This window comes from Urocitellus parryii, chromosome X (assembly GCF_045843805.1).
Source record: "Urocitellus parryii isolate mUroPar1 chromosome X, mUroPar1.hap1, whole genome shotgun sequence".
Lineage (NCBI taxonomy): Eukaryota > Metazoa > Chordata > Mammalia > Rodentia > Sciuridae > Urocitellus > Urocitellus parryii.
The window spans coordinates 86,097,934-86,222,456 of NC_135547.1; the positions used below are offsets into that span (position 1 = coordinate 86,097,934).

The 124,523-nt window shown below is 39.5% G+C and overlaps 4 protein-coding genes and 1 non-coding gene across 6 annotated transcripts; 2 read left to right on the plus strand and 3 right to left on the minus strand.

Annotated features, from left to right (window-relative positions):
• Positions 1–7,739: 7,739 nt before the first annotated feature.
• On the plus strand, positions 7,740–30,372 carry Alas2 (5'-aminolevulinate synthase 2). The gene is made up of 11 exons (XM_026407418.2): positions 7,740–7,780; positions 12,936–13,131; positions 13,786–13,908; positions 14,858–14,968; positions 16,947–17,169; positions 17,938–18,122; positions 20,687–20,866; positions 23,602–23,766; positions 24,202–24,470; positions 25,849–26,011; positions 30,111–30,372. The coding sequence occupies exons 2-11, from the start codon at positions 12,951–12,953 to the stop codon at positions 30,272–30,274; spliced, it is 1,764 nt and encodes a 587-aa protein (XP_026263203.2). The 5' UTR covers positions 7,740–7,780; positions 12,936–12,950; the 3' UTR covers positions 30,275–30,372.
• A 525-nt stretch (positions 30,373–30,897) lies between these two features.
• On the minus strand, positions 30,898–40,743 carry Apex2 (apurinic/apyrimidinic endodeoxyribonuclease 2). The gene is made up of 6 exons (XM_026407431.2): positions 40,524–40,743; positions 39,538–39,621; positions 38,713–38,893; positions 38,058–38,204; positions 37,159–37,228; positions 30,898–32,380 (listed from the first exon to the last, which is right to left on the minus strand). The coding sequence occupies exons 1-6, from the start codon at positions 40,678–40,680 to the stop codon at positions 31,463–31,465; spliced, it is 1,557 nt and encodes a 518-aa protein (XP_026263216.1). The 5' UTR covers positions 40,681–40,743; the 3' UTR covers positions 30,898–31,462.
• A 6,551-nt stretch (positions 40,744–47,294) lies between these two features.
• On the plus strand, positions 47,295–97,196 carry Pfkfb1 (6-phosphofructo-2-kinase/fructose-2,6-biphosphatase 1). The gene is made up of 14 exons (XM_026407396.2): positions 47,295–47,665; positions 68,185–68,310; positions 70,899–70,992; positions 71,792–71,858; positions 72,714–72,788; positions 73,416–73,472; positions 75,686–75,807; positions 79,759–79,966; positions 83,320–83,466; positions 86,467–86,571; positions 91,299–91,428; positions 93,983–94,045; positions 95,061–95,125; positions 95,448–97,196. Exons 1-14 carry the CDS (start codon positions 47,569–47,571, stop codon positions 95,505–95,507), a joined length of 1,416 nt encoding a protein of 471 aa, XP_026263181.1. The 5' UTR covers positions 47,295–47,568; the 3' UTR covers positions 95,508–97,196.
• A 170-nt stretch (positions 97,197–97,366) lies between these two features.
• On the minus strand, positions 97,367–107,042 carry Tro (trophinin). 2 transcript variants are annotated; one of them, XM_026407395.2, is made up of 12 exons: positions 106,886–107,042; positions 105,440–106,615; positions 104,710–104,814; positions 104,549–104,612; positions 104,077–104,156; positions 103,509–103,600; positions 102,374–102,453; positions 102,238–102,280; positions 101,781–101,843; positions 101,127–101,241; positions 100,302–100,409; positions 97,717–97,878 (listed from the first exon to the last, which is right to left on the minus strand). In XM_026407395.2, exons 1-12 carry the CDS (start codon positions 107,027–107,029, stop codon positions 97,819–97,821), a joined length of 2,130 nt encoding a protein of 709 aa, XP_026263180.1. In that variant the 5' UTR covers positions 107,030–107,042; the 3' UTR covers positions 97,717–97,818. The 2 variants fall into 2 exon arrangements, with proteins under 2 accessions (XP_026263179.2, XP_026263180.1); XM_026407394.2 differs by having other exon boundaries at positions 97,367–100,409; positions 106,886–106,989.
• On the minus strand, positions 101,451–101,579 carry LOC113195798 (small nucleolar RNA SNORA11). The gene has a single exon (XR_003302468.1). It is a non-coding gene; the product is annotated as a small nucleolar RNA SNORA11 (small nucleolar RNA).
• Positions 107,043–124,523: the final 17,481 nt, after the last annotated feature.

A 124,523-nucleotide genomic window follows, 5' to 3' on the forward strand; every position in this document is an offset into this window, starting at 1 on the left:
GAAGAAGAAAATTGACAAGGCCCCTGGCAGAAGAGTCCAGAGCTCCAAGATGATATGTACTTCTTTTCAAAGTATTCTGCCTTAAGACCCTGGCACTCTGGGCCTGTGATGGGAGTGGCAGCTCAAAGATCTCCAAAATGCCTTAAGGGTCATTCTTCTATTGTCTTGATGATTAGCACCTGACTTCCTTTTATCCATAGTAATTTCTTTATCAAGTGGTCTCTTGGCCACATCTTTGGAACATAAAATTTTATTCTTTATATGGTCAAGCCGAAAATTTTCTAAATTTTTATATTCTGCTTCCATTTTGGTTATAAACTCCATCTTTAAATCATTTCCCTCATCTCACATTTGACTATAAGCATTTAAGAGAAGCCATGCAACTCCCTGAATACTCCCCCTAGATAATTCATCCTCCAAATATCCTCAATGTTTTTAAATGCTGTCTTCCATAAAATACTAGGACACAGCTAAATCCTTTGGTACGAATGGTTTTTCCTCTAGTTTCCAATAATATATTCCCTATTTACATCTAAGACCTCATCAGAATGGCCCCTACTGTCCAAATTTCCACCAAAGTTTTGACCACAACCACTTAATAATCTTTAAGATGATTGAGGCTCTGCCTATAGATCTCTCCTTCTGACCCCTGTTGAAAATATAGGGGGTCCTGGCCACCCAGGACTTGAAACAAACACTTAGAGACAAATCATCTCAGTCAGCAGGGCAAGAACTTTTACTTCCACATGCAGAAGGGCATACATCAATCAAAAACAAAGCAGGTGCACACAGAATAGGCAGTCTGCTCAACTTATATCCCTGACACACAAGAGGATTTGGCCATTGCCCATTGGTGGAGGCTGACCAAATAATCTTTGACATCAACAGTTACTGAGGAAAGGGACACTTAGCTATTGCTTGTTAATTGGGACTGATTGCCCTGTCTCCCATTGGGTCATTCAAAATAAATATACCTTTAATTATCCCCACCTGTCTGTTCACAGCAATACAAACTTTTTCTAGCCTGTTCCTCCAAACTCTTCTAGCCTCTACCCATTACCCATTTCTAAAGCTGATTCTACATTTATAGGTATTTTTACAACAGCACCCCACTCTCAGTATTTCTGTCTTAGTACATTTGTGTTGTTACAACAAAATATCAAAGATTGGGTAATTTATAAATAATAGAAATTTATTTATCATAGTTACAGAAGCTAGAAAATTCAATATCAAGGCTCCAGCATGTTTGGTATCTAAATGAGGGCTGCTTTCTGCTTCTAAAATGATGCCTTCTTGCTGTATTTTCTGGAGGAGACAAATATTGTCACGTTGACAAATACAAAAAATTGACATGGCAGAAAGGATGGAAAGGGCAAACTCATTCCTTCACATCTTTTTATATGGGTGTAAAAAGGAGCTAAAACTCCAAACCTTGGTTCTTGTGTTCCAATGAAAGAATATTTAATGTCAGACACTAAAAGTCATGCAAGAGGGCTTTATTAGAAGTGAAAGTGAGGTGAAGGTAAAGTAAAAGCAAAGTGAGTCTTAAGCAGAAAGCACTCTCAAGGAAGAGAGTGGGCCAACTCTGAGCAGAGAATGACAAAGGAGACAATGCTGTCCCCAATTTTATTACGGTTTGACGTTTACCAGGAGAACTGGGGACCACCTTCTGTACTCTTTACCAATCAGCTGGTCAACTCCTGCTTCACATCATGTGGTAGAGTTTTTGACCTCAGTTCGTTCTCTCCAGAACTGTCATGGTGGCCATCCTATTTAGGGGGCTTCATCTACAAGTCAATCCCTTGTTAATGTGGGTACTGGGGTCGATAAATGGTCAAAAGTTACCTTAGTGCACCTGCACTACTAAAGGAATCTTCCTTCCCAGACAATTGGTGACACTTAGGGCCATAATTCCTAGCTTTACATCAACATCAATGGACCCTGTCAAGGAGTTCGTCCCATTAATCCTTTTCTCTTATCATATTTCCCAATTAGCTCCTTTTGCTTCTGTTTATTTTCTACAAATTAACTACCTCCTTTGCTTTCTTGTCTACCTTGGAAACAGTTTAAAGAAAGATCCTAAAGTAATTTAAAGAACACTTGTGACCTTGCCTGCATTTCACTGCTTATTGCTAACTACTACCTAACATGGACATAAATAATTCATCAGGTTGGAGCCCTCATAGACTAATTATCTTCTAAAGGTTTCACCTCTTAATACTGTTGCACTAAAGATTGTTTCAATATGAATTTTGGACTGGACACAAACATTCAAACCATATTACTTCCTTAGAGGCCATATCTCATAATTGGAGCCACACTAAGGGTCAGGGTTTCAACATATGAATTTGTTTGGTGGGGGCATTCAGTCCATAACAAAGTATAATTAATGTATACATTTGAAGGTGTATACCTTCAATATACAATCAAATTTATAAAAACTTGTTTAGATATTGCTTAATATTTGTTATTTTGATGTCTCATATAAGCAATTATCATAGGAGATGTCTCCAGAGAAGGGTTGGAGGAGTTCCCAGAGGAGAGGGGTAACTCAACTCAGGAACAGTAGGGTCTTTGGCATACATCATGGAAAAGAATTTCAACATGAGCCAGACAAAGGCATAAATAGAGGTTTACTTAGGAAGGTAGCTACACATTCAAGAAGAATATGTATCTCGAGATTAAGACTATCTTAAGAATAAGCAGCCTTGACTTGGGCTGGAAGTCTAATATTTATAGAAGGGCTGTATCAGGAGCTGGACAGGAGGTGGAACAAGGGTGGAGCTGCACAATTTTGTGCCAGTTTTTCCTGTACTTGTGTGTTTCCCTCATTTTACAAGGGCATGGGCCGAGGGTATGTTGCTCAAGATTTACGACTGTAATTTCATCATCTCAATGCCTTGTGGGTATTTCCTTTAAGAGTCAGTATTTCTCTCTCTTCATCCTAAATCCCTATCTCGCAATCTCTTTCTTACTTGGTTATAATACAAAATGAATCTTTTACACACTACTGTGGTCTGAATGTGTTCCCCAAAATTCATGTATTGGAAACTTAGTCCCCAATGAAACAGTATGGTAAGGTTGGGCCTTTGGAAGGTGACTGGGCCACGAGGGCTCTGCCTTTGTTAGTGGATTAATGCTGCTATAAAAAAGGGCTTGAGAGAGTGAGTTCACTCTCTTTTGCTCTTCTACCTTCCTCCACATGAGGACACAGCAAGAATGTCCTCACTAGGTGGACTCTGTTGTAGCAACACAAAATGAACTAACACTGACTCTAGCACACACACACACATATTCTGTCATGAACTTACACTCTCATTCAGTTTGATATTGCACATGAGGTCATTCTGATATCGCATACACTTAGATATTTCCCTCTAAATGGGATATCACCAAAACATGAGATAATCAGGCACACATGCACACTACTATGCAACATAGGCATCAAGAAATAAAGTACTGAAGGATAGACTTAAAGATGCCTATGACAAGCCAGGCATGGTGTCCCATACCTGTAATCTGAGCAGCTCAGGAGGCTGAGGCAGGAGGATCACAAGTTCAAAGCCAGCTTCAGCAATGAGGCCCTAAGCAACTCAGTGAGACCCTGGCTCTAAATTTAAATATATATATATATATATATATATATAGGCTGGTTAAGCACTCTTGGGTTCAATCCCCAGTACCAAAAAAAAAAAAAAAAAAAGATGTCCATGACAGAGGAGTGATGGGGGGTTGAGTGCAGAAAACAGAAAAATATGAATACATTAGCATTCAGTTCAGATGTAGAAAGGCCAAGCATTACAAGTAACACACAATTCCTACGGTAAATGCCACCTCATAGAACTAAATTCAAAATTTATATATATCCATCCTAAAAGAGAATTAAAGCAAGTTTGACAAGACCAATAAGATACAACAAATCTTAACTAGTAATTTTACTGATAGAACAAAACTGAACAATCTTCATGAAAGATGACAAACCTACATGTCAAACAATGCATCATTCAAAAAGTACTGCACACATTTAAAAAAAATTCTAGACATGCCAAGGGAAAAGTGTAACATAGAATCAACAAAACCTGCAACTAATGGGATCAGATCTCAAGATGTCTAAACTGTTTGAATTAGTGGAGAAATTAAAGAAAATTTGGCCTTCCTCTTATACCCTTGCCACCACAACTACAACCACGGATCCCTGTGAATAAAAGAAGTTTAATAACTTGCCAAAGGTCATACAGCGAGTGGTGGAGCCATGACTTGACCCCAGGGAAGTTTTTACACTCTGCTGACATTAATAATATTTTTTTTAATTTAGACTCTTCTTCCATGACTAGGAGTTTTGAAAACAAGTTTCTTATTTTACATTCCATAAGATAAAACAATAAACTAAAAATTGTTTTAGATCTAATGTTTTATAAAATTTACTTTTTTCCCCTTTTCTGGTGAAGTTTGAACCCAGGGCATGGCACATGCTAGGCAAGCACTCTACTACTGAGCTACATCCCAGCCAATAAAATTCACTTTTAATACAATGAGAGTCAGAGAGAAAGAGAGAATGCACGTATAGTTTATTGGCTCTCTCCACCCTCACAGTGGTGTTTATCCCTCTGCCTCTACTTCTTGTGGACCTAAATTCATGTTTTTAGCTGATAAGGAGACTAGCTGGGTTTGTTGCCTGAGAAATACTGGCTTCAAGTGGTTGCATCATTCCATATATGGATTTATAGGCTCTTTTTTACATATCCTTTTCAGAAAGCAACCCTCCAAGATACAAGGGAAAAGGTGGAAATACATCAACTGTCCAAATCTAGTGTGAGAAACAAGTAGGGTCTAAACCCGACTCATCCATCTTGATATATGCTACATTCATTCCCAGGAAAATTCTACTCTCCTGGACACTGAGCAGGGATTCAGTACCAACTAAGATACCATACCATAATGAAGTTTAAAATTCAAGAGCCTTTACAAAATATCCAAATGCAACATCTCCTTCAAGTTAATACCCTTTCAGATGTCTCTATGAGATCTAACATTAAATCATGATACCTCAAAGGAAATTTGTGATGCTAATCCTCTCCTCATCTCTCTACACACACACACACACACACACACACACACACACACACACACACAGGAAGAGAGGTAGTTATATCAGCAAAACAACAGAGTAGGAAGTTGAAAGCACAATTCACCAACAGAGACATCAAGGAAATAAACAGAAGCTGCCTGTACCAACTTTGTAGGTACTCTGTAAAATAATCAAATGTTTACTGCAAACAATCAAGAATAAATCATCTTCAAACAGAAGGAAAGATTAGTGACATTTTTTTACTCACCATTGTCCACTCCTTCCCAGGAATGCTATCAGTTTAGATCTTGAACAATGGCAACCTGGTTCCCAGTTTTATTCCTCCTACTAGAGGGAGCAGAACAGACCTTATTTGCAAATCATTGTGTACATTTGTTCTAATATGACTGAGGATACCTGAAGAACAAACTTGTTCATCTTTGTCTCAGATAATCAGAATGCAGGTGGAAAAAGTGATGGGCACTGCTTATAAAAGCTATAAGGAGCCTTAAACACCTGCAGATGTCTAGGGAAACAGATTCTGATTAGAGACTACAATAGACCATCTAAGGTTGAGAAGGATCTTAGCATTAACAGGAGAGAAGAAACGCCTTATAGACAAGGTTATCAGCAAATTAGAAACATGAGCATCTAGAAGATTTTATATATATATATATATATTTTTTTCTCTAGATTATATATTTAAAGTGCTGAAAGGAAAAAAAAAACTATGGACTGAGAATTCTATATCCACAAAAATGTTTTTCAGAAACTAGGGATTAAATAAGACATTTCCACATTTAAAAAGAAGGAAAAGAAGCTGAGAGAGTTCATTATCACCAGACTTTACCTACAAGAATGCTAAAAGTTGAAATGAAAGTTTGCTAGAAGTAACTCAAAGCCATATAAAGATATAAAGATCTCTGGTAAAGGTAAATACATTAGCAGATATAAAAGCCATTATTAATATAATTTTAGTTTGTAATGCTACTTTTGATTTTCTATCAGATTTAAAGGACAAATACATAAAAATAATTATAAATCAACATTAGTGAGCATACAATGTATACAGATGTGATTTGTGACTTTGGAAACATAAAGGAGATTCAGAGCTTTATAGGAAAAGAATTTTATATAAAATTGATGTTTTTGATTCCAATGCAATAGTTAAAATATTAAGATGGTATGAAACTCATTATAATCATAAAGAATATCAATAAAATATACACAAAAGGAAATAAGGAATCAAAGTGTGTCACTACAAAAAACAAATATGAAATAAATTAGTAGCAGAAGAAATGATACACAAAAAACCTATAAGATACACCAAAGACAAAACAGCAAAATGACATAAATAAGTGATTCTTTGTCAGTAATTTCTGGAAGTAAATTAAACTCTCAAATCAAAACGATTACCAAAGAGTATTTTTAAAAACATCCAACTATTTGAGAGAATCATTTTATATAAATGGCTAACAAATATATGAAAAAAAATTCAACATGTTTAGCAATTAGGAAAATGCAAATAAAAACTACACTGAGGAGGCTGGAGAGGAAGCTATTGTTTAATGGGTACAAAAGTTCTGACTGGGTAAGGATGAAAAGTTCTAGAAAGGACAGGTGAGGATTATCCACAGTGCCAATGTACATAATGCTGAAATGTGTTATTCAAAAATGATAAGTGTTGGGGCTTTCAAGATGGCAGAATAGGTTGCTTTCCTAGCTGCTGCATGGAATGAAACCAAGAGACAGGCAGCTTCTCAGCACAGTGGGTGAACAAAAAAAAAAAAAAAAAAGAAGAAGCAGGGGGATTTTACTGGAATTTAAAAGTGGACATTCAAAGCAGATCCCCTGGGGACTCAGGAGGTTGGATACAATAAAATAAGGAAGAAATCCCCAGAAGCACAGCTGTTGTGGCAGCTGGGCCAGAAGCACCAGCCAGAGGGGTTGCTCCATGAGGAAAGTGGAAGGATAAGAGCTTGATGGCACATTCCTGTAATCCCAGTGGCTCCCAGAGGCTGAGGTAGAAGGATCACATGACCAAAGCCAGCCTCTGCAATTTATCGAGAACCTGTCTTTAAATAAAATATTATAAAAGGACTGGAAATGTGGCTCAATGGTTAAGCAGCCCTGAGAACTTAACAAAGAGTCTGGTGTAGAGTAAGAACTCAATCAAAATTAGCTGCTATATATTTTTTAGACTTTAATAGGTGTTCTCTATAAATGATGTTATTGAATTGTTATAGCATCCTGGTTCTGAGATAGTCCCATTTTACAGATTAGGAATCTGTAGAAGTTCATAAGCATAACACTGTATTCTAGGTTGAACTTCAGAGCCCTTCCCACTTATACTACCATCATTCCTGGTTTTTATTGTCCTCCTTTAATTGTTGAAACTGAGGGACAAAGAGGTGGTTTTGCTCAAGGTGCCCTCATGGGTGGTCTGATCCCAAAGACTAAATGAGCTCATTTTGGAGGGAGAAGAGACAGAAAATAGAGAGGGAAGAACCAGAGCCAGGGGAGGAGAAAGGCAAGAAGAGACTTCTTTGGGTTTTATCTCTAGCAGCGGCCTGAGATACCTTTGGGGCCAACTCAGGGCCAGGCCAGCAGAAGGCGGGGTGGGTGGAGCTGAGCCAGAGGGCAGGAATAAACACCAGGTCCAAACCCAGAACACTCACCCGTCTTTCGTTCGTCCTCAGTGCAGGGCAACAGGTAAGCGCTGCTGCTTTCAGCCCAGTGCCTTCTCTTTGGTCTCTCTGCTCATCTCGGGCTACACACACTGTCTCTCTGGCCTGATTAGACCCTTTCCTTTATCTGTTTCTTAAAAACTGTCTCTGCCATTTTCTTTTTTCTCCCCCTCTCTCTCCCTGTCTCTCCCTGTTTTCAGCTTTCCCTTGTTTTCTCTCCTTTGTTAGTTTTCAAGATCACTAACTTCACTTATTCATTCTGATATTCCTACTTTCTCTTGATTTTCCTTTCACTGAGCTTTCTGACTTTTCCTTGAATTTCTTTCCTCCAGTCTCTTTCCTCAATTCTGTAATCTGTTTCTCTCTGTCTCTTTCTGTTTCTCTCAGTCTCTTCATCTCCTTTATTTTCTATCAAGAAAGACATTTTAATATTTCTTCCTGATATTCTCTACCTCTCCTTCCATTTGACCCTTTCTCTCTGTTTGGCCAAGAACAGATCTCAAAGGGTCAGAGCCTAGGTGGTCAGATCTGGAGCCAGGGAAATTGATGAGATGAGGAGAATGGAAATGGGGAATTGTTAAAGAGAGATTTGGGGGAACTGAGTGGTAAATAATTAGAAAGAAAGGGAAAAGATAGAGGAAGAATATTGTATCATATGCAGAATGTCAACAGATTTGTATTCTCACTCTAATTCACTGTATGGCCTAGGAAAGTCATTCATCCTCTAAAGAAGGGATTTGAACTGTGATTTCCACAACTCTTTCTAGTTTGATTTTGTGGTCTTCTGAATTTTTCTGTTCAAGAATTTCTAACTCTCAGATTCCAGGTATCTAAAATTCTCTGTGATTCTTCAGTGGTGGGAAGAGGGTACTAGGAAGGGAGGCAAGACCTGATTCTTCCAACTCCTGAAGAGAACAGTTTCCCCTCCAGATGTAACTGATTCTTGCAAAACAGGCCACAAATGGGATGGGGGTGTGTCAAGGAATGATATAATGAGTGGTTTGGGTTTTCTGCTTGGGTGGAGTTTTGGTTGGCCCTTCTGACCTCTGGGAATGCAGGATTGAGTGCTGATATGAAATTGAATTTTAATGATGCAGGTAAAACATTTGAATAATGATCCATCACTTGGCTGAATATTTTACTCTTTGATTAAAAGCATTGTTTTGAGAAGATCCCAGGCAAGAATTTCCACATAATAGATGCATAAACTATTAAATGGTAGAATGAATAAATGGATGTTCAAATAGTACCTGAAATCCTACTTCAGTCAGGATGTGTTCCTTTGGTAAAGGAATTTGGTCACAAAAGGAAAATGTCCTGGAAAGTGCAGCAAAGGGGATGAATGTCTGGAGTTAAGTCCTCAGTTAAGAAAATATATAACAGTATTTAAATCATGGATCTGTGTGGTTAAATTAGTGGTCTCTGAAGCCAGATTGCCTAAGTTGAAATCCTGCTTCTCTTACTAGCTCTGTGACCTGGACAAGTTTCCTTATCAAAAGGGTGTCATGAGGATTAAATAAGTCAATGTGTTTGAAGTATTTACAATAGGGCCTGGCACAGTGAGGACTCTGTGAGGTTTGACTATCAGAACAAGATGGGATGTTTGAAATTATCTTGTTCAATGTCTGTGGAGAAACTGAGGCCCAGAGAGGAGAAGTACAGAGTCAAAATTCACACAGTAAGTTGTAATAGGATTTGGGATAAAAATCAATTCTCCAGCTTTCCAGATTTGGCTTGATATCTTCATGATGTGACTTTCCTTGACAGTACCTCCATTTTCCCTACATAGAAACTGGAGAAAATAAAGATAATATCTAACACATTTTCAATATTTCTCTGAGATAGGTATTCTTCTAAATACCTTATGTGAATTATCTTACTGAATCTTTACAATATTCCTGTGAAGTAGTTTGTCCTATTTTTTCAAGCAACTCATTATGCAAGTGTTTTTCTGTCCTGTTATTATCTATAAGTTTATAAATATAAGACATATAGCAGGGAAGTGACTCTCAAGCTCACCAGACTAGTGAGTAGTGGAGCCAGGATGCAAACCCAAGTAATCTGGCTTAAGAACACAGAGCCTGTGTTCTTAATACCCTAAACTGCCTAAATTCTTCCTTGATTCAGTTTAACACACTACAGTCTCATGGTAGGTAGTGGCATGGAATGGACACAAAACCAAAGATACCTAGACTACAACATTATGGGTCATAATGATGGCTGGGCAGATTGAGGCAATACTCCAGGAAAGGAGTATCAGAACAAGAAAAAATGGAACTATAGCTTGAAAGAACTTGAGAATTAAACAAATTTCAAGAAGTAACCTCTATTTTCCCAGAAGCCTGAGCCCTTTAAAGTATTGAACTTCCTCCATTTTTATACATGCAGTGTAGGCATTAATTCACTATCATCCCAAGGTAGGACAGGATTTTGTCCAAATGTGGGGGCTTTTCTTCTCACTACATATTTCAATGTTGTTGTCATTATTGTTGCTGGTGTTCATGTTGGGGAAAAGAGTCTGCAGGAACCTGGAACCTGTCCATCTGCCCCACCTGCCTCTCCCTGGGCTATCCATCTTTGCTTACCATCCACAGTCAGGGCAAGCCCCAGCCAGATATGCAGGCATGGTTCCAGGAAGGGGCTCCTGTTCTCTCTCATTCCCTGCACTCAGTTTGGGGAGTGGTCAGAACCCAATGGTGATAAACTCTGGGAGCTTTATCTGTGGTCTGCAGGCTAAACCCTGAATGCTTTGGCCTTCATGAGCAGGCAGGGGAAGGGAAACACTTATCTCCAGATATGAGGTAGGCATTGGATCAAATTAATGACTTTCCATGTGAGGTAGGCAAACCTCACATTTGACAGCTGATGAGAGCCAAGATCCAGAGAGGAAGTGACTGGCCCAAGAACATCCAAGAAATGAATGGGGAGCTGGAATTTAAATAATAAAAGCTAACACTTTGGGCTGGGGATATATCTCAGTTGATAGAGTGCTTGCCTCTTATGTACAAGGTCCCGGGTTCAATTCTCAGCATCCAAAAAAAAAAAAAAAAAGCTAACACTTATCAAAAACCTACTATGCGCCAGACACCATCCTAAAGACTTGACATGGGTTATTTCATTTAGTAATTCACCAATTCTGTCATTCCCAATTTCTGGGCCCACATGCCCTGGCCCCACATAATAACACAGTATGCTATGACAGACAGCCTGTGAGATTGAGGGCAGATGATCTAAAATGTAATAAGGGGAACAGATTGCTTTGTGAAGAAAAGGGAGAGTGCTTGCTTTATGAAGTCAGGGAAGTAGGTGAAAGAGGTCGTCATATGAGGACAGGGCTATGAGTTCTTCCTACTCATTTGTCCCTGACATCACAAAGTTTCATACATACTGAGGATGCTATTAGATTCTATTCAGTAGTTTGGCTTAGTCTTCTGACAATCTCCCATCTCTCTCCTGTTGTACTGTCCCCTTATATTGTCTCACCCTTTGATTCTGGCTCTACATTTTGCCCTTGTTCTTTCAGTCTCTACCCTTTGCTCTCTCTAGCTGTATGTATTTCTCCTGGTATCTCTCAGTCTTCCTTCCTCCCATCCCTCCTCTTCCCCCTTTAGCCAACTTTATGTCTTCATCCTTTGCTTTTGTGATATTCTTTACTCCCTTCTCTGTACCACTCAATTTCTCTCTCATCTCCCTCAATAAGAACATTCTCCTCTACCTCTCTTTTTTATACTTTAACTTCCCAAGAATTTCTCTTTTATATTTTTTTTGTTAGAGAGAGAGAGAGAGAGAGAGAGAGAGAGAGAGAGAGAGAGAGAGAATCTTTTTTTGTAGATGAACACAACACAATGCCTTTATTTTTATGTGGTGCTGAAAATCGAACCCGGGTCCCGCCCATGCCAGGGGAGCACTCTACCACTGAGCCACAATCCCAGCCCTCTCCTTTATCTTTTTATCTGACTTATTCTCTGCCCTTCTGGCTTCTCTCCTTTCCTACTGTCAGTGATAGGAATCTTTATATATTCCTCTAGGTTCCTGGATTTCTCCTCATGTCCCTTTTGTGTCCCTCTCTCTATTTGTCTGCCACTATCAGCCATGTTCTCTGTCTCTTTCAGTTTCTCTTTCCCTCATCTTACTCTTTTTACCCAGCCTTATGTATTTCACATCATCATTTTTTTTCACATTATCTTTTTGACCTTTCAGGACCCATCTTCCTTTCCATGTTCATTTTCATCTCTACACTGTCTCCTCTCCTCTGGCTTTGATCTCTTTTTCTCCCTCCATTTCTCTTCTAATTCCATCACCACACCTTTGTTTTCTCTCTACTTTTCTTCTTTTTTTAATCTTTTCTAAGTTTTCTTTTCTTCTGGTTTTTCCCCTACATCCCTTTCCTTTCTCCCAGATGCTATTCAGTCACTAATTTGCTCCCAAATTCAATAAATATTCATTAAGTGCTATGTGTCATTTCTAATCTCTCTGGCCCCTTTCTTTCCTTTTTCTTGGCCTCCACTCTTTCACTGGCTCACAGACTGCATCTTTGTGCCATACCTTCCAGTCCCCTTGTATTTCATTTTCATATCCTCCTTTATCTGTAATTATCCAAAAATCAGGAGAAAACCCAAAGACAGTAAAATACCAGCCTGAATCTCTTTAAGCTAACTGGCCTTGAGTTCCTTCTCCTTCTCTGGCAGAACCTTTTCAGAAAACATTCTGGGACTAGCCTCAGGGGTTCTAGTTAATGGCATCTATTTGAATTAGCAGGGTGATCCTTCACTTGGCTAAGGCCAATATTCTTAGAAATATTCTTGGCCCTAAGTATTGATGAAAGGGTTGGTTTTGTCAAATCTCATCCTGTTACACACAAACTATACTTAATGATTCTCAAAACCACAGAGGAGGTCAGTGCAGAGCCTGAGTCCAGGCTTTCTCATCTGCAATTAGAACTCTTTCCTTCACACCTTTTTCTAGTGGTCAGTTTCCCATTTCTTCCTTTCTGGTGATCTGCTAGTACATTTTAACACTGAAATAGAAGTTATTTCCTGGGAAGGACAATAAGGACATTTTTGAGGAAGGCAGCAAGCTTTGGGTGGGAAGCTAAAACCAAAGAATAAAATACAGGAATGCGCCTTGGCTTTGGACTGGCTCCTCATGATGAAATCTCATGCCTTCCACGTGTTCTATAGGACTTCAGTCGCAAGATGGTGGCAGCAGCTGTGTTGCTACAATGCTGCCCAGTGCTTGCCCGGGGTCCCACAGGCCTCCTGAGCAAAGTGGTTAAGACTCATCAGTTCCTGTTTGGTACTGGACGCTGTCCCATCCTGGCCACCCAAGGACCAATCTGTTCTCAAATCCACCTAAAGGCAACAAGAGCTGGAGGAGGTAAGAAAAGATTTCTGGAAAAGGGGGGATGTCTGGGTCATAGTGACAAGGCTCCAAGTCATACTAGCCATTGTTGCCTAATAATTAGGAGACTTCATGTGAAAATGTCAAGGCAGAATGAACTAGCCTAAAAATAAACACAGAAAATGTTTTCTTCCAGATTCTCTAGAGTCTCACTCCCATATTCTTCACACACTATATCCCAGCCATACTAATACTACTTGAAATAGCCTGAACCAACCCTATTATCTCAAGATTCTGTAACTTTGCTACTGCCATATTACCCTCTCCTATACCAAGTACCAGAATATCTTATACTTCTCATTCAACACTGAGTTTGAGCATCATGTCCTCTGCAAAGCCTGCCTACACCTCTAGCCTATTCAATGCCAAGTCTGGGTTATAATCCCTATATCTTCTGAATTTCCATAAGGCCTGTCCTCCCTCACATCCTAGAATTATTCACAATGTGTCTTAAGTGTGTGCCATTCCTACTAGCTTGAGGGATCCTCCTGCACACAGACCAGACTTATCTACCCCTGTGTCTCTATCATAGCTTGAGACAGGGATTTGGGATTTGGTAGCTCTCAGTAATAATTGTACTGAAGTTATGGCTAGGAATGCACCCTCAATTACTCTCTTGACTTTGCATAGACTCTCCATCCTGGGCCAAGGGCCACTGTCCCTTCATGCTATCAGAACTCCAGGATGGGAAGAGCAAAATTGTGCAGAAGGCAGCCCCAGAAGTCCAAGAGGATGTGAAGACTTTCAAGACAGGTTGGAGTCAAGTTCTACCTCATTTGACATCTACTCCTAATTATTGAACCACTTCCTCACCCTTGATCTAGGCTAAGCCAAGGGCAGCTAATTCACAGCCCATGTTGGGATCTTGGTCTTTTCCAGGGGAGTCATGGTAGACAGTAGTTTAGGGTGTACTGAAACACACTCTTCCCAAGACACATGCACAAGTTCCCATAACTTAGCTATTAAACTAAGAAGAGCCCTCTAGATTTCTGTCTCCTCTCTCCTAGGTGGTTAAATAGATCCTGACAGGCTGGTATCCCATTTAAGACTACATTGTGAGTGTCTGGATTTGCATGCATGAGAAAGGGTTAGGAATAGATAACCTTTTATTTTTTCATATACCATACTCCTTTAATTAGCCTTGTTTTACTGAAAAATATCATGCATTAGTAGTTTTATTAAAACAAATTCAAATGAAATATTGTTCTCAACCAGATACATCCTTTAGATGGGTGTGGAACCCTAGGTCGACTCAACTGGAAAAGGCCACCCAAGATAATCACACTTGAGTGATGGCCATACTGTTGACATCTTTCATAAACCCTTTTGGGATATCATTATGAAGCAAAAAAAATCCAAAATTGAAATTTATTGATGTTGAGAAAAGAAGAGCAAGGTAAACTGGCCTGATTCTGTCTCCCAAATGCAGGACCCAGGGTGGCTGCCCTAGTTACTTCATCTAAGGGGAAAATCTTTGTGAGAAGAAGTGTGGTTCATGGTATAGAAGGTTTCTTGATATTATAGGATTTGCCACTTGAGAAAATGAATAGGAGCTTACTTTGCAGATTTCTTCTCTTTGTAGAAATCCTCTAAACTTTAAAAAACTTAAATGTCTATATATTTCATTAAGCCTAATGAGGACAATACATGGTTTCTTTCTTTTCTTTCTCCTCTTCATATCAATGAATCCCATACTCCTCAGACCTGCCAATCTCCCTGGCCTCAGTCAACCTGATGAAGCCATTCTTTGGCCCACAGGATCCAGAGCAGATTTCAGGGAAGCTTACACACCTGATTGAGAACAATATGGCCGGTAAGTTTGCTGAAGTGGAAATAAGGGGGTTGGAACAGGGAAGGAGTATTGAAAGGGTATCTGACACAGTACAGGATAAAGTACAGAGGGGCTTTGAAACCAAAGAGAATCTGAATTTAAATTTCACTGCCGGCACTTGCTGTATCTATGTACTTGGGTAAATAAGTCACTTCCCTTAGGTGGAATTTGAATATCTATCTTAAAATTACATTTTGGCATGGAGTATAGCATTTCTAGTTTGTTATGTGGTCTCATTAAATATTAGGTTTATTCCCATTATTTCTTCTCCATGCTTCCCTCAAAAATTCCCACCCTTCGTGGAGCCTTTTTTGCCCCTCTTGCATGTGTTCATATTCATGTTTTATATGAAATTTGCTCTTTTTTCAAATACTGAAATAATATGATTCATTATCAAACAATTTTCAACAGATACAGGAAAATATAAATAGTGAAATTTAAACAGAGTTCTACCATCCACTATTAATTTTTTGTTATATTTTTTTCTAAGTTCCTATAACTAAACACACATACATGCACATGCATGCACACATACATGTGTGCATAAAAACACACACACATAGAACCTCCCTTCCACTCTCCTCGTCACACATCTTTTTCATAAGTAAGATCTACCAGAGTTTGTTATGCTGCTTTGTTCACTTACCAATATGGCCTGAGCAGCATTCCATGCCTCTAGACATAGAGCTGCATAATAACTATTAATGACTAAAATGTGTTCTGTATTGTGGACACAACATCCTTCAATTAGTCAAGCACTTATAATTCAGGTTGTTTCAAATATCTTTGCATTCTTCTTGTTTAGATTATATGTTGGCTTTACATGTAATACAAATGTACCCAAAGTATCATATTACATTTTTCAGTTGTGTGTTTTTTTAATGAGTCACTTATTCGCTGGACACTTATTTACTATATGACCTCAGTCAAGTTTACTTTTTATGTCTCAGTTCCCGCATCTGTAAAAATGTAAATACTAATAGAATTTTTCTATAATTTTGTTGTGAAGAATAAATGAAATCATATTTTAAAAGTTCCTGGAAGAGGGTCTTATAATGCATTAGATATTCATTAAATGTTGGCTATAATAATATAATTATTACATGTTATATATTAAAAATTATATTATTATAAATATATATTATGTATTAAATATAATAATATATTTAATTAATATTAGCTATTTAATTACTACAACCACTACTATTATTGCAGTAGTAATAATACTACTATTACTATGTACCAGATGTTAGTATGGGTGTACTTAATGCTATTTGTCATCAGATGCTCACAATTCTACTTGGAAAGTATTATTAGTCCCATTCTACAGATGAAGACATTAAAACAAAAAAATAGCCAGGCATGGTAGCACATGCCTGTAATCCTAGCAGCTCAGAAGTCTAAAGCAGGACACAATTTCAAAGCCAGCCTCAGTACTTGGTGAGGCTCTAAGCAATTTAGTGAGACCCTGTATCAAAATAAATAAAAAAATGGGCTGGGGACATTTTTTCTTCTCCATGCTCAGTGGTTAAGTACCCCTGGGTTTAATTCCTGATGAGGGGGGGGAGAAATTATGACTTTCTCAAGGCCACACAAATAGCAAGTGATAGAGACATGACTCAAGACTAGATCTGTCAATGCTGGAGACTAGAAGTAGTAATTCCATTAAGGAGGCTTCCACATTAAACCTGGGAAGAAAGAGATGAGACCATACCAAGAGTAGGAAGCCTGAGTGACTGTGTCAATGAACTATTGAGTGAATGAATGAATAAAAAAGCAAAAAGATGGTTGAATGAAGTAGGGGAGAGTTAGTGTGATCCAGCAAATCAATGACTTAACAAATAAATGAATACATGGAAAGGGAATTATACAACTAAAAATCAATGACATGAATAGAATATAGATCAGCTGGGAAGAGATTTGAAATGAATTCTTTTCATCCTCATCTCTACTCCTACAGGTGAACATGTCTTTGGTTATGACCAGTTTTTCAGAGACAAGATCATGGAGAAGAAACAAGACCACACTTACCGTGTGTTCAAGACTGTGAACCGCTGGGCTGATGCATACCCCTTTGCCCAACACTTCTCTGAGGCATCTGTGGCCTCAAAGGATGTGTCTGTTTGGTGTAGTAATGACTACCTTGGTATGAGCCGGCATCCTCGGGTCTTGCAGGCCACACAGTGAGTAGTAAAGTCTGGGCTATAAGATATGGGGACTTGCCTAAAGAATATCTAGAGCCACATATGGAAGGGAAAGGAAGAGCTGCAGTATAAACCTGGGTTCTACCACCATCCCTTTTGTGCAAGATATTCCAGCATGTCTACTCCTCAGATATGAGCTAAGTCAGCCAACACACAAGGTTTTCTAAACCCTTGGTTGTCCAGTGCTATGGAGGATAGCAAGGCCCATTTTCCATGAGATCTTTTTTGGGGGAACAGTACTAGGGATTGAACCCAGGAGTCTGTAACCACGGAGCTGATCTCCAGCCCTTTTCATTTTTTATTTTGGGACAGGTGCTCACTAAGTTGCTTAGGGCCTACTAAGTTACTGTCATTGGTCTCAAACTTGCAATCCTCCTGTCTCAGCCTCTCCCAAGTCCCTGGGATTGTAGGCATGTACCACTGTGCCCTGATCCATGACCTCTAAATCCAACTGTAAGTCAACTGAGTATTGCCAGAGATGGTATGTGACCTCTTTTAGGTTTCCCAAACTTCTCTAGCTCAATCTTGCTTCTCCTTCTATCCCTGAGTGCTTCCAGCTCTGGAAGAAAGAAGCATGTCTCCCTATCCTCATCATCCTCCCCTCTACTTGGTTACATAGGACACATTTCACACAGGATCACTAAATCAACACTGACCCCCATCACAAAAGGGAAACCTACCCAGTTTCTCAGTGCATGACAAAGGTTTTTCTCTTCTCTTCATCTCCCTTCATTTTCTTCTGACCAGGGAGACCCTACAGCGTCACGGAGCTGGAGCTGGTGGCACTCGCAACATCTCAGGTACCAGTAAGTTTCATGTGGAACTTGAGCAGGAGCTGGCTGAGTTGCACCAGAAGGACTCAGCCCTGCTTTTCTCTTCCTGCTTTGTGGCCAATGATTCTACTCTCTTCACCTTGGCCAAGATCCTTCCAGGTAAGCCTGAGGCCTGAGCTTTGTTCAAGGCTGGTGTTCTGCAATATGGCATCCAGTCACACTGCAGCCATTGCTCAAACTTCTATTCTGAGTTCACTTGCTCCCATTGTTCTTCCTTCTTTCCCACCTTGTAAACCCGCAACACTGGATAATTATATTCCTCTGCTTCTTCTCTTCTGTGCCTAGCTGAGGGATATCAGGGAACAGACACTCAGAAGACTAACTATAAATTCCTCACCTCCCAACTCAACTGGGATCTTTTTTTTTTTAAAGAGAGAGAGAGAGAGAGAGAGAGAGAGAGAGAGAGAGAGAGAGAGATTTTAATATTTATTTTTCAGTTCTCGGCAGACACAACATCTTTGTTGGTATGTGGTGCTGAGGATCGAACCCGGGCCGCACGCATGCCAGGCCAGCGCGCTACCACTTGAGCCACATCCCCTGCCCCTCAACTGGGATCTTAACACTCATTAATAACACTTCTATGTCTTCACAGAAGCTTTTAAAACTTTATTTCCTCTCTAAACCTTTTAACTCCTTCTTCACTTTTTAAATGATTAGCCACATTTAAAAAATATATTGTAGTTGTAGATACACAATACCTTTATTTTATTTATTTTTATGTGATGCTGAGGATTGAACCCAGTGCCTCACACATGCTAGGCAAGTGCTCTACCACTGAGCCACAACCCCAGCCCCTCACAAGCAAGCATTCTTACCTATTTTTTTCTTACTCTTTCCCTCCTGTCATATTGGAAGAGATGTCCTTTTTCTTGTTGACTATTCCTTCCATTACCCACTAACTCTTTTTTTTTAAAGAGAGAGTGAGAGAGAGAGGGAGAGAAAGAGAGAGAGAATTTTAATATTTATTTTTTTAGTTTTCAGCAGACACAACATCTTTGTTGGTATGTGGTGCTGAGGATCGAACCCGGGCCGCACGCATGCTAGGCGAGCGCACTACCGCTTGAGCCACATCCCCAGCCCCAACCCACTAACTCTTCATGAAACTTGGTCTGTTAGCACTTTCTCTTTCTCCAATATCTTCAGCCCCTCACCGTCTTTAAACTTGTTCAAGCTTCTTGCATCTTAAAAAATCATTCTCAACCCCTCATCACTCTCTAGATATGTCCTTATTTCTCTTTTCCTTATAAAAGGCAAACTGCTTGAAAGAAGTTTCCATACTTGCTGTCTACTACTTTACAGTATATATCACCAATACTACATGTTTTTACCACTAAATCACTTTTAGTGGTAAAAACTTTTTGAGGTCACTCATAACCTCCCAATAAACTGAACATCTTTGAGGTTTTTCTTGTCAATCTCATCCTCCTTGAACTTTAGAATTCAACTTTGTTCCATCTCTATTGCCACCATCTTAGTCTTAGACCAATATCTTTTTCTTGATTTTTATCTTTGCTTTCCTACAGTTCACTCTTTATAGCAATCAGAATGATGTTTTAAAAATGCAAACCTATCTTTGTCACTCTACTAGTCAAAACCCTTGAATGGAGCCCCATTTCTCTTAATCTAAACTCCCTATTATGTCTTCTAAAGATCTCAGTAATCCATCTTCTACATATCTTTTAACACTCATCTTTTTACATCTTCCTCTCACTTCTTCATTTATTTATGTATTCATTCACTTATAAATCAGTAATTTTGTGTTAATTCATTAAGAAATATTTACCTAGCATATACTGTATACTTAGCCTTACAATGAATACATAGGATAAAAAGATAAAGAGATGTTGTTGCTGCTCCCAAGAAACTCCCAATCCTTCAAGCCATGTTCTCTAAGAAACCATAAGTCAATTTTTTAAGTAGAAATTCTCTTTCTCTTATGAAAGGGATAAGAGTTCCTTGATATCAGTACAAAGTGAGGGTCCAGGAATCAACACCCTCCACCAATTTCCCACCCTACCAGCACTCCCAGCATTGCCCAGTAAAAGTCCCTGTATTCCCGTATTCCTCAGGTTCTAGAAAAATGCCTTTCTCTCTCTGGAGGTTAGCTTTCTCCCCTATATAGTAAAGGGTCTGGATCCCATAGTCATTAACTACCCTTCTTGTTCTCACATGCCCTGTGCATATTATTCCAACAGTGAAAGCTGGATAGGTATCTATTCCTATAACTATAAAAGATGGATGCTACCTGGAAGATGTGGGGTTTTATCTAGACCAGGAAGAATCCAGAATCAGTCAAAGTCTTCAAGCATTCCCTGGGATAAACCCCTTTCCAAGTATTGATCTTAAGTATTAAGGAGAATAAACCTAGGCTCTGTCCTCAAGAAATTCTAAAGCTTCCTGGAAATTAAATTTTCCATACCCCAAGACAGTCAGAGGCCAGACCATAGTTGGAAATGAATGTAGGAAAGAATATTAGGGTCAGAATTTCAGGGCAGGGGAGCTCTTCCAAAGGAGAGAGGTGTCACAAAGGCTTCCAGAGGAGGAAAAAGCAGAGTCTTCAGTGTGAAGAGGGGGTTGATTTCCTTCCCCTGCCAGATCAGATCTGAAGGTTGAAATAGGATTACTGAGACAGAAGCTTAAGAATTATAAATCTTGTTCCTCAGGGTGTGAGATTTATTCAGATGCAGGCAACCATGCTTCTATGATCCAAGGTATTCGGAACAGTGGAGCAGCCAAGTTTGTCTTTAGGCATAATGACCCTGACCACCTGAAGAAACTTCTTGAGAAGTCCAACCCTAAGACACCCAAAATTGTGGCTTTTGAGACTGTTCACTCCATGGATGGTATGTATATGTGTGAGTGAGTGGATTTTACTAGTATTGGTCTTACAAAATCCATGATTATGATGATGATCATGACAACTAACATTCACAAGGTGTGAAAAGCAAAATTATCAGTATAGTTCATGTATTAATTCACTTAATCATCACAACAGTTCTATAAAGTAGGTACTGTTATTATTTTAATTTTTTTACATGAGGAAACTGAGTAATTTTGTTGTTGTTTTTTGCTAATAGGGATTGAACTCAGGGGTGCTTAACTACCAAGATACATCCTTAGCCCTTTTGATTTTCTATTTTGAGACAGGGTCTCACTAAATTGCTTAGGGCTTCACTAAATTGCTGAGGCTGGCCTTGAACTTGCAATCCTCCTGCCTCAGCCTCCTGAATCACTGGGATTACAGGCATGGAGCACCACGCCTGGCTGAAGTAATTTACCCAGGGTTACATGGTTAATATATGCCAAAAGATGGAAGAAGCTATTACACTCATCTTACAGGTAAAGAACTAAAGTTTAAAGATGGCATCAAATTTGTCTTCAGTGGTATAGAAAATTGGTGCCAAATGAGTAATTTCACTCTAGGACATATAACTCCAATTCCCTTGCAAGACACTCCTTCCATTAGAAATGACATGCAAATCAATTATCCCAGTGTTTGATTTCTACAATGGAAAATTTCACATTGTCTAGGACATTTTCCAAGATCTGTTATGAAGCTTTGAAATCAAACCAGGTTTTCAAGTCATTTTAACACATTTAAATTTGGGTAACTCTTTGAATCTTTGAGCTTCATTTTTCCCCAAGGTAAAGTATCTGGCTATAAAAAATAGAGATAACACTTTATTATGCTTTCATAGAAATAAATAACTTTACTCTCTTACCTTCTTTCTTCTTCCAATTGAAAAAAAAAAACGCCCCAAAGTTTCTGTTGCTGGCCCTATTAAGCAGAAGTTATATGTTTTAGGCATCCCCTTCTGATGTTATTTAAGGGAAGAGGTTTTCATTTCATTTCAATATGTCACTTCCCCAAATGAGACAGGAGTATTTCCTTAGTATTCCCTAATTTAGTTAATGTTAATACCATCAGCATCATGTAATAATTATGTGTGCAGCCTCTGATACCAAACTGTCCATGTTCAAATTTCAGTTTAACAATTTATAACTTAGGCAAGTTTCTTAAGTGCTCTGTGTCTCCGTTGCCTTATTTGCAAAATAGAGGTAACAATAACAGAATAGCTTTGAGAATTAAATGAGTTAATATATGTAAGGAACTTACTGATCATGCCACTCCCACATATCTACAATCAGCAATAAAGTAAAATCATTGTATTTGTGTATTTCTAACACTTAAGACTATTCAAATTAATTCTCTAGTAGAAACCATGTTGGGATTCATACTACTTACATTTGCAAATGAATTTTGCTTTTGTTTTGTTTTATTTTGTTGTTTTGTATTGGAGGAAGTTCTGCCAAAACTCTCAATTCTAGAGCGGAATCTCTCCCACTGAAATATTTGAACCATCCCATTGTCTTCTTTATCTCAGGATCCACTTCCTATACATGGCTCCTCTTATGTTGTCCTATCAATTGCTCACATACTTTAACCCTGGTCTGAAGCCCGTTTCCACCTGCAGAAGTTTCTTCTGTATTCTAACTCCCTGTATATCAGTAGTTCCCAGGGAGTACAGAAATGGGGAATGGCAAAAAGGTGTGGGTTCTTATAATATGCAGAGTGACCACAAAGTATATATAAGAGATTCACAGTCATCCAAAGACCTTACAAAAACTTTCAACATAGATGATGTCTAGAATAATAGGAAAAAATGGTAAGTCTGTAAGAACAATGGAAGGGGATATACATATTACTTTTAATTTGCTATCATTTGATAGATTATGACCAAGCTTGAGGAAAGAGTCCCTCAGGGAGCTATATTGATAGAAGTAAGAAAAACACTCCCATAGAGACACAGAAAAGACAAAGATGCCAAAATGCAAACTCAGAAAGAGACATAAGGATACTGAGAAAGAAAGTCTGGACAGACAAAAAGAAACTCCACCAGTAAGAAGAGAGGGAAATGAGGCAGAGAAAGAGGAAGAGAGGGAGGGAAGAGGAGAGAGGGAAAACAAAGGCAGAGTCAGAAAACTAGAGGCATAGAAACAAAGATGGGAGTGAACACAGAAAAGGATATAGTGTCAGAAATCTGGAAAGACAGAAACAGAGAGGGTTGGTGAAGAATAAATATATTGACAGGACTCTTAGTAATACCTATACAAAAAAAATTGAGTGGCAAATGAAATCAGAATTGTATTAAGCTAGAGCAAAAGATGACTTTTTCAACTTATTTAAACAAAGGCATCATACAGGCTAGTGCCAACCCAACACAGAATAACAAACACACAGAATTACAGGAGAAAAAAATTCAAAAGTTGCTAAGAATGGTAGAAATAAAAGGCTAGCCAGTCAGAATGGAGAAAAAATAAAGACAGAGAGCCAAGCCTTGATCCCAGGCTTGGGAAAACAACCCCCCCCACACACACACACACACACTCACACACATAGTTAGGGTGTGGGTGGGGTGCAGGTGATTTGGAATAGCCCCAAGTGTGGGTGCACACACTCCTCTCTCTATATAACACCCTTATCCAATCCAAAGTAGGTATGAATGGGGAATTCCCCACTGGAGATAGAACTGGGATGGGTTATGATCCCTTACCCATATCCCTTGGCTTTGCCCAGGTGCCATCTGCCCTCTTGAGGAGTTGTGTGATGTGGCCCACCAGTATGGGGCCCTGACCTTCGTGGATGAGGTCCATGCTGTAGGACTGTATGGGACCAGGGGTGCTGGGATTGGCGAGCGTGATGGAATTATGCACAAGATTGATGTAGTCTCTGGAACTCTTGGTAAGTGAATATCTTGGGCCTTTCTTATGTGCAATTCCAAAGACGAGACCCCTTTTCTTCTTCCTCCCCAAATCTTCAGAAGCTAGGCCAAATAGCCAGGTTCAACTTAAATAAATGAAGAGCTGTTTCCCTCCCCCCAAACAGCCCCAAGCTTCATTTTAGCTCAACTCCTTGCCCTAAACAGCTAAATGTCCCCACCCTGCTCCTGCCTATCTAATCATTACATATGGCATGACTTGAAAGTCCTATCTCAGAGCCACAGAATTATTAGCTGTCTGCCTTGTCATGGACAGAAGAGGTGAGCAGAGGCTTGGGAAGGGAATTTAGAGCCCCAGCTTCTGGTTTATTTCCTTGTGTTGCCTGGGGAATGATCCTGTTCTTCTAGAGAATGTTTACTGATTACAGGGTGTGAATCTTTCTCCTACCTGTCTCCAGGCAAGGCCTTTGGCTGTGTGGGTGGCTATATCGCCAGCACTCGTGACTTGGTGGACATGGTACGCTCTTACGCAGCAGGCTTCATCTTCACCACTTCACTGCCCCCCATGGTGCTCTCTGGGGCTCTAGAATCTGTGCGTCTGCTCAAGGGAGAGGAGGGCCAAGCCCTAAGGAGGGCCCACCAGCGGAATGTCAAGCACATGCGCCAGCTACTAATGGACAGGGGCCTTCCAGTCATCCCCTGCCCCAGCCACATCATTCCCATCCGGGTGAGAGCCCCACCCTCTCCACTGCCCTCCCCACCTATCTCTTCTGAAAGCCTTCCCACCCTAAGCAAACCCACACCAGCTCCTGTCTTCTGCTCTGTTTTCCTGTGAACATCCTCCTTATTTCCAGGTTTGTTCCCCTTTTTGAAAACTTATCAGCCATTCTGGATTAACAAATCTTTTTTGTGCATCACCTATTACCTCATGATTATTAGACTGTCCTGAGCCTCACAATATTGAGTACTTAGAGCCTATAACTCAGTGTTTTTCAAATAGTTCATTAAGAGCAATAGTGTGTTACATAATCAGCTTGGTGGATTATTAACTTTCATTAAAAATTAGAAAAATATAGAATAGGAAATGTAGGAGTACACCATAGTAAAAGGTATCAGTTTGTGAGGAATTTGTTGTTTTATACGTGTGTGTGTGTGTGTGTGTGTGTGTGTGTGTGAATGTAATGTAAAAATGTGTTAATTACTGAGAATTGAGGTCAGGAAAGTAAAATCCAAAGCCACATAACTAGGTGCTATTTTGTATCCCCAACTATGTTTGCATGTTTACAGCCTTTAATAGTGAATTGCTACTTGTTTTTAAAATGACATATATTTGTGTGAGTCAGTAAGTCAAGGTGAAGAAAGGATACTTAGTTGTGACAATTTTGTAGATGAAAAGTATAGTCATCTCTCAATACCCATGGGGATTGGTTCCAGAACCCTCCATCAATACCAAAAATCTGATTGTTCAAGTTCCTTAAATAAAATGGCACAGTATTTGCATATAATCTCTGCAATACTCCCATATACTTTAAGTCATCACTAGATTACTTATAATATCTAACACAATGTAAATGCTATATAGTTATTAAACTATATTGTTTGGGGAATAACAAGAAAAATTCTGTACATGTTCATGATGCACCCAATTTTTTTAAAAATATATATTTTTGATCTGAGTTGGTTGAATCCCTGATGTAGAACCTATGGATTGAGATCCAACTGTAGTAACTGCCATAGGAAAACCCAATATTCCCTTGAAAGACTGCTTTTTAAAATACTTTTGTTGTTGTTGTTGTTTTTAAAGCATCTCAGAAGTGGATTTGGTAGGTTTGTCTTCTCACTGGGAACCACTCCAAGTTAACCAATGTAGTTGCTTTGCAAACAGCTTCAAGACAAGGCCTCACTTCCACCCCTCCTTCAATTTCAATTGCTCTGAGCATCTCCCTGATAGAAATTCTGGAGCTGCCACTTAAGAAATCCTTTATGAAAACAAAGTCCCCAAATTTAGTGCTGTTCCTTGATCTGATTACCTTCACTTGCTCAATGGAACTCATGATGGTGGGTCCAGGGTAGCAGGTACTGAAAATTCTTTCTCTTGGGCCCAGGTGGGCGATGCAGCTCTCAACAGCAAGATCTGTGATCTCTTGCTCTCCAAGCATGGCATCTATGTGCAAGCCATCAACTATCCGACTGTTCCCCGGGGTGAGGAGCTGTTGCGCTTGGCCCCCTCCCCCCACCACAGTCCTCAGATGATGGAAGATTTTGTGGGTAAGTCCTCAACATGGTTTTTTACAACAATTATCCACATCTCAGCCCCAAGATCTGAAGAGGCCAGATTTCATATATTATAAAAAATTCTCTAACATTTACCATGTGCCAAGCCCTATATTTGGGTCCCAAATGAATGAGAAATAGCCTATAGACTAATAGTGCTCTAGTTCGGTTGGGGACATACACGACATTAAGGGGTGATCAATGCTTAACAAAAGACAGTGTGTGGGGGAACTGTAGGAGCTGATAGGAAGGGCCTGATCCTTCCAGGGATTTCAAAACAGGCCTCCTAATGGAGATGACATCTGAACTGGATCTTACAAGGTAAAAGTGATATTGGGCCAAGAGAAATAAAAAAGGTGTAGAAGAGGGAGGTGTTCCTAAAGATGAAAGAGCACAAAGAAAGGCAGGAGGGTGATAAGTATCTTGAGATATATCAAAAACAATTAGCAGGTATTACTGGAATGTGGGTAGTAGGAATAGAGTTGGGGAAGAAAGAGTCAATCTATGGGTCTATAACAACAGCACAAGACAAGGACTTGACTGGGAGGCTTAGAGAGCTGAGTCATTATGGCAAAAAGATGCCAATTTAGTCAATTCACTTAAAGTTTACTGGACTTCTGTTGGGGATAGTTTTTAACACAGGGCCTGGCATAAAGCACATGTTCATTCCAGGTCTTCAGGATAAAAGATATGTAGACAGTTGCTGGTCTAGAAGAGGAGTCAGACAAAGAGAGTACTTGTTCAGTGTGGTGAGTTCTAGTGTTCCGGGAGCTGGATGGAGAGCTCATTTATGGCTAGAGAAGGTGGGAAGGGTGACACTGGAAAGGCTTTGTGGGGGAGGAAGTCTTTGTGGTCCATATTGAAGTACATGCAGATATGATGCAGGATATTCGAGAATAAGGAAATTCCAGGAGAAATAACTTAGAGATAGGAAAGCAGAGAGCCTGACTGATAACAGTCACTGTCTGGAACACTGGAAATCTATAAGAGTTCAAGGAAAACAAGATATATAGGTACCGTTACTCATTCGCTCAAAAACATTAAATAATTCTGGCTTTTACTAAGTACTTACCATGTGACAAGCACTGTTCTAAACACTTTACATGTATTAACCCATTTAATTCTCACAAAACCTTCATGAGGTAGAGAGTTTCCATTTCTATTCATTTTCATTGTGTCTATGTGGAAATTGAGACAAAAATATAGTTACTAGTCTAAAGTCATGTAAGTAGTATGTTGGGATTTGTGTGTGTGTGGGGGGGGGGCTGTTTCTATCTTCATGGTCATAACCAGTGGGTCTACTGTCTCTCTAAGCTAATAACGCAGACTCTCGGAACTTCTCTTCAGTGTTCTATATTGGTCTGTGAATCAATTCTAGAACTTTCAGGTCTCTCAATGTTTACTTAGGCTGGGATTTTGCAGGAAAGGTACATGAGACACATCCACCATGAGTCCACAAATACCACAATCTCACAGGCAAATCATCTTCAAACTGCAAATCTTTATAATCTCTCTCAAATCCATTTTCCTTTATCCACTGCCACTTCTTTAATCTATTACAACATAATTTCTTCTTAATTTCCATTTCTCTCTTGTTCCACTTTAATTCTTTCTCCATACTGACCACTATAGGGATTTTTCTAAAAATCGGACAATATTGCTCCCTTGCTTAAACATCTTTTTCCCTATTATGTAGACTCTGGAGCAGTGGCCTCTACAGTAAGATATTCAAGAAGATATACAGGGCAAGGGAATTGAATACAGCATTTTTATGATTATTCTTATCTTAAAAATAGGAAATTAAGGGACTGGGGTTGTGGCTCAGTGGTAGAGCGCTCACCTAGCACATGTGAGGAGATGGGTTAGAGCCTCAGCACTACATAAAAATAAATAAATGAAATAAAGACATTGTGTTCAACTACAACTAATTTTAAAAAATAGAAAATTAAGCTTTACCCTTACTGATTTCAATATGCAGGCTCACAATGATATATATATATATATATATATATATATATATCTCACAAATAAATATACAGAGATTGGAGATACATACTTAATCATCTGTACTGATTAGGTATGTTGAGTCCAAAGTTTATAGACCCCTGGTCTATAGAAGAGTTGAAGCTCCTTGGAATGATATGTAATGCCATTCACACAGTGATATTTATGCTCTGTCTTCTTCCCTACATGCATTTTCCTCTGGCTATTCCAAATCACTTTTGGTTCCCTCATTTTGTTGTTCTCTTACCTCTGAGACTTTGTTAATGCCTCTTCTGATTGGAATGCCCTTCTTCACCCCTTCTTCTGTATTACATCCTTTCACCTTCTAGTTTTAACTCAGGCATCCTTTCATTTATTCTTTCAACTAATATTTATCAAGTACTTATTGTAGGCCAACACTGTTCTAAGTGTCGGGGATCCACTAGTAAACAAACCAACACAAAATCTTTACCCTCCTGGAGTTTATATTCTAGTAGAAGAGGATAGTTAAGAAAACATTAGAAAAAGGTATTAGAGTGGCAAGTACAGAGGTCATTGAGGTAACACATGAGCAAAGACTTGAAGAAGTTAAAGTAGTTAACTGGGCAGATATATAAGGGAAGGGTATCCCAGGCAGAGAGAAGGATATAAGGCAGGGAAGACCCTAACAGAGGAGTATTCTTTTTATATTTCAGGAACAATAATAAGATGATTGGGGATGTTGTGTTGTAAGCAAGTAGGAAAAATACTGAGCATATAGAGGCAACAAGAGGCCAGATTGTGCAGGGTACTGTAGGGCATTGGAAGGATTGCAATTTTTACTCCAAGATCTTTTGGAAGGATCTGAGCAGAGGATAGACATATCTGACTCAAACATCATCACCATCATTATTATTGTTGTTGTTATTATTATTATTATTATTAGGTACCAGGGATTGATCTCAGGGGTGCTTAACCACTGAACCACATCCCTATCCCTTTTTTTAAAAAAATATTTGATACAGGGTCTTGCTAATTTGCTTAGTGTGGCTTTGAACTTGTGATCCTTCTGCCAAAGTCTTCTAAGCTGCTAGGATTGCAGACCTGCACCATTGTGCCTGGCTTGACTCAAAATTTTAACAGAATTGCTCCGACTTCTATGTTGAGAATACACAGAAAGGAGAAAGAGTGAAAGCAGGGAGACCAGTAAGGGGTTACTGTAATATCCCATGTTAGAAATGATGGTAGTTCAAACTTGATAATAGCAATGGAGGTGATGAGAAGTGGTTGGATTTTGAAGGTACAGCCAATGGTATTTGCTGGCAGAGTGAATGTGGGATGAGAGGAAAAAAAATAAAGGATCACTCTGAAATTTTTGGACTGAGCAACAGGAATTGCCATCAATTGAGATGAGAAAGGCTGAAAGCAGAACTAGTTTGTTGGAAAGTAGGATCATTAGTAGCTCAGTTGTACCCATATGAAATCAGATATACCTGTTTGATGTCCATATGGAGATGCAGAATACTACTCCTACTGGATACACAAGTCTAGAAAACAAGAAAGAGTTCTGGGCTGGACAGGAAAATTTCAGAATCATCCACACAGAGTTGGTGTTTATAGCTGAGACTAGACAAGATTATCAAAGGTTTGAGCATAATAAAGGTTAAGGACAAAGCCCTGGTACACCCTAAGATACTTCTGATAGCTAGGTCAGATTTCCTTCTCTAGGTTCCCATTGCTCCTAGTAATGCCCCATACACTGTGCCCCAGCCTCCCTGGACTGATGACATAATGGGGGTACTCTGTCATCCTCTTCACCACACTAGAGTTTCCAAAACAAATAGATCCACTTCTCAGTCCACACATATCCTGCACTTATGGAGTTGTCCAGGCCAAGACAGAATGATTTCAAATTGTATCAAAGGAGTGCTTTCCAAATCTTCTATTTATACAGCCCAGCCCCCAAATGGTAACATCACAGCTCACACTGGAGCAAACAGATTAAGCTACTTCTATCCCTGAAGAACCTCAAAAGGCTGAGGGGATCAATATCATGGTGTATCTGTACTGACACAGGATTTGGAAGACCAAGTCTAACCAATTCTTTCCTTCTCCTCTTTATCACCTTCAGAGAACATGATGGTAGCCTGGACTGAAGTGGGGCTGCCCCTCCAGGATGTGTCTGTGGCTGCCTGCAACTTCTGTCACCGTCCTGTGCACTTTGAGCTCATGAGTGAATGGGAACGTTCCTATTTCGGGAACATGGGGCCCCAATATGTCACCACCTATGCTTAAGAAGCCAGTTCCATTGGATGCCCATGCCACCTGTACTTCATTTGGGGCGGGACCTCCTCTTGACCTCTGCTTTGTTATATGCCTCTAGCTTACTTGAATCTGAAAATAAAGAGCAAATTGCAGCATTTTCACCCTCTGTTGGACAGACAGCAGACAAATACACTATTCTGGAAAACCCTGGACAAGTGCCAGACCCAAAATGAAACCAAATATCACTTGTTATTCTGACCACCCCACTTCACTGACAAGGAAACCCAGATGTGGAAAGAGGAAAGAAATGCCTCATATAAAATGGTTTTTCCAATGGTTTCAGCAAAAATCCAGGGATTGACTCTTCACTTGTAGGCCTGAAATCTGGGGCCCTATAAAGCTAGGAGATGGTAGATCCTCACTAAACTGCCTAGAATGAAAGAATAGTTCCCCAGAACTGCTTTCAGCAGTGCAGGGAACCACTACAGCCCAGCATTGCTCTTCTTCCTCCCCACTTCCATTATATTAGGCTACAAGCATCTGGCAAACCCAGTTCTGAGATGGCTTCTTTAACTCAACTTTCTGAGCACATCCAAAATTTTCACTCAATGTAGTACACTGAATTTTTTAAAAAACAGACTTTATTTTGAACATATTTCCCCGCAAGAAAAGAAGAGGTTTTTAAATCACAACTTTCTAGGGCAGCTGGTTCTCATGAACTTCTGACAGGAAGGTAGGAAGTGGGGTGAGTGACTGGGTCACAGCACTAAGGCACAAGAAGCTCACAAACAAGGACGTAGGCAGGAAGACAGAGGGAGAGAGACCTTGGAGGAGGAAGAGGAAGTTGAGGTAGAGGGAGGGACACCTTGGGGGAGGAAAAGAATGAGAAGGAAGACAAAGAAGAAAGAGGAGGCCTGGCATGGTGGTGCCTGCCTGTAATCCCAGTGGCTCAGGAGGCTGAGGCAGGAGAATCACAAATTCAAAGCTAGCCTCAGCAAAAGTGAGGTACTAAGCAATCAGTGAGACCCTGTCTTTAAATAAAATACAAAATAGGGCTGGGGATGTGGCTCAGTAGTTGAGTGCTCCTGAGTTCAATCCCTGGAACACCACCCCCCCCCCAAAAAAAAAAGAAGAGAAGGAAGGGAAGCAAGGAGGCCTTAGGGAAGAAGGCAGCATAGAATGGGTGATCATGCCAGATATCCCTAGGTCTCCATGGGTTCAACTGGGCTTGCTCCAGAGAAAGAAGTTGCAGCGGGAGGAAGGGTCACTGGGAGGACCCCGGGGCCTGGCACACATGTAAAAGTGGCGGCCCAGGTTGGGTCCTGGCTTTTTTACAGTTCGCATCACACATGGTTCCCTGTGGCCACTGCAGGGGGGCATGGGTGAAGGTCCCCCAAGCACAGACTTCCAGAATGAGGTCCGTAACTCCTTTTCTTCCTTACTCTCTGAGTGCTTGGCCTGCCCTTCTACCTCTCTGGCTATCACCTCCTCTTCTAGTGTCTTTGGGGTTGTGAGGTTGTTCACCAGAGGCAAGCTAAGCAGCTCCAATTCAGGAGAAGTTTTGGAATGGCTGGAGGAGGGCTGGAAGTAGTTCATCAGGTTTGTCTGGCCTCTTCTGGAATTAGCCTGACTTGGCCGAGGCCTGGTTGAGCGCACACGGACTTTGTTTTGCTGCTTCTGTACCTGTGTTTGATTGCTGAGCCGCAGCGCTGACTTTTCCAACACAGGTTCTTGTTCACGAGGAACTAGGAAGCGGAGAATCTTGAGCTGGGTACCTGCAAACTCAGGGAGAAAGCGGGTGCACAGAGGAGGGCACTGTTTTGCAGGCACAGAGGACACATTCAAGGTGGCACCCACAGGGCAGTGGTCAGAGCCCATCACCTCAGGTAGCAGGAAGGAGTTCTGGAAGGTATCTATTACCAGGGTCCTATCCCCCAGCACATAGTCAAGCCTAGAACCATAGTTGAGATGTCGGGCACCACTAACCACGGACCAGCAGGTGAAGGCCCTCTCCTGCTTTGGTTGGAAATAGCGGTAGCTATCAATGAAGGGCCCTCCATGGGATCCAGCCTGGCACCCCAGGTTACTGAGTAAGCCGTCCATCCATTTGCGTCCTGGGTCCTCTTCAAAGCATTCCTAGATACCCAGAAATGGAAAATCTGGTTGTTCCAAAAAAAGACTACTGCTCAAGGTCACACACTTGAGAACTGGTAGAGTTGGGATTTGTTTTCTAATTTTCTGATTTCCCCCCATACCATGGTACACTTACCTTGCACTGGTCCATAAATGTCAAATCTGAAAGTCTGTTGTTTTCTTAATCTAAACAATTCCCAGAAATGCTTTTTGAAAGAATGGAAAATAGGAAAAATAGTTGCCTCTAGGGAGTAGTGGGGCAGAGATTAGGAGTTAAAGAATGTTGGCTTTTCCTTTAAACCCTCTGGCACTATTTGGTTTATCTTGTGTGGGTCAAAACTCTCACTGACCATCCCTTCCTCCTGAAGTCAGAGTCCATAGAGATCCATGTCTGACTACTTCCTTTGGCTCTGATCCCTGATCTATCCATTCATCTATCTAATCTACCCACTCACACATTCAATACAACAATGTTCACAGAATACTTATTTTGTCTCAGGCATGAAGCTAGGACAAAAGTAGATCTAGTCCTGGGGATGAAGGAGGCTTCCTTTTGGTAAATGACCTGGAGCTGAGATGTGAAAACCAAGTCGAAATAACCTAGGCAGAGAGGGCTCCAAGTTCTGAGAGCAGCCTCTATGATGGGCCTGTGAAGGGAAGATCAGATGGGGGACACCAGTAGAAGACAGCCACCATAGTCCATGCAAGCTAGAGATAATAGTCACTTGGACCAAGGTGGTGCTAAAGGAGGCAGAAAAAATAAATTGAGATGATTTGGAGGTAGAATCAATAGTACTAACTCACCAACTGAATGTAGGAAAGAAGGTAAAGAAGGACAGTAAGAGCATAGTTTCCAATAGGATAATAGTGCCATTTAGAGACAAGAAGATTAGAAGAACCATTCTGCTGGAAAGCAGACATGTTCTGCCATTTTGAATACTGCCTTTGTCGTCTGAGCTGGTAGTTCTCTTTTCTTGGAAGAAAGAAAGAAGGAAGTGCACTAGAAACATCTAGGATAGCCCTGAAATAAGTTGAGAAGGCATAAAGGTATACAATACTATCACAGGAAGTTGAAAGAACTGACTAAGTAAATTACTGTTGAAAAACAAAGCAGGGAGGAACTGAAGCCTTGTACTCCGTAATGTTTACCCCTGTACCCACCATACCACCACCACCACCACCATTCTCTCATTACTTCAGTTCTGCTCATTTTCCCAGCTGAGAGCCATATCCACGTTTGTGTTTCTCTCCTGCAAACTAATAAGAGATTTTCCTAGAGCCCCTTTCTGAGCCAAGTACAGGGATGAGTAACTGTACCAGCACTGATGACCTCTGTGATATCATGATACATATATTTTGGTTTTCACCTCTGGGTCCTGGCTCATTAACTCACTTCTAAAGATGTCAACAGAAAGTAGAATTTCTCTTCCCCAAGGTAGGTCATAGAAACTGATCTTCTTAGCCTTCAGCTAGCCATTAAGGAATTCTATGACCTGTCTTTGTATAATAATAGGCCATAAGACCCTCATGCCAGAGGGGTCCTGCCTGAACCAGAAAGGAAGGAATGCTAAGAATCTGAATGTCAAGGCTTTGTTGAGTTTCCCCACCCTATCTTTTAGCAATCATGCCTATGCAATGAAGTCTTCATAAAACCCCAAAAGGACAGGGTTCAGAAAGCTTCTAGACAGTTGAACATGTGGAAGCTTGCAGGAAGGTGAATAGGAACTTATCCACATGCTAAGAGAATGGCATACTATTAAGTCCACAAGAATGGAAGTTCCTGGGACTCTTCCAAAACACACCCCATATATTTCATCATCATACTGCTTACTTGTAAGCTTTAAAATATCTTTTATAGTAAACCAGTAAATGTAAGTATAGTGTTTGCCTGAGATCTATGAGCTGCTCTAGCAAATTAATGGAATTTAAGGAGGGTGTTGGGAGAATTTCAATTTATAGCCAGTTAGTCAGGAGTTCTGGAGGCCCAGACCTATGACTGGTTCTGAAGCAGGGCAGTCTTGTGGACTCTCCCTCAACATGTAGGATTTGAGACTATCTCCAGGTAGATAGTACTGTAATTGAACTGGAATAGAGTACACCCACCTGGTGCCCACTGTTGCAGAAATGCTTGCTTGCTTACTGGTAGGGAAAAATCCCCACACTCTTTCCCCCACTCCCATATGTTTTAAGGTTACTGAAATCTTCTGTGCTGATTGTTGTGGTGTGAGAACACAAGAAAAACAGGCAGTTTGTCCAACAAAGAAACACTGTACATGAAGAAGGCCAAGACAAGAAGTGGCTTATACATTCAAGCCTGGCAGCATAATAAAGTCACCCCGGGGGCTTTTAAAGCATACCACTATCTGGGCCCATACCTAAGAAATTCTGATTTCATTGTTCTAGAGTGGTGTTAATGCATTGATATTTTTGTCCAACTATGCAGCCAGGGATTATGAACCACTGGCCTAGAATTAGAAATGAGAGGGTCATGTAAGAAAAAAGCTAGAAGGGAAGGTATGACCACCAATTTGGGGCATAGTAAGAAAAGCCAGAATGATAACAGTTTTTGCAAAGGAAAGAGACATCTGTCTGGAGTAGACAGAGTGTGAATGGAAAATGAGTATGGAAATGAAGATAGGGCATAGATCAGAAGGTGCCTGAATGCCTGTTCTTAATGTTTTCTCTGCATTACAGAGATAGATAACTGGTATTGAAGGTTCATAAGGAGGAAAGACAATGCATTAGGAAAATGATATGAAGACAATGGGAGAGTCAAGGCCCTAAAAGGGTGGCCCCACTTGCACCTCACTTCACATAAACTCTCACAAGAATAGGACTTGCAGGTCTCCATGTACACCAAGCACCTTCTCAATTTGAAACCTTTGCCCACATTGGAATGGTTTTCTCTCCTTACCCCAAAACTCCATTCTTATCTGTTAAGATCCAGCTACTTATAGCAGCCTGTCCTAATGTCCAAGCTCACCCAGGAATCCCATCTCTGGGTTCCCCTAGCCTCCTGAGCTGCCATCTCTGCCTGAGCCTTGAGAATATCACTCCACAAATTGGCTGGCCACTTGTCTACAGCCCATCAAAACACTGAGAAGCCAAGAGCTGGATATGACTCACAACTAAGTTCCCAGCACATAGTGCAGGACCAGACAAGGGCAGGGTCAGTAATGTCTGTCAAATGAAGGAACAATCCTCAGTACTTTTAGAATCAGATTTCAACAGGACTATATCAAACAAAAAAGCTTCTACCCAGGAAATGAAACAATAAACAGAATAAAGAGAATAAAGAGACAACCTCCAGAATGGGAAGAAATAATTGCACACTATTCAACTAACATGAGACTAATATTTAGAATGTATAAGGAACTTCAAAAACTCGACAACAAAAAACAAACAAAAAATCTGATTCAAAAATTGGCAAATAACCCGAACAAACATTTCTCAAAAGAAGACATACAAATGGTCAATAAGTATATGGAAAATAATCAATATCACTAAGTATCAGGGAAATGTGAATCAAAACCACAATGAGATACCATCTTACTCCAGTTAGAATGGCTATGATCAAAAGGACAAAAAATAATAGATGCTGGTGAGAATGAAGAGAAAGACAAAGTCTCATACACTGTTGGTACCAATGTACATTAGTACAGCCACTGTGGAAAACAGTATGGAGTTCCCTCAAAAAGTTTAAAATCAGGGGCTGGGGTTATAGCTCAGTGGTAGAGCACTTGCCTCACATGAGTGAGGCCCTGGGTTCAATCCTCAGCACCACATAAAAATAAACAAATAAAAAATAAAGAATATTGTGTCCATCTGCAATAAAAATATTTTTTTAAAAAGTTTAAAACCAAACAGCCATGACTGAGTACTCCTACTTCTACGTATATATCCAAAGGAAATGAAATCAGTATGTCAAAGACACATCTGTACTCCCAAGTTCATTGAAGCATTATTCATGATAGCCAAGAAATGAAATCAATCTAGGTGTCTATTGATGGATAAATTAAAAAAAAAACACACACACAGTGCCAGGCATTGTGGTACACACCTATAATCCCAGCAACTCAGGAGGCTGAGGCAGGAGGATTGCAAGTTCAAAGCCAGCCTCAGCAAATTAGTGAGAACCTGTTTCTAAATAAAAATTGGGCTGGGGATATAGCTCAATCTCCAGTATAAAAAAAGAAAGAAACCATACTACACATATAAAATGGAATACTATTTAGCCATAAAAGAGTGAAATTCTATCATTTGCAGCAAATGGGATGGAACTGAAAGACATCATAAAGATAAGCCAAGCACAGAGAGACAAATGATTTCATGTGGAAGCTAAAAATGTTGATCTCATAATCAACTGGTTGCCAGAGTCTGAAAAGGGAAGGGGAGAAAGGGAAAGCAAAGGGCTACTTAATAAGCTCACAGTTTGATAGAAGGATAATATTCTAGGGTTCTGTAGTATAGTGGAGTGACTATAGTTAGCAACTATTTATTATGTATTTAAAACTAGGTAGTAGAAAGGATTTGAATGGTCCCAACACAAAGAAACAAAACTTTGTGGTGATAGATATGCTAATAATCCTGATTTGGTCATTATATTTTGTATATATGTATGAGCATATCATATAAATGTGTATAATTAAGTGCCAATTAAAAACACAGAAGAAGAGTATTTCACAAAAGAAGCTGCCCCTAGGGCCAAGAACTCAGCATTGGCTGGCTGAGTGAATAGAATCACAGTCAGGAAGAGGGCCAGAGACTAGAGGGACTCTTACCAGGTTGACTGCATCACAGTGGTCAATGCGGCGGTGGGCTGTATTCAGGTCACCCAAAATGATCACATGGCTGAAAAACACAAGGTGGGGTTGTCAAGTGGGCATTCAAGAAAAGGGGAGCAGTTGTCCTGAACCATATTTTTTTTCCTAAGCCTAAGGGCTCAGATAGGCCAAGCTATCTACCTCTGACACCATGCCACAACCTGAATTCCTCTACAGCTGACCAACCAAATTCTGTGCTCCAAAGGTGACAGTGCTGTTTGACATGAGCACCTCAATCATGTCTACCTAATGCCATCTTTGTTGTACTTCAAAACTCAACTCAGGTAACACTTCCTCTAGGAAGCACCCCTTGATTACACTAACCCACCTTCACTTTCCTGTCCTTCCCAGGAACAAGACTTTCATTTGCTTCCAGGCACTATTACCACCCTCATCTCATTTCATCCTTAAAACTATTCTGTGAAGTGGGCTTTCATACACTCATTTGACAAATGGGGAGAGGTAGGGATAGCCTTGGTATTCATAGGAGGAGCAAGGATATGTGTTTAGAATATAAAACTCATGGGCTGGGGTTGTGGCTCAATGGGAGAGCACTTGCCTTGATGTGTGAGGCACTGGGTTCGATTCTCAGCACCACATATAAATAAATGAATACAATAAAGGTCCATCAACAACTACAAAATATTTTTTTTAAAAATATAAAGCTCGTGTTTGTGTCCCTTTACCTTGTACACACAGCTCTTAAGAGAGCAAGGCTTATTCAGGTGGGCATAGTGATGTCTGCAACTAGGCTTTGAAGGAACAGAAAGACTGTATATACCTTCCAATGGAGCATGACACAAGGTTGGGCACCCAGGACAAACTCAAAGAAGCCTTGCTGCCCAGATTTCCAGTACCTGCCAGCTGCCAAGAGGGCTTCTGCTCGGATCTGCAGCAAACGATAGAAGCGCATCTTAAAGGTCAGCCGCTCAGGCTTCCCAGGGTCTGCGTGGGGGCAGTACACGTTGATAAGGGTCAAGGTCCTCTCTTTTCCTTTCCAAGTGCTGGGGAGACGAGAAAACCTCAAAAAGGGTCAGTTTCAAGGCTTCCCCCACCACACCACATGGCTTCTACTTAATGGTTATCCACAGGATAGAAGAAAAGGATTAGAAAAACACTGAACTCAGAGGACTTGGGGACTGACTACAGGTGAGTCAAGGAAAGGGGCATGTAGGATGCCAACCAAGTAAACCAGGTGACAATGCTATCGTTCATTAAAACAGGATACCCAGAAAGCGAGCAACGTGGGTTTGGTATTGGCTATGTTGTTTTTGGGGTGCCTGTAGTAGTAAAAGGGCTGGATTTCCAGGCCAGTCCCCCACTGTGAGAACTCAAGGCTCATAATGGTACATAATTTGCCAGGGTCACATAATGAGCAGCCCAGTCACAACTAGAGTCCAGAAAAGGCAAGTTTGGGAACTTTTCTATAATGAATGCATGCTTATAAAGTGAGCTCTCCACATAAAGACTAGAACCAGCAATGCTCAGTGGCAGGGGGATATGGGCTATTACCGGATCTTGTGCTGTGTAAGGACGGCCCGGCCCTCACTATCCAGAGCTCGGAGCTCCTCTTGTGTGAACTCATCCGTGTTTCCATAACAACCCACATCCGGATTCTGGGTGGCAAACAAGCCACTCAGGCCTTCTTCAGCAGCCACTGGGGTAGCGCTGTCCTTACAGAAAGTAGCTACACCTGGGGACAAAGAAGATATCTGAACAGGACTGGCAACCAACAGTCTGTTGTGCAGCCTGTCTCATTCCAATTGTTCCCACAAAAGTTACCTGATACTCTTCATAAAATGTGGCTCACTATTCTTTTAAGGCATTGACAAATTCTCCCAACTCAAGAGCCATGGATGGTTCCCTAGAATGTGGGGCAATTTAATACCTCAGAGCCTCAGTTCCTTCATCTAAAAAGCCACAAAATAATAACAGCTAATGTTCTAATTATTTTACAGGGACATATGGTAACTGCTCTTAAGTTATTATGTATTATTATTATCACATGGATTACCTTCCTAGTTTTCCAGTTGAGAATTCTGAGGCACAAAGAGATAGTCTTTCCAGAGGGTACACAGGGAGTGAACCATAACTTGAACCCAGGCAGTCAGGATCCAGAGCTCACAAAAATAATCACCACACAATTGTACTTATTGTACAACAAGATAATTTTATACATAAAAATACACTTCACGTAACTTAAATTTTATGGGGCTTTAGCTCTTTGGACTAAAAATCTAAATTTCTTATTACCTTCTCAACAAATATTAGAAACCCTTTCTTCTTACCTGCCTCTATCACTAACACTAATTTAAAATCCCCCCAAACCCAATTTACCAGAATAGCCACTTCGGCTGCGGCTGAAGCTGAAATAGGAGTTATAGCCCTCAACGATAGCCAGGGGCTCTGTCAGCACATCCCCTGAAAAAAAGTATAACATTAAGTCAAAGGTAAAACTAGGACCCAGAACACAAAAAGGCCTGAAATTACAGTTGTAGGCTAATAGTATTGGCACACATCAGAACCAGCGTTTGAAGGAAAAATGAAGTATCTATGATCAAAGAATCTAGAAAGGTAGAAGAGTCAGAGAGGGAATTATATCAATATCAGAAGGTAGGGAAGTGGGGACAGCCCATGAAGTAGAAGGTGGAGAATTAGTGAGTGGGGAGTGAATCAAAACTAAGCCTAGGGGTCTAAATGATGGAAAGGAGCTAGGAGTGGGAAATGGGAACATGGAAAAGGAAAATGGGAATCTGAACTGCGGTGTAGGAAGATAGGAAAATAGCAGATCTGAAATGGTGATGATGAAAGAAGAAATTAGGGATCCTGAGGGAGTGGGGGAAAGGAAATTAGGTCTAAACTTGGGGTGGGAAATGAGGTGGAGATGAGGGTTGGAGTAAATAAAGGGAACTGGAGGTCTGTGGTGGAGAAAATTATAAAGTATGAACAAGAGGCAAAGATGGGGTGGGAATTAGAGAGGGACAGAGAACTGAGGGGTCTGCCTTGGGGGTTAGAGATGGACAGTGCATAGGAGGGGGAATTCAAAGGGCTGAGTTGGGGCAGTAGAATTAGTGGGAATCTGAGTGGATTTGGGGATTTCACAGGCGAGGCAATTAAAGTCCCGTAGAGGACAGGAGATGGGAGTGGGAATTAGGGGATCTAGCTGGGATAGACAACGGTGGTTAGAAGGGAAAAAGATTCTGAGCTGGGTTTAAAGGACTCTAAGTACGGGGAAGTGGGAGAGTGAAATGAGATAGAACAGAGGACAAAAGTTAGCGGGAAAATAAGAATATGGTAAGGATTTTGGATTATTGAGTGCTCACTAGTCACTTTGGTCTCCTGGAGACAGACAATATCAGCATCCAGTTCATCCAAAATGCGTCTCATGGCCATGGAGGTACTGTTGCTGGTTTCCTGGCACACCACCCCTTGCAGGGGACTTCGGATTCCATTTATGTTCCAGCTCACAATGCGCAACATCCTAGTAAACTGCAATACCTCCGCCACATCCCGCGTCTAAGGAGCGGGCAAACTGCTTGGCGCTCGGAAGTCAGTTAGACCGCGCGTTTGCGCGTGCGTTTGCGCAGGCGTTCCTGTCCGTGCCACGGAAGAACTTGCCGCACGTCTGGCGGGGCTTTGAGTCCCGCAGTTCTCATTGGCCAGAGACGTAACTACGCGCACAGCGAAGGGGCGGGGCGAACGAACGCTAAGAAAGAATGAATGGCGGAAAGCAGGTCCGCGTTTGGGTTCCTAACTCCTCTGGCCGCGCCCTGGCCCCGGACGTTTGCGTCTGACTGTGTTTCTCCTTTATTCAAAAGTTCCCTTGGTGCTTCCGGTTACTTAAGAATGGGATGTCGCCACTTTTTAGGCGGGAAACTCCTTGGACCCGCTCACTGGCCTAAGCCCCACCCCCAGCACAGCAGATAGCCCACCTAAGAGCCCTTTTGGCTTTGGCACTTGCGCCCTGGGAGTTGCAGACGCCCTGTGTTTGCACGCTCCAGGGATGAAGGGAACTTCACGGTTGGAGGAGAGAGCGCTAAGAGCTTCTCTACTGAGAAAATATTTTAGTAGGATGACCTCTGGCATTATTGAGGCAGAAGGCAGGGGGAGACTGTCTCAAATCCGCCCTGTGCCTAATTTGTCTTGTGTCTCAGAGAGTCCAGAAGAATGTGGCCAGACGTGTACTTGCTCTTGGCTCCATTTGTCAGATGAAAATTAATTGAGGCCCAGAACATTTAAGCTCCGAAGCAGCACTGTCTCTGTCCCCTGATGCAGCTGTGTTTGTCCTGTATACATCATCTCTTTCATTCCCGGGTAAACCTTGGAAGGGATGTAGAAGTTGAGTGAATTCACTTCAGTCTCACAGAAGTGATAGAGCCAGGATTCAACCTCTTCCTTAATCAGGTCAAGAATTACTTTTCTAAGTAAGATTTTATGGACTACACACCTATCACCGAAGTCTTCCCCTGGGTCCCCACAGCACTCTATGTTCATGCTGTCACAGCATTTATCCCAATCAGCAGCTATCATTGATTTCTATTTCTGTTGCCATTAGACTGCCAGCAACTCTAGAGCAATGACATATGTATGAGTCATCTTGTTAGCTCCATTTCCTATTACTGGACACAGTATATCTTAGAGGGGATTGAATATTTGTTAGACGAATGAACAAAGGGCAACAGCAACAGGTTCATTTTTTTTTTTGAGAGCACAAAAACAGAAGTGATACACATGCTTAATATCCAGGGGGAAATATAACATTGTATTTTTTAGGTTTCTTATCCAGAATTGCAACATAGTTATTTTTTCCACAGAATTTTACAGTCTTAAAGACATCATCTTCTGTGGCTGCAAAAAAAAAGACCTAGCAAACTGCTTTTCCTCCCAGAGGACTTAAAGTTTACCTACTACTTGTTGCCATCAGAAAAGAGCTCTGTAATTAAAATGTGTGTGAGTATGTGTGTTGTGTTTGTGCATACGCGTGCGCATCTTGAGCTTTTTCATGCTTTGGGATTTGCTGATTTAGTATTGAGTCCCAGGAGTGGGATAACTAGGACAAAGGAAATGAACATTTTTATTGCTCTTGCTTCATATTGCTAAATTTCTTTCCAGTAAGGAATTGTGCCCATTTACACTCAAGACTGATCTGAAACTCAGCCCCAAGGAAAGCCAGATCTTGCTTGTCTCAATAGCTGGTTTTAATTTCCCCATTCTGTCGTGGCTTGTTAATATTAGTTCTGACCTTTCGGGCAAGGTGAACACATGGTTGGACTGAAGAGAAAAGGCTCAGGAACTCCTTTGGCACTACAACAGCTGATATTTCAACAGAGTGTACACTACACCCCTTAACAAGGGTGCTTCCTCAGCCTTCCCAGGAACCGACGAACATCTCCAGGTTTCCTCTTTGATGCCACCCACTGGACCTGCTTTGGGGGGTCTGTAAATGCAAGAGAACTGAGTGTTGGATTATTAAGGATGGAAGAAAAAACCTCTAAGAGAACAGGTAGGTGAGAAGGAAAAGTAGAGAGGAGTTACACAAATCTAAATCCATTCTTTGGGCTCAATGGAAAGTTTTGTTTGCAAGGTGTTTGTTTGAGGTATGCATTAAATGGTATGAGAGAGTTGGGAAAAAACGATTTCTATATCTAAACTATCTGTATTTTTAATCTACTTTTACCTGAATTTGTAGGACAGCGACCTAAAGGGCAATTCCCTAGCACCATTAGAAGTATCTCCAACTTAGTCTAGTACAGTTTTGAATGAAATGTGTGATAGAGATATCTCTTCCCTCTCCTATAGTATATAAAGTAGGGTTGATTTGCTGTGACAATTTGAACAAACTTTCTAGTTTCTCCAGGTGTCAATAGCTCATCAATAAAATGGAAATTAAAGTCTTTAGCCTACTTCCCTTAGAAGGTTGCCTGAAGATCAAGAGGGGCAAAAGGACATGATCCAAAGCTCTTTGGAAACATTTTAGGATTTTCGTACTCTGTGTGAAATTAGTTATCATGCTTTTTATATAGCATCTACAGGCAATACAACCCACAAATCTCTAACTGCTTTTCTCCCTCAGTGACTATAGTGTATGGAGAGTTACTCCTAGGACTAGGATGCAGTGAGCTTTGGGTCCCAAGCATGGGGCTGAAAATAGGGGGATGGTGGCCAGGGCAGAGTCTGCAAAGGAAGTGGATCATAGGCTACTGCCACAGAAGGCCTGATATGTATTCATACATACACATCTAACCTGCAAGTATGTGGCTAACCTCCCCCTCAGACTTCTAGTCTCCCACAAATTCATCCATACACACATTCCAATAATTATCAATTGTGATTTTATTGCCCATCAGTACTTTCTTGCTACTTTAAGTAGGATTCCTTCCTAACTCAGTACTTGGCAGAGGGGTGTCAGGGTCTGTGGATCTCTGGAAATCACATTGTATATTTTCTTCCCTAAAGATAGCTACATTTGGACTTTATGGCTGAGCACTCAGTTTTGAGTAAGAATCTGATACTGATTAAACCCTATCCCTGCAACCAATTCATTAGACCCTCTCAGATGGGGCTTTATTCTTTTGTTTATTCTGTTCTGCACCATTCGAGGTTGAGAGACATTTCTAGATGCCACATTCTACCTTTTAACAAGTCAGTTCTCCCATCCATTACCCTACACAGCTCTTTGTTTTAACACTTACAGATGTGTATCTCATCTAGGGCAGAAAAATGTAGACTGTACCAATATTCATTGAGCAAATGTTTCCTCTGTGCTAGGGCCTGAGCTGGACACTGGAAATATATCACCAGGGTTCAGTTCCCATCTTCATGGATCCCACAGTCCAGCATGAAAGCAGATGAAGAAAACAGTGGGGATAATTGCTCAGATAGATGGAGACACATGGGCAATATGAGAACTAAAGACAAAACCTCTCCCAAGGATCCAGAGTCAACTTCCCAAAGGAGATGAATGTTGAATCAAACCTTGAAGAGTGAGTTGGATTTCATTAAGAATGGAATGGAAGGAAGGTATTCCAGGATACCCAGAGATAAGGGGAAAAGCCCAGAAATAGGAAAGTACATGGTATATTTTGGGTCCCAGTGTGTCAGTCAATGAAATTTAAATGTGGATGTTTAAGGGAAATATGGTTAGATAGGTAGGTTGGTGCTTAAATTAGAAGAGGTTTTAAGGTCCAGCTGAGGATTTTCCATAAAGCTTGTTTATTTCTCCTTCTGGAGTCAGAATTGGTAATAATGGTAAAAAGTCTTATAGTTAGTTTCAGATAATATTAAATTTGAGTTTTCAAGCCTAGACCCCAAGTTTATCCTTTCAGACCTTGTCAAAAATCCACTAGCCACCCATCTCAGATTTCCTGCTACTAAAATTATCTTCCTGCCTCTTGGCAGGTTCATAAGGACAGAATTGTAAACATAAAAAACATATTCATGTGACTGACTAGATTACCTTGGACAGTCCACTTCACCTCCCTAGATTTTAGTTTCCTTGTCATGTGAATCAGGATGTGTGTAAGGAATAAATAGGATAAAGGATATGTTATTGTCTCATGGGCAATTGAATACATATGCAAAAGAGTTATTATTAGTTTTTAGCATTAACAGAGTTTTACCAATTAGTAATTAATTGGTAATTATTAGGATTAGGAGAGTTGTATCTCTTCCAAAGTCTGTCTCTGAGACTCTACAAATTCTAATCTAATCTGTAAGGCTACATTTTTAAAATGTCTAATTTTTATTGACACATAATTGTACATATTTATGGAGTATAATGATATTTCAATACATGTATACAATGTGCAATTCTAAGATCAGGATAATTGGCATATCTATCACCACAAAAATTTATCATTTCTTTGTGTTAGGAACATTCAAAATCCTTTCTACTACCTATTTTGACATGCACAATTAATTGTTGTCAACCATAGACAACAGTGTGCTATAGAACATTAGAAGTTATTCATCCTATCCAACTGCATCCTGTACCTTTTAACCAATCTCTCTCTATCCCACTCCCCTTCTTAGGCTCTGGTAATCAGTGTTCTACTCTCAACTTTTTGAGATCAACTTTTTAGTTTCTGCATATAGGTGAGAACATGCTGTATTTGTTTTTCCATGCCTGATGTAGTTCACTTAACATCATGCAAAATACCACATTCTTAAATCAAGCTAGCTTGATCAATTAACCAAAGAAAATCCCTGGAGTGGGAGAACTTAGGTTCCCACTGTTCTACTCATGACTTGATGACTGATTCTCTTTCTTTTTTAAAAAATTTTTTTAGTTATAGTTGAACACAATATCTTTATTTTATTTATTTATTTTTATGTGGTGCTGAGGATTGAACCCTGTGCCTGCACCAACTAGATGAGCACTCTACTGCTGAGCCACAATCCCAACCCCTTGGCCATTGATTTTCTATGTGATCTTAGAAAACCATTTTCCTTCTCTAGACCTCAGTTTGTTTGTTTTCACCTGAGAAGATGAGATGAAATGATCTATATGTGGCATCTCAACTTTAACATAAGTCTTTACATAAAACCAAAAAGGTATAAATGAAATCATCTTTCTATTTGATTCTCAGGAGCTCTTTATATCATAAATGTTAACTCATTTCCATAATATTGTAAGTTTCCTTTACTAATAAAAGTCACAGATTAGTCTAAGTGATTAATCATTTACTTCATAAAGGCAATAACAGTATTATTGAGCATTTTCCAGATGCCTTACACATATTAGTGTATTAAATCTTCAATAACCCTAAGGGACTAGTTACTCTTATCATTCCCATATTCCAGATGGAAAAAAAAAACTGAGACACTGAAACATTTATCTGTTCAGTGTCTCATAGGCAGAAGTAAGAATCCACTCAGGTAATGTGGCTGTAGAGCCCATTGCTCTTAATCACTGTTATCCACTGTAGATCCATTTAGATATGTGGGCCCTGATGTTGAAATTCTGGTATGATTTATACACGGCAGCTGGAGGAAATCTAACCCTTGTGTAGACTAAGGCTCTGAGAATGTATTTTAGGGAACTTCTTAAAAGGCAAAGTGGAGCTGGGGAGCATTTGAGGGCAGAGATTGGAGATTTCAACCCCCAAGTGGTTGCTCTTGTGTAGCCCAGCTCAGTAGAAGAAAGTTGAACTTCCTAATAGCCAATCACTGGAGGTTCATCAGGGGGTGGGAAGGTTGCAAAAGAATGAAGTAAGAGCATGCTTGGACATATTCCAGGTAGGCTGTGCAGTTACATGAGTTCTACAGATAAAAGTCTCAAAATAACCAAGGGGAAACAGGGAAAGCAGGCCCTGTGAAGGGAAGAAATTTGGATGTGATGGTTCTGGCCTATGAATTTGTTCTATTTAGAGGACATTGCTTTTTTCTACCCATGCTCACCCTACTGCAGCCTCTACCCTCCAAAGCCTTGACTTACATGAAAAACTTTAGCCAGGTTGTTGAGCAGATAATAATGTCTTTATCCCTAGGGCATCTCATGGCAGCTGTCAGCCATGTGAGCAGTGCTTACCATGTCTCCCTTCAGCAATGGCTGTACTCACTTCTCTTCTTGAGGTGTCAGTTTTACTGTGATTTGTTTAGCCTTGGCTAGGGAGAGTATAAAAATGATCAGATAGTGCCCATCTCTCCAAGAGTGTCATAGGCATCATATTTTAGGAGGAAAAGGCTCTGTGACAGGGAATCCAACAGTATTTAGGCGAAGACAAGGGTTGAGATGCCATTTTGGGTGGGGTGACCTGTGAGGTAGTGAATATTCCACTTCCAGTTTGCCTTTTTCATTTGAGACTTGGTGTTTGTGCTTTTGTTCTTTGGGGCCTTGAATTTCTGATGTGGATCTTTGTTTTTGAGTTGGAGCTTGACATTTTACTTCAGACCAATTTTTTAATTTCAAAGCTAATACCTCTACCTCCATCATCTTTGCTTTGCTATTTCACACAGGATGCAAGCACATGATCTTTGGTCTTTTATTTGCATACTCTACTAGTCCTGACTTCATTGGCGGGAAGTGACTGGCCAGACCTGGGCTGTCTTGCTGGCTGCCTTCCTTGCTGGACTCCCAACTTATCTCCTATGTACACAGCCCTTGGAGTTCAGAAGCCTCTGCTGACTTCTGCCCAACCTCTAGCTCTCAGCACCCAAGCCCCCCCTGGTATACACAGGAGCAGAGGCAGGCTAGGATAAAGAAGAGGGCCTGGAGACAGGTGGTGAGAGGCTCAAAAGCCCAGTGTGCCTTCATTCCAGCCCTGTCCATCTGCTGCTGTGACAACATCACAGAAAAGACAACTAGGAAGATAGAAAGTGAGGCTTGATACCTTGTGAGCAGTGGTGTCATTAACTGTGACATCTAAGATGTCTCGAGAGATGGGAGAGCTCACCCAAACCAGGTTGCAGAAGATCTGGATTCCACACAGCAGTGGCAGCAGCAGGCTGCAACGGCGAAGGGGCTGTAAGTGGGGTTTACTTCTGTGGGCTCAATGTGGTGGCAATAGAGTGGGTATAGAAGAGCAAAGGATGCCTGACATCCACTCACACCTTAACCTGAACGTTGGAATGGATGAACAGCTGAATGAAATAACTGTAGGATAACAAGCAGCCAATGTCAGGAGAGGTGAGGAAAGAGAGAAGAATAAGGATTAGATAAAGACCATCTTGATCACAGGGATCTTTGACTAGAAACTTCTCCTTTTGTATGTAAAGCTTATTTGTAATGTTTCATGTTTGGAATTTGAGGTTTCTAGTTTGGGACTTTTCAGTGCTATTCTGGAATAGTTCATTTTGGTTTGTTCTGTGATGTGTCTGGAAATTGGTCTTGTTTGATTATGCCCAGGTGAAATAAGGTGATGGTTCCTGGCATCATTTCCCATAGGACAGGTGCTGGATACACAATCATACCCTCTCATTGGCCAGCATCACTCCTCCCCTTTCACAGGCCTCTTCTAAGAAATCTATACCTGACTGGGCTGAGAAAGGCTGAGTGTCTCACTCTCATATTGCCTTCTTGGCACATACAGACCCTCTCCCTACTCCGTTTGAGGGAAAACATATGCAGTCTCTCAGGACAAGCCTACTGATGCAGTGTGTTTACTTTGAAATTTTAAGAAGGAGCATGGACAAAGGAGAAGCAAACAAAACCTGTAAATAAACTTTTTAAACTGTGGTATACCGTTTTCTTATAGATAAGGTGTTTTCATCGCAAGTATTATGGCCTAAGGAGCCAGAAGGTGGGTGAAGATAAGGCAGCTGTGGACTGTGAGACCCAGACATCTCAAGGACCAGATGAGCAGGCTTCCACATTCCCAATGCTAGAGGCATTCTAGGCTCTGGGTTATTGGGGGAGCAGTAGTTGCTTAGAGGGTCCAGGAAGATAATGTGCATTAAATATAGTGTGTAGGATGTAAGGTATGGATGGAGGAATAAGGAAGAACAAACCAGCTAAATCAGCAATTTCACTTACTCATCTGGAGATCTAGGAGCCTGGATGAGACAGAACTTCATTCCAACTATATTCCTGGGGACTCTTGTCTTTCAGGTTGGAGTGATAATATACATTCATCACCTGATATAGTCTCTGTCCTATAGAAGATACAAAATCAATATGTGCTCACTTTAGTTCTGAGTCTCACTTTCCTCAGCTATAACACAGAACTAATACCTACCTCTTAGTGTTGCTGGGATGATTTACTGATTCAGAGGTTTCGGATACAAGATTGGCCAGGTTTCACTCCCATTTTTTCCACTTCTTCCCTCTGTGACTTTGGCTAAATCTCAACCTGTCTGTGCTCCTATTTCCTGACTTATAAAATTAAGTTACTAATAGTATTGTTGTAAAATTGGATAAATGAAAGCATGTAATGTGCTTAGAAGTGTTCAGCACTTAGTATGCAATCAATATAATGTTATTATTTAAATAAGAATTTGGTTATATGGTTATTATTAACCACTATATCCCCAGCATCAAGCCCTGAACCTGGCACATAGCAGATACCCAGTAAATAATCACTGCTACTTCCACTCTGCCATTCACCATAATCAGCTATGAAGCTCTGTGTATACAACACATTTACTCTTTAATGATTGACTGAATTTTACCAGACCACAAATGCCAAAAAATTTGGATGATGGTTGCCAAGTCCTGTCCCAAGCAGTGTCTGTCTCACTTCTGATTCTGGGGAGGCCAGGCTATTTGACCCCAGAAAAGTCAGAGTCAGAAAGGAATGCTTGGAGCATTCTCTCTAGAAGACATGCAATCACTTAATGATGTTCTGAGTATTGATTGCATCAGCATGTGTAAAGGGTTTGAAAAATTGTGTGTTATTTTCTCATCCAACATATGTTTATGTGAGCCACCTATGTAATGGGTTTTGCAGCTTGTTTATTCACCTTGCTGTGTACAATTACATTTTGTAAATATCCTGCAGTTTATCCATCTTACTGTTGATGAGCATTTAGGTAGTTTTTAGTTTGGGGTTATGAACAATAGTGCAATGGACATTCTTGTACATCCTGTTAGAGCAAGGTCCTCCATCTTGTCCTTCTTACAGAGTGTCTTAGCTATTCTTGGCCTGTTGCTCTTCCCCATATATTTTGGAATCAGATTTTCAAGCTACACACACAGACAAAACTTTTAGGAATTTGATTGTAATTACATTCAATCTGTAAATAAATTTGAGAGTTAACATCTTTGTTTAGGCATTTCTAAACATAGTATGTCTTTCTATGTAGTTAGTCTTTTTTATGTTATTTAAGTGACATTTTATAATTTAATCTACAGTGGACTTGCATATCATTCAAGTTTATGTTCTTGCTGATTTTTGTTGCGATGGTAAAAATACCTTTTTAGAAATTAATTTTATGGCAGGTTGATACTAATGTACATAAGTTTAATTTTTTTCTTATATACCAAATTCATAACTAGCAAACTTGCTACAATTTTTTATGAGTTTTAGTAATTTGTATGTGTCAGTTTTCATCTCCCCCCTCTAATCCTTTTTTTTTTAAAAAAATCTCTTTTTCTTGTATTTCTACACTGCCAAGACCTTCCACATCCAACAATGCATAGTACAGTTTTGAATAGAAATGTTAATACTGCATAAACATGTTCAGAGGTTAAAAAAAAGAAGTGTTAATACTGCAAGTTCTTATGTTGATCCTGATTTTAATGGGAGTGCTTTTAAAGTTTCACCACTGAGCAAATTTGAATTTTTTTGGTAGATATCATTTAACATGTTAAGGAATTTCCCATTTATTCCTAGTTTGCCAGTATAGTTTTTAAAAGATGAGTGGATGATGAATTTTATTAACATGTTTTCTGGATCTTCTGAGATGACATGATGATTTTCTATGTTAACCTGTTAATATGGTTCATTGCATTAGAATTTTTCTTATGTTAAACTAATCTTACAGTCCTGGGATAAATAAAAAACTTTTAGTCAGTTCAATAAAATTTTGTTCAGGGAGGAGACTGGCCTGCAATTTTTCCATTCTCATGTTGTTCTGTCTGATTTTGGTGTCAAGGTTATACTAACCTCATGCAATGGGGTGAGAACTATTTTCTTTCATTCCATTCCCTGACAGTTTGTCCAAGGAACTATCTGTTCCTCAAATATTTGGCAGAACTTCCAGGTAAACCAATCTGGGCCTGGCATCTTCTTTAAAATTTTAACAGATACAATTACTTTAATAGGGAATCATTTCAGTTTGCTATTTCTACTTAAGTTATACTTGTTAAGTTATGGTTTTCTAGGAATTTCTGTATTTCACATTAGTTTTCTAACTTATTTGTGTAAAGTTCTTATATTTGTATCTGTTAATCTGCTCTTATATCATCTCTTTTTTTGTTCTTACACTATTTGTGGTTTTTTTTTCTGTTGATAAATCTTGCCAGAAGTTTTACCTGTCCTCACATTTGGTGTTCATTGGAAGGAAGCCTATAATTCCAATAGAGGGATATGTATAGTTTTAAAAATATATTTTATTTATTTACAGTGCTGGTGATCAAACCTAGTGCCTCAGACATGCTAGCCAAGCACTTTTCTATTGAACTACACCCCCAGCCCAATATTTAACTGATAGACACACACAAAAAACATTAAACTTGTACATATTATTGGGGTACAATGTGATGTTCAATACATGTATAACATTGTGTGATGTTTATATCCAATTGAACCTATCTGTCTCCTCAAATATTTATCATTCTTTGTGTTGAAAGCTTTCACAATCCTTTCTTCTACCCTGTGCAGTGTAGTACTTTTAGAGTTTCTTGCTCCTGTCTAATTATAGCTTAGTGCTCATTGATCAAACTTTTTCCATTCCCCTACACTGTCCCAGCTGGGATAGTAACCACCATTCTACCCTTAACTTCTGTGAGATCAACCTTTTTAGATTCTACATATGAGTAAGATCATATAACACTTATCTTTCTGTGTCTAACATATTTCACTAAACATAATGATCTTCAGTTCCATTCATGTTGTCAGAAATGACAAGATTTTATTATTTTTATGGCTGAATAGTATATATGTATATGTACATTTTCTTTATCCATTCATGAGGGGTTGTTTCTATTTAATCACTGTTGTGACTAGTGCTACAGTGAACATGGGAGTGCAGATGTCTCTTCAGCAAACTGATATTATTTCCTATGGATAAATGCCAGTAGTGGGATTGCAGGATCATATAGTAGTTCTATTATTAATTATTTTTTTGGTACTAGGGTTGGAACCCAGGGCCTTGCACATGCTAGGCAAGTACTCTACCACTTAGCTACATCCCCAGCCTCTATCTTTAATTTTTGAGGTGATTTTAATTTCTATGAATGGATACTAGTAGTGGGATTGCTTGATCATATAGTAGTTCTATTTTCAATTTTTTAGGAACTTCCATATTGTTTTCCATAATGGCTACACTAATGTACATTCCTACCAACCATATACAAGGGTTCCCTTTTCTCTATGTCCTCACCAGCACTTGTTTTCTTTAGACATTTGGGTACTTGTTATTCTTACTGGGGTGAGGTGAGATCTCATTGTAGTTTTGATTTGTATTTCTCTGATAATTAGAGAAGTTGAACATTTTTTCATGTGCCTGTTGGCCATTTGTTTGATAAATATCTTTGTTTGATAAATATCTTTGATAAATATATTTATCTTTTGATAAATATCTACTTTGATTTATTGCCCATTTTAATAGCTTTTTTGTTATTGCGTTTTTAGAGTTCCTTATATATTCTGGATATCAACCTCTTGTCAAATGTATATATTGTGAATATTTTCTCCCATTCTGTAAATTGCTTCTGTACTCTGTTGAGTGCTTCCATTACTGTGCAGAAGCTTTTTAGTTTTATGTAATTCTATTTGGCTATTTTTACTTCAGTTTCCTGTGTTTTGAGAATTTTGTCCAAAAAATTCTTGCTCATTCCAATCTCCTAAATAATTTCTCCTGTTTTATCCTAGTTGTGTAATAGTTTCAGGTCTTACATTTAAATTTTAATCCATTTTTAGTTGTTTTGTTTTTGTATCTGGTGAGAAAGAGATGTTTAGTTCCATTCTTCTGCATATGGATATCCCATTTTCCCCATTACCATATTGAAAATATTGTCCTTTCTCCAGTGTCTGTTCTTAGCATCTTTGTTGAAGATCAGTTAGCTATAGATGTGTGGGTTTGCTTCTAGGCTCTCTATTCTGTTGCTCTTGTCTATGTGTCTGTTTTAATGCCAATAACATGCTGTTTTGATTATTGCAGCTTCATAATATGCTTTAAATCAAGTAGGATAATGTTGCCTGCTTTTTTCATCCTGCTCAGAATGGCTTTGGCAATAATCTTATTTGTTTTGTTCCATATAAATCTTAAAATTAATTTTTTCTAGTTCTGAAAAGAATGTCATTAATATTTTGATAGGGGCCTGGTGATCCCAGCCACTCAGGAGGCTGAGGCAGTAGAATTGGGAATATAAAGCCAGCCTCAGAAACTTAGCCAGGCACTAAGCAACTTAGCAAGAACCTATCTCTAAATAAAATATTAAAAAGGGCTGGGGATGTGGGTTAGTGGTTGAACACCCTTGAGTTTAATCCCTGGTACCAAAAAAAAAAGTATTCTGATAGGGGTTGCATTGAATCTATAAATTGCTTTGGGTAGTATGGACATTTCAACAGTCTTGATTCTTCTAATGCATTGGAATACATTGGGGAATGGGACAGTTTTGTTTTTGTTTTTTGGCCATAAGTTGCTTGATACTGGAAGATCTGAAAAGATCTGGTGAGGAATAGAGTGAGTGCATGCCATAATGGCAAAAAAAAAAAAAAAAAAAAAAAAAAGCTATCCTTTTATTTTTAACCAATCTCAGTCTTTTTATTCAAAATGTATTTTGTGTTTTTATCCATTCTGATACCTCTGTCTTAATGGTCTATCTAGATCATTTACATTTAAAGGAGTATTGATACAGGTGGATCAAAATATACCACCTTTAATGTTTTTTTCTACCCATTACATTTGTTCTTTTTTTTCGGCCTTCTCTGGTTTTAAAATGGGCATTCCATGTGATTCAGTTCTATTTCTTCTCTTGTTAGTTACATTTCCTTTTCTAATCCTTTTAAATAATGCTTTTGCTATTGGTGATTGAACCCAGGACCATATGCATGCTAGCAAGCACTCTACCACTGAGCTATACTCCAATCCCGCCAATTTTTTTTTTTTTTAATGATTACTGTCTTAGCCTGTTTTGTACTATTATAACAAAATGCCTGAGACTGGGGAATTTATAAAAAGCAAAAATTTATTTTCTCACACTTATAAAGGCTGGGAGGTACAAGATCAAGGCACTAATGAGTTTGATTATCTATTGAGGGCTGTTATCTGCTTTCAAGATTGTGACTTGTTGCTTCATCCTCCAGAGTGGAAGAACACTGTGCACTCACACAGTTGAAGGTAGAAGGAAAAGAAATATTGCTTGAAACCTCTCTTATAAAGGTCTTAAGCCTATTCACAAGGAGAGCAGCCCTCATGACCTAATAACCATTTGAAGGACTTATTTTTTAATACAATCTCATTGGCCATTAAGTGTCAATACCTGAATTTTGGAAGGCGGATCTTCACACTATAGCAGCTGCCCTAGCAATATATACTTTTAAATAATTTGAATTCATCATCAAATAGCAATACCACTTCATGTGTAGAGTAAGTGCTTTATACCCAAGTATTCCCAATTCCTCCATCCTTTCCTTTGGGACATTGCTGGTATTCATTTCACTTATCCATATAGAATCATTGCTGCTATTATTGCTTTTAAAAAGAATTACCTTTTATATCAATTATGAATATGAAACATTAGATTTTACCTCCATTTGTTTATTTCCAACTCTCTTCTTTATGTAGATCCAAATTTTCTGAGCTATGTCATTTTCACTTTACATAAAGAACTTTTAACATTTCTTGCAAAACAGATCTGCTAGGGATGAATTCAGTTTTAGGAAAATAGTGCTGAATATAGAATTCTAGTTTGGCAAATTTTTCTTTCAGTATTTCAAAGATTTTACTACATTATCTTCTTGTTTCCATGGTTTCTGATAAGGAGTCTTCTGAAAGTAATAATTGTTCCTCTGTAGGTAAAGTGTCTCTCCCCATCTTCTTTATGGCTTCCTTCAAACTTTTTCCTTTGTCCTGGTTTTCCTCAGTTGATTTCAGTTTTAGATACTAGAGGCTTCAAATTTCCCTGAACACCGCTTTTTGTCTCTCCCCTGAGCTTTGGAAATTCCTTTTGGGTTGCACTTTAGAGAGCCTCTCTCTCTCTCTGCTCTCCCAGTAGTAATCACTGTTATTATTACTGAGCATTTATTAGCAAATAAGTGTATGGGGGCAATAAGTTTAAGTGTTCTCTGGACCTCTGATTAATTAAATTTCAGTTTTTGAATTGTACAGTGGGCCTGTGTCTTGGGGCTGTGAACATCAGAAATATTTCTGACCTTTTCTTGGCTATCGCATTCCAATCTATTTCCTTAAAGTCCTCTCTTCTGTGGACTATGGCATTTTTTCCCCCTTGGACAAGACGTGAAGACTGGAAAGGGCTGATGTGGAATACATTTCTCTTTCTCTAAAGAAGAGATATTATGAAGTTTCAAAATTGCTAAGTCCTTCCTTCTGAACTCAGTCCTTTTTTAGGGAGAAGAGCCAGAGAGGAGCTCACAATGGCTATACTTGCCAGTCTTCAATTAGTGTCACATGGGAGCTTCCTTTTATCATTACCATGACAACCTGTGGCATTCCTTAAAGAAAATGCTGTGGAAGTATGGAGACCTCTAAGACTTCAACCTCTAGGAGCTTCTTACTCTCATGCCAATCTACACTCAGCCTTCAACAGTTTGTCAAAATTACTATTTAGATATTCCTATTAGCCTCTTGGCATTCAGAGCCTTCTGCTCCAGGGAAGCAAATCTTCCTTATTGGCTCTATCTAAAAATGCTTGACTCTTCACATTTCAAGGTGGCATTTTTCTCTATTGCTTCACTTCTCTGATGGGTCCATGAAAGTCATTGAATTTCAGTTTGACTAAATTTTCCCTGTAAAGATGAGACCAACAACTTCCAAGATCTTGGAACTGAAATTGAAAATTTCTTGGTTCTTTTTTAACCTCACAAATTTGGCATTTTTATTAATGTTTCTCAAATCAATGTTGGCTTAGCTTTACCCACATGTTTACCATTTTACTTGCTCTTCATTCGTTTATACCTCCCAGCACTTCCTTCTGTGACTATTTGTTGTGTCCCTGAAGTACATTTCATAGAATCCCTCTTATTGAAGGTTTGTTGGTAATAAATTCAGAGTTGTCTGACAATGTGATTATCACATCATCATTCTTACAAAGTTTTTTCTGAGTACATGATCCTGGGTTAATAGTCGTTTCCTCATAGAACTTTTTAATGCTATTATTCCACTGTCTCATTTTTCATTATTATTGTTGACATGTTAACTGTGAATCTAATTATTACTCTTTTTATATTTTATTTTTTAGTTGTAGTTGGACATGATACCCTTATGTTATGTTATTTATTTAGTTAGTTTTATATGGTGCTGAGGATCAAACCCAGGGCCCTGCATGCGCTAGGCAAGCACTCTACCACTGAGCCACAACTCCAGCCCTAATTATTACTCTTATTAGGTAATCTTTCTATTATCTCTGATTGCTCTTAAGACCTATTTAGCATTATCATTCTTAATTTGATTATGGTTTTTCTAAATGTTGCTTCTTTTTGTTGTTGTTTTTTTAAGTTGGATTTCCCTAACCAGAAGACTGATGTCTTTCATCAATTCTGAAAAATTCTGTCACATAATTTATTTAGATATTGCTTCTCCAACATTCTATATTTAGTTGGACCCATGGCAGACTTTATCATTCTAGTCATATTTTAAAATTTTTATTTAATATTTCTATATTTTCTTATTCCTATTCACATTGTATGTAATTTCTTCAGATTTATTTTCCAATTCACTAATTATCTCTTCACCTCTAATTTGCTGCTTAACCCTGTATAGAGGTTTTAGTTTCAATACTTTTTATTTTTAATTTCTACAAGTTTTATTTGATTCTTTTAAGAACACATGTGGTCTTTTTTTTTTTTTTTTTTTTTTTTGACAGGCTCATGTTTCTTTACCATACTTTTGATTAACTTTTCTTTCTTCTTCCATCCTTTTTGTATTGGGGATAAAACTCAAGGCCTCATGCATGCTAGGCAAGCACTCTACCACTGAGCTATACCTTCAGCCCTTTTTCATTTCTTTGAAAGTATCATACATGTTTATTTTATAGTATGCAATAGTCTTTGCAATTCCAATTTATCCGTAGTTCCTGTGGATTCTTGTTCATATAGGTTTTTCCTGTGTGCATGTGTGTGTTGTACTAGCTAGAGAGTCCCCTTACACACGTAATATACATTACATCCCCAAATCACATTAATGTAGGATGTGGTTAGAAATTCTTCCCACTTTGAGCCCACAGAATTTTATTTATTATTTTTTGTACATGTTGTCTCCTAAAGCCCACATTCAGTGACCCACCAAAGAAACATGCACTTTGCTACTCAATAAACACCCAACATGTGTGTGTGTGTGTGTGTGTGTGTGTGTGTATATATATATATATATGTAATATATATATATATATGTAATATATATATATGTAATATATATATATATATATATATATATATTACATATATATATATATATTATTTAAACAAAAATGCCTTTTTGGACCACTGTGTTTTTTTAATCTATTGTTGTTTAACAAATTACCACCTCCCAAAATTTCATAGCTTAGAACAATAAACATCTATAATCTCATAGTTTTTGTGGGTCAGAAATCAGTGCACAACTTATCTGGGTCCTCTTGCTCAAACTCTCTAAAAAGGCTACAATCAAGGTATTGGAAGATTCCCCCATCTACTGGGGGAATCTTCTTCCAAAGCTACTCATATGGTTGGTGGCAAGATTCAGTTCCTTACAAATATATTAGAATGAAGCCCTTAATTTCTCAGTGGCTGTTGGTTAGAGACCCTCATCAGGTCCTTGCCATATGGACCTTCCCAGTGGGAGCTCCCAGCATGACAGCTGACTTCCAGTGAAGAAAACTAAGGAAAGAGCAAGAAAAGATTTTTAAAAGACAGAGATCAGAATATTTTTGTGACAAAATCTTGGAAGTGATATCCCATAACATTCTCCTAGTCTGTTTTTAAAATATTTTTATTAATGCATTATAGTTATACATAATAGTGGGTTTAATTTTGACATAAGCATATATTCATGAAATAAAATTTATTCCACTTAAGTCTCTAATACTTCCTCTTTTCCTTCTCTCCTTCCTTCCCCTGATCCATTTCTCTATTCTACTTGTCTTCCTTCTATTTATTTATTGTTTTTTAAATTGGTACTTTATAGATATACATAAATTAAGCTGAATTCCCTGTGGTATATTCATATATGTACATAATATAATTCAGTAGATTTCCTCTGCAGTTCCCACATTTTCCCATCCCTTCTCCTTCTCCCTTGATTTCTGTACTCTACTCCACTGATCTCCCCTACTGTATTTGTTGGGCATTTTAGGTGTTTTGAAGTGGGAAGAGTCATTTACAAATATAGCCTAAAATATTGCCAGAAATTGAAATATCTTAAGTTTTATCCCATTTCCAAATTGAATAAGATGATACACTTCTTAAAATTACTTGGAAGTTTACAGAATGCTTGTAAAGAATGTGACTGGCTCTCATACAATTCTTTTCTAAAAACAGTAATTCATGGTGGCAAAAACAGAATTTTATTCACCCCAGAGGACTGTTTGCACCCACATATGATTAGTTTCACCCATTTTCAATATCCTCCACCAGAGTGATGTTTGGGTTTCTTTTATATTGTTTATTGTTGCATTATAGATGTCAGTGATATTTGTTACAATTGATGAACATACATTGATACACCATTATCATTCCAGACACCATAGTTTATATTAGTTTTTTTTTAATACTGGGGATTTAATTCAGGGACACTTTACCACTGAGCCACAATCCCAGCCTGTTTATATATTGTATTTTGAGATAGGATCTCACTGAGTTGCTTAGGGCCTCACTAAGATGCTGAGGCTGGCTTTGAATTTGGGATTCTCCTGCCTGAGCCTCCCAAGCCACTGGGATTACAGGTGAGTGCCACCACACTTTTTTTTTTTGTAAGATTAAAGGAAGTATTTCTCCCTGGGATTACAGGCATGCACCAACTCAGAGTAGTTTGCTGCCCTAAGAGGACTTTGCTTCTATTTATCCTTCCCTTCCTCTTCCCATGCTCTTTTTACATGCTCTCATTCTCCGTATTTTTAAAGCACTTTTTAAATTTTTTCACAATAACCAGATTCCCTAGCCATTTATCCACAGAGTCATGGTTCCTTTAATCGAAAAATTATATCTAGAAACCAAGATCTGAGTGCCAGATATGCTGGTTACTTCTAAGTTGTCACTACTTCTAGACCTCTCACCAGACAGAACTAAAAACATTTGTGTGCATACAGACACATTTATATTTTGGTGTATTTCTACTGATATATATGCTGATCAATCATGAGTTAGAACTGATACTTTTTTTTTTTGAGAGACAGTCTCACTAAGTTGCTGAGAGTGACCTCAAACTTGTGAACTTCTTGACTCAGCCTCCCAAGTAGCTGGAATTACAGGCATGCGATACTGCAACCAGCTCGGAATTTATATTTCTGACCCTGAACCAATACTATGGTCTGGAGTTTCTCCTTTGTTTATTGTTAGCTTCTTTCTCAGACAGTAAGATACCTGGCTTCAATTATTTGAATTATTCATTCATTCAACCCTACTGTACTGGTAGTTTCAGCCCTATTAAACCATAGCTCAGTGAGAAATACATTTATCAACACAAGAACAGTGTATATACAGACCTTTTCTATTACAGGTCTTACAGTATCAGTCAAACCACTATTTTCCATAATAATTTATTTTTATCTTCACTGCCTTTGGTGAGGTTACACTGTATACTTGTAATACAGTTAGATCCATTCATCACAAACTGTAATCAATATTGGGTAACCCAGATATTTCAGTTGATTTTTTAAAAACTTAAATACATAAAATTCAGTTCTGTGGCTTTTGACAAATTTGTGAATTCAGTCATCCATGTATACTGTACCAAACAAAATTCTATTACCCTAAAAATTCTCTTGTTCATTCCATTATAATTAATCCCTTTGACCTCCCTTAGCCTCTGGAAACTACTGGTCTGTTCAGTTCCTATACTTAGTTTTGCCTTTCCAGAATGGCATATAAATGAACTTATACCACAGTGGCAGCTTTTGAATTTTGCTTCTTTCTCTTAGTGTAATGCATTTTAGATTCATCTCAATTATTGTGAGAATTAATGGTTATCTTAAATGCTGAATGGTATTCCAGTTTTTGATTGTAACAGTTTGTTTATCCGTTGATTAATTGAGTGACATCTTGGTTATTTCTGGTTTTTAATGATTTTTAATAAGGCTCTATAAACATTCTCATATGTATTTTTGTGTAAACTTAAGTTTTTCAATTTACTTCATAAGAATTTAAATGAATTCCTATACTTAGGCATGAAAATGCTGTTTCATATGTCTTTTTCATTTAGTTTTAAAAGTAAGTGCCAAGCTGAGTGTGATGGCACATGCCTATAATCACAGCAGCTTGAAAGGCTGAGGCAGGAGGGCCCCAAGTTGAAAACCAGCCTCAGCAATTTAGTGAGACTCTAAGCAACTCAGTGAAACCCTGTCTCTAAAAAAATATATAAAATGACTGAGGATATGGATCAGTGGTTAAGTGCCTCTGGGTTCAATCCTCAGTACCAAAAATAAAAATTTTTAAAAAATAAAAAGTAAGTGCCAAATTGTCTTCTGTTTTCCAACATGCCCGAACCAGTTTGGATTCCTACTAGCAATGAATAAGAATTGAGAATTGCTTTTGTTCTGCATCCTGGCTAGTATTTAGTATTGTCATGTGTGTATGTTTGTGTATGTGTATAATTTTAGCCATTTTAAGAATCTTATTGCCTTTTTGTGGTGTAGGGGACTGAACTGAGGGCCTCAGCATGCTAGGCAAGCACTCTAAGTTGCACTCCAGCCCTTATTGTACTTTTGCTTTTCCCTAATGATTGATGCAAGCTTCTTTGCCATCTGTGCTTTTTGGTCAGTGAAATATTTTTTCAGATCTTTTGCCAATTTTTTTTCAGTGCTGGAGATTGAATCCAGAGCCTCATGCATACAGGTAAGTGCTCTACTACTGAGCTACATCCCCACCCTTTTTAATTTTTTTTTTTTAAATCTTGAGACAGGATCTCACTAAATTTTCCAGTCTGGCATGGAACTTGCAATTTTCTTGCCTCTCAAGTAGGTAAGATTGTAGGTGTGCCACCAAAGTTGGCTCTTTTGCCAATTTTTAAAATTACATTTTCTCTTTTATACCTCAGTTTTAAAAGTTCCTTATATATTCTGCATACATCAGATATATAATTCACAAATATGTTCTTCCAGTCTGATGCATTTCTTTTCATTTTCTTAAGTGTCTTCACAGATAAAAATTTTAAAATAAAAATAATTTTTATAGGTAAAATTTTTATAATCTAACTTTTTTTCCTTTTTCATGGATAAGATTTTTGTAATAAAATAAAAAACTCATCAACAAACCCAGTATATGCAGATTTTCTCACATGTTCTCTTTTAAAAGTTTTATTGTTTTTCATTTTCTAATTAGGCCTATGATCAATTTTGAATTACTTTTTGCATAATGTACAAGATATGTGTTGAGGTTCATTTTTTTTTATTTTGTCCTAGTGCTATTTATTTATTTATTAAAAAGACTCATTTTTCTCCATTGAGTTGCTTTTGCAAGCTGTCTAAAATCAGTTGACCATATTTGAGTGGGTCTATTTCTGGCATCTTTATTCTATTCCACTGGTCTGTATAGTTATTCTTTTGCCACTACCATACTGTCTTGAGTATTGAAGCTTTATAGTATGTCTCAAAATGAGGTAGTGAGGTTCCTGTAATGTTGATTTTACTTTGCAAATTATTTTAGCGATTAGAGCTCTTTTCTATTATCATATACCTTTTAGAATCAGTTTGTATCTAAAAAAAATCCTTGTGGGAATTTTTATTGGTATTGTGGCAAATCTATAGGTCACTTTGCAAAAAATGGACATTTTTATTGAATTTTTTAAAAATAAATGACAGCGGAATGTATTACAATTCTTATTACACATATACATCTTTAATATGTTAAGTTCTCCTATACATGAATATATTTTGTAGTTTCCAGAGTATAAATTCTATACTTGTTTTTGTTACCTTTATACCTAAGTTTTTTTATCTTATTAGAGATACTATACATGAGGCTAAAAAGGTTTTGAGTTTTAATTATTAACTGATTATATATAGGAGTCTGATTGATTTTCCTTTAGTGACATTTTATCCTGTGTACTTATTAGTTCTGGGAGAGATATTTGTAAAGTCCCTGGGATTATCTACATAGATAATCATGTTGACGATGAATAGGGATAGGTTTTTCTTCCTTTACAATCATTTACTTCCTTTGTTTGCCTTATTGTTTTGAATAGGAGTTCCAGTACTACATTAAATATGAGTGTTGAGAGTGGACACCCTTGCTTGGTTCCTGATGGAAGAAAGCAGTTAGTCTGTCAATACAAAGTATAATGTTACCTATAAGGTTTTTGTTGTTGTTGTTTGTTTGTGTGCTTGTTTGTTTGATGCAGTTCTGAGGATCAAACCCAGGGCCTCATGAATGCTAAGCAAGCACTCTACTACTGAGCCACATCGTGGGCTGCAACTATAGGTTTTTTGTAGATATCTTTTATCTGGTTGGGGGAGCTCACTTCTATTTCTAAGTTTGTTAAGAATTTTCATCATGAATTGATGTTGTATTTTGCTAAAATTTTTTTTTTATTTACCTGCTGGTATATTATGGAGTTTTACTTCTTTAGGATGTGTTATATTGATTGTTTATTCTATGTCAAACCAGATTTTAGATATATTTTAGATATATTCCTTGACTATGATATATTAATTATTAATTTTATATATGGTCACATTTGTATGATATTTCTGAGGATTTTTATGCCTGTATTCATGAGGAATGTTCATTTGTCTTTTTCATTTTTTGTAGAATTTTTTTCTAGTTTTGAAGTCAGGGTCATGATGGCCTTACTGGATAAGCTGAGAAGCACTTTCCTGCCTTCTTGTTTCCTAATCAGATTGTGCTATTGGTGTTATTTCTTCTTTAAATGTGTAGCAAAATTTGCCCACAAAGACATCTGAAGTTGAGGAATTTTTTGGACAATTTTTAAATTACAGATTTAATTTTAGTAATAGTTATAGAACTTAGATAATATATTTCATTTTGGATGAATTTTGGTAATTTGTGCTTTTTTTCTGAAAAATGTATATGCTTGGAGTTGTTTATTATAATATCCTTCATTTTAATATCTGTGTTTATATTTCCTATTTCATTCTTTTAAACATTTTTTAGTTATCAATGGATTATTATTTTATTCATTTATATGTAGTGGTAAGAATCAAACTCAGTTCCTCACACATGCTAGGCAAGCACTCTACCACTGAGCTACAACCCTAGCCCTCCTATTTCGTTCCTGATATGTTAAATTTCAGATATTATATTTTTAGTTCAAAATATCCATTTGATTTTTGTTTATATCTTCCATTTTTGCTGAATTCTTCTACTTTTAATATTTGTTCCAAGATTGTTATTGCTCATCAATCATATTTATAATGCATAAATTTTATAACACATAATTTTAATGTCTTATTGTTTGTAACTATTGTTTGTCTTTTTTCACATGATGGAGATTTTCATGGTTCTTTGCATGCTGATTTTATTAGTTAGCTTTGAATTACTACCATGAACTATCTGAGGCAGCTAAATTATAAAAGAAAAGTTTATTTAGCTCCTGGTTTTGGAGGTGCTGAACATTGGTTTGGCCTCTGTCAAGAGTGGCAGATGGCACCACATCATGGTGGGAGTGCATGTTGTAACAGCAGTGGTCACATCTCAAACAGGAACAGAAAGAGTTGATGGGTGGGGCCAGGTTTGTTCCTTTTATCACAATCCACCAGGAATTCAAGGGGTCACATGAGATCTACCAAGCAGTTGCACAAAAACTACCTTAATATGTTCCCAAAGACCTAAGGACCTTCCACTAGGCATCCCCTCCTAACATTACCAACCTTTTAACCAAGCCTTCAATCACAATGTACCCTTGGGAGACATAATAAAATCATATCCAAACCACAGCACTGATAGATTTTGTATTCTGGAGATTGTAATTATTATTTTGAGATTATGAATCTTGTTTACATTGTATGGAGAAGGTTGACATTTTTCTTCTAGCCTTCTGTGTATCATAGTTCCAACATCAATTCAATTTTCAAAGCTTTTGCAGTAGTACTATTTAGGACTGTCCTATATGTGCACCACCTAGTGGTCAGTCTGGTATCTGCATAAAAGTCTTCTTGCTGGTGCTGGGGCTGGGGCTCAGTGGTAGAGCACTTGCCTAGCATGCGTGAGGTACTGGGTTTGATCCTCAGCACCACATAAAAATAAACAAATAAAATAAAGGCATTCTGTCCATCTACAACTACAAGAAAATTCTTAAAAAGCCTTCTTGCTAATTGAGTCTTCAGATCTTTGGTATGGTAATTAGGATCAAACACTCACAGGTCGAAGATAAAATCTTGACTCTTCCCTGTCTTTTTGGTACTTTCCAGTTCCCTAGGATCCCATTTTCTGTCCTCTACTCAGAAACTACTCATTGTCATGTCCAGAAAAAGTTGCAAGAGGATAAAGGAAAAACTTGTATGAAGTCTACTTGTGTCCTCCTGACACTGTCTCAACCTACAGAAAGAATCTCATGCCATGGTTGAGTTTTGATTCCTGGAGGCTCCATTCTGGGCCACTCATGTTTCTGGCCACTTTTCCTATTGCCACTTTTACTGTGGAACCGAACAAGTAGAGTAAATAAAAATCCAAGGGATTTTAGGGGAAATTTCTCTGATCTCAATTTCTCATTTCCATATCTTAAGCTCAGACTATAAGCTTTCTTGTGCATCTGACTGTCTGCTAAAGAATGCTCACTTCTAGGTTTCATGCCATATTGAATTCAGGCTCAGGACACTGAAGGAGAAAAATATAATATTGAACTTCCAACTGTTTAAGTGGTCCTTTGTACATACTCTGGTGTTCTTCCCTGATTCACCACTTATATGTATATTTACTTTTCAGTATTCATATCTGTGTCCAGACATTCTATCAAGGTTTTATATTTGTGTTAGTGAGAGATTAAAGAAGGTTCCAGAATCAGATCCAGCTGTATGTTTTATAGACAACAACAAAAAAATGCACTGTTTTGTAGTTGGATCTTGCTTTTTTTATCCAATAAGACAATCTTTGTCTTTGGTGTGGCTTTAGGCAATTCATGATGAAAGTGATTTTTACATAATTGGATTAAAATCTACCACATTGCAAACTGTTTTCTATTCATTGTATTTGTTCTTGCTATTTCTTATTCATTGTATTTGATTTGGTTCTTTTTCCCCTCTTTTTTCCTTAACTTTTCTCATTATATTTTGTCATTTAAAATTTTTAAACTGATACACAAAAATTGTACATGTTTCCGGGATACCAGAAATAAACACTGCACAGAAAAATAAGTACCACATGATTTTACTCACATGTGGAACCTAAATGGTTGTGCTCCAGAGTGAATGGTGGTTTCCAGAGTCTGGGGAAAGCAGTGGGATGGAGTAAGGTTGATCAATTGATACTAATTTATAATTATAAAGGAGCAGGAAGTTCTGGTGTGCTATTGCATTGTGAATATTTGATCATTTTTATGATCTCATTTTATCTCCTGCATTTACTTAATATTTAAGTGTTTTGTGGGTTGCTTTTTGTTTTTTGGTTAGTTGGTTGGTACTGGGGATTGAACCCAGGGATGCTTAACCACTGAGCCACATCCCCAGCCTTTTTTTTTTTAAGTTGGACACAATACCTTTATTTTATTTATTTATTTTTATGTGGTGCTGAAGATCGATCCCAGGGCCACGCATGTGAGACAGGGTCTCACTGAGTTGCTTAGGGGCTTGCTAAGTTGCTGAGGCTGGCTTTGAAATAGTGATCCTCCTGCCTTAGCCCCGACCCCAGAGCTGTAGGGTTTACAGACATGTGCTAGTGTGCCTGGCCCTTCTTTTGATTTTTGAAATATAGTTTTGTGAATTTAGAATTCTAGATTGGCACTTTTTTTCTTTCAACATTTTAAAAATTTCATTCCTCTGACTTTTTTGCTTATGTGATTTCTGACAAGAAGTCTAGTATAATTCTTCTCCTTGTTTCTCTGTAGGTAACATGTTTACTACCTACCCTTTCCTTCCTGGCTCCCTTCAAGATTTTACTTTTTTGTTATTTTGTTTGTTTGTTTTGGTACTGAGAATTAAACTCAGGGGCATTCAACCACTGAGCCACATCCCCAAACCTATTTTGTATTTTATTTAGAGACAAGGTCTCACTGAGTTGCTTAGTGCCTTGCTATGTTGCTGAGGCTAGCTTTGAACTCACGATCCTCGTGTCTCAGCCTCCCAAGCCACTGGGATTACAGGCATGCCCAGCTCCTCAAGATTTTATTTTTGTCCTGATTTTCTGCAATATGAATTTTATATTTATGGGTGTGTTTTTGAAATTTACTGTGCTTGGTGTACTCTAATTTTTTAGATCTATTTTTTGCTGTTAATCACTAATTTTGGAAATTTTTGGTTACTATGCTTTCAAATATTTCTTCTGCCCTGCTATTTCTTCCCTCTCTGTTTTCTAAGCACATATATGTTACACTTCCAGGTATTGTTCCACAACTATTATTTTGTGCAGTTTTTTTTCATTTCATCTCTTTCTTTCTTTCTCCTTTTTCCTCCATTTCTTTTGCACTTAATTTGATTATTTCTTACACTTTCCATCCACCTTCTGAAATCATCTGTGTGATCATTCATGATTACCTTTTCAAATAGAGCCTTTAACACATTAATAATATCTATTTTAAATCCTCTGATAAATCAAAAATCTTCATCATAACTGAGTCTTGTTCTGATGACTGCATTGTATCTTTGGACTTTTATTCTATCCTAGATTCTGCCTTTTGGGCTGCTTCCTGGAGACAATCTATCTCTTGCATCTTTTATATATATATTTCACTATTTCACTCCTTTTTCTTTTTGGTATCAGGGATTAAACTCAGGACACTTAACTACTGAGCCACATTCTCAGCCTTCCTTTTTTTCATTTTGAGACAGGGTTTCACTAAGTTGCTTAGGTTCTCACAAAGCTGCTGAGGCTAGCCTTGAACTTAAGATCCTCCTGCCTCAGCCTCCCATCTCACTGAGATTACAGGCATGTGCTACCATGCCAACTTCACTATTATTTTTGGCCTGGTAGTGAGGAATAGGAGACTAGAGCATTCCATGTTATTCTGATTAAGTCAGTCTTAGGCAGGTTTACCCTGTGTGTTGGAGGTACGACTTTCACAAATATTTCTGTCCCTCCTCCAAATGTAATGGTGGGCCTAGCATATTTTCCTGCCCCTCCTGGATTATAACTCTTTCCTTCATTTCTCTCCTTTAAATATACAGAGTTTTCACCAGTGCTCTCAGTTTTATTGCCCTTCCTTCTGCAGTTTAAGGGGGGGTTCCCCCTCAGAAGAATAGGGTAGATTTGTCTGGTATTGACCATTGCACTACCAGCATCAGTGAGTTTCCACCAGTGCTCTCATCTACAGATTTTTGTTGCCTTTCTCCATAAATATTAAGGCTTTTTTTAACCCCATAGAGAATATAGAGGCAATGGTCTCAGCAGAATTTCAGCAATGGTTATTTGTTCCATTTTCCTCCCCAATCCAGAACTACAAGATATCTTTCTCAGGATCCTTCTCAGTCTTCCCTGACAGCACCTGGTAGAATTCCTGGAAGAAAATAACAAAAGGATATGAAACCATCTATGTCAACATACCCTATGTGCTTCACATTCTCACATTGGCCCACAACTAGCTTTTAGCAATTCATTTATAAATTTTAGTTGCATCTTCTTAGGAGTTTATATGTTGCTCATCAGTATCTGCCCCAGGTAAGCAAATGCCTGTGTCCTCTTGCTCCCAGCAGATGCCTGTTTTTACATGTTTGCAGTTAGCTATTTATCTTGCAACCTCAGTTTATTATGAGTTCAAAGAAAGTCATTAGTATACAGTTTTCAGCTTTTTTTCCTTTGTAATGGTGGGAGAGATGTTCTTTTCAACTCTACATCTCTGAGCTAATGCCAGAATATTATATAGTTCTGGGGATAAGCTTTTGACTCTCTGTTTGTCTTCCAGCATCCATACCCCAGTTTACCAATTCCCCAACGATGGTGATCATGGTGGGTTTACCAGCTAGAGGCAAGACCTATATCTCCACGAAGCTCACACGATATCTTAATTGGGTAGGAACACCAACTAAAGGTATGTCTCTGAAACCTTCTGTTATACATCCCTCCTGCAGACACTGGTAGAAAACTGAGTAAGGTAGGAGGCCAAAACCCTCAGTATCAAAAATGCCTCATCACCATTATTACCTGGATTACATTACTACCATTATTACTACTAATACTATATCACTGCCACTACATTCTTATAAATTTTATAATTTCTTGAGTAATACTCTATGCCCAGTCCCATGATGGGTGGTAAGCACACGAAAACTAATATTAAGACTTAATGCTGCTGGGCATGGTAGTGCACGTGTATAATCTCAGTGGCTCAGGAGGCTGAGGTAGTAGGATTGCAAGTTCAAACCTAGCCTCAGCAACTTAGCAAGACACTAAGCAACTTAGTGAGACCTTGTCTCAAAATGAAAATGAAACTATAAAATAAAAGGGCTGGGGATGTGGCTCAGTGGTTAAGCGTCTCTGGGTTCAATCCCTGGTACAAAAAAAAAAGACTTAATGCCTGCTCTCAAGATGTTTTATGACCACAAAAACAACCTTCTGACCAGAGCAGTATACTAGTTTTATTATCATTGCTATAATTGCACTGCCAACATCACTACTCTTATTAGCATTATCACATCTTCATCATTTCATAGTTGGAGAAATTAAGGCCAAAGAGATGAAATGCCTTGTCTAAAGGCAAATAGCTGTAAGTGACAGAACCAGGATATGTTTGACTCCAAGCCTGACACTTATTGTGCTAGACCTAATGCATTGGCCCTACTGATAGGAAGAGAAAAATGTTCCTATATTGGTTCTGTACTCTCCTTTTCTCTATTCACTTCCTCTCTGTATTTCCCTTGCCCATCCCAACATCCTATCCATATACCCTTTTCCCTCCATTCATCTTTCTTCCCTTTCTTCAAGTTTTCTCTCTCTGCTTGCAATTGAACCCAAAGCCTAGTACATGATAAGCACACAGTACTGCTGAGCTACATCCTAGACCCCAGATCCTCTCTTTGCCCCCCTCATTTCTTCTTTCCCTACTCCACCAATGGAGAGTTTTCCAATAGTTTTCCATGTGCCAAAACACATGCCAGGCATTGAGGATGAAAAAACAGAATAGACTGTGCCCTATCCTTAAAGAGTTCTTAACTTGATTATGATAATAAGAATACCTTGTATCACCTAGAAGTCCCTGAGCAAGGTGCTTAGGGGGCTTAGAAATGAAATTATCAACTGGAAGGCAATAAAACTTCCCAGATTGGGTATATTTATGCTAGGTCATAAGAGAGGAGGGTAACATAGCAGAAGGGAAGGTGAGAAGGAACCACTCTCAGGGAGGACTACAAGCTCTGAGGAACCTATGCTGAGTGGAGGGACACATGGTACTGTGGCACATGGGTCTTTGCCATGACCCCCCTCTTCCTATCTGCTCCATTCTACTCACTCCTCACAGAGGCCTACATAATCTTTTTTCAAAGCACAAAGCAGACATAACTATAGCCTTTAAGAGTCCCCTTGAGATGCAGGTTTAAACCAAGGCTCCTTAGCCTGTCATTCAAGGCCTCCACAATTGGTCCCTTCCAGCCTCTCAGGCCCCAACCCCAGTGGATGACACACCATCCACAAATAGTCTCATCTGCTGATACTATCTATACCTTTGCTTGAGCTATTCTTTTCCATGAATGCCCTTGTTCCCTACCCTCATTTCTATGCATACCTATAAAAGGCACCTACCCCAGTAAGCATGTTTCAATGCCACTTTCTCTAAGAAATCTCAGATCAATCCAGATGGAATTTGTTTCTCCTTCTCCCTCACTCTTTTGCATAACTCTATATTGTTCACCACAGCACTTAACAAATTACATGGGAACTCTCTCTTTACTGGTTAATTTGCTGTCCTACCTGCTGGTTTGTGAGCTCCTTGAAGGCCCCATCATGAAGACCTGGTTATTCTCTGAGATCCAGAACTCATATCCTTCTTCACAGAATTGTGGTCAATAGTATTTGTTAGATGAATGAATGAAGTATTCCCTGCTTGGCTTCTTATCCTCTTATCCTTCATTCCTTTTCTCTCCTATGACTTTTCACCATTACAAGTAGGAGAGTATGGACTAGAGATTTAGATTTAAATTCTTTGTCCTGATACAGAAAAATGAAATAGCTCTAGGCTAGGAGTTAGAAGGCCTAGTGTATGTCTGTTACCACCTCACTCAGTTTGACCCTGGTGATTGATTGATTTTACTTCCTTAATCTCTGTCTCTTCATCTTTCCAGTGGAGTAAGACATTGAGAAAGTTGCAGTTTATGATAAAATATAATAATTTTAGAGCCAAACATACTTGGGTTTCAATCCTAGATCCCCACTTTTTAACTGTGAAAGTTATTTTCTATTTCTGAACTTCACTTTCCTCATTTATAAAGTGGGAATGGTCATCCATATAACTTGCAGGGCTGTTATGAGGAAAATAATGGGCTGGTAGTTTATAATTTGAATTTTTACATGCACATTTTATTGCTTAAAATTATACCTTCTTCTACCTCTGAGTCCCTCTAAGCAAGGACATTTTTTGGCCACTGGGATCTTCCCAACTTCTTCACTAGGGCTCCCTGCTTTCAGTGTTTAATTTAGGCCAGTATCGACGAGAGGCAGTGAGCTACAAGAACTACGAATTCTTTCTCCCAGACAACATGGAGGCCCTACTTATCAGGAAGTAAGTACCCAACATATTACGGACCTGTGCTACCCGTTGGCTGAGGGAGGCCTTTCTTCAGATCATGGGAGAGTGGGACAGAGTAACCTGGGTAAGAGACAAAGCCCTACTCAAAGGGTAATTGGGACATCCCTGCTCAAATCCTGCTAACCATCTTCTTATCAGGAACCTTTTATGTTCTTCTACTTCTAACAGGAGAGTAGAAACTTCTTAGCCTAGCATTTGAGATGAAAGTCTAAATAGCTTGGCCAACCTTAAGATCTCTTTCCCCTGTGTGATTCTGAGTACTTCCACAATGGAGCCTGGGTCTCATTTATTAATCCATGTCCTCACCATAGAACCTAGCTACAAGTAATCACTAAAGAGATTTTTTTTTTTTTGCTGAAAATACATTGCCACTGTAATGCCTACACTTACAATATTACTCATGCCATGACATGACTTTAACTTTAAAGACCACACACCTAAGCCCTACTTGGGTTGATATGATATTTAGCTTGAGTTTCCTTATCACAAGTATTGAAACACTTAAAATTGGGTCTGCTGTCATTACTTAGACTTTCCCAAGCATGTCACTTCATTCCTGCCTCTAAGCTGTACACACAGATCCAATTACAACTGTTTGACCCCTCTGTGCTTGGCATGGTGCCTAGAACATAGTACATTCTGTGTAGATGTTCAAAAGATGAATAATTTAGTGTAAGATATATGAGAGATGGTACAAACGATAATGCAGAAAAAGAGAGAGAAAACCATCTTGGAGATAAGGGTTGTCTGTTTCTTTCTGTATATTTTTCAGGCAGTGTGCATTGGCAGCCCTGAAGGATGTTCATAACTATCTTAGCCATGAGGAAGGTCATGTTGCGGTAAAGAAATTTCCATTATTTTCTTTGGGCATCTGCTGGAATGGAAAATAGCTAATATATACTGAGAATTAACTATTCCATATATTATTCTAAGTACTTTGCTCATATTAATAATTTAGTTGCACACTACCCCCATGAGATATTGTCATGCCCCATTTGAAAGCCTGGAAGAATGGAACAGAGAGATTACATAATTTCCCAAGGTAGCACAACATGTATATGGTAGGGCCCAAACTAAAATCCAGATTGTGTAGCTTGGTAATCCCCACTCTTAACCACTGTGTACTACTAATGAACCCCTAAGAATTCATCAGGGCTCTACTGGAATATAAGACTATAGTACAAACATTTTTGAATTCTAGAGATTTACCTATACATCCCCAATTTCTAAAGAAGGAAAAGATTCTTAAATTTGCAAAGGGTCTGATCTAAGTTGCTGAGATTAGGGAGTTGTTTCCTACTCTTAAGGACTTTTAAGTTGATAAGGAAGGAAGAGGCCTCATGTAGGACTTGAGGAAACCAATAGCTCTGCTCTGTCAGCAACTCTTAGTGACTAGTGAAGGTAAGTCTTTCTTCTATGCCTAAGTTACTCCACCTGTAAAATAATCCTAATAAAAACCTACAGTTTTTCTTTTACCTTATTATACTCACAGGATCTGGTACATTTCTGGGCAGACAGAAAGTGCTTGATAAGTGTTTGTGAAATTGAGATAAATTAATTCTTCCTTTCCTTCAAGATCCTCTAAAAAGTCTACCGCTTTCTAGAAGCCCTCCACTTAGCACAGACATGGAAAAAGAGTGAGTGTTCTGTCAACACTAGATACAGAGTAAGCCAATTTCATTACCTATCTCTAGGTTTTTGATGCCACCAACACTACCAGAGAAAGACGGTCACTGATTCTGCAGTTTGCAAAGGAACATGGGTACAAGGTACAGTAATAGTCCCATTCTTGTCTAGAACCTACTTATCCAGTACAAACTCCAAAGAAAGACTAAATAGGATACTCAGAACAACCAAATTGGCCACCATAGGCTCAATATATTAATTTGGTTGTCTGGTTTTCCGGAGCATAGTCAGAAGCAGCAAAACAGAATAGGAAAGGAGATGTACCACATTAGGCAATGGAAAATGGTTACTGACAGGTTGACACTGAGGGTGGGGCATGACAATGATGAAGGAGTTGAAAACCACTACAAAAAAATACAACAGACTTAAAAAGCAGTAAAAACACAAAACAACAATCCAGGGTCATTTAGTTTAAGGCCAGAATAGCTCATAAAACTCAAGCCTGAAACATCACTGTATGAGATTCTATTGTCAGACATGCCCCTGGAGATCACTCAGGGGGAGAAGGGATCCATCTATGTTTGAATCCTACCAAATATAATTCCCAGTTGGAACATCCCCTTTCAGAGTTAGAGATCAAACCTCTGTCTCTCTTTCTTTCTATCTTTCAGAGCTGGGTTTAAACCAAAGGCCTCATGCATGCTAGGCAAGACTTTTACCACTGAACTACATCCCCAGACTTAGAAATCTTTTTTATGTTTCTCTTACAGGTCTTTTTCATTGAGTCTATATGTAATGACCCTGACATCATTGCAGAAAACATCAAGGTAAGGAGCAACAGTCACTTTTCCTTCTTAGTTTTTGCTTAGTTTTGGCTCCTACCTAAAGATCTCTGTAAGATTTTTTTTTTGTGCCAAGGATTGAACCTAGGGGTGCTTAACCACTGAGCCATAACCACAGCCCTTTCTCTTTCTTTTTTTTTTTTTTTAATATGAGTCAGTGTCTTGGTAAGTTGCTTAGTGTCTCACTAAGTTCCTGAGGCTGGCTTTGAACTTGCAATCCTTCTGCCTCAGCCTTCTGTGCTCCTGGGATTATAGATGTGTGCTATCATACCCAGTTTATTTCTGTAAGATTAAAGGAAGTACTCTTACCTGAGCTTTTGCTTTCACTTTGCATAGGCACGATTCCCTGACCATCCTGGCCCACAATAACCCCATGGAATTAGGTAAAGCCAATATGTAAAGAGCCTGATAGAGGCACAAAGCATCAAATTTTTCTCATTTTTTTTCACAACAAACCTGCATATTAGGGGTCATTTCTATGTAACAGAGATGAAAATAGGGTTCCAAGAGGATAATGAATTGTCAAAGATTTATACAGCCAGAAAAAGATAGGAGTGCTAGCTCTGCCTTGAAATGGCTATCCACCTAGAAAACCTATGTTCTTTATTCTGTACCACAATTCATATAAGAACTATCACCACTTTTAGAATCTAGCCATGTGTTTAGAACTAGATCATTCACAACATTTTGTTGTTCTCTACCCCATTAAATTACCAGAGCTTAGGAATATAAGATGCCCTTAAAGATCATCTCCTACAATCCTCCATCAGGTACTTGAAATCTCAGTTAAATGTTTGTTTAGATTTTATTTTAATACATGCAAGGACAAATAGCTCACTGCCTTCAACAAATGTAGCCCGATCAAACTGAAACCTTCCTCCCTGTAATTTCCAATCATTGGTCCTATTTTTTTTTTTACCTCTTGAGACATATAACATGTCCAATTCCTCTCTTAGCTCTTCATCTACCCATCCATCTATTTATTGATTTAATATAAATTCATTATATATCTAGGATGGGCTATTCTTGGCAATAAAGACATAGAAATGGTTACGTGAAAATCCTTCTCTTAAGTTTATGGCCAAGTGAAGGAGACTGGAAAGTATATAGACAGAACTCTGAGATCAAAGCTGATATGAGGAAACAGGGGAGAGTGTCAGAATACAGTAGTAAGGATATGTCAGGGAAGGTTTCCCGTGGAGGTAATAGTTGAGATTCACCTTGAAGAATGGATGGGAATTTTACTGGTAAAGAATGGGAATAAGAAAGAGCTTATACTAAGTATGACATCTCTGGGAGCTATAAATAGCTTAGATTGGCTACATGAAATGTGTGATGGAATGGGAAGCAGTGAGAATAAAAACTAAGAAATAATTTCGGTCTTACTCATGATAAGCCATGAGCCACGTGCTAAAAATAATTGACACTTTGGGCTAAAAGATATAAGGAAATGGCAATGGGTTTAATGGGCTTTAAACTGAAGAATACATGATCAGATATGCATGTTAGATATACCCTTCTGGCTGCCGGTATGGTAAATATATCAGAAATAACATGACTAGACAAATTAGTCAGTTACAAAGCCCTAGTTAGTACAGGCAAGAGAAAATGAATATTTAGAAGGGATTGGAGAGGATTTGGTGCCTGCTAAGAGATAAAGGATGATAAAAAGAAGCATCTGGAATGATTTCCAGATTCTGTGTAGGCTAACATTACTGGGAGGGAATGGGACGGGAAATGTGAAAAGAGAAAATGGATATTGGGGGATAGGAACTGTTAGCCCTTCAGAAAACCAAAGAGAATATGTCACATTCTTCCAGTAAAGGCTCCAAATATGTGAGCCATTATGACTCCTAGCCAAGTTTTCTGCTTCTTTTTTCTGTAGCCATTTTTTTTACATCACAATGTCTACTCCTCTTATTAATATGCTTCCTAAACAGTGTGTGCTGTGGCAGTGAATGCAATAAAATAGTCCTTTTTCTAACCACCTGGAGATAAGAAATGAGGAGTTTCTAATCTTTTCTTCACTTAACTGATTTTTGTAAACTCTGGCAAGGTTCTCCAAGTTTCCATTTTCTCACCTTTATAATAAGGGATGTTGTATTTGGTGGTTTCTAAGGGCTTTTCCCAAGAACACTTTCAGAGTCTTTATCTTACAGTGTATCCGTTGGTCCCTCTGTTCTTCTCCCTTCTTCCAGCAAGTGAAACTTGGCAGCCCTGATTACATAGACTGTGACCGAGAAAAAGTTCTGGAAGATTTTCTAAAGAGAATTGAATGCTATGAGGTCAACTATCAACCCTTGGATGATGAATTGGACAGGTAAGAGCCCAACATCCCAAAGTTAAGACCTGGATCCTTAGTGTAGTTTTTATGTCCTTATATGGAAACATCCTCCTTCCCTTGGCCTCCAACCTCTCTATTTTTAACATCAGGGGAACAACTTGATGATCTGTCTTCATGGCAGTGTGAGGTATTCATGAGATGACTGAAATAGTGCCTTCCTGAGCAATATGGACAGATCAGAACCTTTATTTCTGAAAACAAATGCCTCCTCCCCATGGGTGTTTGCTACTATTATTGTAAAAGTATTCTTCACACTCAATAATACTTCAGTTTTCAAATATGTTCCACTTCTTTCTTTCATTGAATCCCACACAGAAGCCCTGTAAAGGAGACTGATAAATATCATCATAAAAATTTTTAAGAAGAGGAAATTGAATTCTTAGAGGATTGAAACTACTTTCCCAAGCTCCCAACACAAGTGAGGGGTAGAACTAGGACTCTAACCATATATTCTATCTTCTTATCATGTCTCTTCTCACAACACTCACATACCTCTTTAATCAGCAATCATTTGGCCCCTTTTGGGCTGTGGTGTATGTAGAGATTATAAACAGGGGGAATAGAAATGGGTTCTATTCTCAAAAAGCTTCCATAATATGTTGGCATATGGGAATATCCATGAAAAATAATATATTTTCCATCATAATACCAGCTAAAGATAGGAGAGGTATTAACTGCCAGTCCATAAGAGATGTGAGTTTAGATGTAAACTGTTCCCAGAACCCTGCTTTCTTTCAAAATTGATTAAAATGGGAAAGGATCCTGTTCACCTGCACTCTTTGAGGCTCAAGTATAAATTGTAAAAAGGACATAAATAATCTTCACCACCCTAAGAAGTTTACATAACATTCTTTCAGCTTTACCCAACTGAAGTACTGAGAAATGAGCATTGTTATTACTCCACTCCTTAGAAGGGAAAACTGAGGCCCAGATCAAGTTAAAGGTTTACCTGAGATAATACAGTGAGTCAGCAGCAGAGCATAAACTGAAACCCATATTCCCAAACTTCCAGCTGGTTTTTCCTTTCTTATATCCCTATAACATAAAAAAAAAATGTCAGATGGGGGAGTTGACAGTGCAAGGACCATGGCCTTTATGTGCATTTTCACAGCTTTGCTTTGTTCAACTTCGGTATGTATGTGCTAGAGTGTGGCTCTGTATGCTCTGAGGAAAGTATAAACTTTTCAAATTTCCACAAACGTACCATGTGGACTAATAGTATATGGTTTTAGGAGATTAAAGAAGGGAGGCTGAAGTGAAAGAATGGCATCAAGAAAGCCCCCAGCTCTGGGTCTAGACTACTACAAGTGCTCTGTTATTTTTTGATGTATTGGTTTGGGCCTAAAGAACTAAAGACGATGTATATAGTAGGCCAGATTTATTTCATTATATTTCCATCAATGAACATTTATAGTTTGTGCATTAAGGACAGCCTTAGCTGTGCCTAAGGAACTCCAAGAAGGAAGGGATATCCCTGATTTGATAGAATTTCCAGTTTGTTGGAGAGGACAGTCTATACACAGTTGGTCACAATTTTGGGGACAGAAAACCAAGTGATGGTTGGAGGATGGTTCCACAGAGGAGGAAACCTTGTCGAACTTGCAGGAAGAGATCTAGAAAAGCTGGGTTGCCCAATAGACAGACTAAACATGTGCTTAGAGTACTGGCAAGGTGGGGGCTTCCAAAAATAAGAAAACTATCCTAAAAACATTTCATACTTAATATAAAAACAGCATCAAGGTAGTCAAAATGGAAAAAAAAACATAAAATTAGAATTTGGTAGGACCTACTTTATCATAAGTTTATAATTTTTATTTTAAATTACACATGGTAGGGGATAAGAATGAGCTACTGTAATACTTTTGGTATTGAGCACTTCTAAATGATTTTACATGACCCTGGGATCAAAGATGACTTTCTGTAGAGAGTTAGTGTACTGATTCTTGAAGGATGGATGCATAGGAGCTCAACGAGGGAAATCTGGCAAGGGACATCTTTTTTTTTTAATATTTATTGTTTTTTAGTTTAGTTAGACACATTATGTTTATTTCATTATTATGTGGTGCTAAGGATCGAACCCAGGGCCTCACATGTGCTAGGCGAGCGCTCTACTGCTGAGCCACAATCCCAGCCCCAAGGGACATCTTTTTAAGCAAGAACAGCACTTTGTAATGGTCCAGTTAAAAATCTGAGTAAGAGGAGAGAAGTACAAAGGGATATTCCAAGGGTACAACAAAGACATGAAGATAAGAATGAAACAAAGAAGCTATGGGTACAGCTTGGTAACATGAGGTAAGGTCAGCTGGGGCTCATGTGTGAAGCCACATAAAATGTCAGACATAGCTGAGTGATTTGGAAGTTCTCCTAGAGACATGCTGTACCTAGTGTTAGGAACAGAGAATAACTAGGAAACAATGTGACGTCAGATATTTTCTACTCCTAGGCTCTAAGGATCCTAGGAGAGATGATTAGAGAGAGGACCATTCTAGAGTTAAAGCCCAAGTCTACTTCCTAAGGTGACCTTAGGCAAATGGCTTTATCTTTGTGTACTTTGCAGAGATAATAATCTCTTCTCTGTATGACAGTCATAGGGATTCATGCACCTTAAAATCTCCAATCCCTGCCAGATGCACGGAAAATTTCAACAAATCCAAGTGCTCTGTGGGAATCATTGGACATGGATCATAGGTCTGGGCATAATGAGTGGGTGTAGACATAAAGGACTTCTCTAGGGAGATCAAGGAAAAGTTTCCTGAATTAAACTCCTCAATGACTTTGGGCTTGTACAAATATTTAAGTTCACTTGATTTTCTTACTGTGCAACCAGTGTTGGTGGCATAGCTCCAAAGCCCAGCTTCCCACACCTGAGGAATCTCTCTGAACTCCTTACAATCTAACAATCAAAGGATTAATGACTGGTACATCAGTGGCCTCAGAAGTCTTGCTCCATGGTTCTAATCTTCTGATTAGTCAGTATCTCCAACTTATTCCTCAGCTCCTCCACAGATAGGTGGTTGAGGAGCTTGGAGCAGGGACCACAAGTTCTCCAATGATGTTGTGGACCACCTCTATATCCCTATGCCCCAGTGCTTGGCACACCTTCCAGTGAGTATTTGTGAAATGAATGATGAACATTGATTACATATTTCCAATATATGTTCCTGACTGGCCTAAGAGTTCCCAAAGGGCAGATGCTGGGTCCCACCCCAAACACAGTGCCTAGAACAGAGGAGGGTGTTTGTAGACTGCAGGGAAAATAGGGAAAACACCCAGTCTAACTCCATTTTCTGAGTGTGGAGAGATAAACAGGCACATGCACACCCAGATGTAGAATATAAAGTACACTGTATCATGGCAGGAATGAATCAAACATTACTTTCCTATGACCAATGTAATTCTACATCATGTACACCCAGAAGAATGAGAAATTATACTCTCTATATGGATAACATGTCAAAATACATTCTACTGTAATGTATAACTAAAAAGAACAAATAGAACATTTTAAGTAGCAAAAAAAGAAACAGGGGAAGACTTCAATTAGTATTTAAAGGGGAGGAGAAATGGACAAGACAGAAGCTGCCAATGAAATGTTGATTTCAGAGATACAGAAGATCACTCTATTTCTGATTATTGCAGCAGTGTGAATCACAGAGAAGAGAGCCCCAGCTGCTTGATTTGGAATCAAGCTGAAACTGAGAAAAGGAGAAAGAGGGGTATGGTAGAAGGCAATAAATCCTGTAGGATAGTCAGGAACTAAGACTCTAGAACAGATACTCAGAACAGGGCAAACCATAGAATCTTGTTAGTTAAGAGCAGAATTGCAGAGGAAACTTGAAAGCAAGGTGTGTGGCTGGGGTTTTCTCTTGGGATCAGCCCTCCCTACCATCAGACATTGATCTGCCCTTCTACTTGTGTCTGGCCCAGCCACCTGTCCTACATCAAGATCTTCGATGTGGGCACACGCTACATGGTGAACCGAGTACAGGACCACATCCAGAGCCGCACAGTCTACTATCTCATGAACATCCATGTCACACCACGCTCCATATACCTATGCCGGCATGGTGAGAGTGAACTCAACCTCAAAGGCCGCATCGGAGGTGACTCTGGCCTCTCACCTCGGGGCAAGCAGGTAGGGAGGGCACCATGCACTAAGATGGGCTGCCTGAGCTGGCCGAGGTAGCATTGCCAGTACCTGGGTCCTGAATAGGGGGTATCCAATGATGGGGTAGAAGCAGATTCAGGTCACTCATGCCCTTCTATACTGTCAGACAGTGTTGAAATAGCAACTTAATTGCTTCCAAAGACCAAATGCTCCTTCAAACTGGTAGCTTCACTCTAACCTGCCCAAATCTGGCTGCTTCTCCATCCCATCACAATGACCACCTTTGGCCCTTGAATGACAGGTCTCCTCATCTTTCTCACAATTCTTTGCCTTTGTTCATACACACCTTGCTGTCTTCCTCTGCCACTCTGTCATCTGGCAATCATCATGTACACAGACAGCTCCCTTGAGAGACCTATTTTGAGTACCCATTCTTCCCAACTCAGGGAAAATGCTGTCTTCTCTCCCCAACCCACTGCAGGAATCACACTGTCATTAATTATCCCCACTGCTTACTGCATCTTCCTGCCTCCCCTGTTCCCTTCCAAGGCCCAACTCTTGCTCCAAGATCTGGATCTCCAGGAAGCCTCCTGACAACTGTTAACTTCTTCTAGGCAGGTTGCCAAACCCTGGGCTTCATCTCTCCCTGATCTGGCCTATCTCTGACTCTCACAGGGCATGACCGTCCTCCCCCAGTGAGGCATAGTGACCACATTCTGGATGTTGGCTGCACAAAGGGATATATTTCCTGTGTGTGTGTGTGTGTGTGTGTGTGTGTACACATTTGTGGGTGTAGGAGACACACATGTGGAGATGGCTACATGTCCAGCTAGGCTCTGGGCTATGTGGGCAGAGCAGGGGCTAGCTCTAGTCAAAAGACTCCAGGTACATGTAGTGCCTCAGGGCAGAGTGACACTTCCAGTGGCCTCTGTCTTTGCTCTGAGGAGCATAAGTGGGTGTCTGATCAAAGCTTACCTCATGGTCCAATTGTCTGGGATTTTTAGCACAGGTATTGCTTGCTGGGAGGATTCACTTCGGCTGAAACAACTGGGAAATAAAGTGCAGGAGGGAGATTCATTGTTATGCACAGTCATGGCGCCATCTATTTCCACATGTGTGGCCTGACTTAATTTTAAAAACAGGTCTTTGGGGTGACCAGTACCATCACCAGTTTATAGATGAGAAAGGTGAGATTCAGAGAGGAGCAAAGAGGTCCCCCAGGTCGCAGATCCCACAGCTGATACAAGACAAAGCAAAGACTGAAAACCGGGTCTTTCTGCTTGATTTCAACATCCCTGCTGGAGATATGGGAGGTGTCCCAGGTACACTGTTGCCCCAGAAGGCCTGGACCTTGGGGCTCTTTTTATTTTATTTTTTTACCTCCAGACTGGCAGCCTCCCCTTGAGGTAGACTTTGATCTGACACTCACTTCTTGTGCTCCTCAGAGCAAAGATAGAGGTCACTGGAGGTATCACCCTGCCTGGATGTAGCACCCTCCCCTGTGGCACCACCTGTACCTGGAGTCTCTTGACGGGAGCTAGCCCTGCCCTACCCACACACACAGAGCCCAGATGGACACATGGCCATCTCCATCTGTGTGTTTCCTGCACTCATAATCACACACACACACACACATACACACACACACACACACCAGGCCCATCCTGCACTATTATGGGCACAGTGCATCAGGTCTGGTTTAAATGTACTTTCTCATCAACTATAATCCCATCACTGTAACTCTCACTTATGCAGCACCTACTGCATCTCAGGGAGTGGTATTGTTGCTCCTCACTTATCATGTACAGTGACTCTCACAGAAGATAGACCTGATGATCAAATGCTACTTTTAGGAAAAAAGGTCAGAGAAGGGCAGGGATGTGTCTGAGTGGCTGTGTAAAGGAGTGGGGGGTAGGGGTTAACTCATGTCTCCTACCTGCCAGGCAAGAACTTTTTTAGCTAGAGCATATTGACTGATGACACATATCCATTATTAAGTGTATATTTGTGATGCTTATATATGTAGATACAAATGTGCACTTGCATGCATTTGTGCAAATATTCCTAGTACACACCATCTATGATTAATGACACAACTATTCACAGAAGGAAAGCTGATCTCTTGGTCTTCTGATCTCCCACAGCTCTTTGCAGTTGCTGCCATTGTTTCCTACCATGGACTGGCTGTGTTTTGAGAATAAGAACACCCCAGCACTTAGCAAAGGCCCCATATCCTCAATATATATGTGAATTCCCTTTAAACCTAGGTACTAGAAACCCTGCTGAAGCAATGAGAATTCACAGCATCAAAGAAATGTCTCCCAAATCTTACCTCCCCATTCCAGACCACTTTCTGAGTATCTTGAACCTTACCATCTTTAAAGACTGGGAATTTGTTTCTAGTGCCTACATGGGCCTGTCTGAGAGTCTGACCACTTGAAGACAGGCTGTGTCACAGAAGTTTATACAATCTTAGGGCAAATGGTGGCCAAGGGGTCTCTGTAGAGCATAGGAATTGGTAGAGGTTGGTGTGAAGAGAACTTGGTCATGTGACTTGATTGTCCACAGATATGTACTCAGGCCATATAGAAACATAGGATGGTGCCCAAAATGGAAGGAAAAGGAAGGAACATTTTGGGTGGTATGCCAGCATTTGTATTCTTGTCCTGGGCTCCACAAATGCTAGAGGTGGATCTGTTTGAATGATTGAATATCCTAGTATGGTACTTAGTGAGCAAGCAAACACATACATAGACATACATAAGTGCAAGCACACATACTCTTTTCTGTTTCCTTGACCTTTAACCACATGGGAAAGAGTATGGCTCTATTTTGTTTTACACTTTGTAATTATGCATATGCTTATCAAGTACAATGTGATGTTTCAACATACAAATACATTATATCTATATACTGCATATTGATCCATTCCCTCATGAATTTATCATTGATTTGTGGTGAGAAAATTCAAAATGTTAGCTATTTTGAATTATACACATTTTATTTTTTAATTAATTTATTTATTTTTTAGTTGTAATTGGACATAATACCTTTGTTTTATTTTTATGTGGTGCTGAGTATCAAACCCAGTGCCCCACACATGCTACACAAGCGCTCTACAACCCCAGCCCCACAACATTTTATTTTTAATCATGGTTACTCTACTGTGAAATAGAATGCTGGAACTTATTTCTCCTGTCTAACTGTAATCTTGTATTTGTTGAATAACCTCTTCCTATCCCTCCCTTCTCAAGGGTATGCCTTTTTATAAATTTGGGACATCTTCACTCTACAATTTGTGGAAGATTTGAGCTTGTTTTCATGGATGCCTTATCTTTCTCACCTTTCCCCCTCATCTTTCCTTTGCACCCCATCCCTAGTATGCCTATGCACTGGCCAACTTCATTCAGTCCCAGTGTATCAACTCCCTGAAAGTGTGGACCAGCCACATGAAGAGGACCATCCAGACAGCTGAAGCCCTGGGTGTCCCCTATGAGCAGTGGAAGGCCCTGAATGAGATTGATGCGGTGAGATGGAAGGGGTGAATCTCCTGACAGAGTGGGAGTTTGAGTATGGGTTTATCCCTGGGGTTGTCTTTGCTCTAGTTCTTATGGGGAACCTAATTAATTCAACAGACATTTCTTGACAATCATCCAGTACTCAACACTATTCTATGTCTCAGGGATCCCTGGAAGGCCAGGAATAGACAAGGACTCTACTTTTAGAGAGCCCAAAGGCACACAGCAAGACTCTATCTCAGTGTGACATAAGTTTCCGAGAGAGGAAGTATAAGGGGCTGTGGAAGATCAGAAGATGAGGGTGCCCCTGACCACACATGTGAGAGAGATTTATAAGGAAAGATTCATGAAGGAAGCCAAGGATGAGAAAAGAAACATGCAAAATGGGCTTGGGGTGGAACAATAAACATAGTTCAGAGATGGGAAACTACTTATATGAAGGCTCAGAGGTGAGAAGATACCCTAGCATGTTTGGGGAACTAAAAGAAAGAATGACAGAGATTCTGGGACAGTGATAGTGAGGTCTGGGGAGAAGGGAGATGAATCTGAAAAAAGATCTAGGCTTCAGGGTCTTATAGTCCATGTTGAGGGATTTGGATCCTGCCCTAATATCGATGGGAAGCCATTGACATGATCTAAGTCAAGGAGATTGGTCTGAATGTAATTCCCATTTTTAAAGCCCAGTCTGTACATGCATGGAGACTAGGTGAAAACAATGCCAGGATGAGCATGTAGACCAGTCAGGACAGGTGGCTGCATTAGTGTGGCAAGAGGCAAAGGCATGTGGAACCAGAATAGTGGTATGAAGATGGAATGAAGAAGGACTTTGGGAATGTTTCCAAAATAATAGGGTCAATGGTACTTGACAGTGTAAGGAGTAAGGAAGAGGGAGAGGTGAAGGATCCAACTCTGGTGACTAGGAAATCTCTTTCAGGATATCCTTCTCTTACCTATGCTATAAGTACATTGGCAATGGGTGGTACTTCACAGGTTATGGTTGTTAAGACCCAACATAAGAGCTTCACCACAGGTGTAGATAACTTGCATGGGGTAGGTTAACATGCTAGAAATGCTTCTATAAATTTAGAAATGTATGTGTGTGCATATTTCACATATACATATGTAAATATAGATGTACAAAGGAACACATATTTAGAAAGGGGCTATTTAGTAAAACATACATGTGCAAATATGTAAACTTGTCATCATAAGAGTTTAGTTTATGTTGTAAAGAAGAATGAAATTATGACATTTGCTGGTAAATGGATGGTAGAATAAAGGAATAGATTTGAGAGAGATTTAGGAGGCAGAATCTCAGGAGTTGGCCATAGGGGGGGTGAATAAGGAAGAAGCAAGAATTTGCAATGATGCCTAAGTTTCTGATTTATTTTCTATTATTGATTACATTATTAATGTTTAATTCCATCAATTGAGTCTTTTAAATGTACCTTGTACACCCTGTACTAGTATCTTTTACATATATTATCCCTAATATCCAAAACACTTCTACATGGTAATTGTAATTCTCATTTCTCAAGTAAGGAAAATAAAATTAAGGGGAATTAAGCATTTTGCCTAAAGTCAAGAGAGTGTCAGTGGCCATTTCCATAGGCAAAAGGCTCCCAGCTTGCCTCAAAATTGAAAGTTGAAGCCAATCAGGAAGGACCTGTGTACTGAATGGGGTACACATTCTTCCATGGGCAGTGTCAGTTGGAGAAGGTCGACACTACAGAGCTACTTATAGGTTGTGACAAGGGTTCAGTTCCACAACCCTGAGGGAAGCCTGGTAAATGACCCAAAAGACAACAGAGGCCACTTTCCCACTTCAGGAAGGTTTAATTGGAATTTACACACTCCTAAGGAAACTTTAGAAACCCAACATCACTTGCCACTACCTCCAGCAGCCACCTCACTCCTGGAGATTTCTCAGCCGACTTGGAAGCTCTTCTGTGAAGAGCTTCCAAAGAACTCATTACTTCCTTGGATAAAGAGATTGAAACCCATTCTAAAGCCATTAGAAATTTACTAGTTTTGCTCTCTGAAATTTCTGAAATACAGACACCTGTTAAATACAGACACCTGTTAAAAAATAAGGATCAGTCACTTATTTTTCTATCTAAAGTAGGGGTCGGGATGGAGGGATAGGAAATGCTATAGAATGGAAGAATATGACTATATTGTGCTCACGCATGTGTATTTGCATACAAAATCACAGATATCTGCCACAAATATGCTTATGATTGTACATATGAACTTCACAGACACAGGGACCTTCTTCTACCATCATGCCTATACCACACATACATACACATGCCTAGAGATTCATATAGACACACTCATTATAGACACATGCAGCCCTATATATACCCCACATGGACACAGAGGAGCATATAATGAACATGAACATAAACATAGCACAGATACAAAACCTCAAGCATATTACTGCAAATTCACACAGGCCTCAGACACAGGAATAGAAATATACATAGAACAGAAACACAATGAAAGATACATATTCATGGATACACGTGCTGCAGACACACTTAGATGTGCATGGATACACATACCACAGAGACATCCACACAGGCATAACACACACACACACACACACACACACACAAATACAATACATATGCAAGGCATAAGTCCTTTAACAAGCATGCTGCATACATACTTGCAGATACAACCACAAATTCTTATGCCTACATATTTGTAAAAATACATAATTATATGTATATTGTATACTTATATACCTACTGAGACAATCATAGAAAAGCATCATATACTCAACCAGAACACACCACCATCCACACACTATTGTTTTTATACTCACACAAGTACACACCATGCACACATATATATTCACATACACACCCACAAATAACAAACACAACTCCATAGCTGTGCTCACAGAAGTCCCAAGTACCATATTATTGGTCTTAGAACTATGGCAAAGGCTGTCTGGATTTCACCAGGCGAATGCTTGTGTCCCCCAATACTTTCTCTTAGGGTGTCTGTGAGGAGATGACCTATGAAGAAATCCAAGAACACTACCCTGAAGAATTTGCACTACGGGACCAAGATAAATATCGTTACCGCTATCCCAAAGGAGAGGTAAGTTTTGGAGGGTGGCCTAATTCTTAGAACTCCTCCACAGCGACTCCATTCCAACTTCCAAAATTCCAGTTTTAACACATTTTTAGAAACAGGGTAAAGCATGTTTTGCAACATCTGCCATCTTACGAGGCACACAGTGATTTGGCCATTGGCCATCAATTCATGGCTATATGCAACAGATTCCTCTTATTAAAAAGCTACATATATGCTAGGCATGGGGGTGCACACTTGTAATCCTAGCAGCTTTAGAGATTGAAGCAAGAGGATTGGATTGCAAGTTGGAGATCAGCCTTGGCAACTTAGCGAGACCCTGTCTCAAAATTTTTTTTTAAATTTTTTTTAAAGAGAGAGTGAGAGAGGGGGGGGGAGAGAGAGAGAGAGAGAATTTTTAATATTTATTTTTTAGTTCTCGGCGGACACAACATCTTTTTTGGTATGTGGTGCTGAGGATCGAACCCGGGCCGCACGCATGCCAGGCGAGCGCGCTACCGCTGAGCCACATCTCCAGCCCCTCAAAATTTTAAAAAATAAAAAGGGCTGGGGTTATAGCTCAGTGGTAGAGCATCCCAGGTTCAATTCTCAATACCCCTCCACACACACAAAGCTACAATGCTTTCTCTCTATTTTTAGGAGGACCCACTTTATCCTACACTTTATCTCTGGTCACCTCACTGGAGAAACTTGAAATACTTCTACATACTCCAATTTTAAGACATTTTATTGCCAAGTGCACTACATCTCCAGTCTCTCTGGACAGTTGGTATCATCCTAAAGGACAATAGGTACTACTTTGATCAACTTCTTTGCCATTACATGAGCCAGACCATCACTTTCCTATTTGCATATGAAATGACTACTTATTACTTTCTATCCAACCCCCACTTAGCCAGTTCCACATTTTAGAGCTTTTGCTCATCACACTCCATTTCTGAAACAAACTCCTGTGAACAATTATCAGAAAACCAGGGCATTTGGGAAGACAAAACAATAGATACTCTGTTCAGTTAAAAAGAACTTTCACATTTTATCTTCAACCTCAGCAATGATAATGTAAAGTCAGGCTTAATTTGCCATCATTTTCCTTTATATATTTTGAGGCTTTGTTAAAAAGAGACATACAAAATTTTTTTTGTTTTTTGTCTCTTATAAACAGCTTATAGTTGTATTTTGCTGTTTCTAATCCAAACTAAAAATGGTAGTTTCATACCTTTACTTTTATTTTAGTTACTGATTTTTTTAGTTTATTTCTATTATCTTATCTTGAGCTTCCCATGCTTAATTTTTTCTCTTCTCCTGAGTCCTTTAGGATTGAGTTTTTACTATATTTAAGTTATATAATGTTTACATTCTTTTAGAGGTTGTCCTTAACATATTTAAGATATTTCATCATGATTCTTTTTATTCTTACAGATATCCTAATAAGGATATGAGGTCTAAATATTATACTTCAGAATCACTCAATTCATTGCTATGTGTTGTTATGCAACTGATTTGAACAATTAACATTTTAATGTGTTATTAACAAAACCTAGATTCAACCTCTCCACCATCACCCCAAATAATAAAAGAACTTTAAAACTCTGGATTCTCCTTCTCCTAGTTTGCATGTTGTTTTATATTTTAGTTCAACCTTGGTCTTAACCCCCAAATGAATTAGCACTGTTGTTATTACCACTGCATCTAGTTAATGTTTATTTATTTATTTATTTATTTTTGTACTGGGGATTTAAACCAGGGGCGCTTAACCACTGAGTTACCTCGTCAGACCTTTTTTGGAGGGGAGGGGGTCTTAAAAAAGACCCTAACCCTTTTTATTTTGGGGGGACAAGGTTGCCTAGGGCCTCAACTCACTGATACTGGCTTTGAACTTGCAATCCTCTTGCCTCAGGCTCCTGAGTTGCTAGGATTACAGGCATGTGCCACAATGCCCAGCTTGTCTATGTTTTATTCTTTTTATTTGTTTTTTTAGTTATACATGACAGTATATTTTGACATATTTTTACAAACATGAGGTATGTCTTATTCTAATTAGGATCCCAGTCTTGTGGATGTACATAAGGTGGAGATTCGCTGTGGTGTATTCATATATGTACATGGAAAGTCATGTTAGATTCATTCAGTTTTCTCTCCTACTCTGATTCCTCTTCCCTTCCCTTCATTCCTCTTTGTTTAATTCACTCCACTGAACTTCTATTCTCCCCAGCTTGTTGTGAGTTAGCATCCATGTATCAGAGAGAACATTCCACCTTTGGTTTTGCGGGGACTGGCTTATTTCATTAGCATGGTAGTCTCCAGATCCATCTGTTTACCAGCAAATGTCATAAAGTCATTCTTTTTATAGCTAAATAATATTCCATTGTGTATATCACCACATTTTATTTATCCTTTCATCTATGAAAGGGTAACTAGTTTGGTTACATGGCTTAGCTATTGTGAATCAAACTGCTATAAACATTGATGTGGCTGCATAACTGTAGTATGCTGATTTTAACTCCTTTGGATATACACCAAAGAGTGGGCTAACCAGGTCAAATGGTGGTTCCATTCCCAGTTTTTTGAGGAATCTCCATACTGCTTTCCAGAGTAGTTGCACCAATTTGCAATCCTACCAGCAATGTATGAATGTACCATTTTCCCTACATCCTTGCCAATATTTTTGTTGCCTGTGTTCCTGATAATTGCCATTCTGACAGGAGTGAGATAAAATCTCAGTAGATTTAACTACTTGTTTATGAAATCCTTTGATCATTCTTGCTGCTTGTAACCTGAAGACTGCCTTTCGAGTTCTTTTTTCCCTTCTTTCTTTGGAAGTTCCTTGTTTTTTCTAAAACTATTTGTGGGGGATGTCTTCAATAACCAATGAAACTTTGGTGTGGAATAAAACTCTAAGCTGACAGTTGATTCTCAGCATTTTGAAGATATTACCATTCTGGCTTCTAATCTAAGAAACTTGGTTAGTTTTATTTTTTCTTTTGATGCTTTTTTTTAAAAAAATTGTTTTAGTTGTAGATGGACACAATGCCTTTATTTTATTAATTTATTTTTAATGTGGTGCTGAGGATTAAACCCAGTACCTCGCACATGCTAGGCAAGTGCTTTACCACTGAGCCACAACCCCAGCCCTCTTTTGCTGCTTTTAAAATCTATCTCTGTTACCTTTGAGCTTCACAATTATGGCTAGATATCAATTTCATTTTATTTATCTAAATTTAGGATTCACTGAATTTCCTGAATCTGAAAGTTGGAATTTTCATCAGTTCTAGAAAACCATCAGATATTATATCTTCCAAATTCTCTCACATTCTTTCTGTTATCTTTTTCTGAATACAGTTACATATGTTAATCTTGCCTTTATTTTTCATATCACCTAACTTTTCTTCTTATTTTCTAGCTGTTTGTATATCTTTGCTGCATTCTGAGTAATTTCTTCAGCTTTCTCTTCCAAGTCACTCTTTTTTAAGTTATATAAAATGCTGTTTATACCTTCAATTTAATTTTTAATTTTTTGAGATTTGGGGGATTGAATTCAGAGTGCTGCACACTGAGCAACATCCTTAGCTCTTTTTTATTTTTTATTTTGAGATATAGTCTTGATATGTTGCTGAGGCTGGCCTTGAACTTGCAATTCTCCTGCCTCTGCTCCTGAATGTAGTACAGGCATGTACTAAACCATATCTAGCTAGTTTTCAATTTTAATGATTACCATTTTTATTTCTGAACTTCTGTTTAGTTTATTTTGAAATCTGCATCATATATTTGATACCATCTTATTTCTTACAGTCTATCATTTTATTTCTTAAAAATTCAAACATACTTATTTTATATGGTGCATCCTTTAAGTTTTTAGAATTATCTTCTTGTTTTTCTAATTATTCTTACCCATACTAGGTTATTTCCTCATGTATTTGTGAGAATTTGTTTTGGAAATCCCAGGTGGCCTGAGGTGAAAAAAATCCAGAGAGAATTTCCATTTGTTTCTTCCATGCACTCCTGGGAGTTAACAACTTGAGACCACTTTTTATTAAACTCTCATCAAAACATTTTCTAACCTACATGGGGAGTGTAATTCCATGTCACCAACCCACCTACAGGAATACTTGCAACTGTGAATTCTTACAGAAGGCATTTCCTAATTTTTTTCCACCAAAAGTCATGGAGAGACTGATAAATTTTCTTGTTGCTTCGCTTTGCCCATGGATGAACTTTTTCTATTTTCTATTTTACATAGGGTATAAGGTTTGCCCTTTAAGGGACTCCCAGTTATGTTAGAGTCTTAGTCCCAACTCCCCACAATATGCACACCTAAGGCTTTATATCCTGTTTCTATAAGGATTTAAAAACTCAAACCCCTTGGTTACTATGATTGTAAAATACACTCAGGACAGCGATAGCTTTTATACCCTCTTCTGATTCTTTTTACCAAGTTTTCCATTTTGGAATCCTATAGTTGAAATTACCTATTGTTTTGAAGTGTCAACAGTGTAATTAAGATATCTTGTAGTGGGGAGTATTATTATTGCTATTTTGCCCACTATATTGATTGCACCCATTTAACAGATGGGAAACTGAGACCCTATAAAGAAAATAAGTTACCTAAGATCACACTGCATGGTAAACAACTCACCCAGCCCCAGAATCAAGTTTCCTGATTCCTAGGTTTGATTTCTTCCTCTCTGGGCTAATATGCCTCATCCCCCTTATCCAAAGATTTCTCTTACCTTTAGTCCTATGAGGATCTGGTTCAGCGTCTGGAGCCGGTTATAATGGAGCTAGAACGACAGGAAAATGTATTGGTGATTTGCCACCAAGCTGTCATGCGGTGCCTCTTGGCCTACTTCCTGGATAAAAGTTCAGGTAACATCTTCCTTCCTGTTCCTGGTGTGGGGAACTGAATGTGATTTTATATGCACAATTGGAGGTTTATTTCTTAGTAGTTAAAAACACAATATCTAAAACAAGGATGCCTAGATTTAGATTATTTGTAACTTTACTTATCATTCCTAACTGTACTTCCTTTGGCAAAGTACTATAACCCTTCTGGCCTTAGTTTCCTCATCTGGAAAATGGGGAGAATAATGATGAAATTTCATTAAACGTGTAAATAGCTTAGAACACTTCATAATACACTGTGTGGGCCATATAAGTGTTTGGGTATATTATTAGCATTATTCCAATGTAATGTTTTCAAAGCTGACATTAACAGTCTACATCAGCCTAAAATGCTGAGTCAGTATCTCTCTGAAGCATGGTGTCCTCAGGTGATAGTGAGACCTTTCATGGCCTCATAATTCTAATTATAGGTTTTCCTAATTATAGGTTTCTGCTTTGCTGAAGGGATCATTTCATCAAGACAGTGGTTCTTCTTTCATTTTTTTTTCAAATGATAATTTATTTAAAAAAATCTAGACATGGCATCTACAGAATACCTATATACTGACAGTATACACTGAACTTCAAACTAAGGCAGGTGGCTGGGCAAGGAACTGTTGAATTACCTTCACATATAAAAGTCTATTTCTAATATAGATGCTGAAGCTTTGGCATTTCTAGGTTATTTTGAGGGGGGTTGAGAGCAATGCAAAAGTGTATTTTATGTCTATAATATTCTCATCTTTTTTATGATGCTCATTTCAAAAGAAAGAACACTCCAGATAAGTCATTTCCTCCACCTGGTCTTAAACTTCCTCACTGGGAATAAGCTATGGGATATGTGATAAGGGACCTTGCACTGCTAGATTTCTGATATGTTCACATCAGGTAGACACTACATGATTTCCTTTTTCTAGATAAGGAAATAAAGGCCTAGAGAGGTGAGGTAGCTTGCCAAATGTCATAGGGTTACACAGTGGCAGAGATCAGAGTTGATCCAGGGTGTATGACAGAGGCCCTTCCCTTTCAAATGAGCACAGAGTATGTGAGGAACATTTGCACCTCCCTCTTTGTCTCTACTTCTACCCACCTTCACACATAGGTCATGCCAGCTGCTTGCATCTGCCCTAGAAGCCAGGTTGGACAGGGCTGGGCAGATAGTCTTTCTCCTGTTATTCAGGTGAGTGATGGGACAAGACCCAGAGAGATGATATGGCAAGGAGTGCAGACCCACAGAACTATAGGGCTGTGACAGCTTGAGGTACACCCAATCCAATCCTGTCTTGTAATATGGGGACAACGAGGACCAGAGAGAGAGAAGTGGCTGGGTCAAGGCCACTAGTTGAGGTAGTAGCAGAGCTGAGTCATAGACCTTAGTCAAGTTGCCTTCCCTTCTCTGAGTCTATTTCCTCATGTAGACAATGAGGGTGAACAGGACCACAGAGCATTAGTGAGGGTGCAGTGAGATCATGCACAACAGCCCTTGGCCCCTGGGGCTGCTTCTGCTTATGAAGACAAAAATGATAAAGAGAAGCAGGATGAATGCCCAGGACAATTCCTAATGTCTCAGGAGTTTGGGAAAGACGTAGCAGGCCTTGAAAGCCTAGAATGGGCCTAAGGGATGGAAAGCCACGACCATGTTCCAGCTAAATGAAAGGAGGTAGGGAACTGTCTGTATTGCATCCTGGGGTTTTGGGAGGGTGGGTATCAGGAAAAAGTGCCACACAAGTGGGTATGTTGCCCCCAGGATGCTGTGAGCCCCTCTCTGGCAGCAGCTACAGACTACAGGGGCAGAGCAAGCTCTTGTACTCAAAGGGTCCTGGTTTTGACTTCTTACACTGCCATATTCTGGCTGTGTGACCTCAGACTAGAAGCCCCAGTGTCCTAATCCATGGGCTGGGCCTAATCACTCCCTCCTCTCAGGACTACCTGATTAATGGAAATATAGGCCCAGAAAGGAAATTGTACATAAATATCCAAAACAACTTTCTGCATAATAGTAACTGGAAATGAGTGAATCAATATTTGTCAATGAACAAGTGTGATAATAGGAGAAATCAGGCCTAAGCTGAGGAAAAGGCTGTGGGAGGTGTAAGTGCCATATGCACCTCTGCCACATTGGATGGTCACAGAAAATACTTGCCAATGGGAATTGTGAGCCTTTTTGGTGGGAGGTCTGTGGATAGTTGCCTGGGCTGGGCTGGAGTGAGGCCTGTCTTGATTTCCTATTGTCACTGAGCATGAGGAGGTGGCCATTTCTGCATGGCCTGCCCAACTCTCCTATGGGACACATAGTATGCCTGTTTTTCAAAGGCTATCCTTCCTCCCTACTCCTAGGCCGGCCTAGCTGCTCCCTTTCTTCCTGTGTAGATTGCTCTGAGTACTGTCCTTTGCAGAATGTGAGGCGTGCACCCATGGTGAGCCCCACCTGAGGAAGGGGAAGTGAAAGGGGGAGCATTGAGAAAGCCTGGTGGCCAGAGAGGTGGTGTCCTGCCCAGTACTGTCTCTGAGGTCTGCTTCCTACTCCTCTCCTTTCCAGATGAGCTTCCCTATCTCAAGTGTCCTCTGCACACAGTGCTCAAACTCACACCTGTGGCTTATGGTGAGTGCCCCATCCTCATAAGCAAAGGTACATAGAGGCCATGAGCATGCCTCTATTGCCTACCATTTGCCCCGAAGAGTCCAGGGAGTGGGCCCCTGGTTGGTGGTTGGACATCCTGCTGGAGGCGGGACTGGTGGTAGGTCACATAATAGGGAAGAACAAGGATGGTTTCTAAATTCCAGGTCTGCCTCCAGTTTTCTGTCTCTGCCAAGCACTGAGCATAGAACACTGAACTGTAGAAGGCCAGAGGGGGTCCCCAAAAGGAACCAAAGTAAAGTTGACCAGTCTGGGTAGTTGATATTCTGTATTGGGACATTAGTTAGCTATGAAAGGTTCATGAGGAGGGAGAAGACAGAATCAAATCTGGTTGGGGGAGTGAGAAGGAACAATGCCCTACTGAAGCCTGCAGTAGGGATGTAGCCTACCCATAGGAATGATCTAAAGGGACTTCTATAAGCATTGGGCCTCTTCTGCCAGCCCCAGGCCCCACTGATGCATGTTCCTCCTTCTTCAGGTTCCCTTGAACTCCTTGTGATCTCCATTCCTCTAGTGTTGCCATAGCCACATTACCCTCAAAATAAACTTTTCTTGGACCTAATTGCCCAAGGCAGTGGCCCAGGACTATTTCACCTCCATTGCACCTAGCATAACTTGGAGGATCCACAGAGCTCCATCCTTCGTACATAGATTAGATCACTGTCTCACTGGCCAAAAGAGTTTGGGGAGGCCATACAGATCTGCTCTCTTCTCTTTCCCCATGTTCAAATGAGCATTGGAAGTCAAGAGAACTTAGGGAAAGAGCTGGGGTGATGCCCTATTGGCAGCCTCTTTCTTATGTGGCATCTTCCCAAAATATCACATATCTCATCTGAATTCTATTCCCTACCCAGCAGATACAATCTGTATACAATATAAAGCTAGGATATGAGTGATAATGGGGGGTAGGAATGAAACTTTAGGAAAGACTTGTGCTCACCTTGGGGGCTTACAGACAAATGGGTTATTCTTTTCTGAGGCTGCAAAGTGGAGTCCATCTACCTGAATGTGGAGGCTGTGAATACACACCGAGAGAAGCCTGAGGTAGGTAGATTCCACACCCAAGCCCACTGTGGACACAGCACATGGTGAAGGCACCCTCCCAGATCCTGGGTGTTTCACATCACCAGAAGGAAAAAATCCAGAAATCTAGGAAATACAGCCAAGACCTAAGACACCTAGATAATCCCTGCCCAAAAGACCTTACACTGAGATTCACCCCCCAGGCCTCCCTAAGAAGAGGGTCAGGACTCAGAGCTGGTTGAAAGAGGGGAATCTGACAGTAAGGACAAGAGGCAGGGGAGGTCCTAGGGCCCCACACTGCTGTCTCCTTCTTTCTTATTAACCCTGGGCACTCTCTTCTCAGAATGTGGACATTTCCCGGGAACCCGAGGAAGCCCTGGACACTGTCCCTGCCCATTATTGAGATCTTTCTGAGATGTCAAACTGCTTCGGTCCTATCTTCCACCTTTAGGAACTGCTGTCCTTGCTATTCTCCTATTTTGAGAAGATTGTGGCTTTGGCCTCACTGGGAGAAGAAATCCTCAGCAGCTCCCAAACAGGTCTCAGTTCCTAGCTACTACCAAGGAGCAACCTAGCTCTGGATGAGGCTCTTTCTTAATTCCTATTCTCTGATCAATAAAGACTTCTCTTACTGCCTATAGGAGGATAGGAGAAGGTCATAGGGAGACTTCTCCCATTGTTTTCGAGATTCTAATCCTGATCCAGTTCTGGTGTTGTAGATGTGGAATGGGTGAGGAGTTCCTGAGAGTTTGGGGTAGTACCTGCAAAGATGGGAGAAGATAGGTCCCTGTGAGTGCTGGTGGAGCTTGTTCCTTGGTGGTTGATGTAAATGGGGGCAGGATACCTTTATCCCTATTTTCAGAGAAGAACCTGGCACTTGGGCAAGTGATCATCTTCTCTAACTCTTGTTGCCATCCTGAGTGTTTTCTGTCCATGTGAATGACCATCACACAGACCTCACACTCTGATCCCCTCAACTCCAGTGATCAACACCCTATCATCCCATGGATCTTGGCATCATCTCCTCCGTCTGACCTTGAATTCAAGCATCCCACTCTCATTCATAAGTCTTCACAACTCTGTCATTCATAGGGTCCCTAATAGCACACCTCCACACAGTAGGCATACATGTGGTATTTCTTAATGGGCAGTATTTGTACATCAAGAGTATAGTCCTTTGACTTCCCCATTATCTCCCAACCCATCAGTCTTCTGCCTCAATGTTCTTCCATCCCTAACCAGCTTGGGTCCTATGGTCTGCCTCTTAAGTTACTGTCTATACATCAACTATGAGACAAGCACCAAGTGACCCAGTGGTAAAAAGTCTTCAAAAGACTTTATTCACACACTTGCTGCCTTTGTTCTCTTGTTCTTTCATCATAACCACCCAATGAGATCCAAACCCTAAATAATTCATACCTCCATTTTTGTTGAGACCTACTACAGGTTGTAGATCACTGCTTAAAATGATGATGATCTATATTCATCTGCTTCCATACGCCTAAATCCTGTTCAATAGTCATGTTCTATTTTCTGGTACCTTATCCCACCCCACCCTCTTGGACTACTTCTGTAAATTCCTGACTCTTCCATCTACCTTCTGGCCCTCTCTATTGGTTTTGGTGTCATAGTCTTTACAATATGCTTAAGACTTTCCTAATCCAGGAAAACTGTCCCTTGTTCCCATGTTTACCCCTAGTTGCCCCCCCTTCTGTCCCTCCATTCTTACACAGATAATTCAAAATTAATCTGTACTTACACTCTAGAACTCTTTCTCTTTGCATTCTGCTTTTGGCTTCCCCCCTTTGTATTTTTTTCAAGCTATTATCCTCGGGTTTGCCATGCTTTCCTAGGCTTCCCCCCACTTAAGAAATACCTGCCTTTTAGCCTGAAGCTGGACCCCACATTCCCAAAAGAGCTATGCTGATCTCTAGCTCTTCTACAAACCCAAAATGTCACTCACAATTACCTAAGCAAATTAAAAGAAAAAAACTCCAATTCATTTTGCAAATTTAATAACTCTAATACCAAAATATGACAGCACACAGAAAGCAAACAAGAAAGCAAGAACAGCGAACAGATTTTTTTCAAAGCATGTCACCCTCAGCTGATTGGTAGTAGCTGCTTAGGACTGCTGTGTGGACAAAGATTCCAAGGCTGTACCTTGGCTCCATGGGAAAGACTGCTGCAATTTATTAGTGGTATCTGTAAACATGGGGAATAAACCTGAAAACGAAACACCAAAAACATTTTAGGACCAAATATACTGTTTTCTCATACTTCCTTCATTGCCTTCATCTTCCCACTCAGCCCCCCTCCCTCATGGTTTCTTCTAAATATAATATCCCAAATATTATACCCAACCCCATGGACTCTGGATATGGAAATATGGCATTCACCTGAAACTTCATTAGCCGTAGGAGAAGCCACAGGCACCAAGGCTGTTAGGTCCACCACCAAAGCCAGAACCGGTGCTTGGTCCACCGCCGAATCCAGCACTGCTGCTTGGTCCACCACCGAAGCCAGCACTGCTGCTTGGTCCACCGAAGCCTGTACTGGTGCCCAGTCCACCACCGAAGCCAGCTCCGGTGCTCGGTCCTCCAAAGCCAGCTCCGGTGCTCAGTCCACCACCAAAGCCACCAGTGCTTGGCCCACTGCAGAAGCCAGCACCAGTGCTCGGTCCACTATTGAAGCCAACAATAGAAGTGGGTCCACTATTGAAGCTGGTGCCGGTGCTGGGTTCGCCAGTAAAGCCAGTGCTGGTGTTGGAACCACTGCCAAAGCCAATGATGGTACTCAGTCCTCTGTCAAAGCTGGCATTAGGCCCACCGCCAAAGCCATCGCTGGTGCTGAGGCCACCACTAAAACCCACACCAGTGCCAAGTGTGCTGCCAAAACCAGCATTGGTACCCAGTGCACTACCAAAGCCATCACTGGTGACTAGTTCGCCACCAAAGCCAGTGCTGGTGCCCAGTCCGCCACTGAAGCCCGCACTGGTACCTAATCCACCACCAAAGCCAGTGCCGGTGCCTAGTCCACCATCAAAGTCAGTGCCAGTGCCTAGTCCGCCACCGAAGCCAGCGCTGGTGCTTAGTCCGCCACCAAAGTCAGCACTGGTACCTAGGCCACCATCGAAGCCGGAGCCACTGCCTAGGCCGCCACCGAAGCCAGTACTGGTGCCTAGGTTGCCACCGAAGCCAGCACTGGTGCCTAGGTTGCCACCGAAGCCAGCACTGGTGCTCAGTCCACCTCCAAATCCAGCACTGGTGCTTAACCCATTACCAAAGCTGAAACCGGCACTGGTGCTGGGTCCATCACTAAAACTGGCACTGGTGGCACCACTAAAGCAGGCACTGGTGCTAGGAGAGCCACCAAAGCATAGGTTGGTGTTAGATGCACTGCCAAAGCAGAGGCTGGTGCTGGGAGCTCCACCAAAACAGAGGCTGGTGCTGTGAGCACCACCAAAGCTGACGCTGGTGCTGGGAGCATTGCCAAAGCCAATGCTGTTGCTGTGAGTACTGCCAAAGTCAGTAGTGGTACTAAGTGCCCCACTGAAGCCAGCACTGGTGCTGAATGCACCACCAAAGCCAGGGTTGGTGCTTGGTGCACCACTGAAGCCAGCACTAGTACTGACAGCACCATCAAAGCCAGCACTGGTACTCATGGCATTGCCAAAGCCGGCACTGCTGCTGAGTGCACCTCCAAAGCCGGCACTGGTGCTGATGACACTGCCAAAGCCGGCATTGCTATTGAGTGTACTGCCAAAGCCAGTATTGGTGCTGATGGCACCACCAAAGCCAGCACTGGTGCCAATGGCACTGCTGAAGCTGGCATTGCTGTTGAGTGCACCACCAAAGCTGGAGCTGGTGCTGATGGCACTGCCAAAGCCAGCACTGCTGTTGAGTGCACTGCCAAAGTTGGCACTGGTGCTGATGGCATCACCAAAGCCGGCACTGGTGCTGATGGCACCGCCAAAGCCAGCACTGCTATTAAGTGCACCACCAAAGCTGGCACTGGTACTAGGAGAGCCACCAAAGCAGACACTGGTGCTTAGTGTGCCTCCAAAGTCAGGACTGGTGATAGAAGAGCCACCAAAGGAGACACTGGTGCTTAGTGTACCACCAAAACCAGTGCTGGTGCTAGGAGAGCCACCGAAACAGATACTAGTACTGAGTGTGCCACCAAAGCTGGAACCAGAACTTGGAGAGCCACCAAAACATACACTGGTGCTAAGTGTGCCTCCAAAGCCAGTGCTGGTGCTAAGTGCGCCAGTGAAGACAGTGCTTGTGGTGGGTGTACTGCCAAAGCTGGTGCTAGTGCTAAGTGCACTGCTAAAGCCAGCTGTGGTGCTGCTGAGCGTGCCTCCAAAGCCAGAGCTGGCTCCACCACTGAAACTGGCACTTGTACAAGGTGCACCACCAAAACTGATGCTGGCTCCACCACTGTAACTAGTGCCGGTGCCAGGTGCACCACCAAAGCTAATGCTGGCTCCCCCACTAAAGCTGGTGCCGATGCTGGGTGCACCACCAAAGCTAATGCAGGCTCCTCCACTAAAGCTGGTGCTTGTGCTGGGTGCACCACCAAAACTAATGCTGGCTGTGCTGCTGAAACTAGTGCTAGTGCTGGGTGCACCACCAAAGCTAATGCTGGCTCCTCCACTGAAACTAGTAATAGTGTTAGATGTGCCACCAAAGCTAATGCTGGCTGTGCTGCAGAAGCTGGCACTGGTACTGGGTGCACCACCAAAGCTAATGCTGGCTCCACCGCTGAAACTAGTGTTAGTGCTGGGTGCACCACCAAAGCTAATGCTGGCTGCACTGCTGAAACTGGCACTGGTACTGGATGTGCCACCAAAGCTAATGCTGGCTGCATTGCTGAAGCTAGCACTGGTGCTGGGTGCACCTCCGAAGGTAATACCAGCTCCACCACCAAAGCCATCACTGGGGCCGGGTGCACCATTAAAGCTAACACTAGCACCATCACTGAAACCACCCCTGGTGCTAGTTCCTCGGTTGAAGTTGACATTGGTGGTGGCATCTGCATTTTCTTGGGCTCTCGCCTCAATTTCAAATGAAAATCTGCTCCAGGCCTGAGCATCATCACCTAATTCTTCCCTTGTTAGGCAGTCGATATCCATGTCATCCCAATTCCAAGGCCCAGCCACAGCTTCCTCTCCAATCCCCATTTGGGCTCTTGCCTCAGCCCTGGCCTCAGCCTCAGCCACAGCCACAGCTGCAGCTTGGACTTCCATCTCCACTGCCTCCCGATACTGAGCAGCCCAGTCTTTGGGGTCTTTCTTCTGCACCTTAAATGGAAATAATAATTATTATAAAGAAAAGAACCTTTGTAATGATATGTGAAGCACCTACTAAGAGCTTTGGATAAAATTAAGAGCATTAATTTTTTAAAATTCTTATTAAGGCTCTGTCATGGGTCAGTCCTGGGATCTAATTTCAGCTCTGATAACTTAGGAACAATAAAATTATGGACAAGTTATTTAACTTTATTGAACCCAAGTGTCTTCATTCATAATATGGGAAATGACAGTATGCCCAGTGTGACTGTTTGGGGAGATAGGGCTGTTATAGAGGTAATTTATAGTTAGTTAATAAGGTCTTAAGGTTGGGGCCCTCATCCAATAGGATTAGTGTCCTTGTAAGAAGGGTCACTGCAAGAAGGCAGCTTTCTCTAAGCCAGGAAGAGAGCCCTCACCAGAAACCAACTGTGCAGGACCTTGATCTGGGATTCTCAGACTCCATAACTGTGAGAAAACAAATTTCTGTTTTTAAACCAATCAATTTATGATATTTTGTTATAGAAGCCTGAACTAATTAATACAAAGCATAGGAATGAATAAAACAATGTAAACTATATTTCTAGCAACATTCTGGGATATTAATGAGGCTTCATATGTTTACATATAAACTGCAGGTTGTTTTGTACCTGTCTATTACTACACGCAGGCTTTGTCAGCCAGAGACATGTCATTCCCTTAACATTCCAAATCAGGCAGCTATGTTACCTTGCATGCAAACTTGAGGACTTTCATCTTGCTAGTCTCATGGTAAGAGCGCAGGCCCCAGAAGAACTCATACTCAGGTGGTCTGCTGTTGGGGACCCTCTTATACTCCAGGTACCTTGGAAAGGAAACAAAGCTTACTTCTAGCCAAGCAAACCTGTTGTTTAACCACTAGGTCTCATATGACAACCTCTTCTACACAAATGCTAAATAGCCCCTACAGAGGTATTTCCAAGACTCTCCAGCCCAAGATTCATTCTCACACATAGTTCATGGTCTTGGCCTTCCAAGACCATTTCCCAATGACCCTGTGCAAAGGCACCTGGGGTATATAGGGCATGATGTCACAGGATGGCCAATGTATCCTGCCACCTGTGAGGAGTAAACCCAGATTGCTGTTGGGTGTGTTGTAAACAGAGAAGCCATTCTTCAGGCCCCCTGCTCTGAGCACACCCCATTGCAAGGGCATTGTGTTGGTCTGTTCCTAGTCCTGGATATGTCCCTCCATGGGAATTTTAGACAGGACTCATTTTTAGAACACAAGATGCTCATCCCTCTAAAGACAGCATCAAGAAGGCACTGACTAAGCACTTTCTGAACTAGACTAGCACCCCCAGAACACATCAGGGTCAAATAAAACCCCCAAACACCACTTACTTTTGCTTCACAAATTCGTCTGTGATGAGCTTCCTCACTTCCCCAAAAAGTGAATGTCTCACCCTGGCAATGGGAAAAATAACCCATGAACACAGACCAAAACTGCCCAGATTAGTGCAGAGGCATTTCCCAACTGGAAGGAAACCTCTCTAGCACATGGGGTAGTCTCAACGAAGAGAAGAAAGTAGTGAGCACATAGCCACTAGAAGAAGCAAGCAGCCGGAGGCCAGATGGCTCTTTCTCAGGGATCCCTGAAGGTTTATCTTACATCTCAGCTCAGAACAGATGGAGGACATAAAGGAGAAAGGGAGTAAAGAGTTCATAATCATTTCCCCATCCACCCAGCCCAGCACCCCCCACCCGCGCCACCAGACCACCAGGCTGATGCAATCCTGGGACCGTCCTCTCTTGCCAAAGGACAACACGGACAGCAAGCGCTGAGAGAGCCCAATCATACCCAGGGCGTAGCCCCAACTTGCGCAGCACCTCCCAGATGACAGCTGCAAGGGGAGGCAAGAGGGGACAGGGACAGAAAATGAACACATGGAATTCAGAGCACAGCCACCCATTCAGCTGCATGCCCAGCCACTCACCCTCACTGGCCTTATTGCCATTCATAAAAATGACACTCAGAATCACCATGAGGAGACCCAGCTTGGGTGTATCCTTGGTCCTAAAGGAATAATAGGACAGAGAAGGTTTATGTCCTGGAGCCACATACAAGACACACCAGCCAGCTCAAAAGTCTAGACTCTCCCAGATCCCTCAGATTTTGGAGAATTCTGTCCTGTCTGTGCTTACAACTCCATGTGACCCCAGACAAGGCACTTAAGACCCATGAATCAAAGTCTCACATTCAGCAAAATTGGAAAATCATGTTCTACCTCCCACCCCAGGTTGCCATGAAAATGAAGGAATGCCTGTCAACTGGGCACAACAAGGGCACCCAGTCAATATGAGTCCCTTCTCTCCCAGAGCCCTCATACCTGAGCAAATTCTAGGCAGAACCCCAGTGATGCCACTTCTCATGATCTTGGGAGGTGAAGCCATGATATGGTTTCTTTCATGTGAGTCTATAGTGATTCTGCAATTCTGATTTCAAGTCTAAGCCATGATTCTATTCGTGGTCATTCCTTGCCTGGACTGGTTACCTCCTAGGGGTAAGTCTAGCATTCTCAGTTAGATTGTGTACTCCTTGAGGACAGAGACAGCAGTTTTTTCTTTTCTAAATCCACAGAGCATGGAAGGAAGGAGTAAGCACTACACAAAGATATATATGCAGAAGTATATTCAACCTTTTCTTGTCCTTGGAGCATCATGATCCACCTACATTAGGAAGCCTTCCCATGAGAATTATTCTGCCAAGGCAAGGCCAGGCACTCAGTAGGAAGAAAACAGGCAACAACAGGCCTGGTTTCCTGGGAAGTTTCTATCTGGAGAGACAACTAGCCTGATAGCAGGAATGTCCAACCCAGCCTCCTACACCCTTCAGTCAATCATAATCATGTACTACTATTGTGTATGGGTCTCCAACCATGAATAGGAGCTGGCACAGGGTCTTTTTAGGATCCATCTTTCCAATCCTCTAAGAGGATGTTGGAGGAGAGAGCAAGAAAAGGATGTTGGAGGAGAGAGCAAGAAGAGGATGTTGGAACAGAGAGCAAGAAAGGGGTAGTGCCATGGATGAAAGTAGAAGCCCCCTCTGACCCCAGCCCTTTCCCAGCTTACGTTCCCAGTATGCCTGCAGAGGATTCCTGAGTGCTGATCAGAATATACAAGCTACTTTGCTTATCGATTTCCTTCAGATTGACTCGAAACATCTGTCAAACAAAATAATAGCTTGTGAGATCACAAATTTTAATTCAGTCATCAATGAGTTTCCCAGGCATTAGGCAGCTTCCCATATAACTGGGGGTTTTGTATATATGCACAATCAGTGAGGTAATGCATGTAAAGTACATAACTAAGTGCCCAGCACACTAAACATGCAATAAATGTACTACTGTCATCAACTTTATCTTTGTGATTTGTGTGAATCTAAGGAGACACAGAGGTGAGCATCTGAAATATTCATCTAGCAGCAGACAGAAGCCAGGACTAATTTGAATGGCTTGGGTCTTCACTGTGCTTTTTACCACTGACTAGCAGTGCGACCCATAGCTGGTCTATGCTCCTCTTTGGACCCATCTGTACAGTGATAACCTCTGTGGTTCTCCCCAGAAGGAGATTGTGATTGTATACCTTTGTTCCATTCAAGGCTTCCTCAGTGCACCCATACCCCAGGCTGCCCATTCACCTTTTCCAGAGCGTAGCTTGCTCGTTCAATGATCTCTGGGAAATATTCATCATATTCTTGGATGACATCCTTCAGCATGTCTACAAGAAGGGAGAGGTAGGAACACCTGGTCTGAGCATGGGCCATAGAGCTGCAGCCCTTTTTTAAAAAGAATGGGGTTTTTTGGCTGTTGATGGACCTTTATTTTTTTTACTTATATGTGGTGCTGAGAATCAAACCCAGTTCCTCACACATGCTAGGCAAGTGCTCTACCACTGAGACACAACCCAGCCCCAACTATAGCCCTTTTGTCAGCCCAGTGGGGTCAGTGCAATCAGAGCCTTGAACTAGGTTATTAAAAGATGCTAGCTCTGATAATGTAGGAGGAAAACAATGGTAGAGATATTAGAGAATAAGCAAGCCATAAAGGTAAAGGATTAACCCCAGACTATGGGATGGGGTGGCTCAAAGAGGAGGATTGGTAGGACACTACCTGAGCGCTTTATGGGGATCTTTGTTTGATCCTTAACCAACAGGTATTTCACCAATTTATTTGCCTGAAAAAAGGGAAAGATAGTGAGATCTCAATATACTTGTAAGATGGCAGAAAAGAGGCAGAGGAAGAAAACAGAGGAGGCAGCATTGGATTCTTACCCTTTCTTGCAAAATGGCCACATCTCGTGGTGGCGTAGGTCTCCGGCCCCATGGGATCCGCCTATAATTACTGCCACTTCTCTCATCCCCATTTGGATGTTTGGACTTCATCACAAGAAAGAAGAAAGATATGGTGAAAGATATGGCTGTCTCTTCCAGCAAGTCCCCTTCAATTCCCCCCTACAGTGGGGCCTGACCCTGCCATTGGCTACCCAGAGTCCTGGGATTTTCTTCCACTGTCTTCCAGGCAGAAATTTAATTGCCCTGTTCAGGCTAGAATAACCTAAGGGCCTCGGACAGCTCTGCTTCCTTGGGTATCACTAGACTCTGCTAGCTGTACTCCCTGGACAAGTAACTTCACTTCAGTGGGACTCAGTTTGCTTATCTGTAAAACTAGAACTTATGGTTCCTGTATCCCTTTCAAGATATAAAGGCATGGCTTTTGTAAATGTATCCAACCCAAAGTTTGGAACATGGTGACCACTATGTAAATACAAGGTGAATTACATACAGGTTATATCTAAGTATATAGATATCTTACTTCCCCACCACTCTGTGAACTGCTAGTTGGTCACAAACTCTATTCCATTCTTATCAGCATCTCCCATATCCTATATGAACACAGGGACTAGTAAAAAGACTCAGTAAATGTTTATAGAAGAAATGAGCAAACAAGGAAAACAGGAATGGAAAAGAATTACAAACTTAAGGATGCTGTCAGAGATCTCACCTTTCGGTTTCTCTTGCCCCGGGTCCTAGTTGTGGGCTCCAGACTCAACTGAGCCAAATAGTCATCTGCCAGGGCCTGGACAGCAGCAGCAACCTGAGTCTCAAGGGCGCTTATGCTGGTCTGAGAGGCAGCCATCTTCACCTGAGCCCCCTGGTCAGCAACTGGGGTCTGGTTTTCAGTTACCCGAGCCTTAGTGCCAGCCTTTCGAGCCCTAGACCCTCTCTTGACTCGAATAGTAGCTACTATGGTTTGGTTTGTAACCATCTGAGTGGTGGGTGGAGCCTCAGTGATCTCAGAGGCAGAATTTGGGCCCTTATTGACAACCTTCTTTCCCTTGGGCTTTTTGGGCCGGAGAGCTGCTGCTGTGGCCTCAATCTGCCTGCTCACTGCCTCAGTAGAATTTGGAGACTCTAGATGTTCTGTGTCAGTATTTGGGGCCTTAGCAGTTGTCTTATTGGCCTTGGGAGCTTTCTTGGTTCTGATAGAGGCTGCTGTAGCTTGGATATTGGCTGTCTCACTGGTAATTTGGCCTTGGGTAGTAGCTATGTGGATAGTAGTTGGAGCTGGTAAGATTTCAGTGGCACTAGCTATGGTCTTATTGGCAGCCTTCTTGGCCTTGGAAGCTTTCTTAGGCTTGGTAGAGACTATCAAGGCCAGGGAACTGGCTGACTCACTGGCAACTGGAACCTGGATAGTCTGTGAAATCACCGGTAGGTTTAGGGTCTGCAAGGGTGACTTGAGTTGGGTAGTAACACCCTCACTCCCAGTTGGGGACTGGGAGCCTTGGGCTACCTTGGCAGAAACTCTCTTTGTCTTGTTGGCTTTCTTAGGCTGAACAGTGACTGAAGAAGCCTGAATATTGGCTACCTCAGTAGTAGCTGAAGACTGGCTGATCTGAGTGAGCATGGGCAAGTTTAAAGCCTGTAAAGTTATTTTGGGCTTGTTGGTGGCAATCTCATTGGCAGTTGGGACTGGAGAGGCAGCAGGTGCAGACTTAGTAACAGCCTTAAGAGAAGTCTTCTTGGTCTTGCTTTTCTTAGGTCGGTTGGCAACAGGTGGGTCCTTGGTTGCCGCCAACAGGGTATGCATCAGCAAGACACTGTCCTCTTCTGTGGTCTCAGTCTGTACATCTGGAGGGAAGGGAAGCCCCAGGCTCCCAGAGGGAGGCAGAGGGCCCTACACACTTAGGATTATGATCCTTTGGGCTACCTGCCTCCCTATGCCCACCCTTTTCCAGAAAGCTTCTCTTTCTTCTGAACAGTGTTTGATTGAAGGGAGTGATACAATCAGGCAGGTTTTCCACTCCTCCCCCTCCCCTTCCACCATGCAAAGGAGAACTGAGACAGATTAGGCAGGCAATTATGCTAATACAGGGTGGTGAGGGGCTCACATGCAATTAACTCAGGACAGGGCAGATAGCATGATAAGAATGCAGAGAGGCCTCACCTGGAACACCGTTGTTCTATAACCATAGTCATTTCTTCTATCCATCTTTCTGGAAAGCCAAGTAAAAGCTAAGCCTGAGAGAAATAGGCTGAATTTGGGGAGAATGATAAGGAGGGAGAGAAGGAGAGGGAGAGGGAGATTCATCAGAGGTTTTGCCTCATTTGAAGGCAGGGAGGGTCTCACCTAACCTTGGACCCCAAACCGTTCAACTCCTGGGTTCTCATTACCTAGAAACCCAGGCGGTCTGGTTTCCGGCCACCAGCAGCGTTTTTATTTTTCCAAGATGGCAAGTCAGTTCTATGACAACGCCCCTGCACCTACGAACGCCCCCTACTGCAATTTGAGAGTGCGCATGCGCACCAAACAGAGCCCCCACCTTTGGCACACCGCTTTCTCAGACGAACCCGTTCGAGGCCCCCAGTGCGCATGCGCCTTGATGGACTGGACCGTCTCTAGCCCCTGCTCTCAGAGCAACAAAACACCTCGGTCCCACCCCTCACCCCCTCTTTCTAACTGCATCACATCCCAGTCCAACCCTTCCCCCAACACTGGCTCCTTCCCTCTGATCTGCAGTACTGCTTCGCACCACCCCTTCCCCAACACCGCCCACCCCTCCTCTGCAGTACAGCCACGCACCACCCCTTTCGGATATGCCCCCTCCCTCTTTTCTGCAGTACTTCTCCGCACCTCCCCTCCCCTTAATAAGCCCCCTCCCTCCATTCTGCGGCAAGTCTCTGCACCGCCCCTTCCCCAACACAGCTCCCCCCTCTTTCCACGTCTGCAAGTGCCCGGCCCCGCCCTTTCTGCAACATGGATACCCCACCAACAAATCCAACGGTATTAACCTGTGTGTTCCCTGTTCTCCAAAAACCCTACCAGGTTCCGTCTCTTCCCTTCTTCAAACCAGAACCAACCGGATTCTAGCCCTTCCTTTCTCCCTTCAGAGCCTGGTCCTTTCAGCCCCTTAATTTAAAAAAAAAAAAAGGAAAAAATCCTGCCCCCTCCTTCCTCAGTACCGACCCCTTCTTTCGTTAGCCCAAACTGGGTCCTGCCCCCTTTCTCCAGCCTGAACGGGATCCCGCTGTCTGTCTCTCATCTCCCTTCCGAACTGGGTCCTCCACACTTCTTTCTACCGCCTGAAATATTTCTCCATCTTTCCTTTTCTATGACCCCAAGCAGGTCTACATCCCACCTTTCTCCCGCGGAACCGGGTTCAGACCTTTCTAGTGCCCACAGGGTATTCCTCCTCCTCCCTTTTCCCATGAGAATCGGGTCCAGGCACCGCTAAACACAACCACTTCTATGCGATTAGATCCCAAACCCTGAGTAGGGTTTCTTCAAACCTTAAGGCTATATGGAGTCAGGAGCCTTGAAGCCTCAGCCCAGAGGCCCCCAGAGGTTCTTCACTAAAGCTGGGCACCTCAGCTCACCTCGTCCTCTGGAGTCCAGAAAGCGTCTGCTCTCTCCAAGCCTCTCCTTAGGTCTGAGCCAGTCCCCCGCCTCCCTGGCCGGAAGTGGTCCTGCCTCTTTCCGCCTCCGGAGGGGGGTCTCGGTCCCTGCTGGTCTGCCCTCTCTCCCTCCCCCTCCCTACTTCCAACTTTCCATTCTCCTCAGTGTAGCTCCTCATTTCTGTTTACTGCCCGTTATTCAGCAATCACTCACTCCTCTTCTCCATTTGATTTCCCTGTTCTCCATTCTGTATCCCTGTTCCTGTTGGATTCTCCTGTTCCTTCTAGAGCTCCCACACCACCCCTTCCTACAGCCCCCTCTATCCCAACAAATTAGGATATTTAGAGTCTAAACATTAAAAGATAGGATGCTCCCTCATCATATATATTCAGAATAAAAAACAACAAATATAAGAAAGCCCACAAAAGATTTTTATTTATCCTGCAATTACTATGTTGTTGCTGTTAAAAAAATCAACTTATTTAAAAACTATTGGGGCCATGTTCCTTCTTCACTGATACACCAAGCAAGTATTTAGATTTGTTTCTTGTGACACAGTGCATTGGTACACTGTGCAGAAAAAAATTTCACTTATTTGCTTGATCTTATGTTAGACATCATAGACTTGAAGTCAAAACCATAAAATTAAACAAAAAGGTCATTATATCATGATAAAGGCGTCAATTCATCAGTAGAATATATATATATATATATATATATATATATATATATATATATATATCCAGCATTGAAGCATTTATACATATGAAGCAAATATTCATACAGCTGCGGGAGGGAGAGATACACTACAATAAAATAATAGTAGAGGACTTCAATACCCTACTATTGACAATGCACGGATCATCCAGACAGAAAATCAATAAGGAAACATTGTACTTGAACTACACTTCAGACTAAATGGACCTAACAAACATCTACAGAACATTCCATCCACAGCTGCAGAACACACATTCTTCTCCAGTGCAAACAACATTCTCCAGGATAGATCATAATTCGGGCTACAAAACAAGTCCCAACAAATTTTAATTCATATCAAATATCTTACAACCACAATAGCATAAACCTTGAATTCCAAAACAAGAGAAACTTCAAAAATTCATAAATACATGAAAATTAAATAATGTGCTTCTGAACAACAAATGTGTCAAAGGAAATTAAAAAGGAAATGTAAAATATCTTAACACAATCAAAAAGTGGATCACAATATATTTAAACTTATGGGATGCAGCAAAAGCAATTCTAAAAGAAAATTTATAGTATTAAATGCCTTCATCAAAAAGAAGAATGATACCAAATACATAACCTAATAGTATGCCTCAAGGAACTACTGAAAGAACTAAGCCAAAATTAGTAGAAGAAAGATCAAAGTAAAAAATAAATGAAATAGACACTAGAAAAAAACAATAGAAAAGACAAATAAACAGAGCCCCCCCCCCTTTTGTTACTGGGGATCTAACTCAAGGTGCTTAATCACTGAGACACACACATCCCCAGTGCATTTTAAATTTTTTACTTTGATGCAGGGTCTCGCTAAGTTGCTTAAGGCCTTACTCAATTGCTGAGGCTGACCTTTAATTTGCAATCCTCCTGCCTCAGTCTCCTAAACCACTGGGATTACAGGCATGTGCCACCACGCCCAGCGAGTTGCTTTTTTGAAAGGATAAAACTGAAAAAACTCTAGCTAGATAGATCAACTAAAAACATGACAGAAGACAAATTAAAAATGTAGATATATTACAACCAATAGCACAGAAATACAAAAGATCATAAGAGAACACTAAGAAATTTTGTAAGCCAAGAAATCAGAAACCTAGAATAAATGGAAAAATTCCTAGATACATGCAAGCTACCAAAGCTAAATCATAAATAAACAAAATCTGAACAGACCAATAATGAGGAAGGGGATTAAATGAGTAATAAAATTTTTCCATCAAAGAAAAGCCCAAGATCTGGTGATCTCACGGATGAACTATGTACAACCAACAAATAATAAATATACATCTTTCTCAAACTCTTCCAAAAATTAGAGAAGAGGGAGTATCTCCAAACTCACTTTGTAAGAACATCACGACTTTGATATCAAAACCAGACATGGACATTAAAAGACAAAAGTATTATAGGCCAATATCCGTGACTAACATAAATGCAAAAATCCTCAACAAAATACTTGCAAGTTGAATACAACATCATGTCAGAAAGTTTAAACACCATGATCAAGTTGGATTTATCCTAGGAGTGCAAAGATGATTTACACATACAAATCACTAAATTTGATACATTACATTAACAGAACAAAGGGTAAAAATAATATGAGCCTCTCAATAGATGCAGAAAAATCATTTGAAATAGTTCAAACTTTCATGATTTAAACAATGTTCAAAATTTAGGTATAGAAGGAATGTACCTCAAAATAGTAATGGGTGTATGTGAAGAACCCACACCTAACATCATACTGAATAACAAAAAGTATAGATTTTGTTAAGATAAGGAACAAACAAAGATGACTACTCTCACTTCTATTCAAGATGGTACTGATATCCTAACCAAAACAATCAGGCAAGAGAAAGAAATAAAAGGCATCCATACTGGAAAGGAAGAAGTTAAATTGTCCCTTTTGCAGACAACATGATCCTATGTGTAGAAAATACTAATGATCACACAAAATCCTGTTAGAACTAATAAACAAATTCAGTAATCTTGCAGGAAAGAAAGTCAAAATATAAAAATTAGTTGTATTTCTATACACTGATAACAAACTGTCAGAAAAGGAAATTAAAATTTTATCAAAAACAGAGACCAATGGAACAGAATAGAGAGTCATAAATAAATCCATTAATTCATGGTCAATTGATTTTTGACATTGATACCAAGAACATACAAGGCATAAAGGGCAGTCTCTTCAAATAAGTGGTGCTTGGAAGACTGGGTATCCTCATGAAGAGAAATTAAAACAGATTCTTATCTTCCATCACAAATAAATCAACTCAAAATGGATTGGTCTTAAACATAATACCTGAAGTTGTAAAAGTACTGGAAGAAAACATAGCAAAGAATTTTTTAATATGACACCAAAAGCAGTCAACAAAAGCAAAAATAAACAGGTGGAACTGTAAAACTAAACAGCTTCTGCACAGCCAAGGAAATAATGAATATAGTGTAAACAGTGTATGGAATGGGAGAAAATATTTGCAAACCATATATAACATAAAGAGTTGATATACAAAATATACCAGGAACTAAAACAATAGCAAGAAAACAATAACAATTAAAAATGGACAAAGTACCTGAATAGACAGACATTTCTCCAAAAACATACAAACGGCCAACGGATATATAGCAAGACACTGAATATCTCTATCATCAGGGAAGGCAAAGTAAAGCCACAATTACATATCACCTTGATTGGTGATTGATCATCAAAAAGATGAAAAATAACAAGTGTTGTCAAAGATGCAGACAGAAGGGAACCCTTGCACAACTTTGGTAGGCATGTACATTATTGCAGCCAAAATGGAAAACACTATGATTATAAAATTAAAATAAAAGCACCGTATGATTGAGAAATCCCAGCTATATATATCCAAAGGACATAAAATCACTATGCTAAAGAGACATTTGCATTCTCCTGTTCATTGCAGCATTATTTACAACAGCCAAGACATGGAATCAATCCAAGTGTCTGTGAGTGGACAAATGGATAAAGATGGTGCGGTATATACACACAATGAAATACTAGTCAGCCTTAAATAAGAAGTAAATATTGTCTTTTGCATTAAAATGGATGGGACTGGAGGATATTATGTTAAATAAAATAAGCCAGGCTCAATAAAACAAATACTGCATTATCTCACTTATATGTGAAGTCTGAAAAAGTTGAACTCATAGAAAAAAATAAAATAATGGTTACAAGAGATTTGGGGGTTGGGAAGACATTGGTCAAAGGACACAAAACTTGAGTTAGGAGAAATAAGTTCAAAAGATCTACTACTGTACATCATTGTGGCTATGATTAACAACAATATATTCTATGTTTAATTTTCTAAGAAAGTAGACTTTAAGTGTTCTCACTAAAAAAATGACTAGTATATGAGGCAATGCATATGCCAAATAGCTTAATTTGGTAGGCATGTACATTATTACAGCTAAAAAGCAGTCAACAAAAGCAAAAATAAACAGGTGGGATTGTATTAAACTAAACAGCTTCTTCACAGCCAAGGAAATAATGAACATAGTATAGGAACAGTGTATGGAATGGGAGAAAATATTTGCAAATCATATATCTCATAAAGAGTTGATACACAAAATGTACATAATGCATACATATATCAAAGCATCATGTTGTACATCACAAATGTATAAATTATTATTTCTCAGTTAAAAATCTATACAAAACAATTGTATAAAGATTGGGTGAAAGGTTCTATAAGCAGGACCAATCATGTCTGTCAATTCTGCTTTTAAAAATGGAGCAGTTATGTAAATCGAACTTTTTGTATATCAGGATCTAGTACCCAGGTTTAATAAGACTGATACTAATAAGTATTGTTTATTATATTATGAATATTAATATTCATTCACAAAAGAAAGTATATGCTGAATGAAAGAGAAAACTATAGAGTATAAGAGTGTGTTGTCTACTTTAGAAATTCTCAAAAATGGTTCTACAAGGAAAGATCAGTTGAGTAGGAGACTGGCAAATATGAAAACCAATAAGCAAGTAACTGTGGAAATGCAATTACCATTAATTGAGATACCATTTTTAATCTATCAAAGAGTAAAAGCTAAACAAACCCTAAAAATCTAAAAAAAATGACAAAAAATATCTGAAAGTAATGTTGGGGAAAGTATCAGAATATAGATATTTTCATTCAGTGTTCATGGAGAGATACATATGTACAAGTATATTTTCAACCAAAATGTAAAATAAATGTAACCTACAACCTCAGAATTCCAATGCTAGGTCATATTCCAAAGAAATGTGTTTATGGATCACAAAAATGAATATTTATTGCAGCATTGTTTGTACTAGAGCACAATTAGAAAACTATCCAAAATTAAAAGAATTAGGGAATTTTATTAGTTAACTGGCACACTCACTCAAGGGGATAATATATAACCATTAAAATATATATCAAAATGGATATTTGCCTACTGATATTTTCAGCTCAATACATTTACGTGCAATTTGAAAACATGCAAAAGTATGCTATACATACTTATGGGTACATATACATACGATAATAATATAATAATATGCAGAGAGAGATAAGGGAAAATGGAATTTGGGAAAGGATACACAAGTGTCTTTAACTGTAGCTAAAATATTCTATGTATTTAAAATATATATATGAATCAAGCAGAGCTTGATAGCATTGAGCTTGTAGACACTGATAGTCAGGGATCTTTCTCATTAGTTGGTGTCCATGACATACATGTTTGTTAAATATTTTGAATATAATATCTGAAAAGAAACCTTTTAAAATGTTATGATTTGATAGATGTAAACAGAGTATTCATAGTGTTTATTATATTATAATATTAATATTAATTCATCTTAAATATTTTATAATAAAACTTAAAATTGTATTAAAAGAATATTATAGATAAGCTTAATGCATATAGATATATTATTTTTATGGATGGGATAATTTGATGCAATTTTTTGGTACCAGGGATTCATCTCAGGGACACTCAACCACTGAGCCACATCCCCAGCCCTATTTTGTATTTTATTTAGAGACAAGGTCTCACTGAGTTGATCTATAAATTCAAAACTATCTATAAATTCAAAATCTATACCTAAAAATTCAATGCTATCCCAGCTAAAATCTCAGCAAGAACTTTTAAGACCTTTATTTTATTCATTGATTTTTATGTGGTGCTGAGGATGGAACACATATGCCAGGCAAGTGCTCTACCACTGAGTGACAACTCCAGCTTTCAGTATTAATTTTTGAGAGCACAAGTAGATAAACTAATTCTAAGATAAGCATAGGATGATAATGATACATAGGTAGCTAAGACAATTTTTAAAAACGCAAAAATGATGGAGAATCCTTACCAAATAGAAAGACATACTACAAATACATAGTTTTATATAAAGTATGCTAAAATACAGTAGCATACTAATAATATATCATAGTAGATAATCCAGAAACAGATCCATGTTTTATGAGTACTTAACATTTGGTAGAGGTAAATCAGTAGAGCATTGATAGATTATGTATGAAAGAAACAATTATGGGAATATTGGCTTATATATAGATAGAAAATAAAGATGTAAGAGGCTATCTTTTCTCCAATGCGTGGTTTTGGCACCTTTGTCTAATATAATTGTAATTTTGTGGCTTAGTCTCTGTGTCTGCTATTCTGTACCATTGGTCTACCAGTCTGTTTTGGTGCCAATACCATGCTGTTTTTGTTATTGCTCTGTAGTATAATTTAAGGTCTGGTATAGTGATGCCACCTGTTTCACTCTTCCAGCTAAGGATTGCTTTAGCTATTCTGGGTCTCTTATTTTTCCAGGTGAATTTCATGATAGCTTTTTCTATTTCTATGAAGAATGCCATTGGGATTTTGATTGGAATTGCATTAAATCTGTATAGTGCTTTTGGTAGCATGGTCATCAAATGGTGCTGGGAAAACTGGAAATCCATATGCAACAAAATGAAATTAAATCCCTATCCCTCACCATGCACAAAACTCAACTCAAAGTGGATCAAGGACCTAGGAATTAAACCAGAGACTATGTCTAATAGAAGAAAAAGTAGGCACTAATCTTCATCATGTGGGATTAGGCCTCAACTTCCTTAATAAGACTTCTATAGTGCAAGAATTAAAATCAAGGCTCAATAAATGGGATGGAATCAAACTAAAAAGCTTCTTCTCAGCAAAAGAAACAATATGTGAGGTGAACAGAGAGCCTACATCCTGGGAGCAAATTTTTACCCCTCACACATCAGATAGAGCACTAATCTCTAGGGTATATAAAGAACTCAAAAAGCTAAGCACAAAAAAAAAATCAAATAACCCAATCAATAAATGGGCCAAGGACCTGAACAGACACTTCACAGAAGAGGATATACAATCAACCAACAAATATATGAAAAAGAATTCATCATCTCTAGCAATTAGGGAAATGCACATCAAAACTACTCTAAGACATTATCTCACTCCTGTCAGAATGGCAGCTATTTTGAATACAAACAACAACAAGTGTTGGCAAGGATGTGGGGAGAAAGGTACACTCATACATTGCTGGTGGGACTGCAAATTGGTACAGCCAATATGGAAAACAGTACAGAGATTCCTTGGAAATCTGGGAATGGAACCACCATTTGACCCAGTTATTCCTCTCCTTAGTCTATACCTAAAGGACTTAAAATCAGCATACTACAGGGACACAGCCACATCAATGTTTATAGCAGCACAATTCACAATAGCTAAACTGTGGAGCCCACCTAGATGCCTTCAGTAGATGAATGGATAAAAAAATGTGGCAATTATACGCAATGGAATATTACTCAGCAATAAAACAGAATGAAATCATGGCATTTGCAGGTAAATGGATGGCGTTGGAGAAGATAATGTTAAGTGAAGTTAGCCAATTCACCCCTCAAAAAAAGCAAATGCCAAATGTTTTTTTCTGATATAAGGAGGCTGATTCATAGTGGGTTAGGGAAGGGGAGCATGAGAGGATCAGATGAATTCTAGATAGGGAAGAGGGGTTGGAGGGTAAGGGATGGGGCATGGGATTAGCAAGGATGGTGGAATGTGATATACATCATTATCCAAAGTACATGTATGAAGACATGAATTGGTGTCAACATACTTTATATACAACCAGAGATATGAAAAATTGTGCTGTATATGTGTAATAAGAATTACAATGCATTCTGCTGTCATTTGTTTTTTAAATGAATAAAAATAAAGCATAAAAAAGAAAATAAAGTTTTATCTCTGTCACTCTACATAAAATTTTTTGAAGTTTTAAACACATGAGAATATAAAAATATAAACTAGTAGGTCTATCCATTATATCTATATCTGTGACTTTATAGATATAAGATATATATCTGTGATTTTCAGGTGCAGATGGATTTATTAAACAAGACACATAGAACACAAGCCATAAGGATAAAAGTGGATGGAATTGAATCAAAATTAAATATTTTAGAGGCAATATAAAAAGTAATAGACTAAGTTAAAAATGTAATATCTATAAATAAAAAATGACTGAACCCTAAGATACAGAAAGAACTGAAAACCAGCAAAAACATGCACAAAAACCTTTTCTAATGGAGAAAATCAAGAAGAGAATAAGCACAAACGATTCATAGACATTTCACAAAAGGGTATAATGTACTAAATCATAAATTTATGGAAAAGCCACCTTTCTTATTGATAATCACACAAATGGAAAATTTAAAAAATGAAACCTCAACCAACACCCATCAAATAGGGAAATTAGCAAACTACATATTGACTGTATGAGTTAGGGGAAACAGAAAATCTTAGGTATTTCATAAGAAAATGTAAACCAGTGAAGTCTTCTTAAAGAGCAATCTAGCAGTATTTAGTGAAATCAAGAATACATGAATGGATAAAGAAACTGTGGTATATATACAAAATAGAATATTACTCAGCATTAAAAAACAATAAAATTATGGCATTTACAAGTAAATGGATTGAGTTGGAGAATATCATGCTAAGCAAAGTAATTCAATCCCCAAAAAACAAAGGCTGAATGTTCTCTCTGATAAGTGGATGCTGATCCATAATGGGGTGATGGGGGACATAGGAAAATGGAGGAACTTGATTGGGCAAAGGGCGGGGAGGGGGAGTTTAGGCAGGAAAGATGGTGGAATCATTATCCTAGATACATGTATGACTGCACACATATGGTGTGGAGCTACATCATATACAACCAAAGAAATGAAAAGTTGTGCTGTAATTGTGTACAATGAATCAAATTGCATTCTGCTGTCTTATATGACTAATTAAAATAAATAAATAAATTTTTAAAAATAAAGTCCTAGAAATGGAGAACTCAAAAAAAAAAAAAAGAATCCATTTCCCCCAGGTGCAGTGATGCATACCTATAATCCCAGCAGCTCCAGAGGCTGAAGCATGAGGATTTTGATTTCAAAGCCATCCTCAGCAAAGGTGAGGCTCTCAGCAACTCAGTGAGACCGTCTCTAAATAAAATACCAAATAGGGCTGGAGATGTGGCTCAGTGGTTGAGTGCCCCTGAGTTCAATCCCCGGTACCAAAAAAAATAATAATAATAATCCATTCCCAATTTAACTGAGAACTGCCACTCCTGAGAAGCTCTCTCAGGCCTACCAAGGGACATGTAAAGGATGCTTATCATGGTATTATTTATGGTACCATAAAGTTAGGACAATGTATGAGTGCATAATCATGGAATAGATATGTAAAATATCATTATGAGCATTTGATAGAATCCTTGGCAATGACAATTTTTTTTTTTTTTTTTGGTACCGGGGATTGAACTCAGGTTCACTCAACCACTGAACCACATCCCCAAATAAACTAAATTTATGTATAACAAGATGGAGAATTTTCAACATAATGCTGAATCAAGAAGTAAGAAATACAATGAGATTTAACATGCAGTGTTCTTGAGAATTCTCATTTTTTTACAAAGCACTTTGTCCCATTGATTATACCTCTAAACCCTGCATAAAATTTAGAAAAAAAAATAAAACCTGCCTGAGAATCTGAAAAGTAACCAAAAAGCAGGTAGATGGCAGAGAAATGGTAAGGTTTCCAGGGTTTTTTTGCTTCTTAGCCTTGCAGTGCCTCATTTGTGGACTGGAGCAGAGGATGTAGCAAAAACTCTGATGGAACCCTTGGCATTTTTCTGGCCAGAGGAACCACAAAAAGAACCTGGGTAGGATGTATCATGAGCAAGAAATATCAGAAGGAAAAGAGATGGAGTGCATATTCCTATATCTGTGTATGAAAAAAAAAAAACTATTTGCCTAACCACTGAACAATGCATATGTGAGAATTCACCAAACAGGCAAAACAGAGACTTAGGAAACTGAACTTAGAATTCAATCTCCCACAAAAGTCTCAGCCTCACACACAAAACAAAAGCTTTTGGAGCTAAATTGCATTTTAACTATAGACCAGAATAGCAAGATAGAACTGATAGCCAGAATCTGACTGGGTTGATCATCTGCTAAGATAAACAACATGTTTTTTTCAGATAGTTATTACAGAATCCAGAGTCCACACAAAATAACATTTGCAATGTCCAAGATATAATAGAAAATTATTTCATATCAAAGAACCAGAAAACACCCTCCATTCTGAAGGAAAAAGGAAATCGGCAGATGCCAAACCACAAGAGATGCCAATGCTTTATTTATGGGGCATAACTTTAAAGCAACAATTGTAACTACAATCCATGAGGTACAGGAAAGCACACTTGAATGAAGGGGAAAGAAATAACAGAAGAGAAATAGAAACTGAGGGAAAAAACAAATGAAAATTTTTAAACTGGGAAATGCAATATCTGAAATTAAAAAATAAATTGGATGGGCTCAATAACATAATGGCAGAAGAAAAATTAGTGACCTGGAAGATATATTTGTGCAAAGTATTCAATCTTGATAAAAGAGAAAAAAATTAGGGAATAATAAGCAGACTTAGAGACCTGTGGGACATTCAAAAGGACTAAAATTGGAGTTCCAAAAAGACAGGCTAGATAAATTGGAGAAGAAAATGTATTTGAAGAAACAGTAAACAGAATTTCCTAAATTAGAGAAAAGACAAATTTCCATATATGAGAAACTAGGAAAATAAATTTTTAAAAACTCAAATCTAAAATATGTCAATAACATTGCAAATAAAATGACATATTACATTTCATGGGAAAAGGCTTGAATAACTGAACCTCTCTCTAATCAGATACCAAGTAGGGCCGGGACAATGCAAAAACACTTTAAAGTGCTGAAAGGAAAAGAACATGCTCTTTTTATATCTAGCAAAAATATACATCAAGATTGAAGGCATGCTTTTTATTGGTGAATACTAATTATACAGATTAATGAGTTTCATTGTGACATAATCATGTGTATAGAACATAATTTGATCAATTTTACTCCCCTATACCTCCCTTTCACTTTCCCTCCCCTTCTTCCTGATGCCCTTCATCTAACCTAATGATCTCCCTTCCTCTTTTACGATGTTCTTCTCCCAGCCCACCTTCCACGTATGAAAGAAAACTTGTCTTTCTATGTCTGGCTTATTTCACTTAACATGATGCTCTCCAGTTCCATCCATTTCCCTGCAAATAACCTACTTTCATTCTTCTTTATGGCAGAATATATATACTCTATTGTGTACATATACCATATTTTACTTATTAAGTCATCTGTAAGTGGACACCTACATTAACTTTATAACTTGGCAATTGTGAATTGTATATACAATATTTTTTGAATGAAGAAGTATTAAGGAAGTTTTGCAAGCAAATCTGCTTAATGAGAAATGCTAAAGGAAGTTATTCAGTATGAAAAGAAATGACACAAAAGAGAAACCTAAATCTTGAAGAAATGTTTGGGTAAGTATTAAGTAATAATTTTTGTCTTAAATTCATCAAAATACACATGAGTACTTAAAGCAAAAAGTATAAATAAGATTGTCCATTGGTGTTTTAAGTGTAATACATATGACAATTTTTACATAAAAGCAATGAAGTGAGGATTGAGGAAGCTATATGGTTAGATAGTTACAACATTTTATGTGATGTTATATATTAATAATGCTAATTTAGAAATATACATTAACATCAGACAGAACACTAATCTCTAGGGTATATAAAGAACTCAAAAAGGACTAAAATTGGAGTTAAACACCACAAAAACAAATAACCCAATCAATAAATGGGCCAAAGACCTGAACAGACACTTTTCAGAAGATGATAGACAATCAATCAACAAATATATGAAAAAATGTTCATCATCGCTAGCAATTAGAGAAATGCAAATCAAAACCACTCTAAGATTTCATCTCACTCCAGTCAGAATGGCAGCTATTATGAAGACAAACAGCAATAGCTGTTGGCGAGGATATGCGGGAAAAGGTACATTCATACACTGCTGGTGGGACTACAAATTGGTGCAGCCAATATGAAAAGCAGTATGGAGGTTTCTTGGAAAATTGGGAATGGAACCATCATTTGACCCAGCTGTCCCTCTCCTGGGTATAGACCCAAAGGACTTAAAAACAGTATACTACAGGGACACAGCCACATCAATGTATACAGCATCACAATTCACAATAGCTAAACTGTGGAGCCAACCTAGATGCCCTTCAATAGATGAATGGATAAAAAAAATGTGGCATATATACACAATGGAATATTACTCAGCAATAAAAGAGAATAATATCATGGCATTTGCAGGTAAATGGATGGAGTTAGAGAAGATAATGCTAAGTGAAATTAGCCAATCCCAAAAAAACAAATGCCAAATTTTTTCTCTGATATAAGGAGGCTGATTCATAGTAGGGTAGGGAGAGGGAGCATGGGAGGAATAGACGAACTCTAGATAAGACAGAAGGGTTGGAGGGGAAGGGATGGGGCATGGGGTTAGAAATGATGGCAAATGTGATGGACATTTTATCCAAAGTACATATATAAAGACACAAATTGTTGTGAATATACTTTGTATACAACCAGAGATATTACACATACTCTGTATGTGTAATAAGAATTATAATACATTCTGCTGTAATATATAAATTAAAGAAAAGAAATATACATTAAAAAATCTAGAGTAAAAATTTAAAATATTAAGAAATATCACCAAAAATATAATAGATAAAATAAAATACTAGATATATTCATTAATCCAAAAGAAAGAAGGAAAAAAGAACAAAGAGACAAGGGGGACAAGCAAAAAAGAAATAATAAAATAGTAGACTAAATTCAGCCAAATGAATGAAATGCTAATGGTTTAAACACCCTACTTAGAGGTCAAAAATTAACAAAACAGATAAAATTTTAAACCCCACTGTATATTGCTTGTAAGAGGAACACTTTAAATATAATGATACAGAAAATTTGTAAATAAATGATTAGAAAAAACATATTAATATACAGTAAAGAAAACATAGAAAGGCCAGAAATATTATTTTAATGTCATTTTCAAGTGCAAATACTCCAGAAATATATGACAAATGTTCACTATCACTAATCATCAGGGAAATGCAAATCAAAACCACAATGAGGAATCATCTTCATTCCAGTTAGAAGAGCTGTAATCAAAAAACAAAAAATAAGAAATGCTGGTAAGGAGAAAAGAGAACTCTTATACATTGTGGTAGGAAAGATCTCCCATGCTCTTGGATAGGCAGAATTAATATTGTCAAAATGGCCATACTAACAAAAGTGCTATACAGATTTAATGCAATTCCTATTCAACTAGAAAAAGCAATCATGAAATTTATCTGGAAAAATAAGAATCCAGAATAGCCAAAGAAATCCTTAACAAGAGGAGTAAAGCAGGTGAGATCACAATACCATACCTTAAACTATACTACAGACCAATAGTAACAAAAACAGCATGGTATTGGCACCAAAACAGACATATAGACAATGGTACAAAATAGAAGGCACAGAGACAAACTCATATAAATATATTTACTTCATACTAGACAAAGGCACCAAAAACATACATTGGAGAAAAGATAGCCTCTTCAACAAATGGTTCTGGGAAAACTGGAAATCCATATGCAGCAAAATGAAATTAAACCTCTATCTCTCACCCTGCACAAAAATCAACTCAAAGTGCATCAAAGACTTGGGCACTAGAACAGAGATCTTGTGCCTAATAGAAGAAAAAGTAAGCCCAGTTCTCCACCATGTCAGCTTAAGACCTGACTTCCTTAACAACACTCCTAAAGCACAAGAAGTAAAACCAAGAATCAATAAATGGGATGGATTTGAACTAAAAAGCTTCTTCTCAGCAAAGGAAAAAATCAATAACATGAAGAGAGAGCCTACAGAATGGGAGAAAATCTTTACCACATGCACCTCAGATAGAGCACTATTCTCCAGGATACATAAAGAACTTAAAAAATTTAACACCAAAAAAACAAATAACCCAATCAATAAATGAGCTGACTAGACACTTCACAGAACAAGAAATACAATCAACAAATATATGAAAAAATGTTCATTATATCTAGCAATTAAACAATGCAAATCAAAACTTCTCTAAGATTTCATCTCACTCCAGTCAGAATGGTAATTATCAAGAATACAAGCAATAGGGCTGGGGTTGTGGCTCAGTGGTGGAGTGCTTGCCTCACATGCATGGGACCTTGGGTTTGGTTCTTGGCACCACATGAAAACAAATAAATAAAAAGTGGAGACATTGTGTCCATCTACAAATATATATATATAAAGAATACAAGCAATAATAAATGTTGGCGAGGATGTGGGAGAAATGGTACACTCATACATTGCTGATGGGTCTACAAATTGCTAAAACTACTCTGGAAAGCAGCATGAAGATTCCTCAGAAAACTTGGAATGGAACCACCATTTGACCCAGTTATCCCACTCCTTGATTATACCCAAAAGACTTAAAATCAGCATACTACAGTTATGCAGCCACATCAATGTTTATAGCTGCTCAATTCACAATAGCTAAACTAGGAAACCAACCTGGATGCTCTTCAACAGAAAATGGATAAAAAAAAATGTGGTACATATACACAATGGAATATTACTCATCCTTAAAGAAGAATGAAATTATGGCATTTGCAGGTAAATGGATGGATTTGGAGAATATCATGATAAACAAAATAAGCCAAACCCAAAAAACAAAGGCCAAATGTTTTATCTGATAAGTGGATGCTGATCCATAACTGGAGGGGGGAGAATGAAGGAACTTTGGATTGTGCAGAGGAGAGTGAGGGGAGGGAAACAGAGGAGGGATGAGAAGCATGGTGGAATGAGATGGACATTATCACCCTGTGTGCATGTATGATTACACTATCAATGTGACTTTGCACAATGTACAGCTAGAGGAATGAGAAGTTGTGCTCCATTTATGTACAATGTGTCAAAATGCATTCTGCTGTCATGCATAACTAATCAGAACAATATTTTAAGAAATAATATGAAGCAGCTGAGATTTTCATGTGCAGTTTGTATTACGTTAAGGCACTTTATTTATATTCCACATTTTTGAGGGTTTTAAAATATATTTATAGACATATAGCCATTGCACATATTTATGTGGAACAGTGTGACATTTCAGTACATGAATATAATAGTAATGATCAGATTAGGGTAATTGGCATATCTATCAGACATTTTTCATTTCTTTATGTTGTGAATATTTAAAACCTCTTTAATTGCCTATTTTGAAATATTCATTTAATTGTTGTCAACCATAGTTACACTATTGTACTATAGAACATTAGAAGTTATTACTCCTATCAACTGTACTCCTGTACCCATTAACCATACTCTCTCATTTCTTCTACCCCAACCCTTGCCAACTTCTGGAAACCATTATTCAAGTTTCCATATCCTTGAGATCAATTGTTTAGCTTTTAGATATAAGTGATAACACATAGTATTTGTCTTTCTGCGCTTGAATTATTTCACTTAATATTCTACAGGTTTATCCATACTGCTTTAAATGACACAAATTCATTCTATTTATGGCTGAACAATATTACATTCTGTTTATTTATCCATTCATCCATCAAGGAATACCTAGGTTAAGTCAGTATCTTGGCTATGGTGAATGGAGCTACAGTAAGCAGGGGAATGTAGATATCTCCTCTACATACTGATTCCAATTTCTTTGGATATCTACCCAATAGTGGAATTGATGGATCATGTGATAGCTCTTTTTAAACATTCTGTGAAATGTCCATTCATGTGTCCCATGATTTCTGTACTAATTTGCATTCTCACCAATAATATTCAATGGTTCCCCTTTCTCCACAACTCCAGCAATACTTATCTTTTGTCTTTTTGCTAATATCCATTCTAACTGGAGTAAGATGATTATCTCATTGTGGTTTTGATTTGCCTTTCCATGATGATTAACAATGTTGAACAATGTTAATCATGTTTCCATCCTCTTTTGAGAAATATCTATCCAGGTCA

Coding starts and splice junctions, on each gene's coding strand:
- Apex2 (XM_026407431.2), bottom strand. CDS start 40,680: ATGTTGCGCATTGTGAGCTGGAACATAAATGGAATCCGAAGTCCCCTG. Junction 38,205..38,712: donor CTTACACAGCACAAGATCCG/GTAATAGCCCAT, acceptor TCGTCTCCCCAG/CACTTGGAAAGGAAAAGAGA. Junction 37,229..38,057: donor GCCCTCTTGGCAGCTGGCAG/GTACTGGAAATC, acceptor TGTGTTTTTCAG/CCATGTGATCATTTTGGGTG.
- Pfkfb1 (XM_026407396.2), top strand. CDS start 47,569: ATGTCTCGAGAGATGGGAGAGCTCACCCAAACCAGGTTGCAGAAGATC. Junction 70,993..71,791: donor GAGGCCCTACTTATCAGGAA/GTAAGTACCCAA, acceptor TATATTTTTCAG/GCAGTGTGCATTGGCAGCCC. Junction 94,046..95,060: donor ACTCACACCTGTGGCTTATG/GTGAGTGCCCCA, acceptor TTCTTTTCTGAG/GCTGCAAAGTGGAGTCCATC.
- Tro (XM_026407394.2), bottom strand. CDS start 106,930: ATGGATAGAAGAAATGACTATGGTTATAGAACAACGGTGTTCCAG. Junction 106,616..106,885: donor ATAGAACAACGGTGTTCCAG/GTGAGGCCTCTC, acceptor CTAAGTGTGTAG/GGCCCTCTGCCTCCCTCTGG. Junction 104,613..104,709: donor TGGCCATTTTGCAAGAAAGG/GTAAGAATCCAA, acceptor CCCTTTTTTCAG/GCAAATAAATTGGTGAAATA.
- Alas2 (XM_026407418.2), top strand. CDS start 12,951: ATGGTGGCAGCAGCTGTGTTGCTACAATGCTGCCCAGTGCTTGCCCGG. Junction 14,969..16,946: donor GATTGAGAACAATATGGCCG/GTAAGTTTGCTG, acceptor CTACTCCTACAG/GTGAACATGTCTTTGGTTAT. Junction 23,767..24,201: donor TGTAGTCTCTGGAACTCTTG/GTAAGTGAATAT, acceptor ACCTGTCTCCAG/GCAAGGCCTTTGGCTGTGTG.